Here is a 144,179-nt window from a genome sequence, read left to right as displayed (position 1 = left end):
AACTGGTTTTGAATTTGTTGCTGTTGTTGTTGCTGTGTTATATAGGGCTGGGATACTTGTAGTTGGATTTGCTGTTGGCCCGATTGCACTTGTTGCTGCTGCTGTTGCAGTTGAATTTGCTGGGCAATTTGTTGTTGAAGTAATTGCTGATTTGAGTTCTGTTGCATAATCAACTGTTGTTGGAGAAGAGCTTGTTGCTGCTGCTGCTGTTGCTGCTGTTGTTGTTGCTGCTTGATTTGCTGCATCTGCAATTGCTGTTGTTTATCGACTTGCTGTTGTGCAGCTTGTTGTTGAGCAGCCTGTGCCAATGTCTGTCCATTTTGTATTGTTATTGGTGTACCGCTCATCACAACCATTCTGAAAAAAAACATACAAATTAGTTGACAATTTTGCTAATATTTCCTAACAGTCTTGAACATACTTATTGCCCGCTGAAGTAACAACTTGATGCATCTGCTGTGGTGCGAGCTGATGCATGCCGGTAGTCTTATTCTGGGTGCCTACTTCTGTTTTCATTGCCGGCAATGCTGGTCGAACGGGCTGTTGTTTGTTTCGTATCTTTTGCTTGATAAGGTTTTGATTTTGTGCAGTTTGAGTGGATACCGAACTAGCTGGCCGTATTTGTGGACCATTTTGTGGTAGGATCTGTTGGGCCCTTTGCACTTGTTGTTGGTGTTGTTGTTGTTGCTGTTGTTGCTGGCTTTGAGTTGTTTGCTGCTGTTGTTGTTGTTTGGGTTTGTTTTGAGTTTGAGTAACATTACATTGAAGTGTTAGGGTTTCTGTAAAATAATTAAAATTGTTTTTTTATTTTGATATTTAAGTATATTCAAAAAAACTACATTCCAAAATTGGAAAAAGTCAGGGTGGGCTTTATGCAAAAAAGAAAAATTCGAAAATTCTAAACTTACGATTGGGTTGTTGAGTTTGTATTGTCTGGTGCGTTGTTGGTTGCTGGATAAACATTCCCTGTGTGCCGTCTGGCTGAGTGCCCCGAATTATTATCGGATTCTGTGCCAGCAGGGCAGGTTGTTGAAGGCCATTGCTCCATGTGTAGGGTGGCATGCTTTGCATCCAAGGGGCGGCTATTTGCATTTGTTGACCTCCGGCATGATGCAATGGCCCAATTATCTGTGTCGTTGACATTGGCTGCGATACTTGAACACATTGTTGGGAAGACTGTTGGTTTCCGTTGCCCTGTCCAGTCATGCCTTGTCCTCCTTGTACAGAATTAGTTGTAGTCACTTTTTGCACAACTTTCTGTTGCAAATTTTTCTGTCCATCTTGCTGCTGTTGTTTATTGCCCTGTGTCGTCATTGTTTGTATTATATTTTGTTGTTGTTGCTGCGGCTGTGAACTGATAACATTGACAGGGCTAAAAAGCAGTGTCTGAGGTGATTGGCTAGCCGGCATGTAGGTTCCACTGAAACCAGTATTACCGCCCAGCATTTGTTTATTCTGGGCGGTGGCAGTTATCATTTGGGGGCCACCACCTGGGAAGGGCTTACTTGCTGCAATCAGTTGAATCGGCTGTTGGCCCAATCCCGAATGTATCAAGCTACCGGACATCAGCACCTGGGGTGGATAGAGTTGCTGAAGAAAGCCCGAATTGGATAGTGATGGCTGCATCAGTTGAACAGTGCGACCATGCCCCCAATCAGACACTTGTCCGGCTGAAAGCTGCATCGGTGACATTGTACTTATTGTAGTAGAATGTTGCTGATTTGCCATCGAGGACGGAGGCTGATGCGGACTGCTGGGTGATCCCTCTATGACTTGCATTTGTTGCATCTGTCCTTGGCTGGCTTGTTCCATCATTTGATGTTTCAACTCGGAATTATTGTGGGTGGGAAATTCTTGTTTGACTTGGATGAACGAAGAGGCATGCTGTAGTTGCAGCTGTTGTAATTGCTGCAACTGCTCGGGTGATATTTGAAGGGGTCCCGAGACTTGGGCTGGGCTCTGAGATTTTTCCATCGTAATGATAGTCTGTTGATGATGATGATTATGTTGTTGTTGTTGTTGAAGATGTTGCTGTTGTTGTTGATGATGATGCTGTTGTTGTTGGTGTTGCTGCTGCTGCTGCAGTTGTTGTTGTTGCTGCTGTTGTTGTTGCTGCTGTTGTTGTGGTTGTTGCTGCTGGGATGTTGTTGGTGGCAAATCGTATTTTTCATCAAATGTTATTCCAGCCTTTTGCGCCAACGTTTCCAGACACTTTAGAGGTCTCTCTGGTGTTTTCTGATTAAGTTGTGATTGCTGCGGTTGCTGGGTTTGTTGTTGCTGTTGTTGGATTTGTTGATCCTGCTGTTGTTGCTGTTGAGTTTTTGTTTCTCCTAATGAGTTTTCTGTTAAATAAAAACTTATTAATATACAAGAAAATTAAATTATTTTGTTTTGTTTATAATTTACCTACTGATGTATGAGTTGTCTCTGAATTGACAATTTTTATGATACGTATATTTGAGTTATCTTTGAGAGGCTGCGAAGGTAAATAGGTATTGGCTGTGTTCGGTTCTGTCTCAATATCCGTTCTGAAAGTTAAAAAATATAACATTTTTAGTAAAGTTTCAATAAAAAGTGATTTTATTTGTGTTCTGTATGATAAGGGATATTTGTGGAGAGTAAAGTGGTAAGAGGAAAAAAAGTTAAAAGTTAAAAAAACATTATTTGTGTTTAAAAAAACTTAAATCAAGCTTTAAAACGAAAACAAAACTGCCTGAATTTTTCCTGAAGTTATAAGGAATAATGTTTGAAAGGAATGATTAAACTATGATATGATTTATCAAAGCTTTTAAAGTTAAAAATCATGAAAGGATCCGTGCATGCAGTGATTAGAAAAATGTGCTTATAATGTTCGTGTTAACGTTTTGGAATAAGAAAAGCGATAATGGATTTTTTAAATGCAGCTTATTTTCTGCAGCGCAAATGCAAAAAAATATGAAAGAGGTTAACTGCTGAATAAAGTGCTTTGTTTTAGTTTGGACAGTGAATTAGTGTAGTTTTTTTTACCATCAACATTAAGAGAAAAAAATCCTTAGAATAAATTGACAATTTTTAAGTGTTATTGAAATATAGGTAGGAGGTAGCATTTATAACGATTGGTTCTTGATTAAAACAAAATTCATAGTAAATCTTTCAACCATAACCTTAAGAGTTGGAACATTTATTCTATTTAAGTAAGTTCTTTACAAGACTCAATCAAACGTGACTAAATGTTTGCAGAATCATTAGTTTGATTTTATTCCAAAAATTAATCAGAGTTAATTTCCTTTTTTTTTGTAGAATCATTGACTCTGATTAGTCAAGTCGATAACCTTACTCGAGTTTAATTAACGCCTCATCGATCCATCGATTTTAATTTCATAGATAAACAAATTTCAAATATTTTTTAACAGTGAGAGTTCACTTAGAATTATTCTGTTAGATTTCAGTGGTATCAGCTATTTCATTGATCAACCGTCGGATTTTAATCCCACAAAACTTATGCGATTTAAGTAAGCCCAGAAAAAAAGAACACCCCATGCCCGTCATGATAATGTCGTCTTCGCATAGTTAAATTCTCTACAATTTTCCTATCACAATATAATAGCTTACGGCGTTTTTGGATTTGGGCAGTAAAAAAATTGATTGTTATGGCGAATGAAAAAGGTTGAAAATTGACTTTCATAAAAAAGTCTTGGCGCAATGAAATTTAAATCTCTCAAAAGATTGAGCTCTGCAAACTTGGCTTTAAATTCCCAATAAATCATATTCTCTTGTTACCCCTCCTATCACCTATGATAATTTCATAAAAATTTGTATTACACCGGGTGGATTTTTTAGACGTGTGGTTTTCAATCTGGTTATCCTTTTTTTTTGGAGGAGGTCTTTTTGATAGCTGTCACTTTATTTATGCTCAGTTTAAATTATCAATTTCATAATGAATAGAACTACTCCTGAAAACCGTTTTTCAAATCGTGAACATTTATGCACGTTTGGAGCGATACACCAAACCAATCAAAGTAATCTAGTTGTCAGTGGATGTCTTGACCTCTCCGATTGACTATTTTTAAAGGGTTATTTGAAGTCGTTTGTCTATGCAGATACGTAATTCTAAGTCGAATGACGCCTTGGAAGAGAATGTTCGGCGCGTTATTGCTGACATACGGTTACAATTGATGCAAAATTTTACTAAAATTAACTGCGCCAGTCATTTGCCCCTAAATCATTTCTAAAACATGAGGACGGACCCTTATATTTATGATAAAGCTAATTTCTTGGCCATGACATTGAATTATATGTGTTTTATTTTTCTTTGTCACCTCCTTATTTGGAACTGAACCGAGCTTATACTAAGGAACTCCACAGACCAAGCTTCAAAAAATGGATATCGTAAGTTATAACTGAAATGACATATTTTTAAGGTTGTTTTATTTCACAAATTTAAAACTTTAGTAGTTTTAATATAAAGGGTGTCCCAAAATTAACGCAAGATTTGAATTTGCCGCCATTTGTGCAGTGAAGTGTTGGCAACCCTGAAAAAAAGCAATTTGACAGCTAACAGTATAGGGTTTTTAAAATTGGAGCGTTACACGATAGAACAACGTGTCTTCATTATTAAAGAATATTTCAAAAAAAGCTTGGCGGCTGCAGTTCGAAAATTTCATACAAAATATGGTCGGAATAGTGTTTTAACTTTGTCAACTGTGAAGAGATTAATTGAAAAATTCATGGAGACTGGATCCGTTGGAGACGCCAAACACACTGGTCGTCCAAAAACAAGCCGTTCAAATGTGAATGTCGAAGCAGTGCGTGAGAGTGTTGCTGACAATCCAGGAACCTCAATTCGACGTCGTGGACAAGAATTGCAAATTTCAAGAACCTCTCTACAGCGTATACTCACCAAAGATCTGTGTCTTCATGCTTACAAAATTCAATTAACACAACAATTAAAGCCTAATGAACATGGACAGAGAAGAGAGTTCGTTGAATGGATTATTGAACATCAACAAATGGACCCTGATTTTTCGAGCAAAATCATCCTAAGCGATGAAGCACAATTTCATCTTGATGGCTTTGTCAATCGCCAAAATTGCCGCATTTGGGGTTCGGAGAACACACAGGTCATTGTCGAAAAACAAATCCATACACAACGCGTGACTGTATGGTGTGGATTTTGGGCTGGAGGCATAATGGCTGAAACACAAACACGCTTCAGCTTCGGCTTCGCCTGACGTTTACGAGTTCAGCCATAGGAATTCAATGCATGCTATCACAATGGAGCTTCGACCTCACGTTTCGTTTGACAATCGTAAGGAAAAGAACGTAATGTAACGTAATGTGACTCCGAACGAAAGCTCTAGTTCAATTATCTGAACATTTGTTTTGTCTGACAGCTCAACAGCTGTACAAAAATGTCAACAAACAAAATATTTGCTCTTTGGAGGGATGAAATAATAGAAATGTCAATCAAAGCAACCTCGAAGCAAGCCCAGCGTAACGCAGACGAAGCCGAAGCTGAAGCGTGTTTGTGATTTAGGCATAATTGGGCCAAATTTTTTTTTGAAAATGATGCTGGTCAAGCAGTGACTGTTACTGGTGCTCGATATCGCGACATGATTACACAGTTCTTTCTGCCAAAATTGGATGATATTGATGTGTCCAATATGTGCTTTCAACAAGACGGTGCCGCATGTCATACAGCCCGTGAAACAATTCAATTACTGCATGAGACATTTCCAGGTCGTGTACTCTCTCGTTTCGGTGATCAAAATTGGCCTCCTAGATCGTGTGATTTAACACCATTAGACTTCTATTTATGGGGTTATTTGAAATCACAAGTCTATGTCAACAAGACCACAACAACCCGTGTATTAAAGGAGGAGATTCAACGCTGCATCAACGAAATTCAGCCACAATTATGCAGAATGGTCATGGAAAATTTCAACAAAAGAGTGCGCATGTGCATGCAAAGCGGTGGAGGCCATTTGTCCGATGTGTTATTCCATACATAATCCTATCCTATGTACTTTACGAATCAATAAAAATATAACTATCAAAAGACTTAAAACGGCGTTTTCTATTTAATTCAAATCTTGCGATAATTTTGGGACACCCTTTATCTTCCGAGACATTTAACAAAGCTGTAATGCAACTGTTTTTTTTTCGAAAGTCTGATTGCTTGGGGGTTAATAGACTGAACAGATTAAGAAACTAATTCATTTGTTTTTGTATAATTTTCTAAAAAACTTTTAATAAAAATGAGATTGGCCTAAATTCGTCTCTTTTTGAAGTTTTTGGAATGGGTAAAACTTTTGCCCTTTTAAATTGTGTTGGGAATTCATTTTGTATCAAGATGGACATTAAAAATATGGGTAATAACAGGCAAGAGCGTTGGTAAAATAATTTTCAAAAACGAAGGGTGCATATTATCAAGGCCTATAGCATAGGATAGGATATTCTTTAAATTTTTCCAAATTTGCTTACTTCCTAAAGACGCGTTGATGAGAGTTGCACACAAAGCGGACTTTGCCCTACGAACTTTTTGAACAGTTTTGTTGCGAAAAGAGGTACATTTTTGGTAAAAGCTGTCAAGACGAAAGAGTTTCCACCGTCTATAGGCAACAGGATGTTACCAAAACCAATTCGATGGTGACAAGAACGCTGAAATTGCATAGCAAACCATGACAAAAATACTTGCCGAAGTTTTAGCCTCAATCGAAAAATCTCTGATAATGAATTTTGAAATCAATGAGGAGAGAAACGAAAGTTAAAACGCTATTTTTGGAAAATCACGAATTCCAGGTGTAATTGGGGTGGTAGATGGAACTTATATTTAGCATTTGACTTACACCTTGACAAATAAAAACTTCGCTCGCAAGCACATTTGTTGTAGAGTGATTATTTTCGATTTTGCCTTGTTTTGAATTCTACTTTCGAGTTACGTAGTTCCTCATTTATTCGCAAGTTCATAAAAATATAGTTGGCACTACTAGAACTATTCGATTCTCGTATGTTCGAAAGTAGTCAAATAGATACATAGTACCAATTTTTCGAATTCGAGCAATTTCTTTGTAGAATCGAGTTACATAGTCAGGTTGCTGGGTCCCAGAACGATATATGCGTTTTAACATTCAAAACCAAACCAGTTTGCTTAGGTACCTGCCTATACCTTGTTTTTATCTCTAATTTTATATCCATGAATAGATGTACCTTCCAAGAACAATATTTAATTCTGTGGTCAGAGGATCATTCGTTGTTTTATAAGCAGGTTTTTCTCCGTTCCTTATCATACTCTTTTGGATTTATTTAATAAAAAGAAAACTGGTTTTATTTTGGAATATAATATAAAAGTAGGATATTTCGAAAACTTGAATAAATGAAGCTATACAAATTTTACAAGTGTGATATTTGTTGATTGATATTTTAGATTTACATTTACTTCCCAAAATGTAGGTCAATTTTACAAACATGAGTTTTTGATTGAGGATGTTTTTATTACTTTGTAAATTGTCTTGAATTTTGAACACATTTTGATATGTTCAGAATTACTTGACGGTTATAAAATAAATGTCAAAATTTCTAAATCAATGTTTGTATTATTCATCTCTCCGTTATATTAGAAGAATTTTAATCAAGATCAAAACGAACGAGTTGAATGGCACTTTTTCTGATAAATGCGGTACTTTCGTTAATTCTCAAAAGGTGTACTTAGCTTAAGCTTAACGAGTGTCAAGTCCTTTATTTACAAGAGAAAACTTGCTGAAGGATTAAACAAGAAGATTTTTTCAAAGTCTTTGTTTATTTTATTGCAAAAAAACTCTGGACACATTGGAGTGAGAATTTTACTAAAAGAAATCTTATGACAGATTTTATTATAGCCTTCCATTACTTTGAACCCTACAAAAGCAAATTTTTGACTTGTCAATTTTAGAACACTATAAATCATGGTCATTATCTTCCTTCGTCATTTATGAAAAAAAATTACTGAGAAGCGAATTTCAAAATACTTGAGGAAAGATACTAGACGTAAATATAGAAGTAAATAGGATGCAAGTGTCTATAACGACAACCTTTACAGTGGAATTCTGAGAAAAGCGGAATTGGGTGGAGCTGCATAGTAATTAAAATCTACATTTGGCAGAATACTTTGCCTTGGTCCCTAATGCGTATAAATAAATAACATTGACCAACAGTAGATAGGTACTAAAGGAAAACTTATACTTTTAAAATTAATACTTATAAAGTGACACGACACTAAATAGGTTTTTAACGCTACCATTCTAAATTTTATATAGACCCATATAGATTAATATCATAGAAGTGACGCCTTTCTAATAAACTAATTAATTAATAAAACAAAAAGAAGCGTTTAGGTGTTAAACTTGAATATTTTTTTTGGAAAAGGTACCTACATACAATCGTTTAACATTATAGAGCTAAACGAATTAAATTTGTTAGCACCTTTTTCTAAAGTTAGACAATCGAACTAATATTGTCTGCATAGGACTTTCCACATTCATATTCCTGTTTAAAACGTGAAGTTGGTAATTTAATTTCTAAATGAATAGGTTAGCTAGACACGAATTTATTTTTCATACATATTTAAATAATTCTAACAATAATTAAATTCCCCATTAAGGTACAATTTTAACCTTCGGAAGGCAAGGCTTATTTGCCTTAGTGAATTACATTTGCTGTTGTTCATGGTCCCATCACCTTTTATAAAAAAAAAAACAGTAATGCAACTGAAAATCAATCATTATAATATATTGAAGATCGAGAATTTACATAAAAAGAAACTGAGAAAAGTATTCTTTTGAGGTTTTATAAAAAAGTAGTGGGATGATGGGTAACCCCACTATCGGAAGGTTAAATTTAAAAACCACATAAAATATACCTACAACTACATTGTGGTACATAGATTTAAATATGAACAAGTTCTAAGTCATTGACTTATGTATGTCTTTGATTTTCTGTGAAGCATTTATCAACGCTTAAATGTTAATAGGTAAACCAAATGATAAACCTACCTAGGTCACGGTCACTAGTTTGTTATAGGTTTTACAAGCGAGTAGATCTGTAGTTGCAACAGTAAGTCAAAAGCTGACTCGATTTTGAATAAGTACGTTTTGCATTTCTTATTATAGGTACCTAACTTCATCACTGAATGCCATGTGCTTGTGCATTCAGTTTAAACTGTCCATTGTTCCAATGTCCATCTATACATAAAAGATTCCAATATTCCTAACCCAAATGTACCAAAGGAAAAAAAAAATCAATGATATAGCAGCAAATTTTAGAAGTAAGGGGATTGAACAAAATCATCGCCCCTGTCCTGCCTACCAACCTGGTATGTATTCATTTTTTCATTTTGTCTGAATAACTGGCGAGTTTATTTTATGGATGTAGGTACATAGCTACTAGGTAGGTTTATCATTTTTAGAAGAAAATGGGGTTTTCTTGAAATTACTTTGTCTTTTCCTTTGAACAGAGTTTATCATGAACAAGAATTCCAAGTATCAATATCAAAGAAACAACTAATGATCTTTTTAACCCTTAAACACCTACACTATACTTTAGTCAATTAAGCACCTTTATGCGGTCTCTGAAACCGCTTTAAATTTCAAATTAATTTTGTTTGTAAGTAAATGAAAATTCTATGCGGTTTTAAGGAATGCAAGTACAAGAAGGTGTTAATGAAAATGACATTTCGAATTTGTATTTTTGGTTTTATTCGTAGTAATTTTGGAAATTTCATATTAGTTTATATTACTTTATAAAATCAATTTGAAGTGCTCAGAAGAGCAGCTACCAAAAATTAAGCAGTAGTTTAACATGAGTTTGTCTAATTTATGTGATTTTAGGGACGACATATGTTTGCAATTGGTTGTTTCTCATATCTCAGGTTTTGAGAAGAGTTCATTTTTCTTTAAGTGTCATGTTTCAAATTATGAAACTGGCCAAAACTATCCGGATTAGAACTTATCTAGGGGCGACTTTCCATTACCGCAGCACGAATTTCCTTCTGATTTTTTTTTTACAGTTAGGTAGGGGCCTCAATAGAACATGTTTTAAATATTAGGGCGAGGAAACAACTTTAAGTCATAAAAAAAAATATTTTCTTTTTCGGACTTAACCCTACTTTTTTGTATTGCATTTTTTGAGCCTAAAACACGTTTTTTTTAATTGATAGCACGGCGTACTAAGAGCTAGGTATGTAAGGGGGGGCATGCTGCCCCCCTGCAACCCCCCTACTTGGGGTCACTATAGGATTTGGGGTGGGTGCGAGTTTGGGTATATGCAAAGTACTTTTCCATTTGAGCACTAAAATAAAAGAAATTACAAAGAAAAAAAAACAAGTATGGCAACACTGAACATAAAACAGGGAAGAAAATAATGTCAAAATCAACCATTTTTGAGTGTTTTGTATGGAAAAAAGTGAACTTTAAAAATTAATTAAAAATAGAAATAAATGTTTCCTCGCTCTTAAATTGCTATAGTTATTATTTATTTGCACATATCTATCGAATAAAAAAAAACGCGAGTCGAAATTCGTGCTGCGGTAATGGAAAGTTGAGCCCTTATCTAGTCTAAATAAGTGAAACATTAAAAACATTATTGATATGGACACTCAAACTTTTTAAAGGCTTACAAAGACTTAAACCCAGCTAACCTTACAGAAATACCTACTAGCGAGAATTGGATGGAGAACAGGATTACAAAAAAAAAAATTATGTATCAGTATTTAACAGGGGAGGGGTTAAGGTCTGGTATCGCTTCGGAAATCTACCCCTATAGAGATCAATAAAGCTACGGGACAACTGTAGTGTTTTTCAAGCTGAAGTAGGTAGCTATCTACTTGCGGTTCTTTCTTCCCTAAATTACGACAACAAAAACAGACATATTTTTCAAGAACATATCCATCAATGTTACGAAGCTAAACTAGTAAAGCAATGATGTAGAAAGCTTCGTTTACTCAGCGAAGCCAAGAGTAAACCCTCTTCCTAGTCCGAGGGCATTTTGACAAACAGGGAAATGAAAATGCCAAAAAATGGATAGCTGCTTAAGCCGAGTCAATGATTTACAAGCCACTAGAGTAATTAAATAATCTAATCAAAAAAAAAACAGGCAGTCGGCTATTGAAACACGTAGGGTTTCGAGGAATCTTTGGCTGAATATTTCCAAAACTAAAACGAAATCTCCGCCAAATGGGTATCTATTTACAGAAGGGGTTTAGAACCATATCACATACCATTTCATAGACAAGCCTTGTACCCCAATATTCTTTTAAATAGGTAGAGAAGTATAATATCCGTGGCTTTATGATGCATAGAACTTTCATGCCAAACTCTTGCCTTCAATCCCTATCTGTGACACCTATTTTTTGTACGGGTAGTTATATATTGCCACCCACTTACGAGGATTTGACACATCTCAATCTTTCAAGTCAAATTCGGTAAAAAACCTTCCATCCCTGAAATTACTCCCACAAAGGAGTGGTTGAGATATACCTATATATGTGTAAGTAACTAGGCCCTGGTTCTTTACGAGCTACTACGCTGGTGCAATCAGTTTCAAATAATAAAATATGAACCTGTCTAGTGTTAGGTTTTATATTGGTCAACCTACTCATTTGTTTCAAGGTATAGGATATGTAGATACCTTCCTACTCAGGAACATGTAGGTACTGTTTTTTGGTTTAACAGATATAATTTCAAGGAAAACAACAATACAAAAAACTTTGAGTAAAACCTATCTAAATTTAATGGACCCTATTCATAGTCCATTGATAAGTTCTGATTTTGTCTTTGCTAAACTAAACTTCAGTTTATGTTATTCATACCTATTTTAAAATGATAACCTGGAGTCTAAAAATAAACACAACGGAACATATGTTTAAACTTTTTTTAAATCTATAAAACGTCAAAAATAAACAAACTGATTGAGAAAATTACGTTGCTAGAAACTTTAAAAACAAAAACTAAAATGTCAAAAGACTTAAGCGTGTACATACATATATCTACAAAGGTGTATCAATATTTTGATATTTTGCTGGATGTTGGAATATTACCATCCAACCAACAGAAAATGAAAGCTCTACTAAGCCCTAATGGACCTCTTTGAAATAGATGAGAATGATTTGTATGAAAGGTATCAATTTGAGAAAAAAAAACTTTCAAGTTTACGATTGACCTTCTAAATATTGAAAATCGAAATTCAACGAAATAAATAAATAAATTGGGTGGCCCAACAGTGTCTTTGAGAACTAAGGCCTAGTGACTGACAACTCTCAACAATTCCTGTGTGCGAGTACTGTTGTCAGGGATGGAAGGGACCTACAGTATTAAGCCGAATCCGAACGGCAAATTTGAGAAAGCACTTTTCATGACAAGAATTATTCTTGGAGAATTTGTCAATTCCTCTTAAAAGACACTACCCGTGAAAAAAACTTTAGGTGGCATAGGCAGTGATCGAACCCAAGACCTCTCGCATGACAGTCCATCGCACTAACCATCATGCCACGGGTACTACTAAATTCAATGAAAGGTTTGCTAATATCTGCGTGCCTCCAAGACTAATAAGCACCATCGCGATTTCATAAAATCTCTCAACTTACAGTAAATAGAATAATTTAAAAGATTTCAAAAATTGTGGCTGTCCCAGCTAACTCAATTTATTTTGTTCCCCTCTGCAAGCCATTTTGCACAGTTTTAAGTTAAATTTGACTAGAATTGTAGTAGAATATACCTTTAAGCTGTTTCTAACTTAGCAGAGCTTCCAAATTCTTTATGAATATCAGCTGTGTCTAACTTACATACATACATATGTATGTAAATATAAGTTAAATTTAGACTCCAATTAAAATAGACTCGGGTTTAAAATATGACTGTGAATATGCCCAATGTGTTTCACATAACCTACATAAATACGTGAAGGTTTTTGGATTTTTGCTTATAGCTTATTTTTAAACGCAAAAGGATGTACCTATGTAACAAAATGTATTGTTTGTGTAAATCATTTATCAACTTTTTACTAAAATACTTAATAAATCTAGTCGATATGAGAATCCAGTTTAGGTACCTACCTAATCCCACTGCATATACTCCTATACAAAAATCTAACTCATTCCTCATTTAACAAAACAGGTAGTTAGAAATCTATAAGGATTAAGGGATAGCACATCGTTTCCATTTCAAAAACATTAATCAAATAACCAAACCTTGACTTGACTTGAACAAAAAAAAAAGGATGACGAAGGTATAATTAAATCTCCCTGACATAAAATTTGAAACAAGACTCTTCTCGCACCCGCTGCGTCCCTCCCACACAACAAAAAATAAAAATAATAAACAAAAAACAATCTACCTATAGCTACTCCTCCACCAAACAACAAGTCTAGTCCCTGGTGATTCAAATTGGCACGAAAATTAATATTTCACACACACCCCTCACAGTAAATTAACAAAATATTGCAATAAGTAGGTGGGCACGGTAGATATGTATGTAGCTAAAGGTATGTACAAATAGTATCTTCGCCATCGCCAGAAGCAAAAATACAAAATTTAATCACATTAACTAGCTCCATCCCTTTCAAGTTGATTCCCCGCCATCCTATTAGCTATGTACGAGTATTAATGTACATATATATATTTTATAAAGAAAACACACTTCATTACAATTATTAACAATTTCTTTGGCCGATAAGAGCACTAATCAAAAATTAGTTTTGATAAAAATAAAAAAGGAAAAAGACCGCATCACACGCACTGAAACAAAAGTGACAAGAATAATACTTTTACACATTTAACATGGCCAACAAGAGAAACAGAAAAACGAGATAACTTAAAAAAACTATTAACTGAAGACATCTAGTTTCTCTTTTACCAGCAGAGGGAGAAAGATCAGCACAGGCACACAACCATTATGAACACAAAAACCATTGATTAGGCAGACACTTTGCATAATAATTTCCCACATTAACTTTGGTTCGTCTTTGTAGCGTCCCGTGGCCCGTGCGCCGTATACCGTGCGTTGTCGTTCGAAACAACCGATTTCAAGTTCTCAATCTCAATCACACAAGAATTAATAAAATATGGCGGTGTTTCTTTTTGTTAAACCTTAAACGTCGCTGTCGTCGTCCCGTTTCGTTTCGTCCCCCGTCTTTCTTCTTTTCTTTTCGACAACACTTTGACAGCAAAAGCAATGGCAGCAGCGCCAAGCCAAACCAAACGAAACGCCAACCAAGGCAAGACCCCGAACCGAAGAAAAAACAAACATGAATTCAACGTTCAAAAGTATCCATGTTGCGAAAGCTGATGATAATGATGTTTTTTTTTTTCTTTTGCCTTGTTCTTGTCCGTCTCCGTCTAACGTTTTTTTAAACAACACGAGAAAACTCAAAGGGAAAAAGTTTGAAAACGAAAATGTCGTTCGGCGGGGGGCTGACAGAGTAACAGAACAGAGGGTAGAGAAGGCACAACGACAGCCTGACAGCGCGCATTCAAATTGCGCCATTTCAACAAACATCCATTTTCTACATGACCCAAAACGAGATGCAAGATATTGATTATTTTCACAAACAATAAAAGATGAAGATCACGACAAAATACAAAAAAAAAACGAAATGAAACGAGAAATACGACGGCGACCGACTATGGGACTGTATTTTTTTCTTGTGTATAAGTATAAAATAATGTGTGCTGTACTGTGCTGGGTCTTTGCTGGATACGAGACTGAAAGAACAAATGTCATGCATGGCAGAGAAACAGAGAGGGGAAATGAAGCATTAAAAAAACAGTCTCCCTTCTGTTTGGATGTGGTTCGATTTTTGTTTTGTGTTGTTTTTGTTGGTCTTGCCCTCCTGAACATATTTCAGTTTCGGTTCTCCCCCATCGTAATTATTTTAACGTCTCTATGCTTCTACTTCTTCCACTTTTTATCTACAATAACCGGTTGTTTCGATTTTCGAGAATAAGAGAACAAGAACGAGAAGACAGCAAAACACGTATGAGCAAAAATAAAACAAATTACAAAAACAACTAAACTACGCTATGCATATGTATAGATAGGTTGTAGGTATAAGCACTTTTTGCTGTAGAATTTTGAAGCATAAAACAAAAGCGAAAAGAAAAGATAATAATGAAAGCAAAGAAGAAAAGGAGAATAAGCAAAATGAAAAATTAAATAGAAAAAAAAAATGAAACAAAAAAAATTAAGAAATACCTTTTCGAAATGAATTTATAGGCACGACGATCCATCATTAAAGAAAATAATTAACAAACTAAAATCATACATTAACACAAGAATGCAGTGCAAAACAAAATAACGAATAAGAAAACAACAACGACCACGACACACATCAGAACTGAAGTCATAAATCATTAAACAAAAATTATGTGTATGTTGTAGGTAGAGTGGGAGGTTTTTTTTTCTTCTTAAGTAGGTATTCCTCTTTTATCTTTTCAATTTTTGGTTAAATTTTTCGTTACAAGTTACAACAATCAAATCAAAAGAAAAAAGGACCAGTGTAAGTTTTTATTTCTTTTTGTTTTTGTTTCAAACAAATAAACGCCACCTTTGAATTGAGATTTACAAGATTATGTCACTTCAGTTCACTTTTCGTCCATTTTCGCGAATTGTATTTACAGAAATTATGCATTTTCACCGTTTATTCTTTCTTTTTTGTTTTAGTCAAGTTGTTATAAGTTTTGACTAAACTTCACTTAAACAAGGGGATTTTATATATCATAAGGGGGGAGAGGAAGATGATGCACTCTGGCGGCGAACGATGCCACTTCTTTAGGCTATTCTTTTTTATATCCACTTCTATGGCGCGCACATATACACATCCATGTACAAAACTGTATCACTATCTATCACCGAACGACGAGCTCTATCCTTTTTAGCACAACCAAACTCTCCTACAATTTTTGTCAGACTGAGACCGAGACTGTGAAGGAGACGACACAAAAGGAGCCGTCGTCGTCGTCGTCGTCGTGGTCGTGCTCGTGCAAGCAGCAGTGGTTCTGTTTTTTGGTATGATTTGAAGTGTAAAAACCCGTTTTACAGTCGACGAACAACAGTGGTGTACAAAATTCAAACAACCTCTCCAGAGGCAAATGCCTAAGACTGCAAGTAAGAGCAGCACAAAAAATGCTTCTCACTTTGTCTCATTTTCGCTTACACAATTTTCTATAACATGGAATTCAATTTCTGCCTGGATTTAGCCATGTTTCTTTTCCCAACAACAATTTAATGGGAAATTATGACAATATTACACATCTGGCACGCCACAGCGCGTCGGATTCGAAAACCCAAGCCCTGGGGGGATTATTCTTTATTTTTACTACTACTACTAATACCACCTCATAACACATCACACATTCACAGCTTGACAAAGAAAATGAAAAGAAAAAAAAAAACACCACCATTCCAATAATCCCTCTTTCAACCCTCTTCAAACGTCCCGCAAAAAAAAAGAAATGAAAGTACCCGTCCATACAACAAATACACCACAGGCATTTATTATCCCCGCCATATTGTGTTTTGTTTCTTTTTTTCCTTTTCTTCCTCTACTCTTACCTACAGGCAATATGGAAATGCGTGTGTTGGTTATTATATCTTTCAAACACAGGCAGCGTGTTTATGAGATTCACGATCTCTTATTCGTTCTCTCTCCTCTTGACGCATGTGCCGAGACACAAGAAACATGAATGTTTTCCTTTTCTATTTTTATTGTAATTTGTTTTTTTCTTTTTTTCCTATTTTTCTCTTATCTCTTTTATATTATGGCATAGCAATATGGCATGACAATGAACGAACGCAAACGAAATGAATATAATAAATTACCTCTGCTTCACTTCGGTTGGAATGCGACAACAAAAACTTGGTTTGAGAAGTAAATTAAACAAAAAAAAAAAACACACACAAAATCAAATAAAATTTATTACCATGGGAGTCGATGGATGATAAAAAAGAAAAATGAAGTGTACCTACACGAAAGGGGAATTCAAACATAAAAAGAAGAAATAATATTGTTGTATGGCTATGGAAATGGATGGATAGGGGGATTGGGATAAGCAAAGATCTCGCGGTAGGAAAGGTGATGAACAGGAAAAAAAAACTGAAGTTAAAAACAGGAATCAAGGGAATACAAATTTGATGTAGGTATGAGTTGGAGTTGTTTCTTTTTTTTTCTTTTCTTACGTTTTATGAAGTCAGAGGGATGTGTGAAATTAATGAAGAGCGGAAATGACCTCTTATTAGTCAATTTTCAGTCATGGAGGACATTTTTTTTTATTTTAATTGGTTTTCGGCGGACTTCCCTTTTGTTGGAATGGTAATTATTACAAAACTATATCTATAGTTTTATATACATGTATGTAGGTAGGTCCTTGTATCTATGTACCTATAAAGAGTGTTGGTGTTGAGTTTATAAAGGGGAGAAGAGTGGTGGTTATAGGTAACATTATTTGATGATACTTGGGTGGTTGATGCACCTGTCATTATTTATGAGGGATGACGTAAGCACTAGTAAGTGAAGTAAGTAAGTACCTTATAGGTAGGCAAGCTTGTAAAATGCCTAGGTTAACCTCTGCGTTGTCATGTCATCAATAAGTGTCAAGAGTACGCATATTTCAAGTAGGAAGCATTAATTTTTGCAATAATCATTAGGCAGTCATTAAGTTATGCTCTTTGAAGGAACGTTGTTTACCTATTTACACGAATTCAGGAACCTAGGTACCTACCAAGGTTAATTCGTTTTCTTTGTATTGGCTTTTACTTTTGAATTATGATAAATTAGCAATTAGTAAAAATTATGATACATAATTGCGTTTTTAAAGAATCTGCCTGCCTGTTCTTAGCGACATGCCTAAAAAAGTTAAACATCAAAAAGACCATCAAAACCAGAGGAGCTGATACCACCGAGGGATCAAAGCTCATTAATAAGCTTCCTTCATACATACGTTAAAGATTGTTGGTAATTTGCTTCATATAGATGTCTGGCAGTAACCTCTACCATCCTTGAAAAAATCTCTACGTACGTCTAGAATGCTGTTTCAAGGTGACGTAAGTCTTTATACCTATTATGGATGTAACTGATCCTAAACCTTTAGTCGGTAGTAGGTATTGACTTCATTTTCTCATGCTATATGAAACGATTTCGGTTTAGAGCCATCATTGATAAGTTCATAAGCTCATCAGTGGTTGATTAGCACGTAAAGTAGAATTCATAGTTCCTACTTATCTCCAGATCTCAACTTCCCCATATAAAAAGAGTAGGTATGAGTTGAAAAAGTACCTAATAAGTACCGATTTGTATGTAAGCTTGTATCCAATGAGGTACTTTTGCTTTATTTGCTTGTCTAGAAGAATCTTAAATTGGCAACACAGAAATTTAGATGTTTCTTCCCATAGTGAAGGACCTCCTTGAAAAAGAACCTTCTAAGTTCAAGAAGTCAACTAAACGTTCGAATGAGTCCCAGAATTGCGGGTCTGCCTTAGTCTCGGTTTGAAAGCTTGGAAACCGAATTAGTGAACTATAGTCTTCAGGACAAAGGTTTTTAGGGTGAGGTCATTAGGATTTCAATAAGATGCGAGCACAGGAATAACATACAATGCAAATACCTATCAGGGTTTTAGGAAAGCGAAGGCTTGTGATGCTCACAATCAAAAGTGCAGTCATTAGTAGCTACCTACCTAGATATGATGGTTCATCTGTACCTTAAACACCTCAAAACCATAGGTTCCTGCTTTGATGAATCATCGAACTTATGGCAAGCGACTATTTAACAAGTAACCTTATGCGTATTCCTAAGGTAGACATTACATGCAGCAATTCTTTGTTTGACAACAAATCAACCCCTTCCCCTCAACTACCAACAAAGGTAACAACTTCGTTATCCCCTCCATTCGATTACAGCTATAACAACACGCGTCTTTATCTATTTTTTTTTAATGATGATTAAATTATTATGCACCCCCACCACTAAAATCTGCACCAAAGCAATTCTATACTTACCTAGGTATCTATACCTATATTTTAATCGCTAAATATACCCACATAGGTATGTACCTAAATATATACTTATCTAAGCTCAAAATGATTCGGCGCAAAAGTTTTCTGTCTCAGGGTGTGGTCGCAAAATTAAAATATCTAGAAAGGTATAGATAGGTACCTATCAACCTATTTTTGTCTTCATCATTTCTAATTCAAATTTGTATATTCCCCCACCCTACATTTATATTAGATACACAACCCCTATCAAACGAATCCCCGGCAATCAATTTTACAAAATTATAAGCGGCGAAGCTGAAAAACTTTCATTGCTGTATGCCGCATGCTGTCAGTTTCTAAAATGTCGTGTTGTTTCAATTGAAATTGGAATTCATCTTGAATTTCATTTTAAACAATCAAAGTGCGTTAAATTCTTAAACAACTTGGGGGGCAAAATGTTATAATCATGTGTACACTACTTTACGTACACACAGTAATATACGCAGTAGGTTCACACGCGTGTTGTTAGTCATCTCATCTTGTCGACTTCAGAGCGTCCAACACCAACGCACAAACTTCAAAGATACAAAAAGCAAACAAAAATGATATGAAACTCGTTCATAAAAAGTAGAGGGAAGAAACAAAACAAGAAAAAAAAAAGAAAAGAAGAAGGGAAACTATACTGTTGACTGCGCACAACACGATATGTTAAATAAGTAACAACAATACACAATACAGTTAATACCAACACTATTCCATATGACTTACCAATACTCATGTATAAGATTTTAATCAATTTTAACATGAATGTTCAAAAAAAGAAAAAGTAACGAAAAATCATTTTTATCTTTTTTCTCTTTTATTTGCAACCCATGCCATAAATTGACTTGTTTTTTTTTTTCTTCTTAAATAAGCAACCAAGCTGTCATGTTAATCCCCTCTACCAAAAAACTGTAATCTATTTTTATAGAAAGGAGAAAAACCAGTTTGCCCCTAGTAAAGTTGTTGGATTTTATCACTCATCCCTCCTTTTAAGATTTATGAACAAGAAAAAAAAGAAGAGTTCAACCCGCAATTAACTAAGCCACACCCTCAAGAAAGTGTACACAAAAATGGGGTTTGGCAGTCAACAGAAAAAAATGTCTGTCGATTTCATTCCAAAATGAAGGCGTGGTTTTGTTTTATGGGGGAGAATAAAGCAACTTATATGCCTTCTCTTTTATTTGCTTTGGAGATGGTAGATCTAGTGTGCTGTTTCATTTTAACACACTAGAAGTGTATGTTTTGTATTCTTTTTTCAGGCGCGACAAGTATTTTTAGGTCAGTATGTCAAGAACTAGGGGAAATATTGAGTAGATACGATGAAAGAGTGTTGTGAGAGAAAAGAAGAAAAACTGACGAATGCGCATTGAATAAAGAAGAGGGAAAATGGAAGATGTAGAGATTAAAAAGGAAACCAGGGATGTTAAGAGGTAAGGGCCTAGTTACACGGATGTTAATATACAAATTTTTCATTTTTAAATTAGAACACAAAGTAACTGAAGTATTTCTTCATATTGGTAATAAATTGATGTTTATTAAAAATCACCGAAGTTGTTTTTTTCTAGTTCTAATTTTGTGGTTATTTATATCATATTCAAAAAGTATATAAAACATTTAACTACAATTTCTTAAATAATTTGTTAAAATTGATCTGTTTTGAGGCAATTTCTTTTGGCGTCTAACTATTTCATCTCAATTTTTTAAACTTACAAGAAGGGCAAGTACCGCAAGTAAAGTGTCTTGAAATTAAAAAAAAATTTAAACTAATGTAAAATATGTAGTCATTCTTTGTCAAACTAAATTGAAAATGACCATATTCAAAGCTTAGTTAAAAAAAAAAACATTTTTTTATAAAATGGCACTTAATTTTGGTTATAAGAGACTTAAATGTCCCTGGTGTCTCTTCTGAGAATTTGGATTTTTTTCATTCGTCCAGTATTAGCAAAAGTGAATCTCACCAAAATTGACATTTGAACAATTTGTTTTTAAATAATCTATTAAATAATGTTTTAAATAATCTGTTAATCTTCCTTAATTTCTCAATCATTTAAGATTTGAAGAAGTTAATTCTGATAATATTTAAAATTTTATAAATTAAGTCGCCAAAGTTTTATTGTTTATATAGCTTATTCCAAGTTTTAACGAACCTTAGAACTAAGCATATAATAGAAGTTTTTAGCTTTACTAAGAAATATAGAGCTAACCTTAACCTTTTGTTTTTTTTTGTCTTTCTATTTATTTTTAAACATTATCTTAAATAATAAAAATGGACATTGCAGTATTGATAATGCGAATGGATTGGTAAACTTCCAGGTGTTCAATACAATCCAAATTTATTAAAATTTGCGCCTGTACACCATCAGACTTAAAATTGTCATTTAACATGCCACAAACACAATTTTTGTACTTTTAAAGTTTGCAATCTAAAATTATATGTATTTTTTTGTGAAAATTTGTTTTTGTTGGGGGAATTACAGACAAGAATGAATTAACTTTCAAAAAATAAAATTGATAATTGACATTAAATATTATAAATTAAAAAAAAATCAATTCATTTTCTTGATATTTCAGATAAAGATGAAACCAACAATAGATTTCAGTTCAGCCAAGATAGAAAACATAGTGTTTTTCATACGTTCGTGATTGACATTTAAAAAGAGGCTAGGATTTGGCTTGCTTAAAAGGTTTGTAGGTTTTCTTGTTTTCTTTGAAAAGTTGTCATTTGAAGTATTCTAAAAAATTTTAAAATTACCAACAATATTTTGCATATGATGAAAAAGTTTGATTTCAAAATCCATTTTTGCTAACGAGATTTTTAGTCGCAAACCAATTTTAACAACTTTTTGTATTTAAAAAAAAAAACTGACTGTTGGATTTAAACAAAAATTTAATTAATGTCGAAAACAATATTTTTTGTGAGATAAAATTATTTTTAAGACAATATTTTAATTTTTTGAAAAGATATTTGAGTCAAAAGTAAATTTTAACTAAGTTTAGTATTGTTTTTTTGTTAGGTTTTTATTTTTTTTGTAAAAAAAAACTGTCAAATCGATTTTTCTCAAAATTGGACTAGATTTTGACAACAATATTTTTTAAAAGATAAAAGTAGTTTAAAGCGAATATCTCAAAGTTTTGAAAAGATATTTCAGTCGAAAATCAATTTTTACCAACTTTTATTAATTTTCTTGTTTAGGTTTTTATTTTTTGTAAAATAACTGTCAATTCGATTTTTTTTTAAATTTAACCGAATATTAAAAACAATATTTTTTGTAAGATTTAATTAGTTTCAAGCCATTATCTTAAATTTTTGGAAAGATATTTAAGTCGAAAATCAATTTTTACTAACTTTTAGTAATGATTTTGTATTTAAATTCTTTTATTTAAAAAAATGTCTATTCGATTTTTCTCAAAATTTTACCAGATGTCAAAAACGGTTATTGCATACAATTATTTTGGAGATAAAATAATACCCTGTTTGTAAATTTTTGAGGTTAAAACGATTTTTTATAAAAAAAAAACTATTAATTGGATTTTTTCCAAAAATATATTTGTTTGGTATCACGTAACAATATAACATTTTATTCAAGTCTATAGCGTTATTGGTTGTTTTTTTTTTGGTTAACAAAAATTGACACCTTTTTTTAAAATGCTATGAAAAAAACATCAACTCGATTTTATTAAGAGTCCTTGTTGCATCTTTCAGCATTATTATCTGTATAACAAAATTTATTTGAGGTCGATATCTTCACTGTTTCTTGAGCTGTTAACAACAACCAAAACTTCTCGAAGATACGTACACCCGCAAGCATTGACATCTCTCTAAAAATCTTTTATTTAGACGTCGAGAAATGTCAAAATTTTCAATTCGACAAAATCAGACTATGAGAAATTACAAATTCCAACAATTAATATTTTGACATGTCCTGTGTGGACATTCATTCAAAGTCTAATAAAATGTTAAAAATGTCACCTCAAAATGATTAGTCATAAACGGTACAATATTATGACTTACCAATTCGGAGCGATTGAAGAATAACTTATCAAATAATTGACCTTACTCAACCTCCCAATAAAATTTCCAAAACTAAATTTAATAACAAAAATGACTTGACATCGCGTTTCGTTATGTATACGTACAGATACTTAATTATACAGTCACATGCAATCCATGTTTTCTTTTTCTTGCGACCGTAATCAAACGTGGTCGCCATTGCTATCGTCATCGTATCAAAACAAAACAAAGAGAATAAAATACGTAATAACCCAAAGAAAAAAAAATCGAATAAAATAAACACAGAGCTTGTCAGATTGCACTATATCAACATTTTATATCAACTCAATATCGAACTAACACTATAACATTTCAACCGATGGATGGTAGAAGATTTTTTTCCAAGTTATCTCTTACATTTTGCTTCGCATTCACATTCGATTTTTGATGTTTACACTGTTTCTGCTACGATGTGGAGTCGCAATCAAAATTAAATTAACATTATTAGTTGCGCCCTGCCAACTTCCACTCGACTTTTTTGTTTCTTCGTCGTGGTCTCGTCGTCGTACCTCGTGCGTTCGTATTATTAACCATCCGGGTCCCGGTTATTGTCTTCGTGCTGTGATTGAATTGTCTTCGATATATTTTCTTTTTATTTCTGACATTTCGTTTATATTTTTATTTTGTTTTGTTTTCTTGAACGGTCTGAACCGTTTCGATAGAAGGTAGGTAAAATGATAAGTGCTTATCTGAAAGATGTTATTAATTAGAGCTTAGCTGTCATTTTATGACATAACAATATTTAAGAAAATGTGTTTTGGGTGTAATTTTGTTTTCAATTCAATCATAATCTCTAATATTGATATCTTAATGACAGTTTCTATACGGAAATGTTTTTGACCTCATGAAATGTCATCACGTAAATTATTGTTGTTCTTAGCCACCATTCGTACGTCATAATGTCATGATGTTTATCTTCTGGTTCTGATTAATTTATATCAATAGATAGGTATTCTTTATCTATGGTCTTATCAACTAGGTACCTATAGGTAGTAGGTTCGTAGAAGAATAAAAAAACCAAAAATAACAACTAAAACAGATAACACAAATGCGTATTTTCTACAATTCCTGCATTCTATTTGGATCTTTTGTAAAGCGCAGGTCTTCTATTTGAAAAGAAGAAGAATATTGGTGTTGGTGATAGTGAATAATAATGCAATACATAAAACTGTTTGGTTCAAAAAAGCAGTGTTGTTATATTGATTCTTTTTTTTTACTTATCTTTGTAACGTTTGACAGGTAAGTATATCTTTGAACGATGGAGCTATTTTGAGATCGAATTCAGTCGAATTACATTTCCTTCACAGAACTTTAACATATATTATGCAAAAATTGAGTGTATAAAGTAATTAATTACATTAAAATTAAGGTCAACAGATTTATTGGTAATCGCTTACACAAAAGACAAGTAATTTATGGATAATTTAAGTCCAGTTAAGTTAAGGGACTATTCACTTAAGAGGGACCTAAATGATTGAATAAATGTGCTTTTAAACAATTAATAAACCTAATTTCTGTACAAAATTTTAAACAAAATGGTAGAAATATAACTTAGGTTAATCTTAAAATTATAAAATTATCTTTTCCTTTGCCAAAATTAGATAAATTAAAAAAAAAACTAATTATTCTTGCAATCTGATTGTGACGAACTGCCAAATTCAATTCACGTTCCATATATGATCAAAAACGAATAAAATATTTATTTATTTATTTACTTCATCTATCGAGTTAACTCTTACAGATTGCTTTTAACTACATACTAATTAATTAATTTATCATTTAAATATTGCTTAATAACATTCCTTTCTAGGCTTATATCTAAATATAATTCAAATTCATTAAATGATTTCATGCATCTTGAAATTGGTTCATTTAAACCATAATTAAATCTATGATATGGTATATAAAACAATTGTCTTGATCTTATATATCTTTGAGGAACATACAAATTTAATAGATTAAGTAAATCGGAGCATTTAATATGGTAAGACAATATATCATGAACAAACATTACACAATTAACAGTTCGCCGATTTTCTAAAGAGTTTAGACCAATTAAAGCGCATCTTGTAGAATAACAAGGCATTGAAGCTAAATTCCATTTAAGTTGTCGAACTACAAATTTTGTAAAAGACTTTTGAACTTTCTCAATACGATTTTTTGAAACTGTATAATGAGGATCCCATACAACTGAAGCATATTCCAAATGAGGACGTACAAGAGACATATAGACAGATTTTATTGCATAGGGATTCGAAAATTCGGCACAATTTCTTTAAAGAAAACCTAACATTGAATTCGCTTTAGCAATAACATAATCCATATGCCCAGAGAAATTTAATTTGTCATTGAATATTACACCGAGGTCCTTAATCTCCGAAACTCTACCTAAGACGACGTTTGAAATATTATAATTATAATTAATAATGGTATGACATCGGGAAAAAGACATACAACTACATTTATTGATGTTAAGCGAAAGATGATTACTTTTACACCAATCGTTTATAGTATCAATATCATTCTGTATTAATATACAATCATTGATACTCTTAACAGTTGCAAATATTTTAAAATCATCCGCAAATAATAGACCATTTGTAAAATTCAAGTATAATGGTAATTCGTTTATGAAAATAAAAAACAACAATGGACCAAGATGGCTCCCTTGGGGAACACCAGATGGTACATATATTGTTTTTGTTGACAGCGAGTTCAAAATTTTCACAACTTGTTTTCTATTAACCAAATAGCTTGAAATCCACTTGAGAAAATTTGAATGGAAACCGAAATTATTGAGTTTTTGAACAAGAAGTGGTATACAAATACTATCAGAAAATCAGTATAAATTACATCAACCTGAAAACCAGATTCCAAGGCATTTGACAAATGTTGAGTAAAAAGTGTCAAATTAGTTGTAGTAGATCTACCACTCACGAATCCATGTTGACATGGAGAAATAAATTCTTTAACATGAAAATAAATTTTGTTTTTTACAATCAACTCAAAAAGCTTCGGCATAGCAGAAAGTTTGGTGATTGCACGATAATTCTCAATTTTATGTTTTTGACCTGATTTAAAAATGGGATTTACAAACGAAAACTTCCATTCATCTAAAATTGGCGAGTGTCTTAACTTAAAATTTGTATTCTAATCTTTGTTGTGGAACTGTAATGACAAATAAAAACAAGCAATATGAAAGAAATGTCATAGTTGATTCGTTTCTGATTGTGACGAACTGCCAAATTCAATTCACGTTCCACATAATGATCCAAAACGAATAAAATATTCGCGAGTAATCTTTTTTGTGGATCTGCAATTACGAATAAAAACAAGCAATATGAAAGAAATGTCATAGCTGACGAATATTTAATAATTCGTTGGTCGCTCTTATGTAAATAGCCCTTCATTGTCGTGGCATTTGTAGTACTCTCATGCTAGCGGTTTGGTCGAGAATATCTTATCATAACATATCCCCCATATTACTCATCTAAAAGAAACATTGATAGTTTTAAAGCACTATGCCTTGTGTCTTTAAAGTTATTATAATTAAAAACGCTAAGTCTAACACATTGAAGATTACATTGTAAACTATAAACTATTATTGTACCCTAACCGCAACATTTTATGCTTATACGAAGAAAAGTCTGTTGCAGGAAAAAAAAATTGACAGATGACAACAGCAAATTAAAACACAAAAGGTTTCTAAAAATGTCATAATTTATGATGCATCGTTGAATGACGATGCACATGAGAGCGAACAATGAATGGACGACCAAAAGTGATTTTACACATTTCAAAAAGTCAATTTCAAACAAAAAATTTGAATTATAAAAAACCAATTGGCACTAATATTAGGATACCTAATAAAATTTGTATTTTATTCTCTAAAATGAGAAAATTTTGTAAAAACCATTTGGAAGTAACGAATTGCGCTGAGGTTGCTACGAACTGTCAAACTCTATTCGTGTTCCACATACCATCCACATTGCAACGAATAAATTGTTCGCGCGAGTTACATATGATATAGCAGCAACTACAATGCAACCGATAAGTGCAGCGTCGGCAATGAAGGGTCAACAGCACGATCAACCAAAAAGTGCAGCATCGGCTAATAACGGTCAACAGCACTTCCAACCAATAAGTGCGGCATCAGCAATAAAGGGTCAACAGCTCAATCACCCACTAAATGCAATGTCAGCATTAAAAGAATATAAAAGCAAAGTCATAACCGATCAGCGGAGCCCAATAATACGTATGTAACCCCAATGATCGCAGCGACGCTTGGACGGCGGATCATTCTGGTTTCTTAGTTTGTTATATTTAATATTAATAAATAAAGCGTAAGAGGCCTGTGGCCCAGTAAAAAATAAATAAAAAGTTATTTTTCTTTTCTGTGGTCACAAAAAACATAAATGGCGCAGTCGGTTGTCCTCTATAATATAAATTAGAGGATAGTGAAACGAAAAAAAGAAATCTCAGTGTTTTGTTTTAGAAATAAACTTTTCAATAAAAAACAATAACCACGGATTATCAAAGTGTATGTGATTATAATAAAGTGACTTTAAGAAGCTAATAATCGCATCCGAAACCAATAACCATACGGAATATCAAAGTGTATGTGATTACAATAAAGTGACTTTCAGAAGCTAATAATCGCATCCGAAACCAAAAACCTTGTGTTATCGAAGTGAAAACTGTGATTATAATAAAGTGACTGTAAGAATCTAATAATCACTTTAAAAAAATTAAAAAACCAAAATGGCACAACCTATAATGGAACAATGTCTACTAACACTGACTGAAATTCTAAACAGTCAGAATAATGCAGTGCGGAACATAAGAGTTACAATAGAAAAACGTTTAAAATATGTAGAGAACTTTACGGGAAAGCAAGGCACGTTACCTTCTTTTATCGCGACGATAGACCAAATTATAGAAGAATTTGGACCGGTAAATATTAACGAAGTGTTTGCTGTTGTCTACAATGAGAAAATCGGAGGAATCGCAAAGAACTTCCTAGCAATTGAAGCACCAGCATCGTGGGAGGAATGCAAGCAAAAACTGAAGATACACTTCCGGCCAACCAAAGACGAAGCAACAATCCTGAGAAGCATTAATAGTATAAAGGTAATAATGCTCCTAGTACTATTAGTAGCACAAACAACACAAGGCATACTTCAAACAACACTAATTAATGAACAAACAGGTTATTTAAAAATAAAAATTAAAGATCTAGAAATTACTAACCAAACAAATACAATTCTACATATTATAGACCCAGAAGAAATTCTGAACACAATAACACTCATACAAACTAACATTAAACACTTACAGATCGAAAACAAAGATATGATATTTAAAGAAATAGAAACAATTATAGCAAAAATTAAGTCGATTACACCTAAAGAACAGAGAAGATTTAGAAGAGGTTTAATAAACGTAGTCGGAAACATAGAAAGATGGCTCTTCGGAACCATGGATAATGAAGATAGGGAACAAATTTGGAACTATTTAAGAATATCAGAAGAAAACAGCCATAATGCAATTGATGCAATAAATGAACAAATTAAAATAAATAAAAATTTTAATGAATCGATAGAAACATTAAAAAAAACAATTTTAGATGATAGAGAAAAAATACTGAATACTTATAACAGAATACAAAATTCTATTTCAAAAATTGTAAAAAACCAATTATTTTTAGATCAAATGACAAAATTACGTTTTATAGAAAATAAAGTAAATCAAATTCAAGATAATGTTGTATCAGCAAAATATAATATAATACACCCCAGTATATTGACATTGGAAGAACTAAATGAATATGAAATTGATTTGCATAAACTTAAATTAATTAAAATGGGTGTACTAGAATACAAAAACAAATTTCTCATAATCGCCATTAAAATTCCAAGAAATTATGTAACAGTAGAACAAAAGTTAATTTTACCTTTACCAAATGATAAACATTTTGAAATTGATTACGAAAACGAATATATAATAGAAATTAATAATAAAACATTTGTATACCAAAATGATGTAACTGTGCAACAATTAAAACCAAGCAAACATTGTATCCTAACTAAAGATTGTAAATTGAGACATAACAACAAAACTCAAATACAAATAATAGATGATGAAACTTTAATTGTAAAAAATGCATACAAAGAAAAATTAAAACATAATTGTGATGACAGAGAAATTGTATTAAACAACAATTATCTTATTAATTTTTTTAATTGTCAAATATATTTGCTAAAAGAAATTTTTTATAATAACAAAACAATTGTTCAAGAAAAATATTTTTACCCCGAAAATAATTTTAATACTTCTTTTAAGAAAACCATCACTTTTGATGATATTGTTTTAAATAATTTTGAAAATATAAAAGAAATTAATGAGTTAAGATTTCATAAAAATATATCATATGTAATAAACATTAGCATGATTATAATGATTATTTGTATATCAGTAAGCATAACCTATTTTTGCAATAAAATGTATAATAAAACATACAATGTAAAACAAGTAAATTATAGAATTCAGGAGAATTCTTACTCAAACCGAGGAGGAGTTACATATGATATAGCAGCAACTACAATGCAACCGATAAGTGCAGCGTCGGCAATGAAGGGTCAACAGCACGATCAACCAAAAAGTGCAGCATCGGCTAATAACGGTCAACAGCACTTCCAACCAATAAGTGCGGCATCAGCAATAAATGCAATGTCAGCATTAAAAGAATATAAAAGCAAAGTCATAACCGATCAGCGGAGCCCAATAATACGTATGTAACCCCAATGATCGCAGCGACGCTTGGACGGCGGATCATTCTGGTTTCTTAGTTTGTTATATTTAATATTAATAAATAAAGCGTAAGAGGCCTGTGGCCCAGTAAAAAATAAATAAAAAGTTATTTTTCTTTTCTGTGGTCACAAAAAACATAAATCGCGCAACATAACCTCAAAATTATACGAATAGAAATAAAGCCCATGTGAAAAAAGTCAAAACATGCGAACATCCACAGTTCGCAGTTCGAAGTTCGTAGCTCATGTGCAAGATGCTTTAGTTCTGGGTAAGTCATTATAAATATGAGAAACATTAAAGCCTGTTTAAATGCTTTCATACAAAGAGTTGTCAAACTTTTAATAAAATGGATTATCTATCTATTAAAAATACGAATAAAACACTGTACTAAGCAAATTGCTGCGTAGTTATGACAACGCTGACTTTTAAAACTGCAATAATGCTAAATTACATATCATTCTATTTCATGTGGTTTATTTCAATATGTGCTGGAAAATAAACACAAAGTGCACGAGAACAAGAACTTTCCGAGTTCCTTTTGTTATTTCGATTCGACATTTTATGTTTCGTTGGGAATTGTTAGGAGAAGCAAAACCAGACAGTAAAATAAACAAGGAAAAGGAAGGAAAAAGAAAACATAAATAAACCTGAATTTTTTAGAGATGATTGTGTTTTGTGTATTCTGTGTTGTGTTGGGAATTGGGAGTTTTGTGCGCACAAGTGAAAACCAACAAACGTGGGTAGGTAGGTAGATAGGTTTATGTATATACCTACATATTTTATTTTGAAGTGTTTTTTTTTTTAAAGGCAAGCAAAGACGACATACAGACAGAAGTTTGGCAACCTTGGACTTGCTGTTCTTTGCTTGTTTTTGTTCTGTGTTATCATTTTTCAATGTCATTCCTCTTCTCACCACATGATTATTTATTTAACATAAGAACTTTATGGTAACGTTTTGGTTTCAAGAAAAAAAAAATCAATTATGTATATAGATAAACATAGGTACATACATATGTGTACTTGGGTATTTTATAGATAGGTACACTTTGTATGTTTTGTATTGAGTTGGTTTTAGATAGGTTTAGATATTTACCTATTGGGAATGTTTGAATTTCTTTTGTGTAAATCTAGGAAGGTAGGACTAGGTAACTATCTAATCTATTTGAATATGCAATTTCGAAAAGGGCACATCTCTTAATATTTAGTAGGGCCTCCTTTGTTCTTGATGAGTTCCACCAATCTGTTTCTCATCGAATAGACCAGCTTGGCGGTCGTATCTTGAGAAATGTTGTTCCATTCGTCAAGTAGGATGGTTTTAAAGTCATTCTTGTTGACGACTGTATGCTAACGAATCTTTTTTGCTAGGTGATGCTACATGTGCTCAATAGGATTAAGATCTGGAGACTAAGCGGGGTGTTTTACTTGCGTACTAACATTGGACAGCAACCACTCCTTTACCATCTTGGCAGTATGTTTAGGATCATTGTCTTGTTGAAAAGCAAAGTTGCTGGCAAGACTTAATTTTTGGGCATTTGAATGTAGGTTTTCCTTAAGATTATTCAAGTCCCCAAATTTATCCATTGTATTTTCTATAAAGTTTCTATAAAAAACGAGCCCCGGAAGATGCTATACACCCCCACACCATTACATTTGCGTCGCTTTGCTTCACAGTAGATATCAAATTTGTTGGGTTCAGTGCAGGTCCCTTATTATGAAATACAAAACGAACGGCAGAAAAAACGAAACTTATGGCGTAGAGCGATTATGAGAAACGAAAATGGAATCAAGAAAATGTTGCCAGCCAAAAATGAAAAATCGTATTTTTTTTTAAACGCAACTAACTTCACACCTACTTACAAATGTCAAAATGTGACTGTTGGAAAAGTTTTAAGTTTAAATTTGATTTGCTTTCGATTTTTTTCATTGCGATTACTTTCTTGAAAGCGAAGATGAATCTGAATCCGAAGGAGAAATGCGTGTAACAAGGGCACTCTTAAGTGATTCATCCGACCCAATGAGCCTTTCAAGTTCCACGTAAGTAAATGAAAATCCTTTTGTTCATGCGTTTAATTTAGCAGCTAAGTTATTCCAAAGATTTTTGGCTTTGGATTTAGCTTGGCTCGTCGACAAACAATTTTTAGCAACATTTGGATTACTTTCCATGAAAGCTACCATCAAGTCTATTTGGTTAGCATTCGTTGTAGCTGTAGGCCTAAATATTAGAAATATCTTATTTTTATGTTTTGCACCATTATATTTATTATTTAAGTTACATTTTTTCTCCATCATCAAAAAAACCAAACCAAAACACAATAATGTTTGACACTTGATAGTAACCCGCCAAAACAAAAGCTAACCGAGTGCTTGAAGGCACTCGTAAATAAAAATATGAGTATCGTTTCGATTCTAGTTTCTCGTAATCGCATAATCGCAATTTTACAAATACTCCGTCTTAAAAACGATTATCGTTTTTTATAATAACACCCCAGTGTTATGCTTTCTCCACACCATACGGCGTCCATCTGAACCAAAGATGTTGAATTTACTTTCGTCAGTAAATATAACCTTGTTCCAAAACGCTATTTTCTTTCCATAGTTGTAAACTGCATACTTCTACTCTCTACACTTTATCATTAAAAGAATTTCCGATTAAAAGGTTTCTAATCGTTTGGGGTGGGACATTTCCATCACTAGTTTTTAACGTTACTGCTAAAACTGGGGCACTTTGCTTGGGATCCCCTGCTATACTCCTCAATCTTTTTTTGGACAGCCTGATCTTGGTTGGTTTGCGATTGTTTTCGTTTTTTTTTTATAATTGTCCAATACAAATTGGATTGAAGATCGTGATCTTTTGAGTATTTTAGACATTTCACCCAAAGATGTTCCCTCATTTCTCAAGACAATTATGATTTGTTTGGTGGCCAAGGACATTTGTTTATTTTTAGTTGCCATTTGCATTTCCTTGAGTAAAAGAAGTTTTTTAGCTGAAATATTATCTAGAATACAAAAACTTACCAAAAAACAAAAAAAATTGATCAAGAACCTTTCAACGCCAATTATAACATGATTATAAGATCTGTACGGAAACTTTTTTGTTGTTGTTTTGAATTATAAAATTCATAACAGTATCCTTTGTTCACATAAATTCTTTTAATTTTGGTTAAAAGTGAGAGGAGAACATGTGCTATCATCAGTGTTCCCACTTTAGCTCTATTATTGGACAATACTATTTGTTCTGCAGTTATAAAACTAAAATTATTTCCTGTACGGAGATTTTTTGGACTATGCGTGTTTTATGCATCTAATATCAATTTTGTTTAAATAGAAGCTGTCGAAAAATTTATTTCCACCCTATCTAAATTGAGTATTTAAACTAGAAAGTAAAAACGTAGTTAGGTATAAATATCCATTCCGACTTCGATCAAAGCATTGAATCAAACATAGTTGAGCGCTCAGATTTATTTTTGAACAATATTGAAAGCCGCTTTCATATGAAAGCTTTTTTTTTTGTTTACAACGCAGTTTCTAATGTATTCACAATAAGACATTGAATTTTAAATATCACGCTATTTAGTCATCTTTTAACATTTGACAGTTGAAAATTCATTATGAAAAATTTGCAGTCACAATATGCAAAACTAAATAAATCTTAAAATGGTGAAAAAACTGACAAGACAAGTTAGTATAAACAATATTTTTGATCCATTTTCAATAATAAATACAGTTACTTTCAAAATCAATCAACAACAATTAGGCAAAAAGAATAACAAATAAAAACTAAAAAATCTCAACAAAATGTTTAAATAGGTAATAGCACAAAATTGAGTTCATTTAGAGATATAAGTGAGAAAAAAGTTGAAGGTTGGTAAAATTGGAAAATTAATAATTTGTAGGGCCACTTTAAGCCGGAGACGGAGGTATGGTTTTCTGCTGATTCCATCAATCTCCAACAAAGGATTTTTTGGAATTGTTATCTTGTTAAAAGTTAGACTGGCGCTTATTTCTTTAAAAATTTCCAGAAAAACTATTTTGGGAGTAACAGTACGTTTCGAATGAAAAATCGGTCCTTTTTGTGGAAGGCTCCCGGAAATTACGCCAGATTTTTTTTTGGAAAAAACGCCAGAAAATGTTTTCTGCTTTAAATTGGAAAAAGAAGCAGAATTGTTTGTGAAAAATAAGCCAGAAACATTGGAAATTGTGCCAGACAGAAGTGGAAAGAAAACTAGAAACCAAAATGGAAATTAGGCCAGAAAACCGATTGATACATTCTGGCCTAATTTTCTAATATCAATTTGGAAAAAAAGCCAGAAAATGTATTGCATTTTAAAAGTCGCTACTTGTTCAATATTGTAGACATTTTATCACAACAGGAAAAAACAGCCCGTGACATGCGCCCATGGGGGGCCGGCGGCGGTTACGGCGGCGCGGCGCGCGTGGCTGCCATGCAAAAAATTACTAAAGTTTTCAATAATTTTTTTTTATTTGTAACAATTTATTTAACAAAATAGAAAAGAACAAAATATTTTTACTAAATATTTTGTTTTGTTAAGAACTTTTAACTCTTCGTAAAAGCTTTTTTGGTCACCATGATTATGCTCAATATATTTTTTTACTTTCATGTATAGTCCATCACACAGCATCATTTTTGCCTTACAATTATTAACATAACAAATACACCACATTGTTCTTATAACAATATTTTTTTAATAAAATTGTTTCTATTCGAGAATATATAAAAGTTTACTGCTTTTTTGCTCTCCACAGACAATTTCGTACTCATAACTTTGCATGTTTTTTTTTTCACAACGTCAAGTGTCAATGATGAATTCGCGAAACTTTGTTTCTGGCTTTTTTTCCAAATATTTTTTTTTTGCCTTTTTTCCATTTCTGTAAATACAAAAAACGCCAGAAAATTTTTAGGGAAAAATGCCTGAAATTCCGAAATTTCGCCAGAAAAATTTAGAATTTTTTCCTAGAAAAAAAGCCAAAATTTTGTATGAAGAATTTTCTGGCGTTTTTTCTTCTGGCGTAATTTCCGGGAGCCTTGTAGAACAACTTTTCATTAATTTTTTGGTTAGCTGTCAATTTTGCTTTCAATTGTGAATTTGGAGATATGATGAGTTGGTAATAGATAAAGAATATTATCATATATTTTTATTGATAAAATAAATAAATTTTTAATTATTTTATTTTCAAAGAAATAAAAAACTCATTTTGTTTTTGATTTTCTGACCACGATCTTCTCCTTAAGGAAAATAAAACAAAAATTCACAATATAAAAAATGGAAGAAGTCACAATGGGATAATGTTTTATCAATTTTTATTTCGATTGCTAAATTGTATCAACGGTCAATGGCTTAATAGTTGTATTTAGTTCTTACTAAGTTGCTTATTGATCATAAGTTTTTATAGAAATATGTTTTTTAGCTTGCTATAGGAAGAGTCGAAATTTGTTGACATTTTTTGAAAGGTCCCTAGAATCTAAACCACAATTTTTGGAAAGATGTCCTGGTGTGAGTTCGAAAAGCTTTTTAAATTAAAAAAATGTAATGGGGCTTTTTTGTACTATAGACAATTTTATTTGACCCAAAATATTTAACGAAATAATAACTCTAGAGGCTTTAAATTAATCTTATATTATATAGTATGACGTGACGTGATACCAAACTAGTACAATTTTGAAATAAAACTATTTAACATTTTTCTTGTACATAAATCAAAAAACTGAAGCAAAATATTTGATAACTCAAATATTTTATGAACCAATGTGATTTTACCTCCAAAACAACAACGAAGAATAACGTTTTTGACATCTGGTACCGTTTTAACTAAAATCGAGTTGACAGTTTTTTTCACAAATTCATTTCATCTTATAAAACATTTTTTTTCAACATTCAGTAAAATTTGTATAAAAATGCAAATATTATTTTTTTTTTTCATAAAAATGAGAATTTCCCAAAAAAAACTTAAAAATTGATGTTTGAATCTCGATATCACGGGCATAAATGAAGGTATTGACTTCAAAGTGTTTTCATTCTATGCTTAATTTTGTTATTAACGAAAGTTAATGGTATTAGAAAAATCCAATTTTTTTTAAATGAAATACAATCTTATAAAAAATGCTACTTAAATTGATAAAATTTATTTTTGACAAAAATTGCGGAAAAAAAGGTATTGAAATAAAACTAATTTTATCAGATGCAAAATATGGTTGCTACCCTTCAGATAATATTTTAGAAAATTCCAATTGACAATATTTTTTTAAAAAGAAAAAAACCTACAAAAACAACAAAAAAGTATTGGAAAAACAATTCGACTTTTGTATATCATACAAATTATTGTTATTGATGATATTTTGTTAAAGTTTTAGACAAATCGACAGACGTTGTGGGAAATTATCAGTGTGAGCCGCATTCTAACGTTTTTTTTCTGTTGGAGTGGGGTAGGAGCAATTTAAAAAATTACTAAAAAATGAAAAACAAAAAAATTTAAACAATTTTGGAATTTCGTACTAACGTTCTTTTACAATGACAATTTGGTTAGTAGAGGCAATTAATAGCGTGGTTCGGATACCAGTTTTTTTTGTATTTTTCAAAAAATGTATACATGAATTATTTCGCTAACCTCCAATAGTAAACGGTGATTTTTTAAGAGCTTGAGAACTTTTTTTTAAAAAAAAAACGCATAAAATTTGCAAAATCTCATCGATTCTTTATTTGAAACGTTAGATTGGTCCATGACATTTACTTTTTGAAGATAATTTTATTTAAATGTTGACCGCGGCTGCGTCTTAGGTGGTCTATTCGGAAAGTCCAATTTTGGGTAACTTTTTCGAGCATTTCGGCCGGAATAGCCCGAATTTCTTCGGAAATGTTGTCTTCCAAAGCTGGAATAGTTGCTGGTTTATTTGTGTAGACTTTAGACTTGACGTAGCCCCACAAAAAATAGTCTAAAGGCGTCAAATCGCATGATCTTGGTGGCCAACTTACCGGTCCATTCCTTGAGATGAATTGTTCTCCGAAGTTTTCCCTCAAAATGGCCATAGAATCGCGAGCTGTGTGGCATGTAGCGCCATCTTGTTGAAACCACATGTCAACCAAATTTTTGGCAACAAAAAGTTTGTTAGCATTGAACGATAGCGATCGCCATTCACCGTAACGTTGCGTCCAACAGTATCTTTGAAAAAATACGGTCCAATGATTCCACCAGCGTACAAACCACACCAAACAGTTCATTTTTCGGGATGCATGGGCAGTTCTTGAACGGCTTCTGGTTGCTCTTCACTCCAAATGCGGCAATTTTGCTTATTTACGTAGCCATTCAACCAGAAATGAGCCTCATCGCTGAACAAAATTTGTCGATAAAAAAGCGGATTTTCTGCCAACTTTTCTAGGGCCCATTCACTAAAAATTCGACGTTGTGGCAGATCGTTTGGCTTCAGTTCTTGCACGAGCTGTATTTTATACGGTTTTACACCAATATCTTTGCGTAAAATCTTCCATGTGGTCGAATAACACAAACCCAATTGCTGCGAACGGCGACGAATCGACATTTCACGGTCTTCAGCAACACTCTCAGAAACAGACGCAATATTCTCTTCTGTACGCATTCGTGTGGTTGGTTTAATGTCCAATAAAGTAAATTGAGTGCGAAACGTGGTCACAATCGCATTAATTGTTTGCTCACTTGGTCGATTATGTAGACCATAAATCGGACGTAAAGCGCGAAACACATTTCGAACCGAACACTGATTTTGGTAATAAAATTCAATGATTTGCAAGCGTATGCTCGTTAGTAAGTCTATTCATGATGAAATGTCAAAGCATACTGAGCATCTTTCTCTTTGACACCATGTCTGAAATCCCGCGTGAACTGTCAAATACTAATGCATGCAAATCCTAACCTCAAAAAAATCACCCTTTAGAATCTACTGTGTAAGTCCCAAAATACATGTATGTACCTTCCCGACAATCGGCCCCGGCTGCCTATCCGATTTTCTAAAACTGGCGTGTGAAAGATCTCATTTCACTTCTTATGCATATGTACCTGCATACATATATATGACGAAGCGATAACCTACCTCTCAATGGGTATTATATATCCGTATCCGTGCTTCTCAGTCCAAACTCAGACAAAGTGTACCTTCTGAGTTCTAAATTTGCGATATTGCAATTTTCAAATTGAAGTCCGAAGTGTTGCCTACATAACGTACCTACACTACAAAAACCTGAGGTACAAATACACTTTAGTTAAGTTTCTTTAAGAAAGAAATGTTCCATCTTTAAGAAAAATGAATATCCCTATTCAAACTAAATTGCTTTTGCCCTCTTAAATCTTATCTGAATAGCAAAAAAAAAAAGAAAAATAATTACAACAAAAAATATTAATGAAAACAAAACAAAAATAGCTCGCTTAATTCCAACGAAAAGGAAAAGTGTCATATTACGTTTCGTCTGTCGTATTTGCACAAAAATGAAGAAACAAAAAAGAATTCAAATAGACACAGACACCACATAACAATCTATACCATTTGAGATCCCAAAATTGGTATAGATATCTCGAATACAGGGTTGCCAGTGACTTTTTTTAAACATAAAACAATTTTAATTCAAATTTTAAGAATACTGTTGTATATTAATTAAATACAATCCATGAGCAAACACAAATCTTTGACACTTTGTTGTGATGATGTATTTAAAAATATTAAAAGGTTTTCCAATAAAAGGTTTCATTTTGACATTCGAGTATTTCTTATGGGAAAATGATGTTCGTTCATTTTATTGTATATGGCATTGACATGTAGTAGTACGCGTGGCGTGATGTTAAGTGGGTTGGATTGTCATGCCAGAGGTTTTGGTTTCAATTCCTGCCTGTTTTTTCCACTTGTACTGCCTTTTGCGAGGAATTGACAAATCCTCTAAGAGTAAATCTTATCATGAAAAGTACATTCTCAAATAAGCCGTTCGGATTCAGCTTAAAACTGTAGGTCGCCTTTAAGTCACTAGGCCCTAGTTCTCAATGGACTATCGCGCCACCTATTTTTTGTATAGAGCATTGACATAGACATTAGACCCTAGCTTTAAGGAAAAATGAAATCCAAAGCGTTTAAATTATAATCTCGAGGGTCAGGCAAAGTGTAGTGAATTTAAACGATTTCATAAAGCTATTTTTTAACGTGTATCGTTCCATTTTTAGTAACGTCGTAGTTATTACTTGTCAAGTGACACATTCAAAAGTGACAGCTGCTTAAATTGCGGACTATTCAAAAAAAATGCTCTTTTTGAAAAACCCTATATTTAAGCTAGACTAATTCTAAGTCGCTTAAAAAAACTAATTATCTAATTAAATATAAAAGAAATATGTGGAATGTACATAGGAAGTGTGTTTTTTATCATTTGTATCTATGCTTTAATATAGTAGATAATCGTAAAAAGTTAGCAAACTCACAAAGCTCTGTTTACAAATCCGTTGAATTCATTCGGTGTAGTCAATATTTTAATGGATGTAGGGGTTTCAGCTCCGAATTAATTCTGCTAAGCCATGAACAGGGGGGTCATTACGTAAAACGATTATCGTCAAACAATAGCGTTTTGACGATAGTCTCACTTCACGTAAGACGATAATCGTCAAAGTGATATCGTCAAAACGATAGCGTTTGCACAATAGCTAAATAGAACGTCGTCCGTCCGTCATTGCATTTTCCAAATACTAACCAAGCAAATTGAAATAAAAATGTTTCGGCGTAATTGAGTTTTGTTACAAAGTGAAAATGAAAGCTCAGAAAAAAAATAAAATGAACACGGTTATGGAGATAATTCAGAGATAAATCAGACCTTCTATCTTTTCCAACCTCTTTTCCAACCTATTTATATATAAGCATTTTTTTCAGTTGTTGTAAAATAATCTAAACCATAATAGTTTTATTCAAAGTTTTTCATCAGAGGCCTTTATAATTTCAAAAATATCAGACATAAATAACTTAGATGTTGAAATTAAAGTTATTTCATCGGCGGCGAAAAATAAAAACAGTAACAATAACAATAAACACCACAAAATAGTTGGTAAGTTTGGTAAAAACCAATTTGTTGCAAATTTACACCACTTCCCATAGACAAAACCCAAGTTTAATAACATTTTCAAGTTATCGAACAAGCATTTTCTTTCGTTGAGTTCATTTTGACATTTCAGTTATTATTTAAAAAAATGTCCTGATTAAAAGTCACCGAAAAATTGACAGAAATCTGTCATTGGAATTGTATGAAATTGGAACAGAAGTTAGTGGAACGATTCGTTTCACTTTTTTATATATAAGTGTGAGCTGTTCAGGAAAATGAATTTCCGTCCGGAAAATAGAAAAATAAATGCGTAATTACACTTTTTTTTCTCAAAAAAATTCTTTGTGTAATTTCCGATCGATCAGTATATAATTTTCATTTCTAATCAAAGGGAAAAGCCGTCAAATAATTTTTTCCGGATAGTTTTCAATGAAAACGATATACGAGTGGATAGTAACAAAGTTACGTGATGCTAATTATTGACAATCGTTTTGAAAATTACGGAATGACTCCCCTGGTAAAATCTTCCAAATTTATTTTTCTATTAAATAAGAACAAATTTAGAATAATATTTAAAGACATATTTTTGTTCTGTTTAAAAACTATCACAGTGGTAACACTTAACCGCAAACTTTGAATTTCAAATTCTATACCTACCTTTCTATAGATCTATCTACTTTTATGTACATTCATTATAATATAATTATTCCCAACAACAACAACAAAAAATTGTGACAATGTAACACAGCGTGGCACGCTATACCTAGAGCAGAGACAGAGAAACGACAACAACAAAAGATAGATTAGGTAGTTGCATTTTATTGTATCTTCGTTTGTTGGTTTCCAACTTCAAGTCGAAATCGATCTGATACACATGACTGCTGACACATGGAATACACAACATACAAAAGGTTTTCAGGGATAGAGAGGGCAAGAGGCTGAATATAGAAGTCCATGTATAATATTTCTTCTTTTTCGGCGTGGAATTTGGCAGATCTATACATGCAGGAAAATACCGACGGAAAACCGATGGTGATAGATTACTGACAATTGTGAGGCGTATGGGCGGGTTACAATGACATTTAAAGTAAGGGAAGAACATGACACCCTTGCAGTCTAATTTATGCGTAAAACCATTCGTATATATACAAAAAAGGGTCTGATGTATAAGATTAATGATGCGATTGACCTTGCTGCGTTGATAAATTAGTAGGAATGTTTGTTAGCCTAGTTGGAAAGGAGTGCGTAGGTGCAAATACTGAAATGCAAAAGAGGTACAACAATTTTGTCTTGTAATCTTTGGAACTTTCTATGTATTGCTATATAGTACCTATAAGTACAACTGCCGTAAGCAGGACATTATTAACTTAATGAAGTGAAATAAGTAAATGATTTGGTACTTTGAATACAATTTCGTCCTTGTTCAAAAAATTAGATTTGTAAGCATTTAATTACATTGGTCGACAAGGTTTTTTTCTTGACACTCAAATTGCGCTTTCTTAGACGGTTTTAATTTATTGATCTAACATCAAAATTACTCTAATACGTATAGTTTTAGAGAAGTTACTTTTTCAAATTCGAAAATAAAAAACATTATAGAAAGATTTTTGCTGATAGCTAAATTTTTGCAATAGCTTTTCGTGATGGTTTTCCAAATCAACGCACCGTTTTTTTCGTTGTCCATAGTTCAAAAACAAGCGAAGATATCGACTTCAAATAAATTTTATTATACAAATAATAATGCAGAAAGATGCAAAAAGGACTCTCAAAAAATTGCGTGGGTGATTTCTTTATCATAGCACTTTAAAAAAAGGTGAACATTTTGATTTACCCAAAATATCTCATGAACCAATAATGCTCTAGTGAGTTAAATTAAATTGTAAATTGTATATAAACGGTGATTTTTTAAGAGCTTGAGAACTTTTTAAAAAAAAAAAACGCATACAATTTGCAAAATCTCATCGATTCTTTATTTGAAACGTTAGATTGGTCCATGACATTTACTTTTTGAAGATAATTTCATTTAAATGTTGTCCGCGGCTGCGTCTTAGGTGGTCCATTCGGAAAGTCCAATTTTGGGTAACTTTTTCGAGCATTTCGGCCGGAATAGCCCGAATTTCTTCGCAAATGTTGTCTTCCAAAGCTGGAATAGTTGCTGGCTTATTTGTGTAGACTTTAGACTTGACGTAGCACCACAAAAAATAGTCTAAAGGCGTCAAATCGCATGATCTTGGTGGCCAACTTACCGGTCCATTCCTTGAGATGAATTGTTCTCCGAAGTTTTCCCTCAAAATGGCCATAGAATCGCGAGCTGTGTGGCATGTAGCGCCATCTTGTTGAAACCACATGTCAACCAAGTTCAGTTCTTCCATTTTTGGCAACAAAAAGTTTGTTAGCATTGAACGATAGCGATCTCCATTCACCGTAACGTTGCGTCCAACAGCATCTTTGAAAAAATACTGTCCAATGATTCCACCAGCGTACAAACAACACCAAACAGTGCATTGTTCGGGATGCACGGGCAGTTCTTGAACGGCTTCTGGTTGCTCTTCACTCCAAATGCGGCAATTTTGCTTATTTACGCAGCCATTCAACCAGAAATGAGCCTCATCGCTGAATAAAATTTGTCGATAAAAAAGCGGATTTTCTGCCAACTTTAATAACTAATAAAATTCAATGATTTGCAAGCGTTGCTCGTTAGTAAGTCTATTCATGATGAAATGTCAAAGCATACTGAGCATCTTTCTTTGATCTGTCAAATACCAATGCATGAAAATCCTAACCTCAAAAAAATCACCCTTTATTATGACGTGATACCAAAATAGTATAATTTTAGAAAAAAAATTCAACTAATGTTTTTTTATAAATAAAAAAAATATTTGTCACCTTAAATATTTTACGAACGAAAAATAATTTTGTGCAATATAGAATAACGTCTTTGACATGTGGTAAAATTTTGAGAAAAAACGAATTAACAGTTTTTTTTATATAAGAACCTAAAAGACACATCACTAAAAGTTGGTAAAAATTGATTTTCAACTCAAATATCTTTTCAGAAATTTCAGATTATGGCGTCAAAATTTTTACTTATAAGAAATATTGTTTTCAACATTCCGTAAAATTTGGAGAAAAATCGAGTTAACAATTTTTTTACAAAAAAAATAGAAAAGCTAAAAAAAATTAAAAAAGTTGGTTAAAATTGATTTTCGTCTCAAAAATCTTTTCAAAAATTTGAGATTATGGCCAAATTTTGGCCAGAATTGAAAGTTTTTTTACAAAAAATAAAAACCTAAAAAATATTTAGCCCTATTCTGCTATTCACGTGGATCGTATATTCGATTTACCCATTCGATTCCTTTTCACACTGGCTTTGCATTCTGCTACCTATCGGGTGAACTACATTATCCCAAACTAATTTGACATTGAAATAAACAGCTGTTCAAGTAAAAATCTTGGGAATGTTGGATAAATTGTTTTGATTCGTACAAAAATTAAGTTTTATCAATCCACCTAATCAGAATAATTTGTTAATTTTTAGAAATGTGCAATATTTGACTATTTATTCCAATTGTAAGCATAGGAATAAGAGAATCCTCAAACAGAGAGCTTTGGAGAAATGCATTTTATATACCGATTTGAGATTTACTTCGAATGAATAGAAGAATAATTAGTAGTGAAAATTCAAGTAAAATTCACCCCGATGAATAGCAGACACAGTTCATTGAGCTGATGGAAAGGCCTGGTAAGGTGGAGTTGAACATCATCAGCATACAGGTGAACCGAAGAGTGCGAACAATACGCAGGCAGATCATTGATGAACATACAAAAGAGTATTGGACCAAGAATCGAACCCTATGGGACTCCTTGCGTAACAGGTCTAAGAGCTGAGGATTTCCCCCCAGAAAAAAACCCTTTGTGATCTGTCAGATAGATAGTTGCCAATTACCGAGCATGCCCGCTCACTGAAGCCGAAGAATTCAAAGGCCTTTGTAAAGTCGAGTAAGCAGAGGAGATTTATTTGACCCTTATCATAGTCCACCCTAACATCTTCAAGAAGATTAACCATTGCAGTAGAGCAGCTATCATTTGCTCTGAAACCCGATTGTTTTTCAAACAGCAAGTTGTTAAGTGAAATATGACTTAAGATCTGTTGCTCAATTATCTTCTCAAAAACCCTAGAGAGGCAAGGTAGGATGCTTATCGGTCTAAAATTAGTTGGAGAATTAGAGTCACGCTTCTTAACCGTTGGAAGAACTCTTGCAATTTTCAAAGAGCGAGGGTAATATTGGCTTCAAAATAATTTTATCTCACAGAAAATATTGTTGTCGACATTCGGTATTTTTTTTTTATAAAAATCCAAAAACCAGTTTTTTCATAAAAAAAATTAAAATCTACAAAAAATAGTACACAAAATTGGTAAAAATTGATGTTCGGGTCTCGATATCTCGTGAACAATAGAAAATATTGACTTCAAATTAGTTTGTTTATTTAAGAAATAAGAAATTGGTAAAAATTGGTTTTTGAGTAAAAAATCTCGTTAACTAAAATAAATTTTGAAAACTATTTTATCATATGCAAAATATGGTTGGTAATTTTTTAAGCAAGCCTAATCGATAGACGGGATGGCAGTTTATCTGTGTGGGCCGCTTCCCAGCCTCTTTTTTTATAACATTTTCGAAATATGTTCATAAGTTGTTAGATATCAACAATTTTTGAAAGAAACGCTAAATTATTTGTGCTAAAACGTTTTTCAAAAGAAAAATGCAAAACGGCTTGGAAGTAAATCCATCGTTTACACAATTCTATTATATCAAGATTTTGAAATATGTTTATTGAAAAATAATGTTGGAAACGGTTATTTTTAATATTTTAAAAATAATTAAATTAGGTGAAAACCAGGTCCAAATGACTAACAACTAAAAATTATGCCGAATCCCAGCGGCTTATTTAACACATTTAATAACATGCTTACTCTAGGAGAATTTGTCAAGTCCTCGCAAAAGCCATTACCCGTGAAAAAATGTAAGGTACCATATGCAGGGATTGAACTCAAGACCTTACACTTACCATCATGCCACGTTGCTGTCTTTTAAAATTCAAGCAGATTAAAATCAAAGTTTGAGTTTGCAATTAGCACTAAAAATCAGTTCCAAAACATATTTTTTAAAACAATGAAAACATTTAATTTAATAAAATCAAAAAAAAAGGAAAACCAATAATAATTGATAACTTTTGTGCTCTAACTTGGAGTAGAAAATAACGTTTTTGGTTATCTTCAGCATTTTTCAAGTTGCATATTTTAAACACCTGATGTGATGGACACATTTTAAGATTGAAACGAATTCAGTACAACTCAGTCATTTAAAAAAGAAATGTTATGTTTGTGTGACAGAAAAAACCGTTATTTTGACGACCAATGTAATTATACAAAAGAAAATAGATTTCCAACTGTATCCATTTTTTAAGGTTTGTCAAATTTCCAAGACATTTTCAAAATTCATCTATGAAATAAAAACCTTTTTTAATAAATATTGATTATTAACTTCCCATAGGAAGTTATTGTAATGGGTCCGATTTGTCAAATTGAAAATTTTGACATTTCTCGACGTTTCAAGGTCTCTAGAGTCGAAATAAAAGATTTTTAGAAAGATGTCTGTGCGTGCGTGTGTACGTACGTTCGTACGTCCGTACGTCCGTACGTCCGTACGTCCGTACGTCTGTACGTCCGAACGTCCGTACGTTCGCGACGTTTTTTTCGTCGTCCATAGCTCAAGAACCAGAAGAGATATCAACTTCAAATAAATTTTGTTATACAGATAATAAGGCAGAAAGATGCAGAAAGGGCTCTCCAGAAAATTGCGTGGGTGGTTTTTTTACCATAGCAGTTTAAAAAAAAGGTGAAAATTTTGGTTAATCCTAAATATCTTACGAACCAAAAACGCTAGAGACTTGAATTAAATTTTATATAATAAACCGTAACGTGTTCTCAAAGAAATATATTTTTTGAAAAAAGTCTAACTAACGGTTTTTTTTCTAAATCAAAAAAACTGAAAAAAAAATTTGTCACCTCCTAAATTTAACGACTTACATATGATTTCATCTCCAAAACAATTTTGAGCAACGGAGAATAATGTTTTTGAAATCTGATAAAATTTTGAGAAAAATCGAATTGACAGTTTTTTTTATAAAAAATAAAAATCTAAAAAAAACATTACTTAAAGTTCGTAAAAATTAAATATCGATTCAAATATCTTTTCAAAAACTTGAAATTTAGGCTTCAAACTTATTTTATCTTTTAAAAAATATTGTTTTTAACATTCTGAAAAATGTTGAGAAAAATCGAATTGACAGTTTTTTTACAAAAAGATAAAAACCTAAAAAAAAATTAATAAAAGTTGGTAAAAATTGATTTTCGACTCAAATATCTTTTCAAAACTTTGAAATATTGGCTTTAATTTACCTTTATCTTTCGAAAAATATTGTTGTCAACATTCAGTAAAATTTTGAACAAAATCTAATTGACAGTTTTTTTTTATAAAAAATTAAAAACCGAACAAAAATTAACAAAAGTTGGTAAAAATTGAATATGGATTCAAATATCTTTTCAAAAACTTGAAAGTTAGGCTTCAAACTTATTTTATCTTATAAGAAATATTGTTTTAAGCATTCAGAAAGATATTAAGAAAAATCAAATTGACAGTTTTTTTTACAAAAAATAAAAACCTTACAAAAAAATTTATAAAATTTGGTAAAAATTGATTTTCGACTTAAATATCTTTTCAAAAATTGTAGATATTGGCTTTTAACTACTTTTATCTTTCAAAAAATATTGTTGTTAACATTAAGTAAAATTTTTAAAAAAATCGAATGGATAGTTTTTTTACAAAAAATTAAATACCTAAAAAAAATTTAACAAAAATTGGTAAAAATTGATTTTCGACTCAAATATCTTTTCAAAACTATAAAATATTGGCTTTAAACTAATTTTATCTTATAGAAAGTATTGTTTTCAACATTCGATAGAATTTTGAAGAAAATCGAAATGACAGTTTTTTTCAAAAAATAGAACTCTAAAAAAAACAATACTAAAACTTGGTAAAAATTTACTTTCAACTCTAATAGCTTTTCAAAAATTAAAAATATAGGCTTCAAACTTATTTTATCTTACAGAAAATATTGTTTTCGATATTCAGTGATTTTTATATAAAAATCCAACAGTCTGTTTTTTCATAAAAATTAAAATCTATAAAAAATAGTACGCAAATTTGGTAAAATTGATACTAGTACATATAGACAAAGTTTTAAGCATGACAAATTGACAGACGGGATGGGAAGTTATCAGTGTGGGTCGCATCCCAGCCTCTTTTTTATTTTAAAATTGTGATGAATCAATATTTAGGTGGATGGTCTTTATTAACTTCCCATAGGAAGTTATTGTAATGGGTCCGATGTGTCAAATTGAAAATTTTGACATTTCCCGACGTTTCAAGGTCCCTAGAGTCGAAATAAAAGATTTTTAGAAAGATGTTTGTGAGTGCGTGTGTACGTACGTTCGTACGTCCGTACGTTCGCGACGTTTTTTTCGTCGTCCGTAGCTCAAGAACCAGAAGAGATATCGATTTCAAATAAATTTTGTTATACAGATAAAAAGGCAGAAAGATGCAGAAAGGGCTCTCAAGAAAATTGCGTGGGTGGTTTTTTTACCATAGCAGTTTGAAAAAAAGGTGAACATTTTGGTTAACCCTAAATATCTTACGAACCAAAAACGCTAGAGACTTGAATTAAATTTTATATAATATATTGTAACGTGATTCCAAACAAGTATATTTTTTGAAAAAAAATAATATAACGATTTTTTTAAAAATCAATAAAACTGAAAAAATAAATTTGTCACCTCCAAAATTTTACGACTGAAATATGATTTCATCTCCAAAACAATTTTGTGCAACGAATAATAATGTTTTTGATATCTGATAAAATTTTGAGAAAAATCTAATTGACACTTTTTTTTATAAAAAATAAAAATCTAAAAAAAACATTACTCAAAGTTGGTAAAAATTGAATATCGATTCAAAAACTTAAAATTTAGGATTCAAACTTATTTTATCTTATGAGGAATATTGTTTTCAACATTTTGAGAAATTTTGAGAAAAATCGAATTGACAGTTTTTTTACAAAAAATAAAAACCTAAAAAAAGAATGTATAAAAGTTGGTAAAAATTGATTTTCGACTCAAATATCTTTTCAAAACTTTGAGATAATAGCTTCTAATTAATTTTTGCTTATAAGAAATATTGTTTTGAACATTAGGACAAATTTTGAGAAATATCGAATTTACAGGTTTTTTTACAAAAAATAAAAACATTAAAAAAAATGTATAAAAGTTCGTAAAAATTGATTTTCGACTTAAATAGTTTTCCAAAAATTGTAGATATTAGCTTTTAACAACTTTTTTCTTTCAACAAAGATTGTTGTCAACATTCAATAAAATTTTGAAAAAAATCGAATTGACAGTTTTTGTAAAAAAAATTAAAAACCTAATAAAAATTTACCAAAAGTTGCTGAAAATTGATTTTTGGCTCAAATATCTTTTCAAAAACTTGAAATATTTTCTTCAAACTAATCTTATCTTATAAGAAATATTGTTTTCAATATTCGATAAAATTTTGAAAAAAATCGAATTGACAGTTTTTTTTACAAAAAATAAAACTCTAAAAAACAATTCTAATACTTGGTAAAAATTTACTTTCAATTTAAATAGCTTTTCAAAAATTAAAAATATTGACTTCAAACTTATTTTATTTCACAGAAAATATTGTTTTCAATATTCAGTAATTTGTATATAAAAATCCAAAGTCCGTTTTTTCATTAAAAAAAAATCTACAAAAAATAGTACGCAAATTTGGTAAAAATTGGTACGAGTACATATAGACAAACTTAGAAGCAAGACAAATCGACAGACGGGATGGGAAGTTATCAGTGTGGGTCGCATCCCAGCCTCTTTTTTTTTAGGTTTTTATGTTTTATACCCGTAGCATGATGGTTAGTGCGTTGGACTGTCATGCAAGTGGTCTTGGGTTCAATCCCTGCCTGTGCCACCATAATTTAAAAAATAATTTTCGCGGGTACTGCCTCTTGCGAGGAATTGACAATTCCTTCAAGAGTAATTCTTGTCATGAAAAAGTGCTTTCTCAAACTAGCCGTTCGGATTCGGCCTTAAATTGTAGGTCCCTTCCATTCCTGACAACATTACTCGCACACAGGAATGGTTGAGAGTTGTAAGTCACTAGGCCCTGGTTCACAACGGACTGTTGCGCCACCCCATTTGATTTTTTGTTTTATAAAAAAAAAATGTCAATTCGATTTTTCTCCAAATTACCAGATGTCAAAAACGTTATTCTTCGTTGAACAAAAATTGTTTGGAGATAAAAATACTTTTTGTTCGTAAAATATTCAAGGTGACAATTATTTTTTTTGTCAGTTTTTTTGATTTATATTGATTTATTAAAAGTACAAAATGGTTTGTTTAAATTCATTACTCTCCCATGAGTAACCTCATTAGTGGTATCACAATGGACCCTTGAGGTCTACGTGTGTCAATGACATCTGGACAGCCACTCCAACCTAACCAACTTAACCTTTGATTTATAAAAAAACCGTTGGTTGCATTTGTTCGACAAATTGGACCGATAATAATAACTTCCTATGGGTAGTTAATAAGAAAACGTTAAAATAAACCTTATACATTTTTCTAAATACTGAGGAATTCAACTTAGGTTACAAATAATATTCTAAAATGTGTCCGGTATTGAATCGAAATGGGCAATTATTTAATGAGTATTTAACTCCACATTTTGATGGGATCAATAAACCTGTGTTGGGAATTATAATTGTTTTTCTGACTTGTCATCTAACCTGAATGATTTTCAATGATATTTTGTTCAAGAGATTCACTCAAGTTAGATCCATGGCGGAGATATTTTGTGACTTAAAAATAGGGTGGATGTAAACAACATTCTTACAGAGGCTCAAGCAGGCTTTAGAAAGAAGTATTCGACGGTTGACCACATTTTTACTTTAACATCAATAATAAAAGCATTGCAAGCCAGAAACAAAAAAGTATACCAAATTGTTTGTCCATTTCAAAGCTGCATTTGATTGGGTGAATCGAAATGTTTTATTGTTTAAACTTTCCCAACTTGGAGTGTCAACAAAATTCATCCAAATAATCCGTTCTTTGTACACAGATACTGAAGTTGCAGTCTGCGATGGCAAACCATATTCAAAACCATTTAAATCACTTACTGGAGTAAAGCAGGGATGTCTACTCAGTGCTCCTCTTTTTGCTCTTTTTATTAATGATATAGCTACGCACATTCCAGGAGGTGTCCGAATTGCGGGTATCGTAATAAAAGTATTACTCTACGCTGATGACCTTCTTTTGTTTTCCGAATCAGCAAAAACCCTGCAATTGATGGTAAAACGACTTACGGAATATGTCAAGTGGGGTCTAGTCATCAACACAGACAAATTGAAAGTAATGGTCTTTTCAGGTTTCAATCGGAGTGAAGTTAGGAACACCTAGATACTTAATAGAAGTCGTTAAGAAATATCGAAAGAATACAAGTGTTAGGGACTTTTAATAAATCCAACGCTGGATTACAGCAAGCCCCTTGTAGAAAAAGCAAAAACTTCACAACACTTAATTAATGTTACTTGGAAGAAGATTTTCTCTAACGATCACATAAACCTCTCAACAAAATTATAATATTTTCAATGCAGTCGTGAAATCTTCGCTTTTTTATGCGGCACAAATATGCAACAATACTACGAGCTTGAAAAGTTTCAAATAAATTTCTTAAAGAAAAAATTCCCTTAACTCCACCAAATTATTCAATTTATTTGGAAACAGGCCTTCCAAAACTTTTTACTTTAAGTCTTAAGTTAGAGGATGATAATTTAATTAAAGTACTTGGTCTACGGGAAGCTCGGTTATGTAAGATACTGATACTCTACGAAATTCGGAATAAGGACTGGTGGATGGGGACATGGGAAAACATTGCTGCTTCCTGTGGAGAAGTTGTGCAGATCAATCTCAACAATATTGTTCAGATGAAAACGTAATTCTACGAAATCATTCAAAAACCTGAATAATCTAACCGAAATGAGATCATTGAAAATGCCCGTCAATCGGAGGGCAGATTACTCTATAGCCAGCTTAATTATAACTTGTGTGACAAGAACTACTTCCAAGATTCTTTCTACTATAAAGATATTTCCCTTATTTTTTGACAGTTTAATACATTTAAATGGAAACGGAAGCTTTGACCAATTTTGCAATTTATGTAACTTGAGAGCTAAAGAAGATTGCTTTTATTTCATCAGTGTCTGTCCAATATTTGACCAGCAAAGAAGAGTATGCTTTGGTAAACCATCCCTATCATTACAGGCGACGATTGACATTTTAAATGGGCGAACCTTGTCAAATTTTTCAGACCACTACAGAATTCTTATAATAACGGAATATACATAAATCATAGAATGCAAATATTTATACAATCAAATCATATAAAGTTACTAGTCGAGCTGACGGCTAAGCCAATGCTTAAAAATTCATAAAAGCTTTTGTAAAAATTTAAAATGATTACTTGCAATAAATGAATATTTAAATTTGAAATTAGATCCATTCTTTTACTTTCCGAGGGGTCACGCATTGTCTTGTTGGTTTTTCCATGACAAATCTTGTCAAATATCAGAGAAATGAAAGAAACTTATGGAAACGGTTCAATAATGTTTGACCTTTTCTAATCAAAGCCTTCGGAATCTTGTATAAGTTGATGTTTTGTTCATCAGAAAAACACAACTTCCTTTAACTAGTTCTTCTAATTATAAGATTTTGCAGTTTGCGTCTCCAGAAGTGATCAGCTTTTGTATGACACATTTAACTGAAGTCTCTAGCTGCGAACCACAATTTTATTTTTAATGTTGTATCAGAATCTTGTGAATTTGAAAATGTTCTTAGGAATTTTCTGGTACCGTCGTTGACTGACGTGGATTGATAAGGTCTGATTTTAATTTTTCCACAGCCGGCGATGTTTTAATCTAACGGGCAAAATAGTAAAAATGGTCCGATCAAGTTGATATTTTTTATGCAGGTAGATATATGTAGGTAAAATAAGCATATATTATCAAGTAAAAATATTTACCAGTTCGACCGCAAGGTGAGAATTATTGAAAAATGATTTTCTCCATCAAAACGAACATCATCAACGGGGTGCACAGCTCTCTTTCCAATACTGGATGTGCTATGAACTGGTGATGTTGGTCGGTCCACACTAAGCCGATGAGGGTCGTCCTACTGGTCTTTTTTCTTTGAAAGAAACAAGCCCAGCAGTTATTTCCTCCCGAAATTGGGGAAGCTGCAGGAGCTGGTCTCCTTCCAACAAATCATTCCGTTTTTCGGCCTGAATTCTTTTACATATAATGTCGGCGTTCGTTGCGGCCATGTCAATAAAATGGTAAAAGAGCCTCGCTATAATGTTTCGGCTTTTACCTCGAATATGGTACCGACTCATAAGCCCATCCATAAAGTCAACTCCACCCATATACCAATTATATTCCCGGATGATTTGGGGGCAGTTTATTTCGACAAAAGTTTTGTGTTTTCTGTTATATCGAGCTGCCTTAGCTATAGTTTTATCACGGTTGAATTTTTTAAACTAACACACTTGTTATTTTTGGATCGATGAGAAGGCATTTTTTCCTCAGTAGCTATCCATATTAGGATAACGGTACAGCGACATAAAAATCAATATATAAATATAATTTCTTATTTCTGAGGAAGAAGTTTTGAAACATGAGTTTATGTTCTTCAGCGATAAGTTCAATAATTTCGTCAGTAAAAAAATGATTAAAAATCTCCATTGGAGTGTCAAGATTTTTGACACTCATTGGAAGTGATGCATCACCACAAAATTCAACTTCATTTACGTGTAGGCATATTGAACGTTTACGCCAGACCAATTTGGACAGCACTAAGCACTCCATTAAATCCCCCAGATGATGGCTCTGCTATTGGCACCGAAGCTTCAAATGATGGCAAAGGAGATCGTGGCCTCTTCGGATATTTCAAACGGGAATTCGTCATGGCAGATGAAGTGGATTGCTGCAGTTCTGTAGTATCAGCAATAAAAGTTGAGGAAGCTGTTGGATTGTCAATTTCGCTTACAAATGCATCTGTTGTTTCAGCATCATTCATTTGATGGAAGCATTCTTCAATTACAGAACCATTTACAGAAATCTCAGCTAAATTATCCTGCACAATATTGTCAACAACGTAATCAGGATCACAGATGGTATCATCACTGCTGTAAATATCATCGTCCCTTTCTATTGAATTGATAAATTCAGCCAACTGATCACCAGTCCGTTCTTCCAAATTAATTTTTTTGGGATTGACGCAATCTGGCAATACTTTTTTCGTAGTTAGTCTTTTTGACAGCTGTCACTTGATTAATGCTCAGTTTAATTTACTATTTCATAATCAATATACTTCCTTCTTAATAACGATTGAAAATAGTTTACATTTATTTTACAAACCATGATTATTTTCAAAATACGTCTCACCCGAATTTTGTTTAGTGCTAAAGCTTACTTTTGGTTGAATGGTTACGTCAATAAACAAAACTACAGTATTTTTAGTGATGGTAGTCCTCAAGCGTGAGTTCATGCACCATTACAAAAATAAAAACTATGCTGGCCAGAACGATACTGTTAAATGTAACCGTTTTAGAGCCATGATTAATGAGGTTTTTGCTCCTGAATTTCAGCTTGTAATATGAACGAGCTTAGGTAAAAACAAGACGGCAGCGGTGCACAGTGGGGCAAGATTGGTAGTTTTGTTATATTAATTATTTTCACTAGTAAATTGATGATTGTTTTATAAGTTTTTATGGTTTTATAATTGAAACGATATGTTATCTTCAATTTGGGTGAATATGGTAGAGGATATAATGTCTTCTTGAATAGCAAACGAACACGAAAAAGTGAGAATTTTCAAAAAAGTTTATAAAGTTTGGAAAATATATTGTTAAATTGTTGTTCTAAAGGGTGATTTTTTTGAGGTTAGGATTTTCATGCATTAGTATTTGACAGATCACACGGGATTTCAGACATGGTGTCAAAGAGAAAGATGCTCAGTATGCTTTGACATTTCATCATGAATAGACTTACTAACGAGCAACGCTTGCAAATTTTCAGTGAATGGGCCCTAGAAAAGTTGGCAGAAAATCCGCTTTTTTATCGACAAATTTTGTTCAGCGATGAGGCTCATTTCTGGTTGAATGACTACGTAAATAAGCAAAATTGCCGCATTTGGAGGGAAGAGCAACCAGAAGCCGTTCAAGAACTGCCCATGCATCCCGAAAAATGCACTTTTTGGTGTGGTTTGTACGCTGGTGGAATCATTGGAACGTATTTTTTCAAAGATGCTGTTGGACGCAACGTTACGGTGAATGGCGATCGTTATCGTTCTTTTTGTTGCCAAAAATGGAAGAACTGAACTTGGTTGAGATGTGGTTTCAACAAGATGGCGCTACATGCCACACAGCTCGCGATTCTATGGCCATTTTGAGGGAAAACTTCGGAGAACAATTCATCTCAAGGAATGGACCGGTAAGTTGGCCACCAAGATCATGCGATTTGACGCCTTTAGACTATTTTTTGTGGGGCTACGTCAAGTCTAAAGTCTACACAAATAAGCCAGCAACTATTCCAGCTTTGGAAGACAACATTTCCGAAGAAATTCGGGCTATTCCGGCCGAAATGCTCGAAAAAGTTACCCAAAATTGGACTTTCCGAATGGACCACCTAAGACGCAGCCGCGGTCAACATTTAAATGAAATTATCTTCAAAAAGTAAATGTCATGGATCAATCTAACGTTTCAAATAAAGAATCGATGAGATTTTGCAAATTGTATGCGTTTTTTTTTTTAAAAAAGTTCTCAAGCTCTTAAAAATCACCGTTTATATAGCCTGAAAATAAAATTGTTTTTGAGGAGTGATCTAGCTCACTTCGTTTAGTTGAGGGGGTGTTTTTTTCGAAAAACTTACTTACTATTAAAAAAAATAACAATAAAAATTATCGAAACGTAATTCAATTTAATCGGAATCATAACAAACAATATTATCTATTTCAAACATTTGAATTGCTTCATGATGAAAACTTTTTTTGTTTTATATTTATTTTTTGACTTCTTAAACTCGATAGCTCAGGATCCGTAGAAATCATCATTCTATTGAAAATATCAGTCAGAGTATCTTTTCTGGAACATTTTCGGCTGTAGTGCTCTCTAAAAACCTTAAAATCTTTGTTTCGAGATTCTTAAGCTTCCTCGCTAAGTTGACCAATAGGAAGTATACAGTTGGTGGCAATATAATGGCCATGAATTAAAATTGTATGCATTGCAGTGCTCATATAATACCAATGGTATAATGATACAAAATAATTTGCAGTTTCCTCACAAAACGGTTAAAATTTGTGTGGGCTGATCCTAAAACCACTTGACAGACATTGTAAAATGATATAAAACTTTACAATTAAAACTTTATTGATACCCGTAATCGAAGCAGATACGCTGCTATTTTCGAAAAACCTTCTTGCCACATTGCCTGTATTTTTGTTACCATAACCAGGCTTAGGTTTATCGACTATTAAGCCTGTTCTCTCTTTGAATTCTCTCTGAATTTGTAGTTTATTCTGTTTTACTATAAATTCGGTTTTTTCATTGGTTCGCCATTCTTTAACCGGAAGCTTATATGCAACGTGCAGAAGGCATTCAAATAAACGAATCCACTTGTGCAAAGTTGACAATCCAAATGATAAATTTTCCTCGTTTATTGATAATTGAATCATTTTGTAGATGTCATTGAATTCCTTCGAAGTTGCATGGTATAAGTAGCACCTCATCGATGATTTGGTGTTAGTCAAACTATTGCAAATTTTGCCGTCTATCATTGACAAGATCGTCTGATGATGTAAGGTGTAATCAATATTTTTAATCCTGATATTCGAACTATGAATATTTAGAATTTTAGATTCTGCTACTTGTTTTTCTCTTCTTACAAGTTCGTCAGATTCTTTTTCGAAAATTATTTTTAAAGGACGACAAAAACGCGCTGACGAAGGACAATGATTTTGCCAAATAACTTTTTTCTCTGTCTGTGCTATTAATTGCAAAGGAACGAGACATTTTATAAACATTTTTTATCGGTTGCAACATGGCTTTCCAAAAATGTTTGATGGTACTGGCTGTGCCCGAACTGCCATCAAAACCCAACTTTGATATAAGGTTGAATTCATTTTTTTCTGAGCTGATGGTTTCCAGTACATTTTCTTTATTATTCAAAAATTTTTCACTCGTGTGATCAAGAAGGTTTTGCAAAGGAACCTCTGCAAAAGTCTCTTGAACTTGAACATTTTGTGGATAACAATTCTTTTTTTCTTTCTGAATTTCTTTGTATGATGGAAATAAATTTTTTGCATAGCTTCTAATAACGTTGTACTGATACCGTGATAATTTTGCTTCCATCATCATTGAGATGAAATTTCGAGATGAAATCATTTGATTGCTGTCTATATTTGTCGAGTTTTGAAGAAAATTTGGGGAAGATGTAACAGCTTTTATCAAATCAGCTTCCTGTTTCTTACCCGTGGCTCGTAAGCTCATTTGGGCTGCAAAAACAAGCTCACTAGTAAAGACTGTGCAGTACGTTTCCGTTTTGTTTGCTTACTGCTTTCTTCCACGATACATTTTAAAAGAAATATTTTCATCGAGCCATTTTGCTTCGGTTGCTAAAAACGACTTTTTAGTGCGGTTTGACCGTTGCCATTTAACTTTGAACTGGTGTTTAAAATCTTTAAGCTTTAGTTTTAAGTAGCTTGTTTGTTCAGAGCATAAAGTTTTAGTTTTTAAGAAATTTGTCTTCGAATTTTTTGTTTCTCACTACCAAAATACAGTTCAACAAGTTTTCGTCTCGAACACTGAAATACTTGACCACCTATAAATTTCCATATTTGAATTAACACGATTTATTGATTTATATATTGGAAAACTATTTTTTTTTTAACATCTGATGTCACAAATAAAAAACAAAGCAAGAAAAAAGGATTTTAGTTACCATAAAAATCAGTATTTTCAACTTAAAAAATTCGCAAACAATATTTTCCCCATTTTTCAAGAGGTTTCCGTTTTTGATTTATATTTATCTGGACACATTTACACATAAATAGGCGTCCTGAATTCGTTCCTCTTAAAATTAATTTACATGATGAGATGGATGATTAATGATAACGCCCACGCTTCTTACTGTCGTCTAGTAGTTATGACGACGACCAGTAAATAGCAAAAGCATAATACCAATACCCATTACGCAAATATACGTCGCGTCGCGTTTACTTTTAGATAACGCTATTTGCAAAACATAATAACCGATTCAGTATATTTTTAAAATTTGCTTATACAGAATGTGCTAAACAAATACGGATGAGTTTTAGCGCCTACCTAAATGTAAAGAAGTCCACATCGCATGGTGCTGCTTTATATAGAAATATATGTACTTATGTATATCTATATGATCTGTATGTACATAAAGATACACTCAACACAAAACTATAAAACTTAGATACTTATTGTTTACACTTTTATTTAACGACAGCATATTTTGTTTTTTGTTTTGTTGAGAAATTGAACAAAATATTTTGTTGTTTTTATTTACACATAGCTTGAGTTTTATATTTGCTTTTGTTTTTATTTCTGTGTATCTTTTGCTGAGTATAGAAATCATATGTCTATAGCACCAACACCTAATGGTTAGGTATAACACAAATATGCAAATGGAGAAAACCGTAACGAAACAAATTATCATTTCCATTTATCTATCAGCAGGCATTATTATTTGAAGAGATAGCCATCGTAATGGTTTTGGAATTTCTATACCCATTTGAAATCGTCGACCGTTGCGGCCTAATGATCTCAAGGTTGTCTCATATTTTCTCATTAGCTGTGGAATTTTAAAAATAACATTGCTTCACAGATTAGAATCGATAAAGAAATGGACAAGCGAAAACCCACGACATGCAGATATGAGATCCTGTTCATGAAATTTTGAAAATGCATACATGGGTAATCTTGTTGACAGTTTTTGTTGTCAATATGATTGCAGAACTCAACCAACAACTCTGTTTGTCAATATGACAGTTTTTAATAGTTTTGTCATTTTACAAGTGAGATTTTCTAATGGACAACAGGAATGTTTGTATTTTCCATTGATTACGAGTTCTTTCGTATTCCGATTCATTACGCTGGGACCTGATTATGAGGTTCGCGGTGGATCGGTTTTAATTCGACCTTTCAAAATAGACTCGCGTCGTATTTCCTTATTAACGAATTCGCGGCAAAGCGAAAATAGTTCTTTCTTCCAATATTCCAGTGATTTGACACTTTTGGTTTGACAGCTTTTCACAAATTTTGTTTTGCTTTGTTTGAATTTGTAAAATTTGCGGTGATTTATTCAATAAACAATATTAAATATTTAATAATAATTAAACTTGTTTTAGCCCTATATTAAGGACCGACGAGTGCTCCCGTTGCAAAGCCCTTATTTTTCTTCATAAACTTTACGCGTTGTACCCGTAGCGTGATTATAAATGCTTTGGACTGTCATACCAGGGTCTTGGGTTCGATCCCTGCCTGTGCCATCTAAAGTCTTTTCAAGGGTACTGCCTCTTGCGAGGAATTGACAAATTCTCCAAGAGTAACTCTTGTCATGAAAAAGTGCTTTCTCAAATTAGCCGTTCGGATTCGGCATATAAACTGTAGGTCCCCTCCATTCCTGACAACATTACTCGCACATAGGAATGGTTAAGAGTTGTAAATCACTAGGTCCTAGTTCACAACAGACTGTTGCGCAACCCAATTTATTTTATTTAAACGCAAAAAATATTGTCTAGACCTGAATTCATACAAAAATAAAAGTGACCCAAAGTTTTCTGCTGTTTTTATGACAAAATATTTTAGCGTTAAATTAAATTTGACTTATTAAACTTCTTTTAAGCATTTTTTTATCTACAAATAAATTCAAATGTATGTATGTAGTGCAGGTAGGGGAGAGTGGGGCTTAAAGTAACAGGGGTAAGAAGTAACAGCTAAAAAAAATAGGGTTCCCCTTAAAATTAAGAATCGCGTGAAGGAGAAAAATGTGCATCCTTTCCATATCTATCAGAGTCACTACCACAGTTGTCAATTGGACGTCAACGAGAAAAGTTCTGTGTGTGGTCCCAAAAAACAGCAGGTTTCTAACTTTTTTTTTTGTTTGTATTTTTGGACTTCCTGTTCACACAGAAGAGATAACGTGGTGGTTGTTTTTTTAAACATCCATCATAGTTTTTGTTGTTTTTGTATGTATATCTTATATATGTATGATATTCGGTTTTTTGTATATTAATTTCTTTGTGCGAAATTTCATGGTGAGGCAAGTTGTAACGTTTTTGCGGGGTAAATAGTAACATGTTAAAACTTACCCCTCGATTCTTCTTTTACTGATCGTTGTGATCGCTCAAGATGCCTGGATGCGAAATAACTCCGGAACGCAATGACAGTGCATGATATTCCGTCAATCGTAAGCAAAGCTCTGCCCTAAGCACTGAATCCGACAAACATACAAAATGGATTTAAGAAGACTGGAATCGTTCCCCTGAACGAATACATTTTTCAGGATCATGATTTCTTGTCGGCGTTTGTAACTGATCGGCCAAATCCAACAGAATCTGATAACACACTTCCTTGTGTGGAACAACAAGCTGAAACAGGAGGAGCCATTTACGAGGAGCAACCTGACCAAACATTACCTGCAGTGGCACAGTCTTCAGTTACTAAACCTGTTTTATCATTGGACCCTGTTCCGATACCTACATGTTCACCGGGACCATCCGGATTCGAACTACAAATAAATAATTTCCCACCCGATCATATAAGGCCTTTACTAAAGGCAGGGCAGTGAAAAAAAAACATAACTCGTATGGTTAGAAAAACGGCAATTTTGACGGATATACCCGAGAAAGCAGCCATTTTGGAGGAAAGAAACAAAGTTCTGGCAAAAAAAAGAACCAAGAATGCAGCTAAAAAGGGGCCTAGGAAAAAACAAAAAATAACAGTTGAAGAAAAAGGTAGTTAGCCTCTCCATTAGAAGATGATGATGACCAACAAAGTTTGTATCTCGTTTATTGTGGGGCATTTTCTGAAAGCTTGCCAGGGGAAAATTGCCCCCACCAAGTGCGTAAAAAGATCTCTTCGTGTATACGTATGCCTCAACTGTGACACGGATAAAGATTCTTCTTCCTATAGTCCTATATTTTTTGATGAATGAATTGTGATTTTTTATTTTTTTGTTTTGAACTTATTTTTTTTTTAATTAAAACTAGGGCTGCTTTTTTACAAAACATATTTAAATAATATTTTTTTCTTAGCATAAGTTTTATATAATTGAATTAAGAGTTATGTTTTTTTTATCAGATTTTAATAAAATAATAATGTTCATTAAAAATATTTCTTAGTTTTTTATAATTCGTGTTACAACTTACCCCTACTTATGTTACAACTAGCCCCATGTGGGGGTAAGTTGAAACAACACGTTATTTTTTTTTTTCAATGTAATATCTTGACATCTTTCGAGCATTTTTTGTTTAAATTTGTGTGTGGATCTTGTAGCTGAAACATTGTTTTTAAATTTAAAAAAGTTTTGGCAGACTTATTTTCAAAATATTAGGATCTACAGAGGTTTTCGTATAAAGTGTTACTTTAAGCCCCACTCTCCCCTACCTAGATATATTTAAGTTTTACTAATTATTATTATTTATTATTATTAGTTTGTAATTAATGCTTCTTTAATAAATATTTATTTTTATGAAACGAAGATTTGATCATATCTTTTATTTGGATGATGATGAGGTGAGCGGGCGGAGTATAACAGTAGAAGTTTGTATATTTTAAAATGTTCTCTTTTTTTTCAAACAAGTTATGAACACCCTAATCTAAAGCATCTTGCACATGAGCTACGAACTTTGAACCGTGGATGTTCGCATATTTTGACTTGTCCTTTGCATGAGCTTTATTTTAATTTGCATACAGCGACGAATTGTCAATTTATAATTACCCTTTTCAACAACAAAAAAACAAGAGTGGTATAATTTTGAGGTTAAGTTGCAGTGTGGATGGTATGTGGAACGCGAATAGAGTTTGACAGTTCGTACCAACCACACTGAAATTCGTTACTACCAAGTTTTTTTTACAAAATTGCCTTGTTTTAGAAAACAAAATGCAAATTTTATTATCCTAACATAAGTGTCAACTGGTTTCTTATAATTTAAATGTGTTTTTGTTTCAAATTGACTTTTTGAAATGTGTAAAATCACGTTTGTTCGTTCATTCGTTGTTCGCTCTCATGTGCAAGGCCCTTAACATTGACAGATCAACAAATTTTACAATTTTCGCTGCTGAATGATTCCAAATTCCAACAATGACACTTGAACAATTTTGTTCGACAGTTGTCAAAATAGAACAGACCAATTTTATTAAAATTACTCTACTTCGACTTTGATTATACATATCTACATATGTATATGCATTATACTTATACTCATTACTACCTGACCCAACATGTAAATTTCTTAACACTGACCAGCAACCTTAGCCTAAAGAGAAATAAAATTATCTTAATTACCTTGCATTGGCACACATAATCAAATTACCAAATACGTAGTAGATAGGTAGGTACAGGGAAACTAAACGAACACACAAAAATATCATTATCGCTTTTGACATTTCACATCAGACATCAACATAACACATTGAAAAGAAAAAAACAGCTGTGAGCTCTCTCTCTAGCGGCAACCAACGATTCATCAAAAACATAAAATAATACCTACCTACTCCGTCTGCCTATAACTGCCTACACACCAACAAAAAAAAAAAGAACCTATTCATGTGTTTTTTCTTTTCTTTTATTTCGTTCTTTTGGATTTATTTCCTCGTAATTCAAATCGAAAGGAAAACAAAAATTCAAAACACTTACTTACAAATACCTACCAATTGGCGGGAACAAGCAAGAGGAACAAAAGGCATGTTAAAAGGAACACACACAAAAAAAGATTCAAATAAACCTGCATAGTTTTTTTCATTTCTTTTTCTTCTGTATGCCTATATAGACAAGGTTGAACGTACTCATCTCCTTCTTGTTTCACTCTCTCCTTCTCTTTGTCCAAAGGCGGTAACACCACACTGATAACAATAATAATAAATTCGAAACTAAAAGAAAAAAAGAAAAACGAAAACCGGCAACGCAGCATCATATGAAAATACACACGAGTCCCCTAGCACAAGAAATCATTGCATTAGCTGAAGCCAGTAGTCAGATAAAAATCTGGGAGGGGAGTAATTGACATTTGAAAATGACAGAACAGTCAATATCATTTTGCAGTGTTAACCTAGACAACAAGTCAATTTGTCAGTTGTGATTGGATATTGGAGATTTCCGAATTAATGAAAATCAAACCAATTCGAACAATTTAAATTATTAATTAAGTCAGTCGATCAATTTGCATTTCAATATTAGAAAGCTAAAGAACCAGATTGGGGCTAAAAGATGTGTGTCTGCCCTTAAAAATAACATAAATGTACATTACATAACTGGTTTTCCTTAAGATTTTAAAAATGAAAAAATAAATATAATGGTTTAAACCATCTAATGTCGATTCCAGATGCAAATTTCAACAATTGTTGACTTGTTTTCACGCATACATAGAATAGACTAATAAGTGTTGCGCGTAAACGTCATTGAATCAACAAATGAATCGGCTAAACTTTCTATTACTACAGTACAAATTAATTTTCAAAGGTCGATTTTGACATTTCTTCCCTGTTAATTGTTCAGTGTTGCCAAACTTGCTTCTTTTTGCTGGCGATTTTTTTTATTTAAGTGTTTAAATGCAAAAAGAACTGAACCAAGGGGGGGGGGGGGGGTGGTGTTTCATCGACTTCATATTTAAAACATGTTCTATTGAGACCGCTACCTAACTGTAAGAAAATCAGAAGGAAATTCTGCGGTAACGCAAAATCGCTCTAATGAATCTAGCTTTTGGGTAAACCAGGATTTATGGCTGAAACACAAACCCGCTTCAAGTTCCTTTGATTGACATTTCTAATATGACATTACTAAAATGGCACTTCTGTCATTAGCAGCCAGCTGTTATTTTTTCTTAAAAGTTTGTTTTGATTTTTCGTGCAGTTAAAAAATCCATTTTGAAATCTATGAACTCGTAAACGTCAGGCGAAGCCAAAGCGGGCGACTTTCCATTACCGCAGCACGAATTTCGTTCTGATTTTTTTTTTAACAGTTAGGGGTCTCAATAGAACATGTTTTAAATATTAAGGCGAGGAAACAACTTTAAGTCATACAAACAAAAATATTTTCTTTTTCGGACTTAACCTTACTTTTATGTATTGCAATTTTTGAGCCTAAAACAAGTTTTTTTTAATTGATAGCGCAGCGTACTAACAACTAGATATTTAAGGGGTGCATGCTGCCCCCCTGCAACCCACCTGCCTGGGAACACTATAGGATTTGGGGTGGATGAAAGTTTGGGAATATGCAAAGTACTTTTGCATTTGAGCACTAAAATAAAAGAAATAACCAGAAAAAAAACAAGCATGGCAACACTGAACAAAAAACAGGGAAGAAATGTTAAATCAACCATTTTTGTGTTTTTTATGTAAAAAGTGAACTTCAAAAATTAATTAAAAATAGAAATAAATGTTTCCTCGCTCTAAAATTGCTAAAGTTATTATTTATTTGCACAAAACCGCGAGTCAAAATTCGTGCTGCGGAAATGGAAAGTTGAGCCGCCAAACCTGAAGCGTGTTTCTGTTCCAGCCATTATATCTTCATGTACTGTTTTTGACATGTGATGTTCAGAGGAAAAACTATTACATCCCATGAAACCATCATTCCACTAAAAAGGGTGGAACAGCAAAAAAAAAAAAATAATATCACAAACTGTCAAAACAGAAAGAGCAAGACAAAAACTGATTTTAACCTGAAGACAAGCAAACTGTCAAAATCAGAATTGGCTACGGACCTGAGTGTGGCTGGGCATTCAGATTCAGACCAAGCAACAACACAAACACACAATGGTGCGCCTTCTGGGTAACTTCCGCAGATGCGTACGTACTTACATATACCCATGCATGCATTTATACACAAAAACTCACTTATATTTAACGTAATTCAACTTTTTTATTCTTTGTACCGATGTGTGCCCTGCGTATAAATGCTGGACTGGAAATAATGATAAACGAAGAAGGAAAGCAACAGAGAGAAACAAAAACCTACCTCTTGTTTGAAAGCAACAGCACACAAAGTCAGCTATTTTCGTTTCTTTTTATTGTGGTTGTGTATGATGATGGGTCGAATTAAATTAATCCAACAAAAATTGCTTGATGGATGGCAAAGGGTCGTTCTTTTCTTCGTTCATATAATCGACACACGTACGTGATATCCGTAGGCTCACAGACAGGAAAAGTTTCCAAATTGAAAATAAATTATGTCGCAACTGCGCTGCACGGCATAAATAAGGTATATGTAGGTATCCAAAGTTAAAATGATGATTTTGATTGACACATTTTTATATTTTATAGAAACTTTATTTTTTCTTGCTTCTAAGTTTTCCCAATTACAACAAAAACCATTGTGCGTAGAAGCATAAATAATTTTTAATTGAATTGATAAAATTCAAAAGAAAATTTGAAAAATCGAAATGATTTCTCTCAAGGCTCTAATTTGCACGCTGTCGTTTAGTTTTTATTCACCACCGACAAAAAGGAGCACAGGGAACGAACGAAAAACTGCGTTTTATTTTTTTATTTAATAAAAAGATTATCTTCAGGAGAGTTTTACTTTATTTTTTATTTTGTTTTAATTGTGTTTTGTTTTCACTTTCACACGTCCGGCCTCCAGCTTGAGAGTCGTTAACGTTAACGCTGCTACCAAGTTGGATGCATGTTACTTTAATGCGCGGAGCGAGCAAACTATGCGAGCATGTTTTTATGACACCAGCCCAGAGTCGACGCATCTGCATTCACTATGGTTGTGCTCTTCTCAAGAACAATTGAAAGATAGTACACGCCCATTTAAGGGTCGGCGATCCGAATTGGAGTTGAGTTGCGTATCGTATCGTATAAAGAAGTGATATCCCCTCCACTCTTGAGTGGTGTGATTGCACAAAAATAGAGTACCATAAAAGAGGGGTATCACTGTGCTACGCCGCCGTACCGCGGCGTTTTTTTGTTCGTGTCGCTTATAAGATAGGTGGGGTAGAAGTGTCGATGTCGCATCCGACAGAATGACGTTTGTGTGAAATGTCGGCTTCACCCATACATACATTTTCAACAAATGTTTCCTTTTTTGTAGTTCTTATTTTATTCTTATTCTTTTTTATCGGAGCAATAATAATTGGCTTTGTAATTTTGTTTGTCGTTTTTCTTTTGTTCATGAGTTCTTGGCGTGTTTCTTTTTACCTCTAGTTTATTGCTTTGTAAATAAAATGGCGATTTGACAGTAAATATTCATTGAAGCCTAAAGTGGCTTTTGGATAAAAGAGAGTACTTTGAAAATACAAAATACGCCATTTTGTTAAGTATGTCTGGTCGTTTCGTTAGGCAGGGTGACTTGTTAACAGTTTGTCTTTATTTGTGTTTTAGACTTTATACCTAACATAGTAGGTTATGTACTAGGTAGGTATGGCAATTGTTAATATTTGACAATTTGATTTAGGGGAATTTAAATGTAAATAACTGTTGATAGGTATAAAATTTAGATAAACTGTGTATGTATATAAATGTTATACCTAAGTATTTTGGTAACTTCTATCTTGATATTAAATCACCATTTTAAAAGCTTGAATTTTTCGTTTGCGAAAGGGTGGGCTCTGTAGGTAGGTAAGATATATGTATATTGTATGTAGGTACATACGTATGTAGGCACCTAATGAATTTTTATAATTACGTTCCTTTCGATTGCAGTTTGGTACCTGGTTACATAACAGCTATTTTAGGTATAAGAGCCGCTGAAAGCCATTTTTGGAAAAAAAAGGTACCTAGATATTTCAACAAAAACGTTTAATGGAAAAAACAGCTGCGATTTTTAAGAAAAATAGCACACTCAAGAATTTTTTTTGCAACATCATAGTTTATTTCTAACAACTTTAACATTTACATATATTACTTTATACACATGACTCAAAAAGTCTCCATACAGAGTTTGTCGTTGGTGTTTTTGTAAAAAAAAGAAGTAATAACGTTAAATAAAAAAACTAAAATGGCAACACAGAAGACGACAGTACATTGTCTCCCCTTCCTTGTTTAGCAAATTATATGAATTTGTTCGCTCGAAGGATACCGTTATAATCATGTGGTGGTTCCTTAAAAAAGAGACAAAAAAGTCTCCGCACAAATTTCATTCTCTTGTTTTAGTTGGCAATGTAAGGTGTTCATTAGGAATTCTTTTGTTTTTTGTAAGTTTAAGTGTTTTGAATGATATTTTACCTACATTTTTTGTTTCCTAAGAAGAAAATTAAAATGGAAACGAAAAATAAACAAATTTCTTTAGCTGATAAGCAAATCATTATCGACATGCCCAATGAGGACAAGTCGTATGCTGAAATTTCAAAAAATCGTCAAAAGGCCACGTTCTTCTGTTGTGGAACATTAAAAAAAAAAAAATATTAAACAAACCAAGATGTGATCAAAAATAATCAAAAAATCAAAAATAGATCGCCGTACGGAGAAGAGGTTGCAGTCTTGCAGAGGATCCAAAGCAAGGTTCACCGCACTTCTCGCTGCAAAACTGAAAATCAGTGACGGGGTAAATTATAAGTTGTAATCATTTCTTTCAATCTTGGTAAATTTAAAAAAAAATTTTCTTTTAAATCAAACAATTTTAAACATTATCACAGAATGAACAAAAAAGTACGGAGACTTTTTTGACTGTGTAGAAAATTCAGACAAGAAGTTAGATGATTAAGAAAAAAAAATTAAGTTAACTTCTGGGGATTAAATAAAACAAAAATTGAAACTTTACTTTTATACCTAAAGTCTTTCTATTTACTTACTTAATACTTAATGATTTTTCAAAGTAGCTTGGCATCTTCTTGGGGTAAACTCTCCATTAATTTCTTACATTTAGGGAATAGAGTAAATACCAATCTTAGTGAATTCCGGTCCAAAGTTCTTCCGAATGTTTGAATATTTTTTGCCCGATCTTAACTTTAAAATCACTCCACAAGTTTTCAATGGGGTTAAGATCGAGACTTAAAGCCTCAATATTTTCCTGCGGGTAAACCAATCTTTGACCACCTTGGCTGCATGTTTCGGATCATTGTCATGCATGAAAATCCAGTTGAATGGCATTGATTTGAACGCGAATGGTTCCATTGTTTTTTTTTATGTTAAGGTATACAAACTTATCCAACTGTCCATTTATTTTTACCATTGGACCTACCCCATGCCAAGAAAAAAGCACCCAAAGCACCACTTTCTCCACCATGTTTAACAGTTTTTAAAGTGTATTTTGAGTTGTAAGCCTGATCCGATGCGGTTACACTTTGTCTCAACACTCTTGTCCAAAATTTAAGGTCTTTGTTCAGATGGGTTTTTGCAAATGCCAATCGAGCCTTAATATTTTTGTTTGAAAGCAAAGGTTTTTTAATTAAGCATTGCTGGATACCTTAACATTAAATTCTTCATTAATTTCGGCCGTAATGATGCGGGAAAGGATCTGAGTTAAGGCCCAACATGAATTCAATCGTAATCGGAAATTTTTACGAATCCCAAAAAATTGTATCATGAAATCCGTTCGTAATGCAAAATTGTATGAGATTTTCCACTACGAACGGATTTCATGATACAGATTTTCGGGATTCGTAAAAATTTCCGATTACGATGAAATTCATGATAGGGCTGATTATTTACGAAACATAGTTTTTGTAAGAAAAGGGTCATTCCGATTTTTTTCAAAATTTTACCGAGTGTCGAAAACAATATTTCTTAGAAAACAAAAAGATATTTGAGTCGAAAATACATTTTAGTAATGTTTTTTTTAGGTTTTTATTTTTTATAAAAAAAACTTTCAATTTTTCACAACATTTTAACAGAAGTCAAAAATGTTATTCTTCGTTGTAAAATTTGTTTGCAGATGTAAAATCATTTTTTGTTCTTAAAATATTCGACCTGGCAAATATTTTGTTTTCATTCAATTTATATAAAAACTTTAATTATTTTTTTCCAAAAATACATTCGTTTGGCATCTGTAACAATCTTATAATATAAATTCCATTCGAGTCTCAGAAATCGGACCGATTACAATAACTTTCTATAGGAAGTTAAAAAATATTTGACAACGACGGAAACACTTCTAGTTTTAAACTATACAAACCAAAAATCCTACATTTTAAATAAAGTTGTTTCAGTCAAGAGTTTTTGAAATAATTAACTTCAAAGTAAAAATTGTATCTAGTTGAATACTTTTGTACCTTACTTTTGCATTAAATATTTTTTTTTCTGTACATGTATACAGTAAGGTACTTGGCAAAAACAACAAGAGAACCGATAGCGCACGGCAGTACATACACTTCGTGTCACATGAATAGGGACAAGCTTTTTTCGTTTTTTATTTGACGATATTTTTCAAATCCTTTGGTTCTTTGGAAAAACCCATATGTGGAATAAATGAGATACACATGTTTTATATTTATAAAAACGAATTTGGATTAATTTGATAAATAAAAGTTTTATGGCGCTTTTTCTAAAGAAAGGTTTTATTGAATGTATTCGAATAATTTTTAGTTAAGTGTGCTGCTCCCTGTTTCTGACTTTGATTTGTATTGGTGTATTGATTAATTTTTAATTATCCTCGTCGCCATTTATGTATTTTAATAAGAACACCATTTTATTTTTGAGTCTGTACCTTTTTTCCATCATCTTAAGACTAACTTATTCTAACCTATCAGTTGACTCAAGCTTACATAGTATTACTTTCCAATACATTCATATCATTAAAAAGAGAAGTAAAGAGAATATTAATACATATATAATCTCGTGTTCTTTATATACATATCATTCAGGTTAGGAGAATATGGGGTTATGGTAATAGGTTCGCATGTTGCCCCTGAATCCAGGCTTTTGTTGTCCGTGTGGGGTGTATTGGTAAGTCTATCGTTGTCCATCAAATAATTCGTTCCAGAAGCGATTTGTTAGTGATTGCAGTTATTTAAGAGCTTTGAAAATTCAGCTCTACTTTCCGTTGGAAAAAACTTCACAAAAAACTTGCCGTAAATCTTCTCAAAATCAATCCTTACTATACTTTTAATAAAATTTTATATTTTTATTTAGAATTTTCAAAACGACTGCTACTAGTTATTTAAATTTGACCTTAGAAACAATGATTTAAAATAACTCCAAAAAGTTTTTCGTCATATTTCGAAATTTCAATATCATCTTCACGATAAAATTTACACTATTCGAATTTTGGGGAGAAGTCAGTTTTTTTTTAATTTTTTGGAATTAAGGTTGATTAAAAAATATTATCTAAGGAATAGCAAAGAGCTTAAAAATTTCAAAATAGTGTCTGGAGAGCAATTGATTTTTCTAAATCCTTAAAAAATTTGAATTAATCTTAAAGCTCTTTATTTTTACGTTTCGTTATCTTTATTTGGGTTAATCTAATTTAATCAAGTTTGTTAGGGGTTTTGTGAGTATCTGCATAATATGAAAAAAATGTTAAAAAAAATGTGATGAATTCATGAATCTGTTCTTAGCAATTTTTCGGACTTGAATTATGTTCTTCATTTTTACCTACAAGTGGTCATTTTTATTTTCAAATTTGGACACAAACTTTTTTCAAGTTGGCAACCGTAGATCTACCAGCATTTACCCCAATTTCTGCCTTGATTTTACTAATGGAAAGCCTTGAATTTGAAGAAGCTCTCAATTTGGTCCACCTGTCCTACAATGATGTGACTTTTTTGACTCTTTCTTTTCGTTTTTTCCATACCTACATACATTTTTGAACTTTTTATTCTGCTGGCTTTACAAGCCTAGTAAGCTCGATACGCCTAATAGAATAAACGATCTTAACAATCATAACAAGCTTCTAAAAAAAAAAACTATTTTAAACAACACTCCACATCCATCAATGTATGGCACTTTTTTTAATAGACAATACTGCCTTGAAAAAAAAAACATAAGGACAATCTGGGATCTCTAAAAAATTCCGGGCCCGTAAAATTGAAAGCAATGAGGATTGTTTTTTTTTTCAATATACTCTATATTCATCATCAAAATACCTGTTCCCATTTATTTTTACGGGCCCGAAAATTTAAAATCATTCATGTGCTTCCGCAATCCGGCCCCTGTTTGCAAGTTATCTACCAATCTATCAGTCACAAGCTTGCCGGTCTGGACCCCTCCCTGATTATTATTGCCGTACATTTTTGTTAATATTTAATGAAAAATTGGGAAACTCTGAACTATTGAAAGAAAGTAATGATAAATTGTTGCGCTTTTCTTTATTAATTTAACGTCAAATTTATTTTATTTTAAAAATTTTTAGAGTCAAAGTAAGGGACCCAGCAACTTAAAACAAAATACAAATAATTCTGTTTTATAAAGTTTTTTTTTAATCTATTTTTGTTTCCAAAATAAGAACGTACCACAATATCAGTAGGCATACATTTTGGAAAAAAATGGTCCGTGCCGGGCCCGAAATTCCCCTCGACGGCCTTGGTTTTTCATTATTATAGTATTATAATTATGAGAACAATAAGCCTCAAAATGAATTTTCAACTTCAACTATTTCCAAAACTGTATTGATTGAAATACTTTATTTAAAATAAATTACAAAATGAAGAAGTATTGCTTTTGAAAAAGGTATAATTTATAGCTATAAGTTTGTATCAAGCTTATCTACCAAAAACTTTTCGCCAAAGCCAGCAGCTTTTCTCCCAAATAGTATTGTGTACAAACATTAAGATAAATTTGCAAAATGCAACCACCCCCTTTGAGCCCACTATTAGGTTTGAGGTCGTTGTGAGTATTGGAACCTCTAAGGGAGTTACGGGAGACCAGCCGCGCTTATAAAAGTTAAGTAAACATTATTTTTTTAAAGAAAAACTTAACTATGGATTTATATACATATGTACAGTTGTGGTCATAAAAATAGCAGTGCTGGTTACATTTTATTAGATTGTCAATTATTTTAAGAACGGAAATTCTTACAAAAAAAAATTGACATGTTTCTTGCTTCTAACGGCCTTTCGTTTTCATATTAGAGACTTTTAGCTTGGAATTATACTCTACTTTTCCCGGTGAACACCCATTATTTCAAACTCTCTGGATATAGAGTGTTCATAAAAATAGCAGTGCTCTTGATTTCAAAATTAAAAAGTGTTAAAATTTCAGTGTTAAAAATTCACTTATTTTATTTTTCAGTAAGTAAATATTATACTATATAAAGTATTAAAGTTTTGTACCATACTAGCATATACAAAATTATAATTTAATTATAATATTAGCTCAAAAATAACCAATCGGACGGTCAAGGCACTGCACCGAAGAACTGAGAAAACTTATTCGAAAACTGCCTTTCGAGGGAAAAACCTACAAAAATATTTAACACATCCTAGGCTGCTCAGCAAAAATGGTCACTAACGCCTTTAAATGGCAAAATGAACCGAACGTGGGGCCCGAAAAGGATGAATACTGAAAAAACTGACAGAAAAATTGTTCAGTCAGCAAAACAGAACCCTTTCATAGGCTCTAGGAAAATAAGAAATGGACTTCAACTGTCTGTTAGCGCTGTCACAATACGAAGACGTCATTTAAGAGCGAAGCTACCGGTCCGAAGCCACGCAAGGTACCATTCTTGACGAAAAGGCAAGTCGCAAATACAATGGAGCTTGTTAAAGCACATAAAGATTGTGCAAAAGAGAAAGGGATTAATGTTCTGTGAAGCGATGGAAGCAAAGTCGTCCTCTTTTGGTCCAAGGGTCGTCGAGAATATGTGAAAAGACCCTAAAATGCAGCATATAATCCACAGTACACTATAAAAACAGTGAAGCATGGTGGAGGAAAAATTATGATATGAGCTTGCTTTTCATATTACGGGGTCGGGCATATTTACCTCATAGGGGGTATAAGAAATGCAATCGCGTATGTGCACATCCTCGACTAGGTTATGTTACCCTATGCTGAGGAGGAAATGCCGTTATTTTGGGTATACGCAGTTCATAAAGCAAAACCCTAGAATTTAAAATAATTGTGGGAAGCATTGCGTGATTCGTGGAACGCAATACCAGTCGAAAGGTATCAGGTTTTAGTGGACTCGATGCCTCGTAGGTGCGAAGCATTATAAAAAACAATGGTTATGCAACAAAGAACTAATTGTAAGCTATCATTATTTGTACACTTTCATATAACTTATTACAATTTTTCTTACTTCTTACGTAATAGATCTAGTACTTTGTCATGCACTGCTATTTTTATGAAAAGTTATATATATAAAAAACTGTTTTTACTATGACAAAGCTAACGGTTAAATATCGATACAACTTATTTTCTGTTATTATGAATAAAATATTTAAGTTTGTTATTGGAAGTTTAATGAAATATATTATAACGTTGATATTGAAGGCCTTTTTGTGTTATTTTGAGAGCACTGCTATTTTTATGAACACAACTGTACATATGCTTTCATATCCTAATAAAATATTTGACCGACAAAAAATACAACTTTCATCAAAATAAAACAAAATATATAATTTAAGGTGATATAGCTTCCTGGCATGTTTAGATGAGATGTCACACATGACACATTACATATGTTAGATTTAAGTAATTAATTTAACTCAACTCTCAACATTTTGTTTGTTAAAATTTGTATTTATTTAAAATTCCGAATAAGTACCTACTGGTATTTTCAGAAGCCTGAACCTTACTTTCTTTTTGTTTAGCTTTTTTTAGTGGAGACAAATTTCATAAGCAGCATCTTTTCAAAAATAGACTGCGGCACTGAAATGAGAGAAAGATGCTGCACCGCATTTTAAAACTTAATAAAAAAAGAAAACCAAATATAAAATACGTAATTGAAGCTTGTAAAAAGTATTTACTATACAAAACTCTGAAATTAGACAAAACACCCACATCGGCTAAAAAACTTCCATAGTCCGATAGAGAGCTGAAAACAAAATAAATATTAACAAATCTCGTCACATTTTCGATATAACCAATTTGTTTCCCTTCCTTTTGAATTGAATACTTAACGAAAAGAAGGATGAATTTTGTTGAAATCGGCATGGCATCTCTCCCGCAATCACCCTATGCAAAGTTTCTTTTGCATTTGAATACTAAAACCCCTTAAATCATATTATTTGTATTCTTTTTTTATTTAAAAAGCACCTTCAATAAATTTAATGAAATGTTCCTACAATTTAAGAATAACTTTAAAAATAAAATTACGGGTGTTTTTTGTGAAAAAGTGAACTTTTTAAATTTAATTTAAAATAAAAGTAAGTAAGTGTTTTTTCGCCCCCAAAAGTGCGATAATAAATATTATTTATTTGAACATAAAACAAAAAAACAAACACATGTGAAAATTCGTACATCGGTAAAGAAAAGTTGAATTGAAAGTTCATCTTTGTTAATTTTTTAGAAAAAAAACTTGCAGTGACCGTTCGGGAAATTAAAAATTCATTGAGGAACTGTCACAAGTACAGTGTCGGCCAAAACCGGAGCAACTGAATTTGTTATTTTTATTTCTGGTGTGCCTATAATTTCTTAGGTTGACATCTTTTTAATATCTGATTACGGGATCTGGAACACTATAATTGTTAATATATTAAGGACATTTATTAATACAAAATAAAAAGCATTTTAACTTAAGACATTCACAAAAAAAATTAAGTTGCTTTAGTTTTAACCGACACTGGTGAGGTACCTGCCAAAGTTTGCGTTTTGAAGTGTTTGAGAAAAGGAAATTGAATTTTGTCCAGTTTTCTTATTCCTAACTCATAAGTTGTCACAAAAAATTTTAAAATTTTGTAGAAATGTGTACACAAATATTGCATTAAATTTTGTTTAATGATCACTATCGTTGATACGAACACAGTTTGTATTCCCTTTTTTGAAAAACAGTAGTTTTTCGTTTATTATTCGTGGTCGAAAATAGGAACCGACCAACTTCGTAAAATTTTAGGTTTTAGTTTTTGAACTTGTTACGGATTTATTTCTAGCAAAAGATTGATGCTATAAGATGAAACCTATTTTCAAGTATTTTTTTTTTTCAAAAAGAAACAATGCATTTAAAGTTTTATTAACTTCCCATAGGAAGTTATTGTAATGCGTGTCCGATTTGTTAAATTGAAAATTTTGACTTTTCTCGACGTTTCAAGGTCCCTAGAGTCGAAATAAAAGATTTTTAGAAAGATTTCTGTGCGTGCGTGTGTACATACGTTCGTACGTCCGTACGTTCTCGACGTTTTTTTCGTCGTCCATAGCTCAAGAACCAGAAGAGATATCGATTTCAAATAAATTTTGTTATACAGATAAAAGGCAGATAGATGTAGAAAGGGCTCTCAAGAAAATTGCGTGGGTGGTTTTATTTACCATAGCAGTTTGAAAAAAAGGTGAATATTTTAGTTAACCCTAAATATGTTAAGGACCAAAAACGCTAGGGACTTGAATTAAATTTTATATAATACGAGTATATTGTAAGGTGATATCAAATAATTTTATTTAAAAAAAATCCATTTAACGGTTTTTTTATAAATAAAAAAAAAACTGAAAAAAAAATGTGTCACCTCAAAAATTTTACGACTAAAATATGATTTCATCTCCAAAACAATTTTGTGCAACGAAGAATAATGTTTTTGACATCTGATACAATTTTGAGAAAAATCCAATTGACAGTTTTTTTTATAAAAAATAAAAATCTAAAAAAAACTCAAAGTTGGTAAAAATTGAATATCGATTCAAATATCTTTTCAAAAACTTGAAATTTAGGCTTCAAATTTATTTTATCTTATAAGAAATATTGTTTTCAGCATTCGGTAAAATTTTGAAAAAAATCGAATTGACAGTTTCCTTACAAAAAATAAAACTCTAAAAAAAAATACTAAAACTTGGAAAAATTTACTTTCCACTGAAATAGATTTTCAAAAATTAAAAATATTGGTTTCAAACTTATTTTATTTCACAGAAAATATTGTTTTCGATATTCAGTAATTTTTATATAAAAATCCAACAGTCCGTTTTTTCATAAAAAAAGTACGCAAATTTGGTAAAAATTGATACCAGTACATATAGACAAACTTTTAAGCTAGACAAATCGACAGACGGGATGGGAAGTTATCAGTGTGGGTCGCATCCCAGCCTATTTTTCAATTTATAAATCCATTTTAATTTTTTTTAATCATAAAATTTCATTTTACTGAACAGCTGATTGCCAAAAGCCAAACAAAATTCCATTTCGTTTTACTGTTGGTGTTCCATTTTTGTACTGTTCCGATCACTTCATTAAAAATTTTCCTGATGAAAGCAACAGTAAAAAAAATTATCTAAGGTGCGAAGCTCGATGTTGTGATCGAAAGAAAACAACATTTACTGACGTAAATTTACTGATTGGTATAAACGTCCATCAGTAAAACATTTCAGATTCCTTTTGTTTCAAATTTTACTGATGGATTTCACTGATAGCTATAACAGGCCCCTAACAATAGCACCGCGTCCTTTCCCTTATATTTTTACATTGAATCGTGTGTTTATAAGCATCACGTTTATTAAAAAAATACTGATAAAATAAACATTTGTTATATCACGAACTTTCTTGTTTCCATGTAAAGTTGGCTATATTTAAGAAAATTGCAAGCAAATCACGAAACTAAAAAAACAAAAAAACATAGACAGACCCTTAATCCCATTCCATTTCATTTTGACGTTTAAAGAGAATTTCATTTCAGTATAAAATTGACGTTTGTTGTGTTGTTGTTATTAGTTGTGTTTGTGTTCCGTCCGTTGTGTTTAATAAATTAATAAATAAGGTGGCGCAACATTACGTAGAGAACTAAGGCCTAGTAAATATTTGTTAACCATTCCTGTCTGCGAGTCATTTCAGGGTTTACATATTTTATGCCGATTCCCAAGGGATAATTTGTGAAAACACTTTTCATGACAAAAAATTACGCTTGGAGGATTTGTCCATTTCAGTCCAGTTCATATTTCTATAGTCAAAGGTTAAATCATGTCCTATCAGAATCTTGAAACTTGTCTGTACTGTGACCTAACTCCTACTTGCTAATAGCTTTGGTTCAAAGTTATAAGCATATCAAATTAGTAAGTCTTGATTTATAAAACAAATATGATGAAAAATAGTATTTCTGTTTTTCGTTACATCACTAGGGACATCTTGTTTCCATTCCATTGATAAAGCTCATCATGTGGATACCCCCAAACTTATTTTTTTAGATAAGCAATGGTGGTCATTTTCTTAATCGCGCAGCACTCTACTGCTTGTACTAACAATTTTATTATAGTGACCGGAAACAATATGGCAATTTGTATTATATATGATGAATGTGGCGGAAATGCAAGAGCAGCAGCAAGAAAATATCTAAAAAGATCCAAGTTTTTTTAGTAACGGCCGTAGCGTAATTATGAGATTGGAAGCATTCAATATCATCACAATTATGAATTTGGTTGAATGCCATTGATGGAGCAACGGGGAAACCCAAAACGAATGTTCATTGTATTTTTAAACAGAAAAACTCGCACCCTTTTCACCTTTTCAGCGTGCCCAGCCCTAATTACCTTTATTACCAAGGGAATAACCAAACAGAGTTCTAAATTATGACCAATAAATGCCGAGAAGATTTAAAGGAGATGGTTATGAGAATATGAACAACACAATCCACATTAAGGAAATCCAACTTCAATTCGAGAAAGAAGATTTTAATACCAATTCAAAATAAATTTGTGGTGTGAAATTTTAAATGAACAGATGACCCTTGGAATTGCTAGACACATTAAACATTAAAAATAATTTAGACGTTTTAGAAAACAGACAATATTGACCATGTAGTTTCAACAAGGGGGAAGTTCAAAGCCCATTGTGAAATAAAGGTCAGACGTTTTTTGGATAGAATTTTCTCCGAGCGATAAACTCAGAGAGAAAATTTAAACCGCGACTAAGAATTCAGGTCATGTCAGATGTTTGAAGTGACAGCTTTTAAAAAGTTCTCGAGTATGTTTAAATGCAGGAGGAGGGTAACTCAAACAATTGCTATAAAAAAACAGGCGAAGATGTATACCTCTTTCCTAACTTCCGAGAAAAATTAGATCCCTTCCCACCTTTTCTGACCATTAAATATATTCAAATCCTTGTTTTGAAAATGAAACAAATAGTTTGATAAATTGAGTGTCATTTTTTCATAACAATAATTTTACTCTTGGTGGATTTGTCAATTCCTATATCGAGAAGCGGTATCCGAGAAACAAAATTGGCGACGACGCCCCAGACCTCTAGCATGCCATTCTTACGCACTAACCATTAGGTACGCCTCGGTTACTTCAATAGTTCTGTCATAATGATTTTGAAAAGACTTCGGTCAAATGGCTCGAATAAATTCCGGCCGAGAGTTTCAAAAACGAATATGTGTACAAGACTTATCTAGCTTTCGGTTAAGAATAATTAAAGTAAATTAATAAAAAACAAAATTAGTCTTTTTTTACAATAATAATTAGAAAACATTATTCTGAAACATTTTTTAAAATCCATTCTTTTCAAATAATGTTGTTCATGTTCATAATTTTGGACAAATTTAGACATTAAAAATTTGGAAATCGAGTTTTTTATCAAACATGACATTATGCTGGTAGAGAAGTCGAAAAAAGTGGGTCCACCGATTCCGTCTGTCTGTCCTGGCCCCTTAAGGTCCAAACAATTGGATCGATTGAGTTCAAATTTTAAATTAAATTAAGGTTTTAAACCGATTCGCGTTAGACGTTTTTCTCATTTTGTCCAAAAATAACAGAAGTCCCCATACAATATTTTTGGCCAAAAACGAACCCATTTTTATTTTATTTAATTATCTCCAACATTTTTTTCTTAACTTGTCTCCTTTCGCTTTTGTATTGCTTCAGCAGACTACTCCCCTAGAACCGTTATTTTGTTTATTTTGTTTTTAAGGTTTCTCAAGAACTAATGAATATTTCAATAATTTTTTGTATGCATGTTTGATAATTGGAAATGTCAAATTGACATTCAGGATTTTAAAAAATATTACATTTTTTGTCTTCAAAAGTAGATATCTCAAAAACTAGTCAATATTTTTTGACAAAAATTAAATGTAAAACGTATATTTCTTAGTTTTAAAAAACTGTACACTAAGAACATTTTTAAACGAAAAATAAAAAAGAAAATAAGTGAACAAAAACAACAGCTCTAACGATTTTGGAAAAAATTATGGTTTTTTCTATTATTCAAATTAAATTAAATTATTTAAATTTAAATTTAAATTTTTTAAGAAAAAAAATTATTTCATTGGTAAGTTTTTAAATTGATTTTTTTTTTTCAACAGTCTTTGGATTCAGGAGTAAGGCGTCTATATATTGAAACTATAATTTCAGCATTTGAAAATTGAAAAGCTAAGGGTGAACTAGAAGTTTCAAACAAAAGTTCACTCATAATTAAAAATGAAAAATGCAGAATAAGCTGAGTCCTGTGTTACAATAGAATTTATCTAGGCGAATATTATATTTAAATCTGTCGAACACAACTTGCCTTTTAACTTCTAAGTGTAATTGTCTCACTTTCTCAAGAACGATGTGGGGATATTATGTTATATTTAATTAGATATTTTTGACTAGTGACGCTGTTTGATTTGTGCGAAACAGTTTGTCCTTAAGCTGATGGAGTTATTCCTCCAAATTTTCGACAGCATACTGAACGCCGCTTTTGATTTGCCGATGAGGCAGATGACGTCTTGTTCGGTTCCGCCATCGGTGGAGACGATACTTCCAAGGATTTGAAAGCTCTCCACTTTTTCCACCGGTTGCGAGGAAATATTTATTTGAGAGGATGGTCGGGTTCCGTATACTTCTCGTACAAAAGCCATATCATTAAGAAAGCTTTCGTCCCTTGAGATATTTCGTAGGCTGAAAATTGGTCAGCGTTTCCATGACTTTGGAAGGTACAAAATTTGAGAGGGAGGTATTCCCTTTTTTAAGGTAAAGGCTTGACGAAATCTGTTTTCCATCTAATCGAAAAGAGAGCAATTGAGTAGGTATAGGATGCAAGGGAAAGCTTACCCAAAAGGTGCTGTTTACAGTGTTAAATAAGATGTTTTTCACGACAATAATGGAAATACTATCTAGGGCTAGGCCAATGGATTTGTGAAAGTAAAGATCTTTAAACGATCTATAACAACTTCACAAGTGCAAAAGAAGATGTTAAAACCATTTGTATCACTTTCTAAACTTAAAAGATAGTTTGATTAATATCAAAATATTTTGACATTTTGCTTAAATCAGGTAATGACCAGTTTAAATTTTATGAATTTTATAAAACCCTATGATATTGTTACTATAAATAAGAACATTGAATTAATGTCCAGTATGATTAGACGATCAATTCGTAGACTCTTGCTTTGACACGAATCTTGAAGTAATTGGACATTTGTTTTGACTAATTTAGAATATTTTTTTCCAGGTGTTTGTCAATCGCAAAATTTCTTGAACAAAAAAAAATCGATTTTTCAAAAAAAAACATCTAGAATTTTTAAGAGGATTCGCAATCCTTATAAAAATCATGATATTATAATACCGCTTATTTAATTGTTGTGTTGATATTTTAAATTTTTTGAACATCTTTTCCATTATATACAAAATAAACATGAAGCTTTATTTCCAAATGTATCTATGTACGGTACGTATGTATTGAACGTTTGTTTTCAAATCAAATAATGTTGTACAATAAAAAAGAGGTTTTTATGCGACCCCAGGTAACTTCGTATTTATTTGTGCCCGTCTGTCGATATTTCTAAATGTTTTACAAAATATTAATAACAACATTTTGAGTAAGATAAAAAAGTTTTAAGTCAATATCTACTTACTTGATTCGAAATCATTTTTTATCACTTCTTAGTTGTTTTTGTAAAAATGTAGTTAGACTTAAAGTCAACAACAATGTTTTTCATGTGATAAAATAAGTTCGATTTCAATACTTGTTTAAGTCGAAAACCAATTTAATAATTCCGATTGGATTTTTTATAGAATATTACCTTGTATTAACAAAAACAATTTGAATGGATTGGAATAATTTTGAAGTCCATAAATAAATAGATTTTACCAACTGTTGGTAGTATTTAAGGTTTTTATTTAAAAAAAAAAGTTGCTTATTGAAACAAAGATATAGTTTAATACTTAACATTTTAATTTGTTGCAGTTCCATAGTCCTGATTGTAGACCTTCCTCAAAAATGAAGGCTTTGCTTAGAACATGCAGCACCGAAGAAAGACCTGGTACCAGTGATGGGACTTCTACCACTTTTTTTTTGTTTCTGAAATTCTACCACCTTCAACTCAAAATCTACCACCTTTTACCATTCGCTGGTTATAAAAATAATTTTTCTATTATATTATTGTATTGCTGTATTGACATATTGAAAAATTGTTAAGGGGCATATATTTTTACTTCTGTCATTTTTCATAAACTTTCAGAAGACACTTGGTGTCGATGAACATCAAATTTTAAAAGTTTGTCAAACTCGGTGGCTTTCTTTAGAAATTGTATATAAAGCAGTGAAATCCCTTATTTGATTTTTTTCATTTTAAGTAATAACATAAATTAAGTAATAAACATAAATACGGATGTAAAATATCCTGAAAACTATTTCCCATACTCTCAAATGTATGGTGTGTTACATTTTGAAGAATATATACTAGAAAATGAGTTATGAAAAGATTAAAAACTCATACTATCAAAAAAAGATAAATGAAACAAATTGAACACAACTGTACCTAACATTTTAGCTGCAAGAGAAATTTTGGGCAACCGAAACTTTTTGATCCCTCAGAGGTGTTGGTTATATGCTTCGAAATACCAATTCAAAGATGGTTCTTACATAAAATAATTATTTTATCGGTTGTGGGCAAGATATGTGATTATAAAACTAATTTCAATGAACTGATTTTGTTTTGTTTTTTTACCACCTTTCTACCAACTTTTTTTGGGCTATTTACCACCACTTTGATTTTTCCAAGTCCCATCACTGCCTGGTCACCAATGTTACTGCTGCCATCTTGCCAGTTGGAGTCTGGAGCGTAGAGATTAAGCATACATTTGTGACAGATGAATCATTAGATCATAGGCACGTCAAAGATAGACATTGAAACACAACTCAAAAACTCTGTTCTATTTTTTTTTTTGAGTGAAATACAACTTTTTTTTAAATAAGAAAATAGAGCAATAAATTGATTTTTATCAATTTGGCTATTTTTAAAAAAGACTAAAATGTTGTTAAAAAATTTAGTTACAATAATATTTACAAAAAAATGTACCTTTAAAAATACAATAAAAAATAAACCAAATAAGATTGCTAGTGTTAATTTTGACTTCTACTCGCTACAGCTGAGTATCTGACATTTCTGATTAATACTCATAGATTAATTTAAGTTTGAGTTCTTTTGCCTTTTCTATTTTCACAAACTGTCACTGTTTAAGCAGAGCAGAGGAATTAATTATCGTCCATATTAGGCAAATATGACTTTATTATCATAAAAAAACACCCTTTAGCCTTTTTGATTTCTAATGTGTCACGGACTTTCCAGTGACTCTCAAAACACTCTTTTGATGAATTGTACTGGTATCGCCATAATGATCCTTGTTCCACCTGATTGTTTTGCTATAATCTATCAAGTTGACACTTCAAACAACAATTGAAAGGAATAAATGCGATGAAATAAAAAGTGTTTTATTGAATTGTAATATATCCCATTTGCCGAATTGAACATTTTGACATTTCTCGACCAATGTTTCAAGATCTCTAGAATCTATATAAAAGGTATTTAGAAAGTACGTACATTTGTACGGTTCATTTAATGGTTCGTTAGGTATACCAATTTTTGTCCGCCATATTTCAAGAACCGTCGAAAATATCGACTTCTAATAATAATATTCAAATCAAAATATTCAAAAAGAATTTTCAAAAAATTAGTTTTTTTTTACTGTATATCGTTTAAAAAAAAATCAATTAACGTTTTTCTTTAACCAAACAAACTAGTCACTTCGAATATTTTGCCAACAAAAAATGATATAACCTTCAAAATTGTATGACTGAAAGAATTATGTTTTTGACATCTGATCATTTTTTTAGAAAAATCAAATTGACAGTTCTTTTTACAAAAAGTAACGACCTAAATAAATACTACTTAAATTAGATAAACATTGATTTTCGGCTCGAATGTCTTGGCAAATGTTAAAAATATTGCCTTAAAACTAATTTTATCCAATAAAAATACAGTTTTTAACATTAAGACAAATCAGTTCAAAATGGCACTAGCCCTATTCTGTATCAAGTTCCGTAACAAACAATGTCGTTTTTCGTGGGCTTTGAGAATATTCAGATAAGGTAAGATTTTTGAAGGAACTTAAACTTAGTTATTGTATCGAGCTTGACCATTCATAACTTATAACAACGATTATTCTCCTTCTATTCACATTCCTAATCGTCTTTGTGTATACGAATGGATGTGTCACAAAAATGGGGTTATGAAGCCTGACAATTATGTCACTAATGCCATTTATAATTGACATATCTGTGAAAATGTCAATTTTCCTTCATTATCGAAAAACAGAAAATGAGCGAAATGCATCTTAGTCTACGTTCTATAAATGCAGCGATACTGTGACCGCTTAAATGTCACTTTTTATTATTTAGGTTACAAAAGTTGAAAACATTGTTGCCTAATTAATATAAGCAATTAAGAAAGCAAAAAGTGTTTATTGTCAAAATTAAGCTAAAATCTATTAGATGTCTTACTCTAAAAAAAAGTACAACTTAATTCACCCACAACTTTTTTTTCCTTTCAATGAACAATATGACTCAATGATTTCAATGTTCGAAACATATTTATTTCATTAACCTATCAATAATCAACTCTAAACCTGTGCTTAATTTCATTAAGGGACACTTTTCTCAATGACATAAAGGAGAATTGCCGGTTTTGTCGAGTTCGGTATAACTGTATGTATATAACTCAATGTATGCAACAATAGTGCAGGGAAAAGTTAAAACGGTTAAAAGTTTAGTTAATTAGGAGTCATACAGCTATTATTGAATTGAAGTTTGAAAAATGTTCTACTGTGTTGATTTAAAATATAAAAAATAAAATAATTTACTGATCGGCCGGAAATCACTCACGAAATTGGATTGGAAATTATTGCACGATTATTGTTTGCTTAAAATTCACTTTTCTATTATTTTGACGAAAATTAATTTGTCTTAAAAGCTGATTCTATTTTTCAAAAAATAAACCAAATCCTTCCATTGATTTGTGTTTCATTTTTTTACAATTCCAACTACTCGTACATATGTATGTACTTCTGTAAGAAAAAAAATACACGGGGGAGTTCAATCAGGAAATTTTATTCCATGACACATTTATATTGAACTGTCAAAAGAATACAAACGATTGGTTTCCCTGCACGCAATTCCGTATTTGTTAGCTATTGTTGCATTTTTTGAAACCTTTTAAAAGATATATGTATAGATAGGTCTCAATGTGTAATATCCATAGGACTTAAACCATACAAATATTTGGATTTTAAAATTTTCAATAATCGCAAATAATTGACGTGCCAACAAAAGTCAAATGATAGAACTGTCCCCTAAATCCAACTAGAACTTTCAAACCTGCATATAAATGGGGCTTATTAAACAATTTCATTAAATTGAGTTTTCTATGGATGTAAGAAAAAGAGTTATTATGCTCAATAGAACAAAATTGAATTGAATTGTTAAGAAAAATAATTGACAGCCATCACATCGGACATTTTACCCCGAATTATTTTCATCTGTTTCTATAAATTACACATCTCTAATATTACTTGTAAAGGCCCAACTATAAAATACTTAATTGAGCTTAAGCCAGCTTAAGGGAACGAACCAATACGCAGCCTTTTATGTCACAAACCATAATAGACGTTCTGATCAGTTTCGTTAAATTTCGCTAACTTTCGCGCAATTGTCAAATTTGCTTAAGTTACTTGAATCCATTATGGTTACTTTTTGTTTTGACGATAACTTCTGATAAATTTTCATTCGGTTTTAACATTAACTTACTTTCGGTTAAGTCTATTATAGTTGGGCCTTAAGGCTTTGTGACTCTAGTATTATTCAAAATGTTGCAGGTCTATTGAGTATACGTAATTTATTCTAATCAGCAATTGACAAATGCCATATTGAATAACAAATGCCTGATTACCTACATATGTACATATATTAAGCGGTAAAAAGACAACAAAAAATCAGCGAAACTCAAAATTATTTTAAAAAAAAAGTTTAAATAATGGCTGTGGTATGGCAATTATGTTGATCGCCATTTTTATTTCATAAACAATTCGCCATTTTGAACTTTTCAATGAAAATATTCCAAAATAAAATAGTTCGCCATTAAATTAGATATCTGCAACTTTGGATGCGACCATTTTCCCAGCTTTTGCAGAAATCAAATAATTTGGGATTAAAAATTTAAAATTTAAATGTGCTTGAAAACTCATTTCGATCATTTATAAAATAATTTCGTTTTTTTCTTTTTATTGGGAACTTATATAGATAAGAGGTTAACATAAAATAAGGTTGAAAATAAAGAAAAAATTATGCACTAAAAATAAATATTTAAAAACTTACAAAAATAGTAAAATATTTCAGATGTGTACCTACCTTTTTCTTTTTATTAAACAAAATATACTTACTCAATCATACAGGGTCCGGCAAAAAGATCTCCCATATTTTAAAAGGCAATGACAGATAAATAAACAATTTAACAGAAAAATTTTATTGAATTTCTTTAAATTAAATACTGTGCCATTTTACATTAAATAAAATAATTACTTAGTTCTAAACATTATATTCCCGCTAAATATTGTCCTCTATTTTTAATACATTTACGAAGCATTTCCCGGAAGTTACCATTGCTCGTCGAGCCATTTGTGGTGTAATGGCTGCCATTTCCAGAGTGATTGCCTCCTGAATGGCTGAATGACAAACACGCTTCAGCTTCGGCTCCGTCTGCGTTACGGTGGACCTGCTTTGAGGTTGCTTTGAATGACCTTCCTATTATTTCATCCCTCCAAAGAGCAAATATTTTGTTTGTTGACATTTTTTTAACAGCTGTTAAGCTGTCAGACATAGTAAATGTTCAGATAATTGAACTAGAGCTTCCGTTTGGAGTCACATTACGTTATTTTCCTTACGATTGTCAAACGAAACGTAAGGTCGAAGCTCCATTGTGATAGCATGCATTGAATTCCTATGGCTGAACTCGTAAACGTCAGGCGAAGCCGAAGCTGAAGCGTGTTTGTGTTTCATCCATAAGTGCTTCCAAAGATGTTGGGCGATGAGTGTCGACTTGGACCTTTAAATGTCCCCAAAGAAAAAAATCACAAGGTGATAAGGTAATGTCTCGTAAAGAAAGAAGATGCCCTGGAAACATCTCCGTCAAAATGGTTAGTGAACGCCGCGCCCGTGAAGTCGGTTCTGTGGCTCCATCTTGTTGGAACCAGACTTCTTTGCGGTTCCTAGTAAACTCATTTAAGTTTGGTTGGAGGAAGGTTTCAATCATGTGACAGTAGCGATCCGCATTAACTGTAACTTATTGCCCATTTTCTTCTACAAAATACGGACCTAACACACCAAATCCCGCAACAGCACACCAAACAGTCACATAAGGGTTTTGAAGTGGTCGTTAATGAATTTCTTGTGGGTTTTCTGTTGCATAGTATCGGAAATTGATAAATGGGAATGGGCCTTGTCAGACGAAATTAAAACAGCACCGACGGGAATGTTTTCAAGAATATCTTCACAAACAGCTCTGCGAGTTTCAAAATCTCTCTCACTTAATTCTTGTGCAATCATCGTTTTGTAGGGATGCATATTAAGATGTGTGTGCAAAATTCGTCTAATACACTCCTATCAGACAATCCAAGGGCAGTTGGATGTTTAAGAGCTGAATGCCTCGGAGATTGCTGATTGATAGACGAACTTACACGTGCCACTTTATCCGGCGTTGTTGCGGTTAAAGGTCGGCCAAAAGATTTTCTGTTTAGCGCAGAACCCGTTGCTCTAAAGTTTGGTAACCATGTCGTCCAAGTAATCGCAAAACCACCATTAAGGATATATTCCTCTACGATAAATGCGCGATGCTCATCGTGCCACCCCATTATGATTATTAAAAGCGGTACGTTTACGTACCGGAATAACATTTTATCTATAAATAGCTTTAAATGTAAACGTCTAAAATACGGGAGGTTTTTTTGCTGGATCCTGTACAATTTAAAGTTGCCGGAAACGTACTTGACAGTGAGTATTTTGAGAAACTTAAAGTTGCTTAGTCTGCAGTAGACCTAAATGAATAAAGTTACAGTAATACTTTTGTTGAAAGAAATAAAAAAAATATTCCACGTTTATGCTAGATTTCATTTCAGGATGGTTTTAGTTAATTGAGGAGCGGTTCTATGTCTAAAAACAAATGTTTCTTTAGATTAAGGATGACATTTTAACTCTGACATATTTAAATGCAACAAAAATATCGTATTTTAGGTTTGTTATCAGATCCAAATTTTCTTCTTTGTCAACCGACGAAATAGGCAATATTTTACTTTTGAAATAAGTGCTTAATAATTTTAGTAGAAATTTGAAAATTGAGGTCTCAGCTTGTATGGAAAAACGAGTAGATTTTAAAACTTATTTGAAACTTTTTCGAAGTTGCATAAATACTCTTGTTTAAGAATAAATATTTTAAATTTGATTACATTTACAACGATTTGGATCAAAATCTCTAAGTTAAGAAGATGTACTGAAATGTCAAAAAAATGGTTCAAAATAACATAGTTGTCAAAATGTTTGTTGTGAGTTGGGGCCCAGTACCTACGTCCTACACCCATGTTTTAGGTATAAAATCAAAGCTAATAATGTACTTTTAATATTTTTAAAAAACGACTTCGGAGATTTGGAGATATTGGATAGTGAAAGTTGTAAATTAAGCCAATAATTGGTACTTAAAAAAGTATACATGTACTCACTGATAATTTTTTTTTAATTTATTGAGACATATTCAATCAGTTTTCAGTTACAATAATATTCAGTTTTGCTCGACTTAAGATTTGTATGCCTGAGCTTGTAAAAAAATTGTTTAAATTTTGTATAATTCAAATTCATAATATAACTGTTTCTTACGGCCATGTTCCGAATTTCGATTGAAAGTGAATTAAAATCACTTTTCAATTTCACGTGAAATGAAATTACATGTTCTTCAATTCGATCGATTTCGAAAACTACGAAATTGCTTCGAACTGTCAGAACTGAAGGATCATCCATTTTTATTTTGTTTCTGAAGTAAAATGTTTGCTGTTGTGAAGTTGGATGCAATATTATTGGCAATTTTAAGTGAAAAAAGGAAGCAGAACTCAAGTTTTTTTTTTTTTTTTTTTTTTTTTTTTTTTTTTATATCCGATGGAAATCTTCAAAAGACACTCGGTAAGAATCGGTACCGAGTAGTGTGGGACTCTTACCGCACTAAAACCACCGGTGAATCAGGACCAATCTATGAAAGATCGACAAATGATTTTTATTTCTTAATTTTTAAAATCGCATTGGGGGAAGTTTAAGGTTATAACACTTTCCCGTAGCTTTTAGCCCATCAGCTCATGAGGCTTGGTTCTTCTTAATCTCCGAACATTGTCTCGTACATTTAATACGGTCTCCATTTCAGAGTTAGTATGACTTTGCAGCCGCTTATTGTGTGATACAGCGTGTTTCTTAACCACTTCTGTAACCATTTCAATTTGAAGGTCACGATGTAGATCGCTATTTCTTATATACCAAGGGGCATTTATTATTCCACGAAGGACCTTGCTTTGGAATTTTTGGATGGGTTCAGCATTTGTTTTCTTTGTACAGCCCCATAGTTGGATGCCATATGTCCAAACGGGTTTCAATACTTGCTTATATAACATTAGTTTGTTCTGGATAGATAGGTCAGAGTTCTTTCCTATTAACCAGTACATTTTTCTGTACTTCAAGTTTAGTTCTTCTCTTTTCTTTTTGATGTGTTCTTTCCATTTAAGCTTTGCATCCAAATTCATTCCAAGGTATTTGGCGGTATTGGAGTAAGGTACTTCTGTACTGTTTATAAAAATTGGAACATTGTTTATGTTTTTGTTTGTAAAGTTTATATGCGTCGATTTTGTTTCGTTTAATTTGATACGCCATTTGTGCGTCCAATCACTAACTTTATCGACTGCATTTTGCAATTTTTGTGTAGCCTTCGTAACGGATTTATCTGGCACCAATATTGCAGTATCATCAGCAAAGGTGGCCATGATAGCGTTGATGTCCACTGGAATATCCCTTGTATATAACAGATACAGGGTTGGTCCTAGGACACTTCCTTGTGGTACACCGGCTTCAATTTTCTTAAGTTCCGAGTAATTTTGGTCGTACCGTACTCTAAAGAGTCGGTTCGTAATGTAGGATTTCAGTATTTCGTAGTACTGCCTGGGGAAGTCCCTATGCAGTTTGTACTCAAGTCCCAAGTGCCAAACCTTGTCAAAAGCTTGAGCAACATCTAAGAATACAGACGAGCATACTTGTTTTTCTTCAAGTGCCTTTTCCACAACATCCGTAATTCGATGCACTTGGTCTATCGTGGAATGTTTATTTCTAAATCCAAACTGATGGCTCGGAATTAGTCTTCTTTCTTCAATTATTTTGTTAAGCCTTTTAAGTAGCAGTTTTTCAAAAACTTTTGCCATGATTGGTATAAGCGATATTGGTCTGTAAGATGTAACTTCTGTTGGTGGCTTACCTTGTTTAGGTATAACAATGACTTCCGCAATTTTCCAATGATGTGGCACATATCTTAGTTTAAGGCATGCGTTTATTATAAATTGGAGTTTCTTGAAGGCTATAAGAGGCATTTCTTTCAGAACCTGAGCAGTTATAAGATCGTACCCTGGTGATTTTTTGTTTGACAGCTTATGTTGACACATGCTTCTTACTTCTTTGAGCGTGACAAAAGGTATTTCACATTCGTCGTTTCTGTCAACAAACTGTAAGGGATCTGTAGCTGTGCTTGCTGGGAATGGCTTGAAAACATTCGCGAGATGTTCCGCAAAGAGATCAGCCTTTTGTTTCGGGTTTCCGATCCATTTACCATCTTGAGATTTTATCGGCGGGTTTTGTGTCTGAGGTCTTTTTAGGCGCTTAGTTGCTTTCCATAAGGAGTATTCTGTAGAAGCATCCGTCGTCAGACTTTTCAGGAATCTACTTAGTGAATCATTTTTAAACTCACAGATTCTTTTTTTTAATTCGTTGTTAAGACGGTTAAAAACTACCTTATCATCTGGGAATCTCGTGGATTGCCATTTTCTTCTAGCTCTTCTTTTTTCCAATATCAACTCCTTTATTTCGATAGGATATTTTATTTCTTTTTCTCTCGCATTCGAAATAGTTTGAGTACTTTCTTCTGCAGCCTGCTGCACATCAGCAATAAATTGTTCTACTTCATGATCAATTTGTTCAATTGTTTGCATAGGGGATCTTAGGTTTATAAAATTTTCAAGTTTGTCTCTGAATTCGTTCCAGTTTGTTCTGTTATTCACGAGCTTGGGATTACTTTTTTCTATTATTTCTGTTTCGCTCAGTGATAAAATTACTGGAGTATGATCTGATGATAAATCATAATTACCTTCGACACTTATATGATTTCGTTTAATACCTTTAACTACGAAAAAGTCTATAAGGTCTGGTATTTTGTTAGTATCAGATGGCCAATATGTTGGCGAACCAGAAGAATAAAATTCGCAGTTGTATTTTCGGCCTGCTTGGTATAGCCGTTTACCTTTTGTTGTTATGAGCCTAGATCCCCATTGGGTGTGTTTAGCATTGAAGTCGCCACCAACAAGGAAGTTATGTCCTAACAAATGTAGGAGTTCTGCATAGTCTTCTTCAGTTGGAGAGCGCCTCGGAGGGCAGTATATAGCTGCTATTTTGAATTCTTTCTTTTTTATACCAATACTAATTGTTGTTACTTGCATGTTTTCTTTAGTAAACTTTGGTTCTTCAAAGTGTGTTAAGCACTTTTTTATAAGTATTGCTGATCCTCCCCTAGCTTTGTCAGCTGGGTGCGGAGCGTGATAACATGTATAGTTTGGTAATTTATTATCAAGATTTTGTTCAATAGCGAGGTGGGTTTCGGACACCAAACAAATGTCTATATGCTCTATGTCTAAAAAGATGTTTAGTTCTGATACATGCTGTAAGAGACCGTTTGCATTCCAGGTTGCGATTTTGAGTGTTCTGTCCATCATTGTTTTTTAAGAGCGACTTCTTCGCTTAGCTGTTTTATGTTTAAATCTTGTTGGTCAATCCTTTTCAGGATGAGTTCCAGCATTTCTTTTATAGAAGTTTCCTCATTCTTCCGCACATTTTTTACAATCTGGGAATAGGATTTATTTTCATCACTTTTGCTTAGTGCAATTGCTTTTCCCGGTTGATTTTTAGTAATGTTATCGACCGTTACTTTTTTGCTTTCAACTACTGGTTTTGTGTTGGTTGAGTTTCTAAACTTGTTCCCAGTTTTGTTTTTTCTTTTTGTGTCTTGGAACTTTTTTGCTACTGGACATCCTCTGTAACTTGCAGGATGATTGCCTTGACAATTAACACATTTCGCTTTCTGTTCTCTGCCCATGGGACAGTTTTTGGTTGCATGTCTGCCTTCACATTTAACACAAGCGAACTCGCGATTGCAGTATTTTTGTGTATGCCCAAAGGCTTGACAGCGCTTACATTGTGGAACACTTTTCGACTTTCGCAGTGGTTCAATTTTGACAACTATGCCCATAATTGATTTAATACTGTAAATCTTATCGAGACTTTCTTTATTTTCAAACGTGAGCATAAATAAAGGTAGAGATCTCTTTTTTGTCGTTGATACCCCAGTGGAGTCTTTTACTATCTCATTTTTAATAAGATTATTGGCATCGAGAGCTTGAAAGCCTTTTTGTATAAGGTCTTCGACAATTTCTTTGGCAACACATGAAGAGTGAAGGCCTCTTGCTACTACTTTTATCGATCTTGTAGCTTTATTTTCGTACGAAAATAAAGCTACAAGTGACAATATAAGAAGACGAAATAAATCAAATATATTGGACTTACCTGTATAAAGTAAATTCTTGATTTCCTTTTTAAGCTTTCATTTCTTCAATTCAATTCTTTCAATTCAAAAACTTGCTGAAACCCTCCGATTCCTAGCAGAATGAAGCTATCAAAGATCAATTCACAGAATTATAAAATGTGATTTGAATGCGATCAAAAAATGGAACAAACCGAATTACAGAACATCCATTTGCATGTTCGAAAATCCAATTCACAATTACGAATTGTGGAACACCCAAATTAACTTTCGCAAAAGTGTATTCACAATAAGTGAAATGCAGAACATGGGCCTTAATCTAGAAATATATTGCTCTAATTTTAGTTGCTTGCTCCCGACAACTATAGCTCCTTTGCTCTTTACTGGCTGATAATAACTTACAGACTAGGACTAAGACTTAGCTTAAAACTAAATAAAACTAAACCGTAATAGATCAAGGTGCAGACAAAGAACCTAGAATAATCTTCTGATTACCCCGAGATCAGCAGTTGACTGATCCTTGACGCACTTCCGGTTAAGAATAAGTCTCATTGCTTTGTATTACATTATTATAGAATACTCTGGCAATTAAACTTTAAGGTTATATGTTAATAACATTTGTGCATATAACTTTTGTAAATTAACATCTATAATTCAAAGGAGATACCTTTTCATAGAACGAAATTCGGCCCGAGTTTGTATCTGGCCTTAAAAGAGCGATTGAACCCTCCTTGAGACAATTGAACGGTGAAAGGTAAAAGTTGTCATTAGCACTATCAGTGGTGCTCGATTCTATTAACCCTAGAAAGATAACCTACGTCTATTGGACGTACAAATCATGTGTATCTCTTATGGCCTATGAAATATGGTTATCTTTCTAGGGTTAAGGATCCTATTAGTGGATTTAAATGAGAGATTATGTGCTCTATCTTTTTCAAAAATAGGTCTGTTTGGAAATGCATGATGGGTGTTACTTGTGTTGAGTCGTAGGTTGTTTTGTTGGAATACCATTTTTTTTTTTTTTTTTTTTTTTAGAAAATCAGCAGCATCGTCGCAGGAACTGTCGTTCAAAGTTCTCGAATTCTTTGGCAACTGTTGATGATATGGTAAACCAAGTGCAGAATCCTTATGTTAGAATGGGTCTTAATAATGTCATTAAAATTTTGGTGTTCTTTTGCAAAAATTTCGAGTGAAATAATATTTTCAATAAACCAGCTGCCATTTTTGCCTTTTTTATAATCATCCTACCATGTTTATTAAAGAGAAATCGGTTTTTAAAATTGACGCCGATATACTTTGTTTCCGAACGTACATATAACGGAATTTCATAATTATTTATTGTAAGGTTAGAGGATATAATCTTTTTAACTCCATAATAATGTCTTTTTCCACTCGCATTTCTAAAACAAGTCAATCCACATTTTCTGGGGTTAATTTGCAGTCTTCATTCCTTAAAATAATTTTCCACAAGTGGTAGTCTTTGTTTTAATTTGTTAAGGGCTAAAGTTGGTCGAACATCACTTGAGTGAACTGAACCTGGTCCATCCGATTTGGCATATGAATGAGGTAATCATGCAAAAATATATTAAACAAAAGTGGTCTTAAAATAGACCCTTGAGCGACGCTTGTATTAATGTGTGTTCAAAACGTATATATATATTGCAGAAGTTCTTTCATTGAAAAAGTTTAATATCAACTTAATAAGCCAATTAGGAAAATTCAGTTGGTTGGGTTAAAAAATTAGAACAAAGTGCCAAAGCGAATCGAATGCCTTTTCAAGTTCAATATACAAGGACACTGTACACGTTTTGTTCCTAAGATTGTAAACTACTTTATCTTGGAAAAGAAGAATTTTCAGTTGAGTTGCCTTTTTAAAACCAAATTGGTTTCTGGGAATGATGTTTTCTATCTTCACAGAACGTGTATAAGGGATTAGCCAGCACCCGTTCAAAAAGCTTACCGATGTTTGAGAGAAACGAGATCGACGAAATCTGTCAACTCTTCAAAAGTAATAAAAAAAATTAAATCATAAAAAATCACATTCCTGATACGTACTTTTTCTGTTCTAAGCTTAATTATCTCGAAATCAGCTTTCATTTGGCAACTTTCTCATGGTTGTACGCACTGGATCTGAAAATGGCCACAGAAAACACTGGTTAACAAAACTTTAACTTTTTTTTGCCACACGGACTTTTTTGATATTTTTTGCTTAAGGGGGTATTCTGGTCTAGAGATATGAATTTTAGGTAATTTTTGAAGTGCTGTAGAAAAAAGCAAGCAACAATTTTACCATCAATTTTTGTATACATTATTTATTTACATTAGAAGCATACAAAAAAAAATAAAAAAGTAAAAAAAAATCAAAATTCCGTTAGTTATCAGCTGATGGAGTGGTGCGTTTCAAAAATTTGGTGCGTGACCATACCCACGATTTTAACTCTCCTAGAAATCTGAAATCAAAAACTAAAAAAGATTATTAATCTACAATAATGTCGCAATGTCTGGAACTACGGAAAAGTTACAAACATTTTTTTTTACAAAATGGCGACTGTCTAAAGAAAAATAAAAAAAATTTACCATTTTTTTGAACATTCTTCGATTTGTTAAAAATAGTAAAAATGAAAATTGGGGGATGGCCGTAGTTAGGGACATAGACAAGTCCCTAAAGAAGACTCTCTTAAAATTTCAAGTAAATTGGTTCGGCAGAACCTGAGAAATCGTGGGTATCAAATTCAAAAAGACAGTTCTGAGAAAAACGCGTTTAAAGTACCCCATTATGTCTTTTGTTCTATTAGTTGCAGCCCAACCGATTTGGATGGCTGCTCAGCAAAATACTTATTTCTCCGAAAATAATTTGAATTTGGGAAAATCCTTTCGTAGACATATTCTTAAATAGTTAAACTATGAAAATATGAAAAGAAAAAAAATCGATTTTTTTTAATTTCTAGACCAGAATACCCCCTTAAGTTGGTGATCATAAGAAAAAATACATAGTTAAAAAAAATGTATTGGCCAAAGATTTTATTTTATTGATTAATTTAAAATATTGCGAAATAACACAGATCTTGTTAATCAAAACTGTATTTTTTTTAAAATGACTTAACAAATCTTAGATTTTCTTCCATGTTTCGCTTCTAGTTGGTCCCTTTTAATTGCCAAGCAGTAATCCGCTAACATATTTGGGTTCCATTTGCCTTAGTACAGCTTTTCCATATTCAAAATGTGTTGATGGAACCTCTTACCGTGCTCGTCGCTGACAGGCACTAAATTGTCAGGAAAAAAATCCAGTTAGGAGTCTAAAAAGTGGATCTAAAGTGACATGTTACAACCCAAAGCTTCATATGTCATTAACAGCTCGCTAACCAACTCCCTCTAGCTGTCGCTTAGTTTTTAGACGAGATCCTAATAGTTCTGATTGTTTTTTGGACAAATTTAGATTCCGAACTAAATCATTTAAGTCTCCTTGAGTTATAAAATGTGGCTCGTTTCCAATTTCTTCAAACTGAAAGTCATCGTGCTCGTCATCACATTTACCTGAAGTAGACGGTTGTGAATGGTCATTCTTAACAGATGTAGTTGCAACTGGTCATAGTTCTGGCAATTTTTTACAATTAGAGACTGGTCTTATAGCCGAAGATAAGAAAGGGTAAATAACAGTATTTTTTTTCTTCTATTTTATACCGTTTATGTCAGTGAGACAAAAATAGCAATCCGAAACGTGATCTCGCTGTTCAGTCCATATCATGGGTACTGCAAACGGCATAGGTCGGGCGCCTTTCTTCCAGTCGGTTGAATTTCTTACACACGTTATGCAACAGACATAAGGACCCCAGGATTTGTCTTGATGGGCGACAGAAAAACCAAAACATTGATGATAACACTCCAACACAAGATTCGAAAAGTTTCGTCTTTGTTTTTTGAATGTCAGTTCTCCGCAAACATAACATAAATAGATATGATCATTGTTACACTTCCTTGACATGTTCACAGGGTTAATAACAAAAAAATGCTAAAACAAAAAGGTGTTAAAATGCAACCACAAATATTTTTAAAACGGTTTACTTGGAAGCGCTTCTGTTAATTAGCTGCGTAGTACAAGTTTTGAGTTATACCGTATCACAACAAAACTGAGGCTAATTGACAGTTGACAATTGTGATTTAATAATGAGACTAGATTGACAAAACAGAATTAGCTATCAAAGTCCGTGTGACAAAATCAGTGTTGACCAGTGAAATTACTCGAGCAATTCGGTTAAGTTTTTCGTTCATAATTTCTTTAAGGCGACATACAAATTTGCAATGAAAATTGTCCCAAGAAAATTCTTTTTCCACATGTCAAAGATTTAAGGTTTCCAACACTGAACCGTTGTCAACTTCCCCTAGGAAGATATTGTAATCGGTCCGATTTGTTAAATTAAAAATCAAGGTCCCTAGAATCTAAATCATTTTTAGAGTACGCTCGGGAAGATTTTTTTGCCCTTCATAGCTATTTCAAGAACTAGTAGAGATATCGCCTTCAAATGAATTTCGTTATACAGAAAGGACTTTGAAAAAATTGAGTGGTGGTTTTTTTAGCAATTTAAAAATGACGGTTTACCCAAAATATCTCAAGAACCAATAACACTGGAGACTTTATTTAAATTTAGCATTACATAATGTGACCTGATACAAAACTAGTATAATTTAAAAAAAGGCAACTTACGGTTTTTTTATATAAATTAAAAAACGCTGAGAGAAAATATTTGTCACCTCGAATATTTTACGAATGCAAAATGACTTAACTTCCAAAATAAGTTTATGTAAAGAAAAATAACATTTTAACTTCTGGTCAAATTTTGAGAAAAATCGAATAAACAGTTTTGTTTACAAAACATACAAAACCTAAAAAAAACATTGGTTAAAATTGATTTTGGACTCAAATATCTTTGCTAACATTTAAGAAATTTGGCTGGAAATAATTTCATTTTATAAGAAATATTGATTTAACATTCAGTGAAATTTGTATAAAACTCCAACAGTTTTTTCATATACAAAATGCAATCTACAAAATTGAATAAATGAAAGTATAGACGTCAAAACGATTTAATTTTGTGCTAAATTTTGTTGATTTCGTAATGGTCTTAGAAATTTCTAACCTATAAAAAATGCTACTAAATTTGGTAAAAATTGGTTTTCGACTAAAAATCTCAGGATCAAAAACTGAAATTCAAATCAAACTTATTTTATCATATGCAAAATATTTATGCAAAGTTTCTGTTTTTTTGTTTTAGAAAGAATGAACTGACATCTTTTTTTACAAAAAACGAAAACCTACAGACACAACAAAAAATTGATAAGAAATTGTTTTCGACTCAAGTATTAGGAAAACAAAGACAGATATTAAATTAAAATTTTGTATCTCACACAAAATATTGTTCTTAAAATTTTCTTAATGTTTTAAGCAAGACAAATCGACAGACAGGATGGGAAGTTACCAGTGTGGGTCGCATCCCAGCCTCTTCTTGAATATTAATCTTGCTTAAGATTTAAGCAAGAATATGATTGTCGAATTGCAAACTGAGCAATTCAAGAAATATTTTTTTATAATTCGTTTCTGCAAAATTTTCTTTCAGTTTATTAAAACAAAAACAGAACTCATACAAATCGTGTTTGACAAATGTATGGAAGTTATTAATCAAAAAATATATACAGTTGTGTTCATAAAAATAGCAGTGCATGACAAACTACTAGATCTATTACGTAAGAAGTAAGGAAAACTGTAATAAGTTATGTATATGAAATTATACAAATAATGTTAGCTTACAATAAATTAGTACTTTGTTGCATAACCCTTGTTTTTTATGACTGCCTCGCATGTACGTGGCATCGAGTCCACTAAAACCTGGCACCTCTCGACTGGTATTGCGTTCCCAGAATCACGCACTGCTTCCGACAATTTTTTCGAATTCTTGGGTTTTGCTTTATGAACTGCGTTCTTAACATCCCGCCACAAATTTTCGATGGGGTTAAGGTCGGAGGATTGAGCGAGCCACTCCATAACGGATAACTTTTTCTGCTCAAATCATGATTTTGCCTTTTTTGACGTATGCTTTGGGTCATAGCCTTGTTGGTATACCGAAACTAACGCCATTTCCTCTTAAGCATAGGGTAACATAACCTCCTCGAGAATTTTCACATACTCGGTTGCATCTCTTATACCCCCGATGGGATTATTTGGCCCGACCTCGTAATATGAAAAGTAAGCCAATATCATAATTTTCCCTCAACCATGCTTCACTGTTTTAATAGTGTACCGTGGATCGTATGCTGCATTTTAGGGTCTTCGTGCATATTCTCGACGACCCAAAAAGGACGACTTTGCTTTCACCGCTCCATAGAACATTCCTCCATTTCTCTTTAGCCCAATCTCTACGTGCTTTAACAAACTCCATTATCTTTGCCACATGCCTTTTAGTCAAGAATGGTACCTTGCGTGCACTTCGGGCTGGTAACTTCGCTTATAAAAGACGTCTTCGTATTGTGACAGCGCTAACAGACAATTAAAGTCCATTTCTTATTTTCCTAGAGCCTATGGAAGGGAAAATCTGGAAAAATTTGGTAGGTTTTTCCCTTCAAACGCAATTTTTGAATAAGTTTTCGAATTGCTTCGGTGCAATGTCTTGACCGCCCCATTGTTTATTTTTGAGCCAATATTTATTACTTTATAAATAATATTTACTGACCGAAAATTAAAAAAAAAATTGAATTTTTAATCTTCTTAATTATAAAATCAAAAACACTGCTATTTTTATGAGCACTCTATATCCAGAGAGTTTGAAATATTGTGTGTTTACCAGCAAAAGTAGAGTATAACTTTATGCTAAAAGTCTCTAATATGAAAACGAAAGACCGTTAGATGCAAGCAAGATGTTAATTTTTTTTAAGAATTTCCGTTCTTAAAATAATTGATTAGCACTGCTATTTTTATGAACAAAACTGTACATATGTACGTCTGAGGTTGATAAAATAATTTTTAAAAAAGTCGGGAGAGACTTTTTCTTTACTTAACTTGATGCTTTTTCTAAGATTAGATGATAAACGATTCTCCATGAGAACAACCTGCTCGTTTGAAAAAACTTATTAAAAATTGACAGTTTGAAATTTCCAAACTAATCCCAATTGTGTTTGTTAATACTTCAAACATAACAGACGGAAGTGATTGCCGGATATGTTCAAAATACATTCTATTGAAAATACAAAAGCTTATATACAAAATAAATTATAAAACATACAAAAAGTATACGTCTTTCCCATACCTATTTTAAAAATCAAAAGTGTTAAGTTAATGTGGCACCATTCACCGTTTCAAAGTTCCAAAAGTTCTAAATTTCTCTTCTGTGCTCTAGCTCTTCAGCTTTATTTTGTTCTTTCATATATGTATGCGTATGTATGTACATACTAAACATATACAAACAAAAGACATGTATGACAGCGCATGGTCTTGTCCTTCTACAAGGCTTATATTTGTTGCGGTCGATGATTTTGGCTATAACCTATTATTTTAGCACAGAAATATAAGAACGCTACATTCCGCCCTTACTTTCAAAAATGTTAATGATATATTTCAATGTAAGTTATACATTTATAAAAATAGTATGATTATAAAACAAGGGTTGGGTTGATTCTTGTCTTCATGAACGATGATGTTGTGGTCTCACGCATGCACACAACATCCTTGGGTATAACTATCCTACTGTTGTGGAGAGGGTGGATTTTATACAATTCGAACACATGTAGCAGGACCATCCGGTACCAAACGTCCAAACCTTATCCATACCTCTCACAATTCAGAAGATAGGTATAGGTATTAGGGGCTTGACGGGCAGGGAGAACTAAACAACATTTTACAATATTTTAAATGGCGGAGGTAGATTATTTAAACCAAAGGTTTACTCTTCAATTACACTCCCTTCTTTTGCAAACAGTTTTCATTTTGAGATCGTTTAATACATTCCACAAATTCCAAAACTTGGATAAGAAATATAAGGCAGACAATAAGACACTGTGTATAGGAACTTTATAATGCAAGTAATGTTGCTAAAAAATCAAAATCATTGCAAGACGCTACTTATTTCCCAATTGTGCAAACTCTTTTGTTTTCATAGTTATACATGCACAAAATACCTTGCCTATACTCTTAACGAGTCAATGCTTTTTAAAAAATTTTGCAAAAGAAAAGAATGGCGAAAGATGTTTTGAAAACCTACCTACCTACTCCCCACCAAAGGTTCATCAAAATGGTGGTTTGTTTGACTTATAGTTACGAATCGATATACAATCTTCCACCATTATTAAATGGAAACAAAAACAAAACAGTTTTACTGTCTACCTGAGTTTCTTGAATGAAAGGAATGATAGGGACTTTTAAAAATGTTAGTATTGCCGTCGGTATCTTAAAAAAAAATCTTGACTTTGCCGTCGGCAATTTCATTTTGGTACCTTTGCATATAAAACCTATATTATTATCATACATCAATTTTACGTCCGCCGAAACATAACTTAAGTCAAATCAAAACAATCTGCGCATGCTAATACAACCGTAGCCACTAGGTGTCGCCCCGTATAGTCTTCCGATGATAGTACTATAGGTTTTACCTATACACAAAACTTAAGTGTTTCGTAAACGGCTGAATCATAAACACGCTTCAGCTTCGGCTTCGTCTGCGTTACGGTGGGCCCGCTTCGAGGTTGATTTGAATGACATTTCTATTATTTTATCCCTCCAAAGAGCAAATATTTTGTTTGAAATTTTTTTTACAGCTGTTGAGCTGTCAGACAAAGCAAATGTTTAGATAATTGAACTAGAGCTTCCGTTTGGAGTCACATTACGTTACATTACGTTCTTTTCCTTACGATTGTCAAACGAAACGTGAGGTTGTGATAGCATGCATTGAATTCCTATGGCTGAACTCGTAAACGTCAGGTGAAACCGAATCTGAAGCGTGTTTGTGCCTATATTCACACATGTACGTCATGTTCTAGCTTCTATTCCAATTGTAATTTATGAACATTACTTCAACTCAACTTCAATTCGAGCCTATTTTAACCCTACTTTGCTTGTAAAGGTCGTATGTGTATGCATAGGAGAACACGTTCAAAGCGTATATTGAACAATCCTCACATGTCCTTTCTTCCACATGAAAAAGATTAGATAATCATGAATAAATGATTCCGATGCTGATTTATTTGAGTTAAATGGAACTTTCTTTTTCTATTTCAATCCACGTGTTTGTGTACCTATCGGCTAGGTCAACTCTATACCATTTCAGATATTTACCTTATTGATAGAAGTGTTCAATTAGCAGCATTTTATTATGGACTTAAAACAAGACAAACCAATGCGATTTGGATAAGAAGAGGAACGCAGGATAGTCTTTGAAGTTAATAGAGCAACACCATTTTTAAATTCTTAATTAATTTAATCTTAATTTAAAAAAAAATGAGCTATAAACAGTCTGTCAACTTAAACACTGACAGCCAAGACTTTGTATAATTAGTATAGGTAACGTCATGATAACAAGCGTCAATATGTTATAATTTTTAAAAACTATTGATAAACTTCATAAATTTAATTTATCGTTAAGTAAAGTTGCCACCGTTACATTACATATAATTTGTAAACATTTATTTAATTTCTTTACGCAAATATAAATTATTTCTTTGAAAAAGTTCTTATTTCAATCTAAAATGTTTTAGATTTGATTTAAAAAATACTATGCAAGTTCAAATTAATTCCAAAGATTTTGAAATAAAAAAATAAGAAAGGATTACTTTGACATTCACTTTAAAAATAGAGTTTTATCACTAAACGTTTATTTAAAAAAATATGTTTTCCCTTTTTTCTATTGAAAATCTAAAAATATTTCAAATTTGGTTTAATTTTGTGGTGTGCATTGAAAATATTTTCCGATTTATTTCAAACAAAACATACACGTACATACATATTTTATTATATTTTTATTTTCTAGTCGAAAAACAAAAAAGGAATCACAAATAAATTGATTTATTTTACCTATGGAAAAGCCAAAAAAAAATATGACACCGACGGTAAATTGATATATTTTAGCATTGCCGTCGGCATCTACAATTTATACTATAATTAAATTTGTTAAACTTAAATATCTACATAAATAAATGATTTCCTTTTTTTGATAAACTCTTTATCGTTTGAATAGAATAAATACAGTATTGTTTGAACAAATTGATTAAAACCAAAAGATAAAGAAAACAACTTAAGGCACACTCATCGTCATCACCGTCGCCGTCGGCTCGGGGCGTTACCGTATGGCGCGTCAGTAGGTTTGCCAAACCTAACAATTTATTTTTCTTTTTTACTCAGGTAGAAAAGAGGCGTTGCACTGAAAAAGGTCCATTTGCTTGGAATTGTTGACATTTTGTCTTGTTTGTTGGAGAAAATATGAATTTACAAAAATACACTCCATATTTGTGTTCCATTTTTAATTTTATTAGGTATACAAATCCAACATTAGGAACTTTTCGGTTTTTTTTTTTCAAAATAAAATAAAACTAAAGTTTCTTTCCCAAATCCTATTGCTTGTTACTGTTTCCTTACCTTAAATGTCTGGTTATAGGTTTTCTGTGCTTTTTAGCTCAAAGCTTTATAATCTGGAGGACCAATTTTTCATTTTTTTTGTTTCAATATTTCGATGGTACCTCACTGTATTTAATATTTTGAGCTTTAAAAATGGCAACTGAACTGGATCTAGAGAAAATTATATGAGAGAAATAGGCATTACAAAACTGTTTCCTTCAATTATTGTAGACGGCAAGCAGAAATTGTGCAATCGGACAGAACTACATCACATGTCTCGTTGATTTCTTACAAACGACAGAGCCGAGTCTTGACTTGTTGAAAATCCAAGTGGATCGACAAAGCTTGGCCGAGCCAATGGCGGATCCAGAGGGGGGCTGTAGCGGTCATGCCCCCCCCCCCCTTGGAGACAATTTGTTGTTTTTTTTTGTAGGAATCCCCTTTTATTCAAAACTAATAGTATTAAGTTAGTGCATAAGACCCCTATTATATTTTGAATTATTTATTGTTTGTATGTGAACAAATTTTTTTTTTTACTTTCTAAACTTTGTTGCAAAAAGTAGCACTTTAACTGAGCGGTGGACCAAGAGCATAGTATGAATCTGACATTTAGCCTTTTTCCAAAAACTTAGCACAAATTCATCAAATTTTTACCAATGGACGATCCAGGGGGGGGTCATATGAGCCATAAAGCTTATACAGTTAAGTTGTATAGGTAAGGATTTGTTAGTAGTTTAACGACATTCGCCAAAAAGTAGTTTGCTGTCAAACACATTTAAAATTTTTGTAACTTAAGTAATGCTTTAAATTAGTTTCAGAAAAATTGTTTCCAAGAAAAAGAGCAAATATTCAGGTTCTTAAGAAGAAACCTTGAATAAGAGATCTTCAATTTTATATTAAGGTGCCCTTAAATTCCTGAAACTAGGCTTCAATTCCATCTTATTTTTTATGTTTTTTCGACACATAAGAACTATGTATATGGCAACTATTGCATTCGTAAAAAAATTCGAATCAAACATGACATTACAATGGTAGAAATGTATAAAAAGTGGGTTGTCCTATTCCATCCGTCTGTCTGTCCTGACCCTCTAAAGCATAAACCACTGTGCCAATTGAAACTAAGCCGATTAGCTTTTTTTTCATTTTTTAATACTAAAAATAACAGCAGTCCCCATACAAATTTTTTGGTGTAAATTCGAAAAATTGAATTTTTTTAAGAATAAACCGATAAATTTTTCTAGAACTTTCTCTAATTTTTTTTCTTATTTCTTATAAGAACAGTTATTTTGTTTTCAAATTTTCTCAAGAACTTAATCGACAGATTTCAATAATCTTGTCTTTCAATGCAAGCTCTTTAAAATTGATGATGATTTTTGATGATCGAAAATGTCATTACTTTTGTATGGCATTTAAATTTTTGAGAAAAATTTATTTTGGAGGTTTTGCAGCTGGGCAACATTTCTTTCAAAACTGATTTTTTGTTGTATAAAACTTTTAAGATCGTAACAAATTAAAGAAATCTACATTTTGAATTAAATTTGCTTAAGGTGTTTTAAAACTGAGATTTAAACACAAATTTCAATAATATAAATGTCACAAAAGCACCTAAAGTGACACTTTTTTAAACTAATTGCTAATTGAAAAACACAATGCACTTTTTATATCTATTAATATAAAAGCTTTGAATATTTTGAGAGCTGAAGTGAAAAGTGATTCTGAAACATGTAATTAAATAAAAGTTTCTTCCCAGCTTTATTGTTTACCTTAATTTGTTTTTATTTTATGTTTTGTTGACTCTTTTAAGACCAAAATATTTTCTAGCATCAGCTTCAATCTATGAGCAAGGAGACTGATAGCGATAGTAATAATATACTCCCGAAAATTGAGTCCGCAAAACTACGTCAAAAAAACCAGAAAACTCTTGATATCGGATTCTTTATCATTTTCTGGGTTTTTGAATTTTCGTAGCGTTTTTCACATTCATATAAATGGCAACAAAAAAGAATATATTCCTTTTGGAAGAAAGTAAAGTTTAAAAACAATTTCGTATATTTCTCCATGAAAGCAATAAAAACCATCTAAAATATTGTGTTTTGTTTGGAATTCTTTCATAATAAGAAAGTCTACTAAATAAAATAGTTAGACTGAATATTGCTGAACAATAGCGTTCTAAAATAATTAAATAACTAAATTTGTGAACATTTAAGGCTAAGATGCACATTATGTTATTTAAATTTTGTTAACCTCCTTTAAGGAACATTTTTAAGCGGTAAGTAAAAACTCGTCTAGGTATGTGTTAAGCGTGTGACCCCCCCCCCTGATTAAAAACCTGGCTTCGCCCTTGGGCCGAGCTGCCTCAGTTTTCCCAGAGATGGTCGATTATATCTCGGGTCGGGTCCTCGTGTATGGTCAGCTTAACATGTTTGTTACATGTAGTAAATTTTACGAACTGAAAATGAGGAGTCTATTGTGTACTTTTTCCATTGTAGTTTAAAAAATAAAGTTCATCTGAAATAGCTTAAATTGATCTTCATTTTCTTGAATTGTCATTTATTCAACATGGTGTTGGAGAAAGCAATTTATGAACCATGTCAATTTCACGCCAGCAAGAGAGACCATCGTCACCTAGATACTGGAAAGAACACAATACGCTGTTTCAATTAATTGTAATCCAGATCGAATAGGCTGTATAAAATTTGATAGTATATTAGGAAAAAATAAAGTACCTACATATGAAGGCGTCGAGGCTTCACTTTTAAAATGATTCTAAATAGGTAATAAGAAATCGAACCAAGGGGGCACATTCATAGTGATAATATGTTAAAGGCAATTCATTTTTTTTACTTATTTTTCTTAAGGTAATTTGTATTAGATGTTGGAAAGCCTCACTTTGATGGTTGAGCTTCAATATTTATCAAATCAATCATAATCTTTGCTGATGCTTTATCGAACTTCGAAACATCAAACCTTAAGGCCCAACTATAATAGACTAAACCGAAAGTAAGCTAATGTCAAAACCGAACGAAAAGTTGTCAGAAGTTATCGTCAAAACAAAAAGTAAACATAATGGATTCAAGTTACGTAAGCAAATTTGACATTTGCTTAATATCAAGCCATTTAAATGGCTCTTGCGTAATTGCTCGAAATTTAACGAAACTGAGCAGAACGTCTATTATGGTTAGTGACAAATAAGGCTACGTATTGGTTCGTTCCCTTAAGCTGGCTTAAGCTCGGTTAAGTCTATTATAGTTGGGCCTTTAGACGTTGTTGTTTACAGTACATAAAAACACAAATATGTTTCTATAGATTTCTTTTGTTTTTGTATAAACTTAACAACAGAAGGTAAATTGCAATGATTAAACCGTTGTCAGCTGTCAAAGTGCGACTCGAGCATATGATATTTACAATATAAAGCGAGCACAAAGCTTGACGTAGCATTTCATATTGCTTCTCAAGTTTCCATTGTTTCTATTCAATATGTCAAAGTCGGCACGACCGAACGCGTGAATTTTAGCTATAAAGCTTTCGTTTTCTATTGGACGGAATCATATCATTATCCAGCAGAATATCAAAATCTTCATCAATATTTAAATCATTTACATATTATGTACATATACATATGTCAAAATCAAGAGGTATTTTTGCTTTATTTATTAATTAAAAATAATTATGTTTATCAATAAAAATTGAGTGGCACAACATTAACATACAACTCTCAAACATTCCTGTGTGCGAGTAATGTCAGGGATAGTGTCTATGTCGAATCCGAACGGCAAGAGTTAAATGTGGCAAATTTTTGATAATGTTTATGGTAAAAAGATGTCTTATAGCCCCAACTTTAAGTCCCTTTTGCACAAGGGCGGATCCAGACTTTTCATCAGGGGGGGTCACACTCTTAGATGAGTTTTTACTCACCGCTTGAAAATGTTCTTTAATTCTTTGTAAAGGAGGCTAACAAAATTTAATAATTGCTAAAATGACAACTTTAGTTATCAAATTATTTAAGAACACTGTTGTCCAGCAAGGTATGGTCTTACTATTTAATTTGGATGACTCTCAAGATTATAACAGTTTTCTAAATATGCCATATTTAAGAGCTAAAAGACAATAGTTTAGAGAGTTTTTGGTGCATTTCGCGCAGAAATGTAGGAAATTGTTTTGAAACGTTGCTTCTTATCCAAAAATACAATACACTTTTCTTGTTTTCATTTCTATTAATGCAAAAATTAAAAAGTTAAGAAAATTATCGAGGATCTGATATGTATGTCGGGTTTTTTTGAACAAAATTTTTTTGAACTCAATTTTCGGGAGTCTCTTATTACCGTCGTTATCAATCTGCTTATTCGTATTTTGATCTTAAAGGCGTCAACAAAACTTACAGATTATAGATACAAAGGTTTTGTTCTTGAATTTAAGGAAATAGTTGCATTTAAGTACACAATTTCGCAAACAAATTAAATTAAAACAAAGTAAGGTAGGTAAACAAATAAGTTGGGAAAAAAAGTTTTTGTAGCCCTCACAAATTACACGTTTTAATGCTTTTATGTCAATAGATATGAAAAAAATGTTGTCCCCTTTCTAAAATATTTTTTTCGAAAATCATTTTAAATTTTGTTTTAAAAATATTCTTGGTAAGCACTAAATAAAGAGCTTATAAATATACATGTACATTTAATAAATATATATGTACATTTTACATTTAAATTTCGTCAACAAATGTTGTCCCCTTTCTGAGATATCGAGTTTCGTAAACAAAATTAGTATTTTTTTTTAAATAAAACAAAAATACATTTTTGATCATTGATGATCTCTTATTCAAGGTTTCTTCTTAAGAACTTGAATATTTACTCTTTTTCAAAACAATGTTTATGAAAATAATTTAAAGTATGACTAAAGTTTTTTCGAATTCTAAATTGAGTAAAAACAAAAGTTTTAGTTGTTTTTGACAGCAAACCACTTTATTGCGAATATCTTTAAATTACTAACAAATCTTTATATGAAATCTTTACTTGTACAACTTAACTGTATAAGCTACATTATATTATGGCTCATATGACCCCCCCTGGATCGTCCATTGGTCAAAAGTTGAAAAATTTGTGCTGTGTTTTTGAAATAGGGCTGAATATCCGATTTATATTTATTATGATCATGGTCCAATCTTCGGTCAAAAGTAGTACTTTTATCAACAAAGTTTTAGGAAGTAAAATTCAAAATTTTGTTTTCTTGAGTGTCCCAAAATTAACGCAAGATTTGAATTTGTGCAGTGAAGTGTTGGCAACCCTGAAAAAAAGCAATTTGACAGCTAACAGCATAGGGTTATTAAAAATGGAGCGTTACACGATAGAACAACGTGTCTTCATTATTATAAAGAATATTTCAAAAATAGTGAAAGCTTGGCGGCTGCAGTTCGAAAATTTCATACAAAATATTGTCGGAATAGTGTTTTAACTTCGTAAACTGTGAAGAGATTAATTGAAAAATTCATGGAGACTGGATCCGTTGGAGACGCCAAACACACTGGTCGTCCAAGAACAAGCCGTTCAAATGTGAATGTCGAAGCAGTGCGTGAGAGTGTTGCTGACAATCCAGGAACCTCAATTCGACTTCGTGGACAAGAATTGCAAATTTCAAGAACCTCTCCACAGCGTATACTCACCAAAGATCTGTGTCTTCATGCTTACAAAATTCAATTAACACAACAATTGAAGCCTAATGACCATGGACAGAGAAGAAAGTTCGTTGAATGGATTATTGAACATCAACACATGGACCCTGATTTTTCGAGCAAAATCATCCTAAGCGATGAAGGACATTTTCATCTTGATGGCTTTGTCAATCGCCAAAATTGCCGCATTTGGGGTTGGGAGAACCCACATGTGATTGTCGAAAAACAAATGCATCCACAACGCGTGACTGTATAGTGTGGATTTTGGGCTGGAGGCATAATTGGGCCATATTTTTTTAAATATGATGCTGGTCAAGCAGTGACTGTGCATGGTGCTCGATATCGCGACATGATTACACAGTTCTTTCTGCCAAAATTGGATGATATTGATGTGTCCAATATGTGGTTTCAACAAGACGGTGCCACATGTCATACAATTCAATTACTGCATGAGACATTTCCAGGTCGTGTACTCTCTCGTTTCGGTGATCAAAATTGGCCTCCTAGATCGTGTGATTTAACACCATTAGACTTCTATTTATGGGGTTATTTGAAATCACAAGTCTATTTCAACAAGACCACAACAACCCGTGTATTAAAGGAGGAGATTCAACGCTGCATCAACGAAATTCAGCCACAATTATGCAGAATGGTCATGGAAAATTTTAACAAAAGAGTGCGCATGTAAATGCAAAGCGGTGGAGGCCATTTGTCCGATGTGTTACTCCATACATAATCCTATCCTATGTACTTTACGATTCAATAAAAATATAACTATCAAAAGACTAAAAACGGCGTTTTCTATTTAATTCAAATCTTGTGTTAATTTTGGAACACCTTTTACAAGAAATTAATAATTTAAAATATAATGGTGGTCATGTCCATTAACGCAACACGATTAGTTTTGAATTAAAGGGAATTCCTTTGAAAAAAAACAAACAAATTATCTCCCAGGGGGGGGGTCATGACCCCTATGACCTCCCGTAGATCCGCCATTGCTTTTGCATATGTTTTTTGTAATGTCTCACAGAAAAAAGTTAGGTGGCCGGGTACTAAAACATTCACCTTACTATGATGTTTTTAAAGTAGAAGGCAAAAACAAATTATAACAAAAAATAAACTAAATTCCGGTTGGAAGATCAAAGAATAGGTAATTCTGAAAATATATGCATTTTTTCTTTCAGCGTACTATTTTTCAACTTTTTGTCAACTAGTGAAACCTTACTACGCCGCCGTACACGTCACCAGACTCGAAGCCATTCAGAAAAGATTTTCCGTGGTTTCATGATATTCATGCATTACCGCCTTATTTATAGAGACTTTTTCTCATAAATCTTAGTTCTTTGACAAATCATAGGAAGTACTTGCAGTTTTGTTTTATTGTTTTAATAATAAACGGACAAATTTCATCACCATCAGTTCTTGGTAGTTTAAACTTTAGTTTTAGTCGTTCAAGTGTAAGACTCCAGAAACCATTGAATACTAATTTTAGCAGATCAAACTATATTGTACAAATGTACATAGCACATTAAAATCAATTATGTAATTGAAATCTATAATATATTTTACTCTTGTATTAATTCACCAAATGATAATATAAAAAGTATAAATTGCAAATTAAAATTTTTCAACAGTCAAGTTTAAGTATTTAGATTTTAAGTATGTATTAAGAATTGTTAACGTTGGTATTTAACGAAATTTAAATAAATAAAAAACATTTTTATAAAAATATATAATTTCGTACAGTGTTTTGGGTGAATAAGTATTGGATAATAAGTATTTGTCAGTTTAACAATTTACTGCGTTATATTGTTATGGTTATGGTTTTGAATCACGACTAAAAATTAACAAGAAATTGTAAAAATATTATTTAAAATTTTATAAAATAATTTATTACAGACATTTTCTTCACAGAGTCCTAACCTTAGGATAGAACTAGTATCAACTCATTTCTTCGCGCAAGTACTAGGGCCTTGTCCTAGCAATTTGGAACAAAGTATTTGTTAAGACTCATTCCTAAGCCTGGTTGTTATACCAGTTGTTAGTACCTATTTGAATCGATACCATTAGATTTCTTTACAGATAGGAACTAAGATATATTTCTGCCAAATAAGTACCAAGTATACTAGTCTGAACTGGGTGTGTTGAAAACCGGAACCGAAAAATATAGTTTTATTAATGTGGAGATTTTTAGACTGCTTGTTCTTAGAAAAAAGTCAATTTTCTTTCATTATTTAAACAACGATAATGTTTATGGGCCGGCCTCGTCATTGGGTCGTACTTCTCCCGTGATGATCAAGACAGGCACGGGAATGGAGATTGCTACCGTTCAATTATAACCGAATATTTTTGGCCTCAAGGATGATATGGACTTGGAGGATATGTGGCAGCAAATGACACAATCAATTTATTGGAAACCAAGTTTGGAAAACGTGTTATATCACAAAATGGTCCAGTCGCTTGGCCGCCTCGGTCAAGCGATTTGACGCCGTTAGACTAATTCCTGTGAGGCTACGTCAAGTCTATGGTCTACGCCAAGAAGCCAGCAACGATTGATGAACTTCGAACGGTTATCGAACGAGAAATTGCAGCAGCATCGGCCGATTTATTCTTAAAAACTGTGGAAAATTGGGTTCAGAGTCTGGACTTCTGCAAGCTTGCCCGTAGTGAATGCAAAAGAAATCGAGTTTCATACATAATGGCATCAAACGTACTTTCACAGGAAAAAAGAATTGTATTGATACCCAAACCCGTTTTTATTCTATTAAAAAAAAAACTTTTGTAGCCCTCTTATTGAAAAACCCAATACTTTATTCTCCGCACTACCTGCATCCAATAAATATCGCCTTGCCTCGATGTGCTGGGTAAATTGTAAAGTTCGCTCATGTATTCGATCCCTTAAACTTGACTTTCTTTTCGTCATTTTGTTGCAAGATGGTGACTTCTTATTTCTTTCCATTTTCGTATAGCTTTTAAATTCTTTTAAAATCCTATCCTGTAAAATTTTGTTGTTCCTGCTCAAAAACTTTCTATAAATCAAAACTGGATGATATTGATGACAGGACTATTATATCCAATACCAATAAGTGGCATTCAATTATTTGAAAATAGTTTTTGTGAAAAGCGTACAATTTTGGTATTCAAAAACAAACTATAGACTAAACGAATAAAATTCACATATTTTAAGTATAACCTTAAAGGAATATCCTTTTTATTTTCGGTTTCTGAACAGAAATGTATTTTCAATTGGAGTTGGTGAATTTTGGCACCCCGTGGCAGCCATTTTGTTTTAGTGACAGCGGTCAAATCTTCTGTTTATTATTTAGTTGTTTATGCCAAATCATCATTGCAAGTGACACGATTGAAAAGCACGTTCAAATGATAAAAAATTGTTATCAAAATGAGTGTACATTAACGCAAACGTTACGCGAATTTCGCCTATTCTACGGTAGACGTGGTGGCCCTTCATAGTCGACTCTTCAACGTTTGGTGGCCAAATTTGAGACGACCGGTTCAATAAACACAGCCATCACCCGTTTGTTCAATAAACGCAATATCGGCCGAGAACATCGCCGCGGTCCGTGAAAGTGTACAGCAGAACCCAAGACAGTGTTTTTTTTTTTATCAAAATCTTACAGCTATCTTAAAGCTAGACAAAAATTCTTAAAAAACTAGCGTAATTTTCAGAAACTTAAAAAATATCTTACTGGCCCTATGCGGCGGCTCTAAGTTAACCCGAGGCAGTCTATTCCTTGTCGTGCACAAGAACTCGACCTTTCTCAGACTTCAACTTGGCGAGTTTTGCGTCTGGATTTGAGCGTGCAACCGTATAAGATCCAGCTGACCCAGGAGCTCAAAGTTCATGACAATAGGCAACGCCGTTTGTTCGCTGACTGGGCTTCGAATCATTTGGAAGAGGACCCTAATTTTCCTTTTGGTATGTGGATTTTGGGCCAGCGGCGATCACCGTCACATCAAGCGCTACATAACGATCATAACTAATTTATTATGGCCCAAATTGAACCATATGAACATAGACGACATGCGGTTCCAGCAGGACGGCGGCGCTATACGGCCCACACACCAAACGCCATGATTGACACTTTCAATATCTACCCGGCCTTATAGAAAAACCCTTTACATGTACAAAAAGATTAACAATCAATCCTAATATTACATTTTGAATATACGGGTATTTTGCAATAATTTCGTTTTGCTAAACAAAATATTCTATTATCCAACCGGTAAATTCTACACAGTAATGGTATGATTTTACAAATTGTATAAAATGATAAGTTTCCACAAAAGTTTTAAACCCTTTTAATTCATAGTGTATTTTCTATAAAACAAGAGAAATTCTTTTAATTAAAAGTCGAAATTATGTTTGGTTAAATTTACTAGAAAGAAATGAAGAAGCCTTGGGGTGCGCAACTGAAAAGACTTTATGTATAAGGTCAGGACAGGATATCGGTTGTCGAGCCGCTGATAATGAAACTGAAAAGCATAACTAAATGGTAAACTTTTCCAATGTTTTAGACAATTGCGTGAATACTCTTAATATTTAAATCATTCAAGGCAACAAGTTTACCACGTACTGTATAATTCCTTATAATTAAATAACTATGATGTAACTTCCTTATATTGCCCTGTCGGATTTTAATTGAAAATGGGAATTGTTTGAAAGGTTAAAATACCACGGGGTAGTTTCCAATCAATATCTTTCATTCAGAGTATTATTGAGCGTGTCGAAGGCATTAAAATAAAAGTATACATTGCAGATTTGAGAGGTCGGTTAGGGTTGATCTTTTGATTGTTGAGGGTTGTTGGGAATTTTGTTCCATGTCCATAGCATAAAAACTGAAAGTTACATTTTGTTTACTTGTATTTATTTAAAGTCCTTATAGCCTGTTATTTAACAGCATTAGGTATATTAAAACGGCTTCCCAGTCTGCTAAACGTTTGACAGTTGTAAAGGGTGATTTTTTTAGCTATTATCTAGTTTGCAACACTGGTTTCAAGAGCTGAGCACGTTTCGTGTTTTGTTTCACTGTCAAACATCTTCAATTTGGTCTATAATTTAACCATGAATCGTCTTACAAACGAACTACCAAACAGAAGCATGGCAAGAGCTACAAATGCATCCAAAACGGTTCGGTTTATTGGCATCATTGGACCGTACTTCTTCAAAGATGATGCGAGTCGTTACGTAACTGTGAATGGTGAGCCCTACCGTGAGATGATATCCAACTTTTTTTGCCCAAAATGCAAGAGCTGGAATTGCATGAAACTTTCCCAAAGCTTTAAAAAAATTACTCTATATAAAAGCGAATTTGTATTAAGGGGGACATTTTTGGTACAAGTAGTGAAGAAGAACCCCGTAAAAAAGATTATGAATGGCTTCTGTTTTAGACCACTGAGACTATCAATGTAGCCTCAATCTTCGTCGCTTGCAAATATTCCGGAGGCTTACTGAATAAACGCATTAGAGACGAACTTGCAACGAACTCTTTAGCCGCAAGATCTGAACTATGGAACACACACAAAACAAACGATGACATAACAATGTAGTTGGGTAAGGCTAGATCAAGCCTGCACTCCTGTTTCGTTTAAGTCAATTAAGTAAGACTAAGTCTTAAACACTTTGCCCACCACGTGTTTATTCTTGAGTTACTGTTTTTGTTTGTGAGTGAAATAGTTGGTTTTTAGCAGAAGCTATTGCGCATGGGCTTAACCTTACCAGTCCTTTGTAAAATTAGATCAAATTGATTTAATATTTTGGCAACTGTTAGCAGCTGCATCTTCAATGCTTAGACACAATTTACATGCAACTGCTACAAACTGCTTAGCTAAGAAAATGATTCAACATTGATCCATGAAATAAATTAATGAAACTCTAGTAAAGCTGTTCAAAAAATCAAATGGGGTGGCGCAACAGTCCGTTTAAGAACTAGGGCCTAGTGACTGACAACTCTCAACCATTCCTGTGTGCGAGTACTGTTGTCAGGGATGGAAGGGACCTACAGTTTTAAGCCGAATCCGAACGGCATATTTTGAGAAAGCACTTTTTCATGACAAGAATTACTCTCGGAGAATTTGTCAATTCCTCGCAAGTGGCAGTACCCGTGAAAAACTTTAGGTGGCATAGGCAGGGATCGAACCCAAGACCTCTCGCATGACAGTCCAACGCACTAACCATCATGCCACGGGTACTAAAAGTGATGTAGTTATGGTTATATTCGAATAATCCAAAGTATCAATAGAAACAAAAGGGTTGGGTACATCCACTGACGTATTGCAGTCTTCTACTATTTTTAGACAGGTAACACCAGAAGGAAGGCTTGTTAAAGACTTTGTTAAGCTAAATCAATTCACTTAGCTTATGGACGAGCCAACTCGAATTACTGACTTTGCAGGAAAATCTAAATGTTGTGAGAAAATATTGGGTGCTTTTTTTAATGTTGTATGTCTAGACAAGTATTTTGTATTAAAAAACAAAACTTCAAGTTGTTACTGCGTCCACAGGAAAGCACCGCCATCTTGAATTAAATACTTTGTTTGCATTTTGTTAACTCAAAAAAGATTTATTTTTTCACGAAGTAATCTAAAAACAACATGCAGGAAAAACAATTTATACTTTTCCTACGGTTTTGATGCCCTTTTTTCGAATTCGACTTTAAAATAAATCAATCGCATTAGGTTTTTGAGTAAAAGCTTTTAAAATTTGAAAAAAAACTTTATTTTACTCTTTCTGAAGCTATGTCAATTTATGAAGCAGTTTTTTTTCCAATAAAATTCATGATGGTTTTCAAATCTATAATCGCTATCTCCAATATTTTCTTTACTTTTTAAAAAGTCATCAATAGTTGTAAGACTTCGCCTATGAAAAAGTTTTCATTCAAAAATGTGACGCGGTACTTTTAACAAATTCGTCACATAAACCAGATTTCTTTTACATAAATTGTACTGAGATATAACAAAATGACTCCAACTCTAAATCATTCAACTGAATTGTTGCAGGCATCGATTCTTCTGAGGTAATTTTGGACCACATATTGGTTTGTTTTTTTTTGGTTTTTAAGTGCTCAAGAATTAAATGTTTTTCTGCATAAACATAGTCTTTCACATAGCCTCAAAAAAAAGTGCATCGGTGTAAAAACTCATGATCTTCGTGGTCAGTTGACATCGCCACGACGAGAAATTATTCGCTCGAGTTGTTTGGCATGTGGAACCGTCTTGTTGAAACCACATATTTTCCGAGTCGTATTCTTCAATATCAGGCAAAAAAAGTCGGTTATCATATGACCATAACGATCCGAATTGAAGGTGACAGTCGTTCCATTGTCGTTTTGCAGAAAGTAAGGTCCAATCATACCTCCGGAGCAAAGAGCGTGGATGAAGTGGCCTGTCTTCAATTACTTGGGGGTTCTCTCCCACCGAGTGAGAAATGTGTTTCGTCGCTGAAGAAAATTTTGTTTCGAAAAATCCGACTTCCATCGCCTGTTGTTCAAGGACATCTACGACGTTGTGAATGGTCAACTGGCTTCAGCTGTTGTGTCAGCTGGACTTCAAATGGATATAGGTGTAGATCCAATTGCAAAAATCGCGATAATGTGCCGTTAGACAGTCCTAATTCCTGAGAAAGACGAGGAATCGACACATTCGGGTCTTCGGCTATATAGCAGCGATATTTTGAGTAGTATGAGCAAACCGATGATACAGAGGCCTTACGATATCTGTCACCAATCAAGACTCTTCAAATTTCTTCACAAATTTTCCAATTACTGTCATGGTTGGACGATTATGTAAACTATAATCTCCTCTTAAAGCACGATATGTGTCTGTGGCAGAATCACCATTTGTATGTACATATGTATGTTTTAAATTTGTTTTACGTTGTGCGATACTTTAGCTTAAATTTTCGTAAATATCGGACTTTTAACTGGAAACAAAAATTGGGTTAACAACTTAGTTTCGACGAATTCCAGGTTTATACTTTTGAAACCACAAAATGAGTATGAGGTTCTCTTTAGAAGCTGAGACGTTAGCAGCTCATTTTAAAACTCTATTCTCAGCTGATGAAGACCTTCATACCTTTGATTACGCGCTACCTAATACTAGAGTCAACGAGCTGGATTTAGAATTCTCATTGCCCGAATTGGAAGTAACGCTCCAAAAAATGAAAAATAGCAAGGCTCCTGGCCTAGACGGCATACCAGTCGAGTTTTATATTGATTTCAAAAACTACCTCGTGTCCTTTTATAACAAGTTGCACAATGATGGATGTGTACCTATCAGTTTCAACGAATGTGTAATTTTTGCCATTTTTAAAAAAGGTGATGCTAACGCTTCGGAAAATTATAGAGGTATTTCAATTTTAAATTCAATAAGAAAAACTTTTACTGCAATCCTATATGAAAGGCTCATAAAATGGATTGAGGATAACAGTCTTTTGAGCATCTTTCAAGCCGGTTTTCGCCCAGGTTTTTCAACCATGGATCATATCTTTGCCATTTCAAGCATTGCTCAACAATTTATAGATAGGAAAAAGAAACTATACAGCTTGCTTTGTTGATTTTAAAGCTGCATTTGATAAAGTCAATGGACAAGCTTTAATTTACAAACTCTCTTGTATTGGTTTGTCACGAAAGTTTCTGCAAGTGTATGCAAGTTTTATTTCGTCAACAAATGCGACGGTATGGGACGGTTTCACATTTTCAAATCGATTTGAAACAACTTCAGGTGTTCCTCAAGGTTGTATCCTCAGCCCATTATTATTTGCCCTGTTCATAAATGATGTCGGCGATCTTCTTCCGGATGGAGTTAATTTTGCTAACATTTTAATCAAAGTCCCGTTGTACGTGGACGATCTAGTTATGCTTTCTGATAATCCTTTCACGCTACAAATGCAAATAAACCGTCTAAGTTCCTTGGGGCTTGCAAATTAATACCCAAAAAACTATAAGATTGTTGTATTTGAAAAGAAACAATCAAGAAGGCGAGCGGAAGAAAAAGTATTGCCATGTCCTTATTCTTAAGTATGAAATTTGTAAACTTTGTGATGAAAAAATAAAGAATTTATCTATCTATCTATCTAATTCATAAATTACCTCTTTAAGATGTCACCACACCACTGTCAATTTTTGATCCTAATATGTACAAGTACATTTTAAAAAGTGTTTGCTGTCTGTTGGTAACAAAAGCATTTCCACTGAAATGCTGAGATTTGTTTAAATATTTTATTATGTATGAGAGCGACAAGGTAATCAAATGTAATACGAAAATGGTATTTTAAGTTCCCTATCTGTAGATCACTTTTATTTGTATTAACTTTTAAAACTTAAAGCAGCATCACATTCACTTGCATTTAATTAATTAATATATGTATAAATATATTTGTATTTTCAGATGATGTTAAGAAATGGATTAAAGACTTACCAGTCGAGGGTTTATCAAAAGCTGTCAAGGACTTATAAAACAAGTGGAATACCAGAACTAACACAGGTAATTTTTTGTTTAGAAGAACTTATGTAAGGTCATTGATTTTGTTTCGAATTCGAAAATTTAAATATTATTATTATTATTATAAGTGTGAAAAGCATATCATTCCAATGGCCGCCTCAGGAAATTCACAACATATATGATTCTTTTGAAGTAGTTTGTGACCACTATTTTCACATATTTGGATCTGTTAAGGCTCGATAATTGGTGCAAGCTAAATCACCTACTGTTAAATACTTCTAAATGTCAAGTCTTGTCGTGTTTTCGAAGTGCTAATTCCATAGTGTTTGATTATACTATCAACCATGTTAATTTAGAGCGTGCAACGAGATAGTACACAGAAACAAAAAAGCTGTCATATTAACAATCGTCGATAGTCAACCTGAAATTTCGCCAAATTGTCGCATTGACTACCAAAATAGTCAATATGACAACCATTTTTTTTTAAATTGACTACTGGATAGTCAATAGAACAATTTTCGATTGTCAATTTTGGGTAGTCAATATGACAACAAGAGTAGTCAATAGAACAACTTCGGTAGTCAATATGACAATTTGGTTGTCATATTGACTAACCAAAATTGACAATCGACGATTGTTATATTGACTAACCAGTAGTCAAATTAGATTTCAGTTTTCATCAAAAATTTTCGTATTGACTACAGCAGTTGTCCTATTGACTACCGCAGTGGTCCTATTGACTACCGCAGTTGTCATATTGACTACCGCAGTTGTCTTATTGACTGCCGCAGTTGTCGTATTGACTACCGCAGTTATCGTATCGAATACCACAATAGTCAATACGACAACCGTAGTTTCAATTTCTTTCAACCAAAGTTATAGTATTGACTACTGCAGTAGTTATATTGACTACCGTAGTTTTCATATTGACTACCGCAGTTGTCATATTGACTACCAAAATTGACTATCGAGAATTGTTGTATTGACTACCGCAGTTGTCATATTGACTACCGCAGTTGTCATATTGATTACCGCAGTTGTCGTATCGAATACCACAATAGTCAATACGACAACCGTAGTTTCAATTTCTTTCAACCAAAGTTATAGTATTGACTACTGCAGTAGTTATATTGACTACCGTAGTTTTCATATTGACTACCGCAGTTGTCATATTGACTACCAAAATTGACTATCGAGAATTGTTGTATTGACTACCGCAGTTGTCATATTGACTACCGCAGTTGTCATATTGATTACCGCAGTTGTCATATTGACCAACACAGTTGTCATATTGACTACCGCAGTTGTCGTATTGACTACCGCAGTTGTCATATTGACTACCGCAGTTGTCATATTGATTACCGCAGTTGTCATATTGACTACCGCAGTTGTCGTATTGACTACCGCAGTTGTCATATTGACTACCGCAGTTGTCATATTGACCACCGCAGTTGTCATATTGCCTACCGCAGTTGTCCTATTGACTACCGCAGTTGTCATATTGACCACCGCAGTTGTCATATTGACTAACACAGTTGTCATATTGACTACCGCAGTTGTCGTATTGACTACCGCAGTTGTCATATTGACCACCGCAGTTGTCATATTGACTACCGCAGTTGTCCTATTGACTACCGCAGTTGTCATATTGACTACCGCAGTTGTCATATTGACTACCGCAGTTGTCCTATTGACTACCAAATTAGTCAATATGACAACCGTAATTTCAATTTCCTTCAACCAAAGTTGTCACATTGACTACTAAAGTTGTCATATTGACTACCAAATTGTAAAAAAATTTCGGATTCCAAAATTGACAACCGAAAATTGTTCTATTGACTACCAAATAGTCATATTGACTACCAAAATAGTCAATAGGATGACTTTTCGTTCTGTGTAGGATCTAGGAGTAAGCTTAGATACAAAACTTTCCTTCTTACCGCACCATGATTATATCATATAAACAGAGCCAATCAAATGCTTGGTTTCTTAAAAAGAAACACCAAGGAATTCTCAGGTTCACATATCTTAAAATCACTGGTAAGATTACTTCTTGAATACTGTAGCATTATTTCGAACCCTTTTTACAATAATTCAATAGACAGAATTAAAAAAGTTCAGAAACATTTTACAAGGTATATGCATTTTATAAGCTTAACTGGAGGACTGTTAGGCCTTCTTATTATATGCGATGCTTATTATTTGGCATGCAATCTCTTTATGATCGTAGGGCTTATTTTTCAGTAATGTTTACGAAGACTAGTTAACTGTGTAAATGCTACCGGTTTCATTTTTATGAGCAGTTTCATCGCACAACTTATGACAGGAATGAACCCATTACGTGTTGCACAAGAGAAGTGAATTTAATTTGCAATAGGATTGATTTTAATCTCGATATTTCGAAAGAATCATTTAAAAATATGTTTTAAATAATATTTAAACTGTAACCTCCTAAAAAATGTTAAGACTTAATCTTTTTTTATCATTAAGTTGTATTTATTAATTGGAAATTATAAATAAAAATGTCATTTATAGTAATATTTATTTATTTATATTAGTATATTTATTGTTTTACGTAGTGGCGTAAAGTAACATGCCATTTGGTCAAAAATATCAATTGATTGTTTCGCATAATTATAATCATTTATAACCGAGAGCTTTTTCATTTCCTCAGCACTTTGATTTCTTTTTCCTGTTGAGACTTCCTCTGTACCATAAAAATCACAACCAATAATTTCATTCCTCTGAAGCTTGGCTAGAGTAACTTCTTTTGGATTTCCAATAAATAAAGCTTGTAGATTTTGATCCCTTAATTGTAGCATTTTCCCGGATTGTATTGCCGAAACTGGCAATCTTCGACTTCCCAAAGCGTATACTTTGAGCCTATGCAAAAATTCGCTTTAGTATCGGATGATTTTTTTGAGGTTAGGATTTTCATGCATTAGTATTTGACAGATGACGCGGGATTTCAGACATGGTGTCAAAGAGAAAGATGCTCAGTATGCTTTGACATTTCATCATGAATAGACTTACTAACGAGCAACGCTTGCAAATCATTGAATTTTATTACCAAAATCAGTGTTCGGTTCGAAATGTGTTTCGCGCTTTACGTCCGATTTATGGTCTACATAATCGACCAAGTGAGCAAACAATTAATGCGATTGTGACCAAGTTTCGCACTCAGTTTACTTTATTGGACATTAAACCAACCACACAAATGCGTACAGTGCGTACAGAAGAGAATATTGCGTCTGTTTCTGAGAGTGTTGCTGAAGACCGTGAAATGTCGATTCGTGGCCGTTCGCAGCAATTTGGTTTGTGTTATTCGACCACATGGAAGATTTTACGCAAAGATCTTGGTGTTAAACCGTATAAAATACAGCTCGTGCAAGAACTGAAGCCGAACGATCTGCCACAACGTCGAATTTTCAGTGAATGGACCCTAGAAAAGTTGGCAGAAAATCCGCTTTTTTATCGACAAATTTTGTTCAGCGATGAGGCTCATTTCTGGTTGAATGGCTACGTAAATAAGCAAAATTGCCGCATTTGGAGTGAAGAACAACCAGAAGCCGTTCAAGAACTGCCCATGCATCCCGAAAAATGCACTGTTTGTTGTGGTTTGTACGCTGGTGGAATCATTGGAACGGATTTTTTCAAAGAGGCTGTTGGACGCAACGTTACGGTGAATGGCAATCGCTATCGTTCAATGCTAACAAACTTTTTTTTGCCAAAAATGGAAGAACTGATCTTGGTTGACATGTGGTTTCAACAAGATGGCGCTACATGCCACACAGCTCGCGATTCTATGGCCATTTTGAGGGAAAACTTCGGAGAACAATTCATCTAAAGGAATGGACCGGTAAGCTGGCCACCAAGATCATGCGATTTGACGCCTTTAGACTATTTTTTGTGGGGCTACGTCAAGTCTTAAGTCTACACAAATAAGCCAGCAACTATTCCAGCTTTGGAAGACAACATTTCCGAAGAAATTTGGGCTATTCCGGCCGAAATGCTCGAAAAAGTTACCCAAAATTGGACTTTCCGAATGGGCCACCTAAGACGCAGCCGCGGTCAACATTTAAATGAAATTATCTTCAAAAAGTAAATGTCATGGACCAATCTAACGTTTCAAATAAAGAATCGATGAGATTTTGCAAATTTTATGCGTTTTTTTTTTAAAAAAAGTTCTCAAGCTCTTAAAAAATCACCGTTTATAACCGAGAGCTTTTTCATTTCCTCAACACTTCGATTTCTTTTTCCTGTTGAGACTTCCTCTGTAGCAGAAAAATCACAACCAATAATTTCATTCCTCCGGATCTTGGCTAGAGTAACTTCTTTTGGATGTCCAGTTCTGCTTTCCAATAAATAAAGCTTGTAGATTTTGATTCCTTAATTGTAGCATTTCCCGGATTGTATTGCCGAAACTGACAATCTTCGACTCGCCCACAGCGTATACTTTGAGCCTATACAAAAATTCGCTTGAGTACTTAGAGAACGCCGTTTTTTTCCCTAGCAGGTTAGTTCCAATACGTGCCAAGTTGTCCGCAAAATGAAATATTGGTGTGGGATGCATTGTGAATGGCAGGCGGCTCAAATATGGAATACTTTAGTTAACTCTTTGTAAGTACAAACTATTCATTTGAAGCTGTTGTAGTAACGTAATAAAGGCTTTTTCAACTGACGCAGGTAAATTTTGGTACCACTCCAGTTTTGGCAATTTTGTTTTTGTGACGTCTGTCAAATCTTTTGTTTATTATTCAGTTGCTTATGCCAAATCACAAATGCTAAAACTTTATTATCAAAATGAGTGTTCGTAAACGAAAACATTGCCCGCATTATTCGCATTTTACGGCCCTTCACAGTTGACTCTTAAACATTTGGTGATCAAATTTGAGACTACCGCTTCAGTAAACAATCAGCCAACGCCCGTTTGTTCAAGAATCGCAGGATCGGCCAAGGGCATCGTCGCGGTCTGTGGAAGTGTACAGCCGAACCTGAGGCAGTCTATTCCCCGCCGTGCACAAGAACTCGGACTTTCACATACTTCAACTTGTGCGAATTTTACATCTGGACACCCGTACAACATCCAACTGACCCAGGAGCTTAAAGTTCATGATAATGGACAACGCCGTTTCTTCGCTGATTGTGCTTCGAATCGTTTGGAAGAGGACCCCAATATTGGCCGAAATGAATGACTGTGTGTGGACGACACCAACCCACGCTAGGTTCACCAGGCGATAATGCATCCTCAAAAAGTTACCGTTAGGTGTGAATTTTGGGCCGGCGGAGCAATTGGTCCGTCCTTTTTGAGAACGACATTAGTGAGTCGACATCGTGTGCTGCATAACGATCATGACTAATTTCTTATGGCCCAAATTAAACCATATGGACCTAGACGACATGTGGTTCCAGCAGGACACTGCTACGTGCCACACAGCAAACGCCACGATTGTCATTTTCCATTAACGATTTGAGGGTAAGGTTATCTCCTCGCAGGGGTGATATGAAATGGCCACCAAAATTATGCGATTTGACCTCGCTAGACTTTTTCCTGTGGAGTTTCTAGAAGTTGCAGGTCTATTCAAATAAATCACAATTGACCAATGCCCTAAAAGTGAACATAACACAAGCCATCGCTCAAATTCAGCCGGATCTATGCGAAAAATTGGACCTTTCAGAACCGTAAGAATCCGAGGCAAGCATTTGAATGTTGTTATACTGCACACTTAATGGCATACGTGCTCATAATCAAATAAAAAATAGTTTGTTAATACCTCAAACACAGCTTGTTTTATTCCATTTCAACATCTACCCGCCCTTATTAAAAAAACTTTAGGTTAATTTTGAACTCGGATTAGAACTAAAGACATGAAAAACCTTAGAAAAAGTACAATTTGATTATAAGCTTCATAACCTTGTTAACTAGTGTTCATCTTTGTCATTTCAAATATGTAAATGTGTAAACTTCTGACCGATTTTGAGTTCCAACCAGAAGCAGTTTCTCTCTTTTTCGAAAGAAGAAGTGTGACCAATTAAAAAAATTATTTCTTAATTTTGTCAGGAAAAAGTTTCATAAAATAAGCAAAATTCGGACAAACAAATCTTGTTACTATCACGATAGTTAGGCGTAAATTGTTTCTTTTTCTTTTTGAAATACGAAATGTAAATTAATTTTCTTGCTTTTTTTTAAGTTAATAAAATTCAGGAGCCCTACTCTGTAATGCGTTTCGAAAGCAAATATTTTCGAAAACGAATATTTTGTACTCTCTATTTTTTCTAATGCGGAAAAGAAATCTAGTACTAACGGAATGACAAATCCGCATTCGGATTTTTCGTACCTGGCAATGCGTTTTCGAATGTCATTAGCAATTCGAAGGAAGTTGTGTGAAATAGATAAAATATAAGTAAGGAAATAATAATTTTATTCAAAATTTAAGCAAATAAATTCCATTACAGGGAATCATCAGCGAAAAAATTGCATACCAAACAAAAGCAATTTAAAATTATGGTGGAATTCGTATGGAAAAAAGTATACCTTGGCAAGAGGCAAATTTCAACACAAAAAACTAAATGACTATGAAAAAAATCAGCTTAAACTTTTTAAGCTTAAATTAAAAAGAGAGAAGTGGCAATTGCAAATCAGTTAAGTGTAAAAAAAGTCATTACAATAATTCTCAAGTGATAATAATGACTGAATTTTTTTCCTCGTCTTCTTTGTGATTTGTTTTGAATTTTTGTTGTATTTTTGCTTTGACAAATCTCATAAGAAATACTTCGAGACTCGGCAAGTCTATTCAATTGGCGTTTTTCTTTTTTAATTCAGAGCTGAGCACTGAGCAGAGTCTGAGCGAACAGAGAAGAGTTCTGAGCAGAATATGTTCAGAGCTCTCTGATTTAATTATGAAACAACTTGAGCACTAAACTGTCATAATTTAAAATGTCACCTGTTTGAAGGTGTTCAAAATTTTCTTTAATCAAATTTATTAAAAAAAAACAGTCATAGATTTGGTTTATTTGAAGCCTGAAATAAATTTTAATCATAAAAATGCTATATGCGATTAGTTTTTTCTAAATTATCTTTCCTTCTGCACTAAAGCGACCACCCTCTTTCGCCATTTTTATTGTTTTGACGGTGATTTTTTTAATTTGCCGGCTTTCAAATATCAAATTGTTTGTGTTCAGCATTTTACTCCGTTTACTCTGTTATTTTATTCTGAGCTCACAGAGCGCGCTCTGAACATGTTCAGAACTAAAAAAAGAAACACGAATTTGAAGCTCTGAACGATCAGAGCTCAAAAGGAAACACAATTATTTTTTTGACAGTTAAAAAAGAAAAACGCCAAATAAATAGATAAAGTACTAGATGATTGTTTTATTCGATTCAAACATGTACAGAGTTCGAATTCTTAAACGAATCGAATGTCAAGTTCGAATTCGGATTGACTTTCGAAACGAATTACAGAGTAAGGACCTAGAGCTTTATTCCAATTTTATTTTTTACTTAAGAAATTAAATAATTAAGAATTTGCCGTCTGTCAGTCGCTTAGTAATTACAATTTAAATATTTTAAGTTATAATATAAATGGATTAAAAAGTAAATTATTATTCTTAAACTTCATTAACTATGTAAAATCATTTGATATATTTTTACTATTCGAAACATTTTTATTGAAAGAAAATTACGATTTAGTTAATGGTTATTTTAACGAATATGATTTGGTATGGGAGGAAGCGGTAAAAACTAACAAATATGGAAACGCAAGTGGTGGATGTATTTACGGTTTTAAGAAAATTTACAAAGAATTTTTGAATTTTGAAAAGGTACTAGGATATAATATAATTAACTTAAAATTAGAAAACATTTGTAAGCACTATATAATACCAACTTACTTAAATTGCAATCAGTGGGAAGATGATTTTAACTCTCTAAGTGACTTAGTCTGTACTATTCAAAATGAGAAATTGCTTGTGATAGGGGATCTAAATGCAAGAATAGGAAGTGAACAAGGCTTCTACAATGAAAATCGATATCATCCTCTACTAACCTTAGCCCCCAAAAGAATATCGAAGGACAATAAGACAGATAGAAAAGGAAGAGAACTGCTTGATTTCGCTGAATCTTTCAACCTAATGATCCTAAATGGCAGATCTAAAAGTTATGTAAAGGGTGAATTCACTTTTGTAAGAGGAAACTCGTGTTCGGTAATTGATTATTGTTTTGTATCAGATGATTGGCTTTATGAGGTATCGGATTTTAAGGTTCATGAAAAGTGTTTTTCGGATCATATGCCAATTTCTGTTGTTATGAAAATAAACAACGATAAACAGTCAATATGCCAAGGTTTCACTGAATTAACATTGCCCAGATTAATGTGGCGAAATAATCTCAAAAAAACGTATCAAGATGCATTAGACCTTGAACTTGTTTCCACGAAGACAAGAGGCAAAATAGTCTCAATAGAACGCTTGCAAGATGTAATACGTAAATCAGCACCAAAAATATCCGATAAATCGTGGTAGAATTCAACCAAAACAGAAATGGTTTGACGCAGAGTGTCTTAGAGCTAGAGAAAAAGTCTTTTCTTTTCTGAAACTATTTAGAAGATATAACACCCCATATTTTAGACAAGAGTATGCGAAAGAAAAAAATCGATTTAAGGAGATTTGTTTACACAAGAAAACCCAGTATTTTGAAGAAAAAGTGCACACTATCATTTCAAGCCGAAACACGAAGGAATTCTGGAAAGCAGTTCGATTTGTAAACGGAGCAAAACTCAAAATTGCTATTAACATTCCTAGCCACGATTTAAAAACTCACTTTCAATCACTTTTGAATGTAGAGTCATCAACGTTACCTTTTCATTACTGTGTTAATATCGAGAATCAAGATATGGATCAACCGTTTACATCTACAGAGTTGAAATCAGTATTAAAAGAAATGAAAGAATCTAAGGCACCAGGAGAAGATCTTATACCTCACGAATTTTATAAGTATTGCAGTGATGATTTTGCCAAACATCTGCTAGCGAACCTTACAGTAAACAGAGGAAAGTCCCAAATAATGATTTTTGGTAGAGGCAAGAGACAGCGAAGTGGAAACTATATCTGGAAATTGGAGAGGGAAACAGTGGAAGTAGTTGATAATTACAAATACCTGGGAGTAATACTAACACCACATAATAGTATTAAAACTCACTTGCTAGAAAAACTGAAAAGTGCAAAAACTGCCATAAACACAACCTGGCTGACTTGTATGAAAAATAAGAGCATAGGACTTCGAGTCAAATATCAAATCTTTGAGGCAACAGCGAGATCAGTTATGTTTTATGCAACGCAAGTTTGGGGATATTTACAATATGAGAGTGTAGAACAGCTTCTCAGGTTCTTTCTTAAAAGAGTACTGCACCTTCCCCGGACGACTCCCACATATGTGTTACACATTGAAACAGGGCTCCCACCATTGTTCATCACAACATTGAAACTCCATTTTGATTACGTCCTTAAAGTATTAAACATGCACGAAGCAAGACTTCCTAAAATAGTTGCTACGCACGCCATCGCAAAAAAAGCATCATGCTTCAGAAATGGAAAGAGCTGGCTGAGAGGACGGGATGTCCATTAAATTTATCGGGATTTAACATACAGGAAATGAAAGTTGAACTTTACATTATACTCCAGAATCTTGATGAAAAACTACATAAAGGCTTTATTGAAGAAGCTCAATCATCAATTTATCGAAGGTACTATTCGAAACTGGAACACGATCTAAGCATGATTAGCTATTTCGGAAGCAATGTCGATGCAGAAAAAATCTCAACCATATTTAAGGTGAGAGGAGAGTTACTGCCATTAAACTACATACCCCACCGGCCGGATTTGCCTATCACATGCTCCTTGTGTAACTTGAAAACCCGTGAAGACATCATGTACTTTGTTGGCATCTGTCCCATACTTAAAGAATTAAGAAAAATACACTTGGGAAAAGCTAATTACGAAGAGGATGAAGTTATTGATATACTGAACGGACGTGATTGGCTCTTTATAACTTTGTGAAATTAGCATTGTGATATAGAAACCAAATCTTAAGAGAAGCGTTTTAATTAAATTTTTAACCAAATGAAAAAATGTATTGTAAACCTAGTGCACCTATTTATTAATTTTTATTATCAGACGGCTTTTGCCATGTCTCTAAAGATTTGTAAACCGAATTCAAAAATGTACTTATGATGAAATAAAATCTATTTTCTAATCTAATCTAAAAATCTACTTAAGAAATATATCAACTACATACCTAAATTGATGGCAAAAATTGCATTCATACAAAATTTTAAATTCTACATTTTAATCAAACATGACATTTCGATGGTAAAGAATTCAAAAGCCATGGAGTCAAAATTTCATGACAAAAATTAGATATATGTATTTTTTGCTCGTATTTTTTTCAATATTCCGTGTTTAAAAAAATATCGCAACATTTAAATGTATAAAGCGTATAACTATAAGCACTCAATTACTGTATGCTAAAAAAACTTCGAAACGTATTCAATAGGCATATTTTCAAATCTTAAAATATGGATACTATTTTTTGAATGTATTATGACATTCATTGAATTGACTTATAAGTTCTGTCAATTCTTTTAAAATACACCTGGATTAAGAAAGTACTGCTCAATTGCTTTTTTATAACAAGGTTAGGACTGCTAAAGAGTATAAACTTATTTATGTACAATTGAGTAATACGTGGTATTCGTGTCATAACCTGGTAATTTAACACTTCTTCTTATACAATGTCAATTATGGATTTATTTACACTTTAAAGTATATCCGTAAAAACTTTCTTTTAAAAGATAGAAATCACAATATTAATAATAATTTGTTCACCATAGTAAATCTTATTTAAATTGCTCAATTTTTAAAGACATGTAATCTAAATAGAACGAAACGAATAATGAATATTATTTTCTTTTGTCAAAAATTTAAAAACTAATCCTAAGCACGCCCACGCATTAATCTTTTTGTTTGCTAGACAAATAATACGAATGGACAATGATTGTAGAAACCACGCCTATGACACTATGATAAAGTCAGCAATTAAAATACACTTCCATAAGAAAGCCTTGAAGCGCATGTCGATAAATATCTCAGTGTCAGCTTCCACCCCATGTTGTTTTTGTTATGCTATAAACATGAAGTCGATCCCTTGCCCTTCAATAGTGATGTTCTATCAAAGTGCATAAATTACAGAAAAAGGTTCAACACTTAACAACCCTTATTGAGGTTAAGTACTTTCAGGTAGATAACTGAAAAACACACAATAAAATATTCAAATTAGGGAGCGACGAGTTCTATTTTTAAACTTTAAGTATGGTTTAATTTTATAATAGACACAATAAGAGAAAAAGAACCAATAGAAACAAAATCCACCAATGTATTTGCGGACTGAATATCAACCCTTAAATAATTCTCAAAGCATGGCATATGATAGAAAGTTGATTCGAATTTGTCTAAATTATTTTTATTAGTCAAACTTCATCATAAACACTTTTAACTTCTATAAGAAATTCTCCAATTACAAATTTTTTATGCCTTAGGGTTGACCACTCTTGTTTAAAGACTTACTAAACCGTGTTTGTATTACTTTGAAGTGGCGGAATATTTTGTTCACACTGCAGCTCTATTTAAATGCTTAGAAGTACTTAGCCGATCTTGTTTATTAAATTTTATTTGCTGCTCAGCTGTTCAGCTAGTCATTGCTTAAAAAACCAAATCTCAAATAGAACTCAGAAAGATTTTGGGATGTTTTGCACTCCTAGTTCCCATAAAAGCGATTTGGATATGCAAATCCAGTAAAGAAAGATATCTAAAAAGAACCGTTTGGCATTACGAGAAAGCCAACGGTAGCTATGCTTCCTCGGTAGCGACGTAGACTCCAGTGCAGATATGATTTCTAGTATGATTCATCTGGGAATGAAAATCTTTATCCCGAATAGGGTTAAAACGATTAAACACAAGGTTAAATCATGGTTTGATTCGAGCTGCAAAGAGGTTATCAAGGAGAAAGAGGTGAGCTTCCGGTGTTTTAAAGCCAACCCAACTGAGGAAAACCGGAAAAGGTTTAAGCAAGCCAGGAAGGATTGCAGTGCCTATATTGGAAGGAACTAATTTTTACATTATCAAAAATTACGGCGAAAAATACTGCAATGTCCCAAAGGCAGTGAAAATATTTGGTCATTCCTAAAAAACATGAGGAATTCTTCCTCTTCCTTGGTTTTTACGCTTGTTGTCAATAACACTCCTTATTGATAAAGCCAACTTATTTCCAAGGCAGTTCGCCGAAAATTCCACCTTACCAGATAGGGTCATGACCCCCCAGTTCTTGAACGCGTAAATGATTCTATGGGACCAATCTTTTTTCGTACTCGAACTGGGGCGAGAGTTCTTAAAGATTTTAACATTCATAAATCCGCTGGACCAGATGGTATCCCCGCTATTATTCTGAAGAGGTGTTCTTCGACGCTAGCAAAACCACTGCGTAAGCTTTTCCATCTATCCTATATTCTTCTGGATCGATCTGAGTAGTTGGAAAACTGAAGTTGCTCTGACAAACCCAAAAAAGGCGAATCTTCTTCTTCCGCAAATTATCGACAAGCACTAGAGTCCCTTCTTTCTAAGGTCATTGAAACACTGATTAATGATCAGCTTAAGAAATATTTTGAAGAATGGAAGCTTTTTAATGACGGCTTTGGTAGCAATAGATCGCATGGTTCATCTCACTGAACAGTGGAAAAAATCTTTACATCGTTTTGAAAAAAGTAATATTATTGCACTTGATATTTCAAAGGCATTTGATAAAGTCTGGCATCTTGCTCTCTTATCGAAAATGCGTGCTTTCGGTATCGATGAATCTCTTCTTCGTTGTATTAGAAATTTTTTTTCGAACTGTTCAATACAAGTTGTTTTGGACGAATTCAAGTCTGAAACTCATAAAATAAATGCTGGTGTGACCCAGGGCTCCGTTTTGTCTCCGAGCCTTTTTCTCATTTTTATAAATGATCTACTGCCTGCTACTTCTAATCCAATACATTGTTTCGATAGCACTCCTAGCTTTTCATATTCGTTTCCAGACTCACAACCCTCCTCTTTGGATGTAGAACTGCTACCACAAAATATGATTAGCTCAATTCTGACCTACACAGCATTGTACAATGGGAAATAAAAAATCGTGTGGAATTTAATGCTTCGAAAACGCAATGCTGTCTTGTATCGTTGAAGCGAGATAAACCGTCTTTGCCACTATCTATGAGTGGCACTTGCATCAACGAAACGAAAAATCTCGACATCCTCGGAATGTACATCAGCAACCACCTTTTGTGGAGTGATCACGCATACGCGATGTTGCCAAAAATGCCGCAAGATGTCTTTGTCTCCGTCTGATCTGGCTACAATCTACACGAAACTTGAATATAACTCTTATCTCTCGGCTGGTGCTCCAGTTACTTATTTAAGCCTCTTGACAGCATTCAAAGAAGAGCGTTTAAAATGATTGGTGACATTAGCATCATCAACTCGTTTCCGTCACTCGAACATCGACGCAAGGTTTCTTGCCTCACCCTTTTTTAACCGTTATTTTAACAGACTAGGCTCTAGTGAAATAGCCAGTTGCATTCCTCCCTTTAACAATTTAACAGTATTACCCGCGCTTCTAGAAATGCACATCAGTTTACCCTTGAACCCAACTTCGGCCGTACTATGAAGAACAGAGATTAATTTTTTAGACGTACTACGAGTATGTGCAACGCCTTGCCACGCTCTATCTTTCCCTATCATTGTAATGTTCAGGAATTCCAAATCAATGTACACCGACGCGTCGCGACGCCTCCTATCCAACCCTTCCCTCTTAAAAAGGTGTCGGTTTTAATGTGGTTAAAGTTTTAAACAAACCACCGACGAAGCTTAAAAAAGTTTGTAGATGTTATTAAGAACCTTATCTACAATTTAAACCTTTTATAAATCTTAATCTAAACATTATGGGACAAAGATGATGCTTATTTCTTTATGGTTTCGGATGTTTTCTTTTTTGCAGGAACGCCATAATGTTAAACGTGGAAACTACGCAGTCTTAACGGACAAAGATGTTGGATTTTTTGAATCTGTAGTTGGATCTAATCACACTATCAAAGAGAAGGATGAACTTCAATCATACAACGTGGATTTTTTAAGGAGTGTACGAGGTAATTCTTGTCTTTTGAAGCTTTTATTTATGTAATTTGACTTCAAGGAGACATTCGCGTACCTAGTCCAAAAAGTCTCCGTACAGCAGCCTAATTTTAGTGTTTTTTTTTTGGAAAAAATAGTATTAGGAATAAATCTAAGAACGAACTTGGTAAGATTGAAAAAAAGTTAGTTTCCACCTTCACCTTCACCTTTTTACCAAATTTAAAAGAAATTGTGATTTTGATTTTAAAAATACTTGTTTTTAATATATTGTTATAATACAATTTATTAATACCAGAATCAACAAAACGAAAGCTTCTGTACGGAGCTTTTTTGGGCTAAGTGTATTATTGATTAACGAACCGCTTCCTAATCTCAGTTTAGGTCGAAAGACTTAAAAATAGTTCAGTTAAATAATGAGAAATAGCAAGCGTAAAATTTGTAAAATGTTTCCCTTTAGGTTTGTTTAAAAGTCTAACAAAATCTCGTGTATGCGTCGTAATTTTTTTAACTGCCAAAGTTCGCGAAACCGCTTTTCTGTAATTAAACTGGTCAACAAGGTAAAGTAGGTTTCAAACAAATGATGCTTTTTCTAAGATTTAAGATTGCTTTCGTTCGAATCTGCCTTTAAGATCACACCAGCTAGTTGAGATACAACCGTTTACTGTTCAAAAACATACTTTTTATTAGACAATTTGAGGCTCGGTAAACTCATGAAGTCATTTTTTTAGATAAAGTAATGATTTTCTAGATCTACAATTCCTTACTTTGATATTCCGTTCATTACATAGTTGTAAGTCTTAACCATGCCATACATAAACTTTAAAAAAAACGCTAAAGAATTTGTATTAAAACAATTCTAAACAAAATAAACACAAAATTATATTAAAGCAATTTTTCGTCACATTACAAATTCGTAGTCTTAAGGTTATAACATCAAGTTTTTGGAATATATTGAAGAGAAACCACCACTAAGAACTACCTCTAAAATTCATAAACAATGGAATTAAATTCAAGGTATTTTAAAACCTTACAAATAGTGTCAAATGAAGACCCATAAGTAATCTCATAATTAATGAGAAGTTATGAAAACTAAATGACTTGCTAAATGATTTTAAATATACCAGAAGATAGTAGTAACCGTGGCATGATGGTTTAGTGCGTTGGACTTTTTAACTTACTTAACTGTAAGTTATGGTTAATTAGGTTAGTTTTATACATTTTTGTCCAGCTTTAAGATAGGTTTAAGATAGAATTAATAAAAATGAATTTAAAAACGTGCGTTGGACTATCATGCCAGAGGTCTTGGGTGCGATCCCTGCCTATACCATCTAAAGTTTTTTCACGGTTACTGTCTCTTGCCTCTTACTCTTCTCCAAGAGTAATTCTTGTCATGAAAAGTGCTTTCTCAAATTTGCCATTCGGAATAGGCTTTAAATTGTAGGTCCCCTCCATCCCGGGCAGGAATGGTTGAGAGTTGTAAGTCACTAGACCCTAGTTCTCAACGGACTGTTGCGCCACCCAATTTATTTTAACCTTAAATTATATCATGCTATGCAAACTTTTAGTTATTTTTTGTCGAAAAATCCAATCAACAACTTTTTAAACAAAACTCGAGAAAAGTGGTTTTCGACTTAAGCATTATGAGAAATGCATTTAGAAAAATTGAGATTTTAACTAATCCTTGTTTTCATAATTTGCTGGAATTTGATTTGTGTGAAGTTAGTACCTATTTATTTTACCCTCTTCACAGTGGAAATCTTGTTTTATGTGGAAATCTGTTTAACTCCAATTACCTATTTTTATCAAGCCTATTACTTTTCGTTCTTACGAATTTTTTGTCAGAAATATAATTTGCAAAACAGTTTTATTATCAGTTAGAGTGTCTGATTGATATTTTTTAAAAACCTGCACCCGATATTTGTTTGTTAAATGAAATGGTATTTCAAATCTGGAACAAGCGTATAATTAGTTAAAGTTTAAGCTACCTCAAAAAATCATATTAATCACACTGGTCTACAAAATTTCGTTTTTTCTGGAGCACAAATTTGAATCATAAAATGTTGTATCTCAAAAACCTGTTGTGATAGATTGATTTTGAAGTCGAATTCAAACTGCAAAAGACAACAAAACCCTAAGAAAAAGTATAATTTTATAATTTAAGGTGTAATCCATTTTGCGGTTTCAAAAGTATAAACTTGGAATTCGACACCTGTCAAACTAAGTTGTGAAATTTTAGTTTTTTCAGTTGAAAGCCTGACATTTACGAAAATGGATCGCTTGATTATCGCACAACGCATAAAACATGCTGATTCTGAAACAGCCACATTTTGTGCTTTAAGAGGAAATTATGGTTTACATAATCGTCCAACTTTTCTTTTTTTTATATATAATTAGTGAACACTTAAAGGGTTTTGTATAACTTTAAAATGCCAAAGACACAGTATGATCACTATAAAAAGAGGGAAGGATTGGATAGGAGGTGTCGGTGTACATTGATTTTGAATTCCTGAGCATTGCAATGATAGGGAAAAATAAAGCGTGCCAAGGCGTTCCACATTCGCGTAGTACGTCTAAAATATAAATCTCTATACTTCATAGTAAGGCCGAAGTTGGGCTCAAGGGTAAACTGATTTGTATTCCTAGAAGCGCGGATATTACGGTTAAATTTAAGGGCAGAAATGCAACTGGCAATTTAACAAGACCGCATAGTCTGTTAAAATAACGGTAAAAAAAATGTGAGGCAAAGAACCTTGCGTCGATGTTCGAGTGACGTAAACGAGTTGATGATGTCAATTTCACCAATCATTTAAAAAGCTCTTCTTTAAACAATGTCTAAGAGGATTAAATAAGTTACTGGAGCACTAGACCACTGATGAGAGTTATATTCAAGTTTCGGATGTACATATATATAGATTGTAACCAGATAAGATGGAGAGACAAATTTCTTGCATCGTATCAGAAAACCTAGACATCTTGCGGCATTATTTAGCAACATCGCGTATGTGATCGCTCCACATAAGGTGGTTGCACATTCCGAGGATTTCGAGACTCATAGATAGTGGCAAAGAGGGTTTATCTCGCTTTAACGGTACAAGACAGCGTTGCGTTTTCGAAGCATTAATGGCCGAATCACACGCTTCAGCTTCGGCTTCTCCTGACGTTTACGAGTTCAGCCGTAGGAATTCAATGCATGTTATCATAATGGAGCTTCGACCTCACGTTTCGTTTGAAAATGTAATGTAACGCAAACGGAAGCTCTAGTTCAATTATCTGAACATTTGCTTAGTCTGACAGTTCAACAGCTGTAAAAAAAAGTCAACAAACAAAATATTTGCTCTTTGGTGGGATGAAATAATAAAAACGTCATTCAAAGCAACATCGAAGCAGGCCCACCATAACGCAGACGAAGCCGAAGCTGAAGCGTTCCACACGATTTTGTATTCCCCATTGTACAATCAATGCTGTGTAGGTTGGAATTTAATGAGCTAATCATATTTTGCCGTTGCAGTTACACATCCTAAGAGGAGGGTTGTGAGTCTGGAAACGAATATGAAAAGCTAAGAGTGCTATCGTCAGCGAAACAATGTATCAGATTATAAGTAGCAGACAGGAGATCATTAGTAAAAATGAGGAAGGAGACAAAACGGAGCTCTGGGGCACAAGAGCATTTATGTTATGAGTCGTACTTGAATCCTTCCAAAACAAATTGAATTAAATGTTTCGAAAGCAATTGTAAAAATTGTGAAGAATAGATACTGGATTGGTTACAGATATTTTAAGGCGTGTGTATCATCGTTTCGCTCGTACCACTGATAATATCGCTGATGCTGTAAGTGAAAGGGTTAAAGCCAGCTGACTGTTCAAAACGTTGGTCATAGATACGTCGATTGGTACTTGAACAACAGGCGGTGGAAGAGAATCCCCAAGTAATTGAAGTGGCGATATCAACTGGCCACCGATAGACTTTTTTGTGCGGCTACGTGAAAGACTGTGTTAAGCAGATAAACCTTTAATTCGTCAAGTTTTGGGTAAGATACCCCCCAATATGTGTCAAAAAGTGCTGGTCATTTAAATGATGTTAACAATAATAATGTCAACGTTCAACATTTATAATAAAAAAGAAATATCACGAAAACAAATTTTCTATATTGCTTTTATTTGCGTTTACTTTTGAAGCTGCAAAATGAATAGCCCTGTATATTTTATTGACAACTGATACTTTTCTTTGATTTCAAAAAGTCTTTTTAGCTTTTTCTAAGCTTCGTGGATACAAATGAAAATAACCTCATTTTAAAAGACAATAGACCAATTTTTGTACTGAATCTTTATAAAACCAACTGCGTATAGGGGTTAAAAAAAACTATCATTAAAACCCCAAAAATACACCCTATTTATAAACACTAATTTCCTTATTCCTAACATTCTATACATTTTTTCTCCCATTTTTAAAGGTAACAGCCAGTTAGTCCTTAAACCTGGTTCTGTCGATGAGGTTTCAACCATTCTCAAGTATTGCAATGACAATAAAATTGCAGTCTGTCCACAAGGAGGAAATACCGGTTTAGTTGGGGGTTCAGTTCCAGTTTGTGATGAAATTGTGCTTTCTTTACAACGTTTGAATAAAGTCCTAAGTATTGATGAAGTCACTGGCATTGCTGTCTGTGAGTCTGGTTGCATTTTGGACAATCTCGAGCAGCAAGCCAAAGAAGTTGGCCTAGTGGTGCCAATCGATTTGGGAGCGAAGCAAAGTTGTCATGTTGGTGGTAATTTATCAACGAATGCAGGTGGTCTTCGGGTTTTGAGATATGGAAATCTTCATGGGTCATGTTTGGGTGTTGAAGCTGTAAGTATATGGTTTTGAAAAATCTTCAAATATAGTTGTACAATTTTTTTTTCAATATACGAAGGTACTTGCAAATGGAGAGGTATTAGATCTTATGTCTGGCTTTAAGAAAGACAACACTGGATATCATCTTAAGCATCTGTTTATCGGTTCGGAAGGTACATTGGGTATAATAACAAAGCTAGCTCTTCTTTGTCCACCAGCCCCAAAAGCTGTACACGTTGCATTTTTAGGTAAATCAGGAAATGCTTCTTTAAAAAATTAATAAAAACCTTAATGACTTTTTATATTTATTAGGAATCTCATCATTTGACGATGTTCTAAAAACGTTTGTATCAGCTAAAAGGCATTTGGGTGAAATACTTTCATCTTGCGAGATGTTAGATGCAAACTCTTTAGCAGCAAGCTTGGAACATTTTGATACAAAGTACGTATACGAGTATATTTTTTAGATAAATAACTATTTAAGTAAATGTCTCTTTAGTTCATAACCTTAATTGCACAAGCCAAAGGTTTTTGATGGAATATTTATTACTTACTTATTTGCATATCATAATATTAATTTTGCGCCCTCTTTTATATTGCTACGAAACATATTTTTTTTTATAAATTAAGGCATCTTTAAATGTCGGTTTTTAAAATAAGGTCCCTCATTGATTTTTTTTTATTTTTTGAAAACTGGAGAAAGATTTTTTGTAACGTTTTCGTAGACGTGTGGTTTTCAATCTGAAAATATTTTTTCAAAGGTGGTATTTTTGACAGCTGTCACTTAATATTTACTTCTGAAAAACGCAACATTAGAAAATCCTGAAAATTTGGCCAAAATAATGGTTCTGGTCCCGTGAAGTAACAAGAGGAAATCTTTGGAAACTCGCGTCGCGGGTCTGTGGCGTGGCCTCCAAGACCATGCCATTTAACACTACTGGACTATATTTTGTGGGATTATGTGAAGTTGCTTATCTACGCAGATTACCTCGAGACGAGTAAGACCTTGGAATATTCGGCGCGTTGATTCTGACATACGGTCTTAAAGTGACCCCTTACGGCAAAAAGTAGTAATAGCAAACCCTATCTTCACTAAAAAGCTACATTTTTTACCATAACATACAAGTTCATAATAAACGTTGTATTTCTTCTTAAAAACTACAAGTCTAAAAAACAAAATAATAAAATACTGGATGTCCTTAAGTTCAAATACGACTGGTTGGCTTGTTTACTTATATATTCAACTTTTCGATGAAGAAAATTTGATCTTTGGTCAACATTTCAAGGCCTCATTTACCAACAATTCGGGGTTTTGGTAGATCGTTCGGCTTTAATTCTTGCACTTGTTCTATTTTAAAAGACTTCACACTTTAAACTTTCACTTAGTGGAGTAAAAGTGTCCCAATTGCTACGAACGGTGTAGATAAATTGATAATTCGAGGTCATTACTTAAACATTAACTTTAACATGTTTAAAAGTGACAGAAAACAAAAAGTCAAATCTAAGCACGCCTAATTCCAAAAGTCACAATGGCTGCGTTCGATCTCGTGTTGGATAGGGTATCTGGGATAGGTGGAGATTTAGATACTTTGTTGAACGAGTTGAATAGCTGTCAAAAAATAAAAAAAACTTTCAGCTGTTCACAAAAAGCATAGAAACATTTAAGCTTCGAAGTCAAAATTGTTATAAGATAAAACCTTTAATGGATAGTTCAACTGATTCGTCGGACGATTATGAATTGATAGGTGCGTAACAATTAAATAAATAAGAGATAACTTTAATCTGTAATCTATGTTAAATTTCCTCTTAGCTGAATTGGAATTCTATACGATTAATAATTTACTTGCGAAATCTCCGGTTTTAAGCGATCTACGTTTAACACACTAAAAAAAGCTACTATTGGTGACCAGATTTCCCGCTAAATTTATCCAGAAAAAGTGGTTTTTAGATTCCTACCAAGCGGCTTACCACGATTTTCTGGAAAATTTTACCAGGAGATTTTTCGAAGGATTCCTGGTAAAATACACCAGATTTCTGTTAGAATATACCAGGAGAATTATTTTTCCTGGTAAAAATTATACCGGGAATAAACCCAGTATTCTGGTAGAATATACCAGAAATATTTTTTGTCTGGTAAAATGTACCAGAGTTCTGGTAGAATATATTAGGAATATTTTTTTCCTCGTAAAAATGTACCAGAATACTAGTAGAATATACCAGGAATATTTTTTTTCCTGGTAAAAATGTACCAGAATTCTGGTAGAATATACCAGCAATGTTTTTTTCCTGGTAAAAATAAACCAGAATTCTGGTAGAATATAAGAGGAATATTTTTTTTCTGGTAAAAATGTAATTACCGAAATTCTGTTAAAATATAACAGGAATTTTTTGTCCTGGCTTGAATGGTATACTGTACTTAAATATGATTTTTACCTAAGAGGAAAATATATACTAGACAATAAAATTCCTAGTTTTATTTACCAGAAAAAAGATAGTTCTTAAATTCATTGAATTTCTGGTATTAAGTACCAGAAGGCTGGTTTTATCTACCAAGAAAAAATATACCAGACAATACAATTCCTGGTTTTATTCACCAGATAAAAGATAATTTTTAGACTTCTAGTATTTCTGATAATAAGTACCAGAAGACTGGTTTTATCTACCAGGAAAAAATATACCAGACAGTAAAATTCCTGGTTTTATTTACCAGAAAAAAAGTTAATTATTCAACTCCCAGTATTTCTGGTAATAAAAACCAGAATACTGGTTTTATGTACCAGGAAAAATATACCAGAAAATAAATTTCCTGGTTCTATTTACAAGATTTTACCAGGAAAAAAAATACTTTCTACCAGGACGCTGGTAATATTTACCAGAATATTTTCTGTCAAAAATTTTACCAGGAAACCAGATTTATGGGAAATAAAACCAGATTTCTTTTTACCATGAAATCTGGAGTTATTTATCACGAAATCTGGACTATTGTACCAGTTTTTTGGCTGGTACTTTGTACCAGATTTTGCCAACCAGGAAAATTTTTTGATTGCAGAAAACTATCCATACAGAAACGAGGACTATTATGAAGTGACAACACATAGATGTAGTTATAGACCTAGCAATATTAGTAAATTTTGAAGTTTAAAAAAATAGATTACAATTAGCTTCTAAAATTCGGAGGCAAATAGCTTCTTCTTCGTCTATTATGTACAGAATATCCTCAAATACAACTTCAACTAACATTTTGTATCTTTTTGTTTACCAACAAATACAAAAAGCTGAAATCAATTTTCAAGTTTCTTGAAATTCAACCATGTGTTGAATCAGCTGTTCTGCCTGTTAAACATACCCCAGAAATTCTTGGATACCTTTTTTGACATCTCAACTGTTTTTGGTCAGCTGTTATTTTACACGTTAAACACCAACAAAAAGGTATCCGGATACCCTATCTGTCTGAGATTGAACGCAGCCAATTATCTTTGACGAGTTTTTATACAAATAATTGCGACAGTTTTACAGAGCAAAATCCGTCGATAATACAAAATTTGACAGTTCGTTTATCAAAAGATTGACTTACCTTATCGACAACTTTTTATGGCTGAAACACATACAAGCTTCAGCTTCAACTTCGCCTGACGTTTACGAGTTCAGCCATAGGAATTCAATGCATGCTATCACAATGGAGCTTCGACCTCACGTTTCGTTTGACAATCGTAAGGAAAAGAACGTAATGTAACGTAATGTGACTCCAAACGGAAGCTCTAGTTCAATTATCTGAACATTTGCTTTGTCTGACAGCTCATCAGCTGTAAAAAATGTCAACAAACAAAAAATTTGCTCTTTGGAGGGATGAAATAATAGAAATGTCATTCAAAGCAACCTCGAAGCAGGCCTAACGTAACGCAGACGAAGCCGAAGCTGAAGCGTGTATGTGTTTCAGCCATTAACTACTTAGCTTTAAAAATGATTTGTTGGTTTAAAATGTGCACGTATCATAAAACCAATATTTATGGTCCTTTATCGTTATCACCGCTGATACCGCACGCTGGAGTTACGTTCCTGACGTCTAAGCACCATTTAATTTTAAAGGTTAAAAAATCCAAATTAATTTATTAAGCTCAATAACTCGGTGCAATTGGTTCAGGGAGCAATAAGCCCATTCGAGTGTGTCTACCCCACAAAATTTAAGTAACATTTTGCTTTTAGTTTCGCTTTAGACTAAAATTATTATAACTTGTGCTTGATATTTTTTCGATTGAAAATTTGCTTATTTAAAACTTTTTAGTTTCGCAAAATTTTGTCTATGCATGTATGTATATACGAGTATGTATTTATTAATGTACCTATGTATTTCTTCTGATTGATTATTTTGTTAAAATTTAAAATTATTACACAGATCACCTGTAGATGGCTATCCATTTTATATGTTGATTGAAACTTCGGGCAGTAACGAAGCTCATGATGCTGAAAAATTCAATACATTTCTGGAAATTGGCATGGAAAGTGGTGAGATCTGTGATGGAACAATCACAAGTGATCCTGGTAAAGTCAAAGAAATCTGGAGTCTTCGGGAACGAGTTCCATTGGCTCTGATCAATGATGGATATTGCTTTAAATATGACATTTCCTTGCCACTTCGTCGATTTTATGAAATTGTAGAAGTCTTAGAGAAAAGAGTTGGAAAAATGTCGCTTCGAGTTTGTGGTTATGGGCATTTGGGTAAAATCAATATTAAAATAATTAAGATGAGTTTTTATATATAATTCTTATATTTTCTTTGCGTAAATAGGCGATTCCAACCTTCACCTGAATGTTTCATGCAAGGAATATAGTAATGAGCTCTATAAGGCGATTGAACCTTTTGTATTTGAATACACATCACAGTTGAAAGGAAGTGTGAGTGCTGAACACGGTATTGGATTTTTAAAAACGAAATATTTGGGATTTTCAAAACCGCAAAATGCTATAAATATGATGAAGAGCATTAAACAACTCTTGGACCCTAATGGAATACTAAACCCATACAAAGTCTTACAATAACAAAAACTAAAACGAGGAAAAATTGAATAGGATTTTTTTAAAATTGTAAATAAATTAGACAATAAATATGTGATTAATATTATTCTGCCATCTTGTAGTCTTTCAATTTAACATATAATTATGACAACTAATTTTGTTTATAGAGTAAATGCAATTTCGTTTAATTTCAGAGTTGCAGAACTCGAATTTCGATTTCAAGCACCAACATTTTCATGTTATTCTTTTAAAATTGTATCCCATTTTATTTTTAACTGCGAATAATAGGAGCTAAGTATATAGTTAGTTTGCATTCTTACAAAATTAAGAACTCTCAATTCCATCCGTCTGTCTGTCTGTCCTCGGCGTGCCGTAAAAGCCCATACCATTGAGTCGATTAAGTTTAAACTCGGAAATTAAGGTTTTAAGCAGATATGCGTTAGGCTTTTTTTTATTTTCAGATCTAAAATATAATTAGTACCCATACAAATTTTTTGGTCAAAAATCGAAAATTTGAATTTTATCAAAAAGGTATTTTATTTTTTATAATTAGCAAACACTAAAAGGTTTTTTTATACCTTCAATATACCAAAGACACTGTGTGAGCATTAGGAAAAGAGAGAAGGGTTGGATAGGAGGTGTCGGTGTACATTGGTTTTAAATTTCTGGACATTGCAATGACAGGGAAAGATAGAGCGTTGCAAGGCGTTCCACATTCTCGTAGTACGGCTAAAAAAAGAATGTGTGTACTTCATAGTACGGCCGAAGTTGGGCTCAAGGGTAAACTGATGGGCATTCCTAGAAGCGCGGGTATTACGGTTAAATTGTTTAAGGGGAGGAATGCAACTGGCTATTTCACTAGATCGCATAGTCCGTTAAAATAACGGTAAAAAAGGGTGAGGCAAGAAACCTTGCGTCGATGTTCGAGTGATGGAAACGAGTTGATGATGTTAATGTCACCAATCATGTTAAAAGCTTTTTTTTTAATACTGTCCAAGAGGCTTAAATAAGTTACTGGAGCACCAGCCCAGAGATGAGAGTTATATTCAAGTTTCGGACGTATATAGGTTTTGTAGATTGTAGCCAGATCAGACGGAGAGAAAAATTTCTTGCAACGTCTCAAAAAACCTAGACATCTTGCGGAATTTTTGGCAACATCGCGTATGTGATCGCTCCACAAAAGGTGGTTGCTGATGTACATTCCGAGGATGTCAAGATTTTCCGTTTCGTTGATGCAAGTGCCACTCATAGATAGTGGCAAAGAGGGTTTATCTCGCTTTAACGATGCAAGACAGCATTGCGTTTTCGAAGCATTAAATTCCACACGATATTTTATTCCCCATTGTTCAATGTTGTGTAGGTCAGAATTGAGCTAATCATATTTTGCCGTTGCAGTCCGTGGCATGATGGTTAGTGCGTTGGACTGTCATGCAAGGGGTCTTGGGTTCAATCCCTGCCTGTGCCACCTTAATGTAAAAAAATTAATTTTCGCGGGTACTGCCTCTTGCGAGAAATTGACAAATCCTTCAAGAGTAATTCTTGTCATGAGAAAGTGCTTTCTCAAACTAGCCGTTCGGATTCGGCCTAAAATTGTAGGTCCCTTCCATTCCTGACAACAGTACTCGCACACAGGTATGGTTGAGAGTTGTAAGTCACTAGGCCCTGGTTCACAACGGACTGTTGCGCCACCCCATTTGATTTTTGAGTCCCACATCCGAATAGAAGGGTTGTGAGTCGAATATGAAAAGCTAGGAGTGCTATCGAAACAATGTATTGGATTAGAAGTAGCTAGGCAGAAGATCATTTATAAAAATGAGAAAAAGGCTCGGAGACAAAACGGAGCCCTGGGTCACACCAGCATTTATTTTATGAGTTTCAGACTTGAATTCGTCCAAAACAACTTGTATTGAACAGTTCGAAAAAAAATTTCTAATACAACGAAGAAGAGATTCATCGATACCGAAAGCACGCATTTTTGATAAGAGAGCAAGATGCTAGACTTTATCAAATATTTTTGAAATATCAAGTGCAATAATCTTACTTTCTCCAAAACGATGTAAAGATCTGTTCCACAGTTCGGTGAGATGAACCATGAGATCACAAGTGGACTTATTGCTACGAAAGACGTATTGCCGGTCATTAAGAAGCTTCCGATCCTGAAGAAATTATTGAGACCGTTCCAGTTGGCTTTCTCGTACTGCCAAACGGTTCTCTTTGGAGCTCTTTCTTTAACTGGATTTGTTTGACACGAGAAATTAGCAGATATGACACTGTGGTGCGATGTACCTAGAGGCGTCTAACACTGATTGTGTACTTATCAGGATCAGAAGTGAGAAACAAGTCAAGTGTATTTTCTGCTTGGCCGTTAGCGTCTGATATACGAGTAGGCTCGCTCATTGACAAGCTGAGTAAGATGGTTAAACTCAGCAAAAATTTCAGCACACATTCCTTCGGGCGTTGTCTGGCCCGAATGGCGAAGCCACAAAGAATTGTGAACATTGAAATCGCCCGTAATAACGATTTCAGTGTGAGGATACAGGGAGACAATTCTTTATATGGAGTCAGACAGAGCATCAAATTCCTGAGAAGTTGAAACTCTGTCCAGGTTTGGGCTCCGATAAAGAAAACAATAGTGAATGATGTGCCTATTCACGGAAAGTTTTAACCACATGCAATTAAAAAGGGAGTTGGTACAATGACGGTTTTGTGGTAAAAGTTGATATGCAACATCATTCCTTATATATATGGAACATTACTATAATCTACTCTAAAATTACCAGTCATTGCAATATAAAAAAAAATCTTAAAATCAAAACAAACGAACTTCTAAGTTTATTACTGTATAAGATTACAATAGAACCTCACTACTAGTGTTATGCTTTTAGTATAGTGATGGTTTTTATT

The 144,179-nt window shown here is 33.1% G+C and overlaps 2 protein-coding genes across 3 annotated transcripts in view; one reads left to right on the top strand and one right to left on the bottom strand.

Moving 5' to 3' along the window:
* Positions 1-15,979, bottom strand: part of LOC129948280 (polyhomeotic-proximal chromatin protein-like) — a 19,260-nt gene extending 3,281 nt beyond the window's left edge. Inside the window, exons 1-5 of the mRNA XM_056059219.1 lie at positions 15,202-15,979; positions 2,407-2,528; positions 909-2,342; positions 422-779; positions 1-357 (exon numbers count right to left, since the gene is read on the bottom strand). The exon at positions 1-357 is cut by the window's left edge and continues 1,187 nt beyond it. Of these exons, the coding sequence (XP_055915194.1) occupies positions 1-357; positions 422-779; positions 909-2,342; positions 2,407-2,528; positions 15,202-15,239 (2,309 nt within the window). The 5' untranslated portion in view covers positions 15,240-15,979. The remainder of the gene's footprint in view (positions 358-421; positions 780-908; positions 2,343-2,406; positions 2,529-15,201) is intronic.
* Positions 15,980-23,437: 7,458 nt separating this feature from the next.
* On the top strand, positions 23,438-141,381 carry LOC129948281 (D-2-hydroxyglutarate dehydrogenase, mitochondrial-like). Of its 2 annotated transcripts, none has more exons than XM_056059222.1 (8): positions 23,438-23,734; positions 117,164-117,259; positions 131,301-131,448; positions 135,886-136,277; positions 136,342-136,510; positions 136,575-136,704; positions 140,656-140,978; positions 141,049-141,381. In XM_056059222.1, the coding sequence occupies exons 2-8, from the start codon at positions 117,164-117,166 to the stop codon at positions 141,297-141,299; spliced, it is 1,509 nt and encodes a 502-aa protein (XP_055915197.1). In that variant the 5' UTR covers positions 23,438-23,734; the 3' UTR covers positions 141,300-141,381. The 2 variants fall into 2 exon arrangements, with proteins under 2 accessions (XP_055915197.1, XP_055915196.1); XM_056059221.1 differs by lacking the exon at positions 23,438-23,734 and adding an exon at positions 30,527-30,619.
* Positions 141,382-144,179: the final 2,798 nt, after the last annotated feature.

This window comes from Eupeodes corollae, chromosome 2 (assembly GCF_945859685.1).
Source record: "Eupeodes corollae chromosome 2, idEupCoro1.1, whole genome shotgun sequence".
In the NCBI taxonomy this organism is placed as follows: Eukaryota; Metazoa; Arthropoda; class Insecta; order Diptera; family Syrphidae; genus Eupeodes; species Eupeodes corollae.
This window is presented reverse-complemented; position numbering and strand designations above follow the sequence as displayed.

Coding starts and splice junctions, on each gene's coding strand:
- LOC129948281 (XM_056059221.1), top strand. CDS start 30,542: ATGATTGTGTTTTGTGTATTCTGTGTTGTGTTGGGAATTGGGAGTTTT. Junction 136,278..136,341: donor CATGTTTGGGTGTTGAAGCT/GTAAGTATATGG, acceptor CAATATACGAAG/GTACTTGCAAATGGAGAGGT. Junction 136,705..140,655: donor TTGGAACATTTTGATACAAA/GTACGTATACGA, acceptor ATTATTACACAG/ATCACCTGTAGATGGCTATC.